This window comes from Phycodurus eques, chromosome 1 (genome assembly GCF_024500275.1).
Source record: "Phycodurus eques isolate BA_2022a chromosome 1, UOR_Pequ_1.1, whole genome shotgun sequence".
Taxonomy (NCBI): domain Eukaryota; kingdom Metazoa; phylum Chordata; class Actinopteri; order Syngnathiformes; family Syngnathidae; genus Phycodurus; species Phycodurus eques.
This window is the reverse complement of record NC_084525.1, coordinates 16,412,833-16,537,419: the sequence shown is the minus strand read 5'-3', so window position 1 is coordinate 16,537,419 and position 124,587 is coordinate 16,412,833. Positions and strand designations below refer to the sequence as shown.

At 41.5% G+C, this 124,587-nt stretch overlaps 2 protein-coding genes across 3 annotated transcripts in view; one reads left to right on the top strand and one right to left on the bottom strand.

Annotated features, from left to right (window-relative positions):
• The window catches only part of si:dkey-8e10.3 (serine/threonine-protein kinase SBK1), a 5,073-nt gene extending 3,052 nt beyond the window's left edge, over positions 1–2,021 (top strand). For both annotated transcript variants that reach the window (XM_061683944.1, XM_061683859.1), the window contains exons 3-4: positions 25–227; positions 355–2,021. In XM_061683944.1, the coding sequence (XP_061539928.1) occupies positions 25–227; positions 355–969 (818 nt within the window). In that variant the 3' untranslated portion in view covers positions 970–2,021. The remainder of the gene's footprint in view (positions 1–24; positions 228–354) is intronic.
• A 15,884-nt stretch (positions 2,022–17,905) lies between these two features.
• On the bottom strand, positions 17,906–112,972 carry LOC133404614 (kelch domain-containing protein 8B-like). The gene is made up of 6 exons (XM_061680673.1): positions 112,765–112,972; positions 110,802–111,235; positions 72,360–72,524; positions 70,006–70,230; positions 35,672–35,773; positions 17,906–27,169 (listed from the first exon to the last, which is right to left on the bottom strand). Exons 2-6 carry the CDS (start codon positions 111,190–111,192, stop codon positions 26,973–26,975), a joined length of 1,080 nt encoding a protein of 359 aa, XP_061536657.1. The 5' UTR covers positions 111,193–111,235; positions 112,765–112,972; the 3' UTR covers positions 17,906–26,972.
• Between the last annotated feature and the right edge of the window lie 11,615 nt (positions 112,973–124,587).

Genomic DNA, 124,587 nt, shown 5'->3' with positions numbered 1-124,587 from the left:
ATTTAAAACACAGCTGCTATGCAGGGACTCCCATGGCTTTAAAAGTGATGCCAAAGACCTCAACTAAGCTGCAGGGCTTCCTGCGAGAGTACTGCATCTCCTTGCATCTGTCCTGCCACCCCTGCATCGTGGGTCTCTTTGGTATTGCCTTCCAGTCTACTGAGCACTACTGCTTTGCCCAGGAGCTTGTCATTGGGCGGGACCTTTTTGCTGTCATTCAGCCGAAGGTATGGCCAGTAACCATGCAAAATTCTGATTAAGAAGGGTGTTCATCTTGTTTCTGCATAGCTTTAGCAGAAGAGCATATAACCATCTATTAATTTTCTATGCCACTAAATCCTTTGTCTGTTCCAGGTGGGCATCCCTGAGTCATCTGCTAAACGTTGCGTCGTGCAGATTGCCAGTGCTTTGGAGTTCATCCACAGCCGGGGCCTGGTCCACCGAGATGTCAAGCCTGAGAACATCCTTCTGCTGGATCATGACTGCTGCCAGGTCAAGCTGGCAGACTTTGGCCTGGCCCAGAAGAGGGGCACTCTGATCAGTTTCATCACAGGGATCCTGCCTTACATGGCTCCTGAGCTTTGCACCATTGCTCTCCTAGAGGGCCAGAAAGAAGTAATTGCTCCTCCGCTAAGTGTGGAGCCAAGTCTGGACACCTGGGCCTTTGGGGTGCTTATATTTTGCATCCTGACAGGCTACTTTCCTTGGGAGCGTTGCACGGATTCGGATGACTGCTATCAGGATTTTGCTGACTGGACCAGATTGGGAGAAAATGCCCCCACTGAGGACAATCCTCAGCTGTGGAAGAGGTTCACTCCAGAAGCCATGGAGTTGTTCAGTAAGCTCCTGGCTGTGGAAGCAGAAAAGAGGTACACCGAAGGGGTGGTGACAGAATACGTGGGGAAGGCATGGCTTAAAAAGGAACATGGGATGGAGCAGCATGAGACAGTTGAAAGAGACAAAGAGTAATCCTGGACATACTGAGCTAACGAATAATTGCAACAAATTCCATTTGCAGCATGTGTTGAAACCATGTAATAACATCCAAATCTATTAAACTTCAATCCCTAAATTGGTTGCAAAATGACTGATCTGTACAGTTTACAAAACAATGTACATATTTCTCCTAGGGCTTTACATTTGGAAAACATGCTGTGACTGGTGAAAGTATTGTGTCATCAGGTTTGTGCCATTGGACTTACATTAATTTGCAGCCATTGAAATTAATGTATATCATCATTTGAATTATTTTCAGTTCTTGTATTATACAGTGGGTACAGAAAGTATTCAGACCCCCTTAAATGTTCACTCTTTTTTTATATTGCGGCCATTTGCTAAAATCATTTAAGTAATTTTTTTTCTACATTAATGTAAACACAGCACCCCATATAGACAGAAAAAAGACGGAATTGTTGAAATTTTTGCAGATGTATTAAAAAAGAGAAACTGAAATATCACACAGCCATAAGTATTCAGACCCTTTGCTCAGGATTTAGTAGAATCACCCTTTTGAGCTAATACAGCCATGAGTCTCTTTGGGAATGATGAATGAGTTTTTCACACCTGGATTTGGGGATCCTCTGCCATTCCTCCTTGCAGATCCACTCCAGTTCTGTCAGGTTGGATGGTGAACGTTGGTGGGCAGCCATTTTCAGGTATTTTCAGAGATGCTCAATTGGGTTTAAGTCAGGGCTCTGGCTGGGCCATTCAGAAACAGTCACGGAGTTGTTCTGAACCCACTACTTCGGTATTTTAGCTGTGTGCTTAGGGTCATTGTCTCTTTTGAAGGTGAAACTTCGGCCCAGTCTAAGGTTCTGAGCACTCTGGAGAAGGTTTTTGTCCAGGATATCCCTGTACTTGGCCGCATTCATCTTTTCTTCGATTGCAACCAGTCTTCCTGTCCATGCAGCTGAAAAACACCCCCACAGCATAATGCTGCCACCACCATGCTTCACTGTTGGGACTGTATTGGACAGGTGATGAGCAGTGCCAGGTTTTCTCCACACATGCCACTTAGAATTAAGGCCAACAATTTCTATCTTGGTCTCATCAGACCAGAGAATCTTATTTCTCACCATCTTGGAGTCCTTCAGGTGTGTTTTTTTTTTTTTTGCAAACTCCGTGCAGCCTTTCATGTGTCTTACACTGATAAGAGGCTTCCGCCGAGATACTCTGCCACTCTGCCATAAAGCCCCAACTGGCGGAGGGGTGCTGTGATGGTTGACTTTCTAGAACTTTCTCCCATCTCCCGACTGCATCTCTGCCACAGTAATCTGTGGGTTCTTCTTTACCTCTCTCAGCAAGGCTCTTCTCCCCCAATTGCTCAGTTTGGCCAGACGGCCAGCTCTGATCCTTCCAAACGTCTTCCATTTCAGGATTATGGAGGCCACTGTGGTTTTAGGAACCTTAAGTACAGCAGAATGTTTTTTGTAACCTTGGCCAGATCTGTGCCTTGCCAGAATTCTCTCTCTGAGCTCTTCAGGCAGTTCCTTTGACCTCATGATTCTCATTTGCTCTGACATGCACTGTGAGCTGTAAGGTCTTATATAGACAGGGGTGTGACTTTCCTAATCAAGTCCAATCAGTATAATCAAACACAGCTGGACTCCAATGAAGGTGTAGAACCATCTTAAGAATGATCAGAAGAAATGAACAGCACCCGAGTTAAATATATGAGTGTCGCAGCAGGCTGTGTGATGTTTCAGTTTTTCTTTTTTAATAAATCACCAAAGATTTCAACAATTACTTTTTTTCTGTCTCTATGGGGTGCTGTGTGTATATTAATGAGGAAAAAAATTAACTTAAATGATTTTAACAAATGGCTGCAATATAACAAAGAGTGAAAAATGTAAGGGAGTCTGAAAACTTTCCATACCCACTGTTTGTATTTTTATTTAAAATGAAAAATATCCTGAACAACTATGGCAATTTTCTTGTGTTTGTTTTTTCCCATTTAAAAGTGTACCAGTGTACTGGTACACTTTTAAGTCATACCCCTCTACCCCTCATAAGTCATATGAGGGGTAGGTAGCTGGGCCAGAAATGTATCACAAGTGTAATAAATAAGCAGGCCAAAGCCCTGCAGTATGCAAACGTTCCTTTGCTGTCTTCTGTTTACTTCACAACAGCCTGGCACAATTTGGTTGGGATACGGATGAGTAAACATGTTAGCATTGCATGTGCTCGCGTGTGTTGGGATAAAGTAGTCACCAAGGTCACCCTGCTAAGTGAAAATATTTTTACTGTATCAAGTGAACACAACAAAACATGTTCTCCATGAATTGGGTATCTTTAGGAATGTTATTTGCATACATTTGAGTAGTAGATGCAAAATATCCGTGTATGGCTGCGATTCAGGTTTAAGCTTCCTGTAAGGGTGCTTTATCACTAGGATCCTTCGTACTGTTTTAATCAAATTATACTCAAACTGTACAGGAGTCTGGACTTCATAGCAAGGTCATTACAGTAAACAAAAATGAACTAAATAACTAAAACTGAAAAAAACAATTTCGTAAACAAAATTTAAAAAACGAGAATTTTTCTTTTTTAAAACGACTAAAATTACATTTTATGTTTCGCAAAACTAATTAAGACTAACTATAATTACAGTGAAAATGTCCTTCGTTTTCATCTTTGTCAATTAGTTTCATGCATGAGCTTTCAGCGTTAATTTTAAATGGATTTATTTTGGAAAAATAGATACAGAACGGACGGCACGGTGGTTGACTGGTTAGAGCATCAGCCTCACAGTTCTGAGGACCGGCGTTCAATCCCCGGCCTCGCCTGTGTGGAGTTTGTATGTTCTCCCCGTGCCTGCGTGGGTTTTCTCCGGGCACTCCGGTTTCCTCCCACATCCCCAAAACATGCATGAATTGGAGACTCTAAATTGCCTGTAGGTGTGAATGTGTGTGCGAATGGTTGTTTGTTTGTATGTGCCCTGCGATTGGCTGGCAACCAGTTCAGGATGTACCCCGCCTCCTGCCCGATGATAGCTGGGATAGGCTCCAGCACGCCCGCGACCCTAGTGAGGAGAAGCGGTTCAGAAAATGGATGGATGGATGAATTTAAAAAAGAAAAGTCAAAACGAAATAAAACAACTATAATGGAAAATCCAAAACTATGCATGCTTTGAATAAGCTGCTAATTTCCTGATTTACTTTCCAGTGTCAGTAAAATGCTTTTGGCGCCCAAATGGCATGTTATGCCATAATTATAAAGCAGTTAAGAATTGGCTTTGAGGGTGAGGGTAAAACAAAGTATTTGCAAGTACCACAAAAAGTCAGCTGATTATTGTGACTCACTTTTAGAAAAGAACATCCCAACAAATTCTTGGAAAAACATTCTCCACAAGTTTAACATGAGTTATATGCACATAAGGACATTTACGACTTTTACATTTTATAAACTGGTGCACATGTATGTAATGAAATGTTAATCCCCCCCAAAAAACAGTACCTGTGAATACATTTAAATTATTATTTTTTTGCATCAAATATGTCATTGTTCATGTGCACAGCAGTTTTATAAGGTCTTTCTGAAAAAGAAATGAAATAGCAGCAAATACAGCCTTGCTTCCGATGCCATAACTCAGTATATCTGATACTGTACATGGCTACAGTGTGAGAGCAGGTGCATGGAAGAAATATTTACACAAAGCCATGGGTCCAATTATCATTCCCGCATCCGCTCTCTTGGCCAGATATCATATAACTCTTTAAAGCTACAGAATAGAACAGTGACCTCAGTACAACCTCAGTGTGGCTGTCGCTGCCCATCTTTATCCCCTTCTCATCTGATTTTCCGAACCCCCTTCTATTGAATAATTCCCTGGCATTTAGCAGCGGCTGACCCTGGCACGGGAAGAACATGCAAACTCCACACAGGCGGGGCCGGGATTTGAACCCCGGTCCCCAGAACTGTGAGGCAGATGTGCTAACCAGTCATTCACCGTGCCGACCTTTTTCGAATAATATAGCAAATCAAGCCTTTGACTTTCCTCTTTCCTGTTCATTGCACTTGCATAAAATTGCTCTCGAGGACAGTTTGGATGGATGGAAATACATACTTTTCCCGAGACAAGGGAAGTTACACAATATCTCATAACAGTGACAATCAGTTTCCAACTGCCCTGTTCTTTTCTTCATTTTTAGTACAGTACTGCAGCATTTACTCCCATGATAGTTTGCCTTCTGATGCTCAAATGATAACAGACAAAACTGTGAGTACAACCACACTATAAAGATGCCATGCCATCACATTGAGCAACACAACTGAACAAGACAAAATAATGGAACGATCGATGTATTTGCAGACTTCATTTTCATGATGTTGTCATGGTGCTGCTCACTCAGTCGTTCTCTCAAATGCCACACTGCACTACGCAACGTTGCACATAAACACAGAGACTCACACAGTTGTAGACAAGGTATCCAAGCCTGCTGGCTGTCACATAGGAGAGCTATTAATAATGCCACGCTGTCTGTTATGGAAACTCTCCACAACTGGGACCTTTCTTAGGTCCATAAGCTTGAACCATTCAGGAGGAGATCATGTGGTCTAGACAGATCTGGGGTGTCATATCATTTTGTGTGGCTCTATCACGTGTGTCAACTTCATGTTTCTTGGTGCAATCTGTACCAATATTGCAGTGTCTTCTCATTTAATAATGCAATAGTTTAACCTTTTTCTTGACTTGATGATTGATTTCGAAACTAGTTATTCATCAACTAGTTAGTCATCGATTTGTTGTTTAAATGTAATATTATGAGGCGATAAAACTTTTATATGGGTTGACAGCCTTAACTGGACTCTGAAAGAAACCATAATTTCAATGTGGCCCACCGCAAAAATGAATGAAAAATGAGACACCCCTGATTATCTGTACTGAGTCACAAGAATCAAACAAGTCATAACACAGCACCATGTGAAATTAATGCTACACTTCAATAACAATAGAACAATTGTTAGCAGTGACTTGGTGTTTCAAAAATATTAAAATGCAATTTGCCCTACCCACTGCTATTATAATCAACGTGCCGTTTTTTCAAGGTACACTACACTAATATGGGGATTTGTAAGAAATAAAAAAAATAATGTCATTATTCCACGTAAAATTTCAATGCTGCCAGATAATACTAATGCCAACATTATTCTGGATCAAATATCAGTATATTAATATAGCATGTAACAAGAATCCCCAAAAATAAATATTGGACTTGTCCCGCAAGACCAGACTGCAAAAACGATGTCATAGTATTGCCAGAAACTATCCATCCATCCATTTTCTGTACTGCGTTTCCTCATTAGGGTCGCGGGCATGCTGGAGCCTATCCCAGTTATCTTCGGGCGACAGGCGGGGTACACCCTGAACTGGTCGCCAGCCAATCGCAGGGCACATATCGACAAAAAAACATTCACACTTGCCAGAAACTAATGAAGCATAATCTATATTGCTTAGAGGCTCTAGGGGGCATATTTGCAGGTTGTCTGAAAATTCCTTTTTGGCATAATGTAACTCGCATGCACAGGCAATGACACAGAAATTGGTGATAGTATCTGATTGGATGCTTAGTAATTGCAATAACACATTATGTGCGTCGATTAAGATGTATTGCAGCACACATGCTGTGATTAATCAACCGGCATTCTGGCCTACAGGTAGGACAGCACTTCTCCGCAGCATAATCAAAAGTGTTACATTTCCAATGTTGATGTTGTATGTTAAAAATACAGTGTTAATTCAACACTTGTTTCATCTAATTCAACTATGTGAGAGTAAATTCCTCAAACGAGTTGGTGTTAATCTGGAGAAACAACTTTGTTAAATGTTTCTTTGTTAAATTTCGCCCAGAATTCCAACATATCAGTGACGTGTATGTGTAAAGATCAGGAACAGCAGACGCCCACTGTGCTTCTTTTGACTTTTCCCTGCTTTTTTCAAACTGAGGATCCTAACAGACTCCAAAAAAAAAAATACTTTTACTGCGCACATTGAAGAACTTTTGTCTGTGCAACAGCCACCTTGTCATGTTGTGTGACTTGTATCATTGCAAAGACAGTGCAGTTTTTGTTTTAAATACAGTTTGATTCAAAATTGTACTTTTTTTTTTTGTAAATTCAAGTGGCATGTATTGTTTTAGGGAGTGAAATTGGTGATGATACTATAATTGACTGACAGTTGTAGTAGCTCTGGCTTTGCAGTCAGAGGAAACAGTTTCAAGGACAAAAATGTAAAAATGGCAACCAGTTGTTGGAGAGATGCTCATCTGCTTGCTGGCTACTGTGGAGGTACCCTTGAGCAAGGAATTGTCACTGCCACCCAAGCTCTAGTGGTGCAGCACTCTTTGTGAACTCTTTCACTCTGAATCTCTCCTCGCATGCCTGTATGTGTGATCTGGTTCAATGTGTTGTGTGCAACAAAAAGTTTAGTGAGTGTAATTGAATTTCCCCATGAGGCATACGAATAAGTATAATACATTTGAAAAAAAACAAAAAACTAAAAAAAATCTAAACAAAAAACGCAAACTTTATTCCAACTCCGTGATAGTGTGAACTGTTTAACACTTTTAAAAGTGTTTTTTCAACTAGAGTGAACCCATATAGACTTTAAAAGTAGTTACCGTACTTCAACTCCCAAGGAGTTGACACTTCCAAATTTGCTATGTCGCCTGGCAAATGAACAAGTTTAGAAGTGTATGACTAAAATACCCTAATACAGTGTTCCCCCGCCTATTTACCTGTTCACTACTCACAAATTCACCTATTCACTTTTTTTTTTTTTAACCTATACTCCATTATTGGCTGGCATTTGTTTTTCGCAGTTTTTGTGTTTTCTTACTAATATAAAATTAATCATACGTTACAATTCAACAGAGATATCTATTACACATATTTCAGTGGTAAAATGAGTCCTACTTTCATATTAGACTCTCCCACATTATGGCATCTTGGTGCAAAGGAACTATGTTGACATTACAAATCTCGACTGAGAGACAAGGTTTTTATGTCTGGGAGAAGCTAAGTTTAGCCTAGAAGGCAACATAAATTACAAAAGAGTCTTAAAAAAATGAAATCACCTGTAAGCCATTTATTTTTGAAGAGGGTCTAAGATGAGTTTGAAATTAAACTGTTTCAGGATCATAGTCATGTATTATATGTTACGGTTTAAACTATTATCATAGTTAATGATAAACCGTTTTGGGGGGTGCTTCAGTTACTTGCAGTTTTATCACTAATTGCAGCTGGGATCGGTCCCTACACCCCACGAATAGAGAGACTACAAAGCTGCTTTGATGTCACATTATGTGCTCAACTAATTGTAGCCATTAGAAATTCTACCTTCATTTCTTCCCACTGTGGGGGTCTATTTCAGTTTCAGCTACAAACAAACTTAATCCTACATTGTGATCCGTCAGCAAGGTGTCAGACAGTAAAGCTACATGTGATGTTTACATTATCTGTCAAGGACTCCGGCTAACAAGTGAGTCCCCTTGGGTCTATGGCTGCGTCTGTCCTTTGGTTACCTCTTGATGAAGCATGCAAGGCATGCTGGGCCATCTGTCATCTCTTGTGTAGCTGTTAAGTCTTCTCTGGACACTGTTGAGTCTTTTGATGACCTGCGAGGGGGAAAATGGCTTACTGTGCTTTGTATCAAACTAGATTAAACACTCAAAACATGACATTTTTATGACCACAAAGGTAGCATGTGAAACAGGGTGATTTCCCTGGTTCAAGAAGAGCCATTTTTTAACATCTATTGAAAACAGGATACGTTTCTCTAGCGAGATGCAAAATATTTTTCCACTCCACGCCACCAAATACTTTAGATTCCAGATTTGAAGTCTATGTATCAGAAGGGTTACAGTCTCTGACAGAAATATTTCAGATTCCAGAATTGACAACACATTCATCTTCGATAGGAAGTACATTCAGCAGTGACTGTTTGCATTTTCAAACAAATGTTTTGCTCGGAGCATGTTGAGGCAGCGGTTAGAACGTCTGCTTTGCAGGTTTGAGGTTCTGGGTTAAAATCTTTCTGTGTGACGTTCGCGTGATCTATTTGTGCTTGTTTGAGTTTCTCCCTACATTCCAAAAACATGTTAAAGGTTAAATCAATTGAAGAGTCTAAATTGTTAATTTTTGTCTGTATATGCACGCTGCAGCCAGCTGGGACAGGCTCCAGCTCACCCTAGTGAGGACAAGTGATATAGAAAATGGATGGAGGGGTGTTTTGTTCAGTTATCTGTATCGACAACAACATGAAAACCAACAAAATAAGGGGAAATAAGTAATAATGGCTCATGAAAGAAATAATTATTTGATTTACAGTATATACATTGGGTACGGAAAGTATTCAGAGCCCCTTACATTTTTCACTCTTTGTTATATTGCAGCCATTTGCTCAAATCATTTAAGTTATTTTTTTCTACATTAATGTAAACACAGCACCCTATATAGACAGAAAAAAGACAGAATTGTTTAAATTGTTGCAGATGTATTCAAAAAGAAAAACAGAAACATCACACAGCCATAAGTATTCAGACCCTTTGCTCAGAATTTAGGAGAAGCACCCTTTTGAGCTAATACAGCCATGAGTCTTTTTGGGAATGATGCAACAAGTTTTTCACACCTGGATTTGGGGATCATCTTCCATTCCCCCTTGCAGATCCTTTCCAGTTCTGTCACGTTGGATGTTGAACGTTGGTGGGCAGCTATTTTCAGGTTTCTCCAGAGATGCTCAATTGGGTTTAAGTCAGGGCTCTGGCTGGGCCATTCAAGAACAGTCACGGAGTTGTTCTGAAGCCACTGCTTCGTTAGTTTAGTTGTGTGCTTAGGGTAATTGTCTCTTTTGAAGGTGAACCTTCGGCCCAGACTGAGGTCCTGAGCACTCTGGAGAAGGTTTTCGTCCAGGATATCCCTGTACTTGGGCGCATTTATCTTTCCTTTGATTGCAACCAGTCGTCCTGTCCCTGCACCTAAAAAAAAAACACAGCATGATGCTGCCACCACCATGCTTCACTGTTGGGACTGTATTGGACAGGTGATGAGTAGTGCCTGGTTTCCTCCACACATACGGCTTAGAATTAAGGCCAAAAGGTTCTGTCTTGGTCTCATCAAACCAGACAATCTTATTTCTCACCATCTTGGAGCCTTCGGGTGTTTTTTTTAGCAAACTCCAAGCAGGCTTTCATGTATCTTGCACTGAGGAGAGGCTTCCGTCGGGCCACTCTGCCATAAAGCCCCGACTGGTGGAGGGCTGCAGTGATGGTTGATTTTCTAGAACTTTCTCCCATCTCCCGACTGCATCTGTGGAGCTCAGCCACAGTGATCGTTGGGTTCTTCTTTACCTCTCTCACTAAGGCTCTTCTCCCCCGATTGCTCAATTTGGCCGGACGGCTCTAGGAAGGGTTCTGGTCATCCCAAACGTCTTCCATTTAAGCATTATGGATGCCACTGTGCTCTTAGGAACCGTAAGTGCAGCGTAATTTTTTTTTTAACCTTGGCCAGATCTGTGCCTTGCCACAATTCTGTCTCGGAGCTCTTCAGGCAGTTCCTTTGACCTCATGATTCTCATTTGCTTTGACATGCACTGTGAGCTGTAAGGTCTTGTATAGACAGGTGTGTGGCTTTCCTAATCAAGTCCAATCAGTATAATCAAACACAGCTGGACTCCAATGAAGGTGTAGAGCCATCTCAAGGATGATCAGAAGAAATGGACAGCACCCGAGTTAAATAAATTAGTGTCACAGCAAAGGGTCTGAATACTTATGGCTGTGTGATATTTCAGTTTTTCTTTTTTAATAATATGCAAAAATTTCAACAAGTCTGTTTTTTTCTGTCAATATGGGGTGCTGTGTGTACATTAATGAGGAACAAAATAACTTCAATGATTTGAGCAAATGGATGCAATATGACAAAGAGTGAAAAATTTAAGGGGGTCTGAATACTTTCCGTACCCACTGTAACTAATTCATAATTCCTGATCCTCTCCTTGATCCGTCGCCTTATCGTGGTGGAAGGATTTGTGTGTCCCAGTAATCCTATAGAAGCCATGTTGTCGGGGTTTGTATGCCCCTGGTAGGGTAAACTCTTGCAAACAGGTCCTTGATGAGGGACTAGACAAAGCAGGGCTCAAAGACCCACTTTGAAGAGAAACAGTTTTAGACCTAGTCATCCCTCGCATGGACGTGGGTCTCCAGGGCGCCCCCCCTGGAGCCAGGCCCAGAGGCGGGGACACAATTAATCTGTTCAGCCATCGGAATAACATGGCAGAAAAATCTCAAAACACTGGACAAGAAACATGTGATCCCCTCACACACTTTATGAGCAAAGACTGCGGTCAGGCCAGCGTGCAGAAGTCAAGACAACCACCACAACGATTATTAAGCATTACAGGACAACTTCAAAATAGAAGCCTAAAATTGCATTGATGACCAATGTCTTAATACATATGTGTGTGTGTGTGTGTGTATGCCTTTTATTTTGAAGTTGGCTCTCGCAACATGTTGGCAGAGAGGTGGTGTGTAACAGTAATGAATAATATAAACCAATCGTTGTGGCAGCTGCCTTGACTTTCACTGGAGGGTTGTCCTGATCATAGTGAAAAAGTGCCAGAAGTAAATAGAGCGCGGAATCACAATTGTAGCGTTCTTTACATTTTGTGACCGTGCAGGATTTACCTATGGTCAAGCAGAACAAAGGAGCCTTAGCCTTCCTTGACAATTCACTATATGGATGGGAATTTTCAAATGAAAAGGCAATGCTTGCAGCCAAATATTGTCCCTTTTATGCATAAACTGAATTTGCTTCCATTAAGTTTACTGCAGCATATATTTTCAGTTACACCTTGGTAAATTTAAATTTCATGGGCACATTTTTATTATCTATCATTTATTCTGATTTAAACATTAATTTTGAATTGAAGACTGTTTACATAATGTTTGTTGAAAAGTAGTGCAATAAAAATATTTTTTTCCCAAACGAGGAAAAATCGTGATTAATAGACTTTACACGATCGGGATTTTTGGGACCGATCACCGATGAGCAAGTTAAAAAAAACTGATAACCGATCACCGATCCAATCTCAAGATGGAGCAATGTGTCCATTTAAATGACTTGTTCATTTACTGTATATACTTGTGTACTATATACTGAGTATCTTAAAGTATTCTCTATTCAAGTCATGTATTCTAATCAGTCAGGTCAAACCAACATTACAACATGACAGAAATAATGGGTGCTAATTTACTGTAATTAAATTACTTCACACAAACCGAAACTTTAGAGCATGATTCAACATAACGCTGGCATGTTTACATACAACCATTAGTGCTAGCACTAGCTTGCTAGGCTACATAATATTTTGTTGCCTGCTTGCGAACCGTATCGTATTAAACGTACGTGAACATACCTACAACAAGGTTTAAATGAACGTAATCTCCACAACCACACATTTTTCCCCATTTTGTTTTTATAATACACACGTCGCGATGTCGTCGCCATGGTAATGAGTGTATCCGGTCGCATTTTAGTTGACAAGATAAGACGGGATGTGGTGGTATCGGAATACAAGTTTTATTGCAGTAGCCTGACATAGTGCAATCGTGAAAGACCAAATTTGTCTTGTAGTCTGATCCACACATTATGTGTTGTCTGTCTCAGACTTGTCGTCTGTCCCTCACCACCGTCCCACAAAAGACACGCGACAAGGCTCCAAATAAATTAGTTTTTGGATTCAAATATACTGTGCACGCGGCGACCCGGAGTAAATGTCTTTTGCGGAGCCGATCAATGACGTCATTGATCGGATCGGTGAATTATGACATTAAAGCCAATCAGTCGATTAGCATAAAATGCTAATTATCAGCCGATACCGATCAAGCTGATGAGATCGGTGTAAAGTCTACTGATGAATAAATGTGATTACAATATTGATCAAAATATTTGTGATTATTATTTTGGCCATTATCGTGTAGCCCTGAGTCGGAGTTCGGTGAGGCCATGGAAAAGGTCTTCCAGACTGCTTCAAGGAAGTTCTGGTCCACCATCCAGCATTTCAGGAGGCAGAAACAGTGCATCACCATCACTGTGCATAGAGGGGAGGAGAAGCTGCTGACCTCAACTCGGGACGTTGTGAGTTGGTGGGCCGAATACTTTGAAGACCTTCTCAATTCTACACTATGAGGAAGCAGAGTCCGGGGGCTCTGAGGTGGGCTCTCCTATCTTCGGGTTCAATGTCATCAAGGTGGTTAAAAAGCTCCTCGGTGGAAAATCATAGTCCATCCATCCATTTTCTGAGCCGCTTCTCCTCACTAGGGTCGCGGGCGTGCTGGAGACTAACCAAGCTGTCATCGGGCAGGAGGCGGGGTACACCCTGAACTGGTTGCCAGCCAATCGCAGGGCACATACAAACAAACAACCATTCGCACTCACAATCACACCTAAGGGCAATTTAGAGTCGTCAATTAACCTACAACGCATGTTTTTGGGATTTGGGAGGAAACCGGAGTGCCCGGAGAAAACCCACGCAGGCACGGGGAGAACATGCAAACTCCACACAGGGGCCAGGATATGAACCCCGGTCCTCAGAACTGTGAGGCTGGCACTCTAACCAGTCGCCCAGCGTGCCGCCGGCAAATCATAGTATTCTGTTTTTATTTATGTTTAACACAACATTGCAACTTGGAATTGGGGTTGTACAAGACGGTGTACTATTTGAATGACTTTGAAGCCATGATGTAAAGGTACATTTTGTACATATTTCAGCATTAGAAAAAAGCCTTGAAATGAATACATTCCATAAAATTAAAATTAAATCGACCCAGTTTTCCAGCACCGTACCACCGTAGGAATTGCGAAAACGTGTTGCTTGAGGCTGAAAGCAATAGCTGCACACTGCAGGCCATCAGGCTCTCTTTTCAGCAATGACATCCCACCTTGTCAAGGAGGCCCTAAGAGGCTTGCACTTGAGAAATGACATGAGTGCCTGTTGCTCTTGGTCCCAAATAGTCAATGATGGTGACATCCTGAAACCTTAATACTTCTTTATACAGTTGGTTATCTGTGCATGAATGTGTCTTAGAACACCCGCGTACACTGGCAGACCTTGGTCTTCATTGTACAGCCTGCTAAACACGATACAACCTGCAACAAAACGATGACATTTCAAACACCTGATGGTACTTCAGATCTTTCTTATTTGGTATGATTTTAAAACATGTTACGTAGTTGTGTTAGTAAAATAATTACTTTTGACTTTGCACAGTTGATGAAGCAAACATTACACTTTCTTGAGGCTGCTTGTGGGCACGCATGTTTTAATTCATAAAGCAGGAACGCTTAAGAATTAAAGTAATGGTTGATGGGTAGGTTAATTGAAGACTCTAAATTGTCCGTAGGTATGAATGTGAGTGCGACTGGTTGTTTGTTTATCTGTGCCATGCGATTGGCTGGCGACGGTTTCAGGGTGTACCCCGCCTCCTGCCTGCAGTTAGCTGGGATAGGCTCCAGCATACCCACGACCCTAGTGAGGATAAGCGGTATGAAAAATGGATTGATGGATGATTCTTTCCATCAATCCATTCTCTATGCTGCTTATCCTCACTAGGGTTGTGGGTGAGCTGGAGTCTATCCCAGCGAACCTTTAGGCGAGAGGTGAGAGAATTGGTTGCCAACACATATAGACAAAGAACCATTCACACATCACACATTGAAACAGCGTGGGTCTTCAGTTAACCTTACATACTTGGTTTTGACGTGTGGGAGGAAACCAGACTGCTGGGAGAAAACCCACGCAAGCACAGGGAGAACATGCAAAATCCACACAGTAAGGCCAGAGCCCAGATTTCAACCCACAACCTCTGAATTGTGAATCAGATGTGGTAACCACTATTTAATTTTATTTATGTATGGAATCATTATGTGTTATAAGCTTCATGGTGCATTTTGTAAGAAAAAGTGGTCAGAATTCCTGTTGACAAATTGTAGTTTTCTGGTTGTTTGTGGGTAAATGTTTTCTTATCTCTCGAGTCAACCCAGAGGATACTGGATTATGTTCTCAGTGCTTTAAGTTTTTAGACCCCTGAATGATGGCAATATATTAAAATAGCACAAATTATGCTTGCTTGCTAATGCTCAAAGAACAGGTTACTTTGTGAATGTCAGCATAATCACCACAGAGGTGAGTTTTTGTCAGTGAAAACCACGACACTCTAAGCAGAACAATCTGTCTCATTCAGATGACTCTTCACCACATTTTCAAGAAATATCAGAAAAGACATCTGAGATGAAGTAGAACAGACTCAACAGCAACGTTCGCCGAAGGAAGAACTGGGCAAAAATACTTTTATACGCCAAATACTTGAAACCAAATCTATCCTCTTGAATCGGAAACACTAAATTTGACACGTCCAGGAAACAGGGAAACATCAACTAATGAATGTGCTATTTTGTGGAAAAGAAAACATATTTACATGTTCTATAATGAATTGCAGAGTTTGACCGCAGAACAGTTTGACACAGTGTTTTCAGCTCTCAAATTGATGACAACAGACCTGTGAACACACCACTGGAGTCACCCTGTATGCTGGCAGTGAATGCTTCTGCTAGATTATCACATCGAATCACTAGCCCTACCGTGTGACCAGAAAACTGCAGTTCACATCCAAGAAGGATTTATTAGAAAACCACAATACACCTGTGAGTTTTCTAAATTTACTGATTGAAATTCTTTAAGTTAACATTACTTATTTGGGTATAAGACCATCTAAAAGTCACTGGGAATCTATGAACAGGTGATGAAGGAACTGGCTAAACAAAGCCTACAAGCCAAATGTAAGTATAATAGGTTCAACATCTTAAATCAAACGCATTGATGACACTACAATTTGAGTACTGTAATTTCACGTTTTTGCCACTAGATGGGAGAACAAGAGGTGAATTGTACAGCGGAAGCATCACACACTGTCTTTATAGTAACATTATTATTGGAGATAATTACAAGTTTAATGGTTTAAGGAAAATATTGATTCCTATATCAAAACAGGGTTGGATTTTTTTCCCCACCTAATTTTGACATTTACTATTCGCGTGGGGTATTGTAGATTTGTAGTTTTTATTAGTTTCTACCTTTCCTTTTGGGGAAGCTGAAAATGTGTCCTATTAAAATTTCCAACTGGTATGCCTTAGGGCAAACAGCAGGGGAAGATGTTTTTTTTATGGTTTGTCTGGTATTATAATGTCACATTTAATTTATATTTCAGATATCTTTTTGCATATTGCTCTGGTGCCCTGTGCAGACTGGAACAGTGTCACAAGAAGACTCGTCATTCTTTTGGAGCTGTGTGTGTAAACTCACAAAGGATTAGATTATTCATATTGTTATTTTATTTATTACAATAGTATTATTATATATCAACAGTACAACAGTATAGTAGAGTCACTGGTGAGTTTGCGTCAGGGTGCACTCCGGCACTCCTCCGCCAGCTCCAGCTGGTGGTGCTGTGGTGAAAAAAAGCTTGTGCCTCTTTCTTTCAGGAAAGTGATTTTTAATTGGGACAGTATTGTATTGTGACTTTGTTTCGCAATGCCCATCTTATTGGAGTAGTGGCGTGTCTTTTTTGTCTTGGTCGAAACGAAAACCTAACGAGCATTAAAAGACATTAACACGGGTCACAAGAAAAACAAGACATAACATGTAACAAAACTAAATGTAAACCACAAAAAAAAAAAAAAAAAAAAAAAAAACAGATCATGACAAACCCCTCCCCATGAGTAGAGGGGTGTGGAAATGGGTCAAAAACAATTGTGGCTTTGAAATGGTGGCGGAAAAACAGGACGATGAAACTTGACCTTTACTTGGTTGCCTCCGTTGGCCAGCACGCAGAGAGGTCCTGGAGAGATGGCCAAACGCATGCCCAAGTAAAGGTCGGAAGGAAAGGACTTGGGTGTTAACTCGCAGGGACCAGAACAGGGAAAACGTGACAAAAACTGACTAGGGTAAGAAGAACTACAGAAAGAAATCAAAGTTGGTGTCAGAGTCAGAATCGGTAAGGAAGTTAACTAAATTGGGGCCATCTTCATAATCTAAAATATATAGGGGAAGGGGCGCTGTTAGGATGAATAACTAGGACAAGTGGAGGACACTGGTAAAAAGGACAGAAAAAAGAACAATGTGCAGTGAAGCAGGCTGCAGGATCTAAAAAAAAAAAAAAAATTTATTTAACAGGCACAAGGGGCAAACAAGGGTCATGGAGCAAATGCTAAATTAACAAAGTCCCAAAAACTTAATTTAAAGTAAAAAAGAAACATAGGGAAATAAAATACTCACCACTAAAAAACGTGTTGGGGTAAGGAAACATGGGCTATGACAATCGATGACAGACTCCATACAACAATGCGCCAACAAGAAATTAAAGAAACCAGGGAACTAAATACAAGCAAAGTGACGTGACAACGAGGAACAACTGGACATGACATGAGTGGCTGGAGGGAGCTGATTGGCTGACACAAGGTAGGGTGCTGACGAGAACAGGTGGAAACGAAAACCTCACGAGTATCACAAGACATTAACATGGGTCACAAGAAAACAAGACATAACGTCACAAAATTAATTCTAAGCCACAAAAAAGTGATTATGACTTTATAGCAAAAAATGTTTGCTGAAACGTTTTGGTGGGTGTTTTGCTACTGTTGATCATGTTGGAAAATAGCCATATTTAAACAAACTATTCATCTCCTTCTACATGTATATTTTTACAAATACGTATCACTAATTCAATTTTTCATCTTCTAAGGTTGCACTGACATGACACAGAAAAATGGGGGGAGAACAGATTCTTGCACACAAGGGTTTTAGACAGCAAGTCAAAATAGTTTATTATAGAACAAGATTCATATTAGAGGCACTACCTCACATTTAGCATAGGCACTGAACTACTGCACTGCTGTGAGAACCAAAGCCTGCCAGACACATCATCATCATCATCATTATCATCATCATCATTCTGATCAACCTGAGTGACAAACTGAAATACAAAGGCCTTCCCAATTGAATCAGTGGAGCAGTCTGTGTGTTATATTACCAGTAAGGGAACAAGACTTGATGTCATGTGCGTTATGTCGTGGTTCAATGTTATGACTGAATCTAACTCTCCATGGATCAAAAACCCGTTTAGAAACCACGTTAATGGGGTGTGTCAGGCTTCCATTTGGACATGACACCTTCATCCATCAAGACGATTAATGCACTACTGCACTATTAAATACATACCTTAGTTTAACTGTTACATCTTGAACACAACAAAGAGTCACATTCATCTTTTATGGCAAGCACAACACCTACAAATGATGCGATCACCATTATTACGATATAATAATACAATAATACATCATCTTGTTACTTGACGTTATTGTGCAATTGAAAAACACTTGGATACAATTACCTTGTTCTTAGAGGGATTATCAAATAGTGTTAATCACTATCGTTATAATAGGGTTGTACATCTGAAGCGCTGATGCACAGTTACCATTAATGGCACACAATGGGGCATTTTGTGTTCTCAGCTGTTTTCAACTATGAGAAGCTAGCTTCTTGCTGATGCTATTACAGTTTGTTTGTCAGATGAATAATGCAGCTGCTGCAATCTTATTTCTGCAACTTTGCGATTACCGGAGATAGGTAAATAAAATGTAATTTGTTTTGCTCATTTAGTCATTGCAAATTACGGACTTTGAAAGTGCAAGTAACTGAGGCTGAGTTGAACGGAACTGAACTGGACTTCAGGAAGAATATTAGAATGTTACATTTGAATGACTGCTGCTCAGTCAATTTATCAGTGGAAGATTTAAAGTTTGATGAATCAACAATATTTTGGGTGTTGTTCCAAAGTTCCAAATTCACAACAAGGAATCACTTAATCATGTCCACTGTGATAACATTTTTAAAAAATGCTCAAATTATGTCCCCTTTCGTGCAAAAAAATGAATGTGTAGATTATTATTTGTGTTAAATTAAGGTAATATTTAGAATTATGAAACTCATACATGAGCTTGACATTAGGGCTAGTGGTTTTTGTTGCAGTGGGACTTTTTTTGTGGGACTTTTTTTTCTTTTTTTTTAATACGTCACATAGTGAGGTTTGTATATGTATCCAGAGTGGCGAAGGTGTGTAGCTGAAGTAATACTACAATAATTTAATAGTGTGCCTTACTTTTAAAACAATTTTGAATTTAATTCTCAATGGAACACTTTCTAGGTATCAGTGTGGGGGAAGTGTTTGCTTTAGTTCCTGTCCTAATTAACTGTGATATACTGTCGTCATAAATGTTTAGTCATTGTATGACTACAGTACAGTATATCATAAAGTGTCCATGGGGGGTAAAGCATCATGATATACAGTAGGTACATCATTAATATTATATGGGAATGACCACAATTCCCAGCACTTCATCTCATCATTTTTTGAACACTTCATCCAGTGCAGTAATCACATTTGCACAGACAGATCACACAGCAATAGTTCACTGAGACCACAAAGCATTTGTTCCTGTTTCTATCATGTTAATCACCGTATAGGGAAACAGCACAGTACAGCAAGAGAGAGAGAGAATGGGAAAGATCACAACAGGAGCAGAATTATGCTCTCTTGTTTCCCAAAACATGTGTCCAAACTGGTTTCACTTTAATAAACAACTCAACAGTGGTTATATTAAATTCTGAGTCAAACTGAACAGTGTTCATTTACACGCAACTTTGTCTCAGCTTTTTAATTCAAGACTCACTCACATGAACGCCATTCATCTCAGGGGTAGGCAAACGTTTGTGCTCAAGGCCCATATAAGATTTTTAACATGGACAGATGGGCCAAGTCTTTTGTAAGATGACTTAAAATAAATAAATAAACTGTATGTAAAATAGTAAAAATAAATGTAATAACATACTGTTCAATGTAAATGTAATATTTGTGTTTTATTATTTGCAGACATCGTTAACCAAATGAGTTGATAAGGTAGTTGAATGAAAAAAATAATGACATTTTAGGAAATAATTTCTAAATTAAAGGTTTGAAATTAAAACTGAATAACTATTAAAGGACTACTGATAATAAATAGTAAATGCAGATAGAAAGAACGGAGTGGGCCCTCTGTGGCCTGCAGGTCATACTTTGCCCACCACTTTTTTTTTTTTTTTTTTTTTTTGTCCTGTTCAGCTGTTAGGTCAAGCAGAATGGAGGATCTGTATCCCTTCTATGCCGGAACAGTTTTACTGTGTCACCGTGGAGTTTTTAAGCTGCCGCTGTGGTTTCTAAGTATTATAATTGATGTTTATTGAGAATCAGAGTCGGTCAGTTGAACAGAAAAAAGTTTCTAGCGGGGAGAGCGAAATGAAGACAAAAGACAAAGCACTAACTGTAAACACGATAAGAAAAGTAAATCATTACATATCTACAACAATGAAACATTAGATATGAGTGTTGTACAGGGCTGTAGTGCTGTAGTGTAGTCCCTGTGAGGGAAGGACAGGACAAGATAGAACAGGACAAGGACAGGAGAAGAAGCATCCAGGACAAGGGTCGTGAACCCGGCTGTACAACTGAAGTGTGGTGGGATTGACTATGTAAATTATAAAAGTCTATAAGACGAGAGTGTGAGTGAGGGGATACCTAAGCAATTTGCATATTCATGAGTTATTTGTCGCAATAAGTGCGGACACATGCAAGTGAATTGACACCGTTTTGCATGCAGACTGACAGAAGTGTCCTGTAATTGCTGTGCCTGCACCGCAGAGGCCGAGGACCCCACCCGATCAATCGAGAGGCGGGGTCGGGCCCAGGGGTCCACCCGAGAGCACTTACAAAATAAATAAAAAATAATTCGGATTTTAATTCTGAAGAAAAAAGAAAATAAAGAACAAAGAAAACTTGTCAATAAATACATAATTAAAGTACATAGAATAATGTTTTGTTTAACTTAATGTTGGATCAGCAGAATAGAATAGCGATAAATTCAATAAATCTGCACCAAAATGTAATAGATACTTTCTTGGCACAATGGACCCTAAGCCTGTGTGCAAAGTTTTTACTGATTTATTTTTACATCAGGCAGCCTCACAGTTCTGAGGACCAGGGTTCAATCCCCGGCCCCGCCTGTGTGGAGTTTACATGTTCTCCCCGTGCCTGCGTGGGTTTTCTCCGGGCACTCCGCTTTCCTCCCACATCCCAAAAACATGCATGGTTGGTTAATTGACAACTCTAAATTGCCCGTAGGTGTGAAAGTGAGTGCGGATGGTTGTTTGTTTGTATGTGCCCTGCGATTGGCTGGCGACCAGTTCAGGTTGTACCCCGCCTCTCGCCCAGAGATAGCTGGGATAGGCTCCACCACGCCCGCGACCCCTGTGAGGATAAGCGGCTCAGAAAATGGATGGATGGATATTTTTACATCATTAACGCACATAGTTGGAAAATTTGATCACTAAACTAACCCAAAACGTATTCCAAATACAAAGTGCCTTGGGATGTAGGTTGGCAATATATTTTGGCTTTCAACAAGAATGCATTTGCCTTCACATTCAAGCAGGCTTGTGCATCATCCACTCGTGGCCTGTTTAAAAGGGTTCAGCATGTAATTGACTTCTACTTGCTCTGAATCATCCTGCTCTTATCCCTCAACTGGCTGTGAGAGGTGAGAAACTAACCTGGCACCTATAGAACATCTGATCCATGAGCCACTGTGACTCAATGAGGGAGTGACAGAGATTATGTTAAAAAATAAAAGGGAAAAATAGGGCAACCTAGTGAAGAAGTCTTCGATTTCTTTGAAGGGATTTTTGGGGGGGAGCAGAGAAAAACACAAGATGAAATTAGATGACACTCTCCAACCTCCAGATGGCCTAATAATAAATACTGAGGTTTTACAGACATTTCTCAGAAATGCTCACAAGCACCAGTGTGCTGGCAAACTGACAGAATGGATCAGTCTCACAACTGCCCACGTCGCAGCCTCACAATTGCAAAATTGGGGATGGACCGATGACATATATCAAATCTAATAAATCATTTTTCTTTAGCAGCAAGACACAACAGTCCTATGCAATATCGAAGTGTGGCAAAACCACAAAAACCTTGTTTACTTCACAGCTCACAAGATTATATCCATGCCTTTTTCCTGTAGTTGTTCGTAGAAAGAACTGTTTTCATAACTGAGTGGAAAATGCATTTGCACTGTCATGCGAATCCATTATGTGTGTATGCTCTTTGCGCTGTGTGACCTGCACCTAACACAATCAAATGGTGAACACCCAAAATAACCAACTGTCTATTGGCACCATCCCTCAAAAGAGATAAGATCTGTCTGGATGCAGACCAGAAATCGAAACTGCAACAGCCAAGGAAAAGTGAGCGTGTGCATTTGTGTGTTTCTGGTCCTGGGCTTATCTTTCACTCATCTGACGCATGTTTTCTTTCTCTCCCTCTATGTTTTTGAAATTAGTATGCTGTGATCAGACAGACTTCTCTTTATTTTGAATTAAGATTAGTTGCTTTAATGCATCAAATAAATAGTAACTAAATGACACATCAGCTCATTGTGCGTGCAGCTGGTCCAAACATCTGAAGCATACGTCTGTCATCTGAACATCTTGTTTTTAGTTTAGATTTATTGATCTTGTTACCCAAAAATGTCATTATAGTGGCACTGCTTATACTCTTGACCAGGAAAAACTATTGCTGAAATGGGTTAAGTATAGTATCTATTTAAATTATGCAGTGAACCCCCACATGTTCGCATTACGGCATTCGCAAATTGGCATATTCACAATGTTATGGGAACCTATTCTCTGTTATTCACTGCAAAATTTGTCTACTTGCTGTTTTTGGCCACAGGCCAAAGCAATAAACATATTACTTTGGCACCATGTTTTGGAGTCTTTGTGCTGCTGTTGTTGTTAGGTTTAATTAATTGACGTTTTTTTTTTTTTTTAATTGGTTTTGAGATGTTCTCTATTGTTGGTGGTCCTTGAATGCAGCTCAGAATGAAAGTTTGTGTTTGAGTCTCTCCCGATGCAGCTACAATTGGCCCATTTAATCTACGTTGCCGTTAAAATTAGCCTATTCCTTTATATTATTGTGTGAACTGTAGGTACCAAAAGTGAGTTTAATGACTCATACCATTTGTGCAAAGTGCTAGTTTGCAAATTTGTTTGCCCATGTGTGATGTAATGTCAGTTTGTGCTGGCATGTTATTTAGGCTGGTATGCTAGCTAATACTACTGATGAGCCTCATGTGAAAGTGTTTGTGTGGAATCATTTCATTATTGAATAGTCATTTATGTAACATGGGTTCCTGATCACATAGGGGCTAGATTCATGGTGTTGATGCTTCATGATAGTTTCTGTTTTAAGTGCTTTACCGCCATCTTTTGGCATCCATAGTTACATAATTACAACCCTGGCAATTATTCATGGTACGACTTGTTCCCTATCACCCACTAATAGTGTACAGTGTTCCCCCCAAAAATCTAGATCCTTTAGTCGTATAAAAAGATGTGTAAAAACAAACTTTGTTAGACTTAATTTTGTTAAAGTTTTACTTTTTCATTTTCAGTGTGAATGAAACCATTAGAAATAAATTAAAAAATGATTTTTTTTGTGGGATAAATTTGCTTGAACAAGAGTGTGCAGCATGCATTTTCTAGGTATTTCAATTAAAATCAAATACACCAAATGTATACCAGAATTGGCCACGTAGTTGCTCAGGAATTCACATTTCAAATTATGGAATTTTGAGGGTGGGTGGGGGGTTATGTCATAATTTTTTGCACAGGTTAGAGATCAGGATCTGTTTTTATTGGGTCGCCAGTTGGTACAACTAACCTACATTTTTATCATCATGCAGGGACGCATTTTGATTCCTATGTGTATTAACTGACATCTGCCACATTCTCTATAATAATTTTATGGTATAGTTTTGTACATTATTTTCATTTTACTGCTGCCACAGTCACTAATGTCACTCGAAAAGCAAACAATTGTGTTTGCTTTTCATTCATAATGAATAATATAATTATTCAAAGTCCTTGCAATGGGACAATAAAAAATCCCCGAGTGGAAAATGAGAGATTCTGTTGAAACCAAGCCGCGGTCAAAAATTTCAGCCACAACTGCCAGTAAAATTGTTCAGGATACAAAGAAAAAACACAAATAATTTCAGCTGAAATACAGGACTCTCTGGAGAAAACTGGTGGGGCTGTTTCATGATGAACACTAGGGAGGCATTTAAGGAAAAATGGGCTCCATGGTCAAGTCTCTAGAACAAAGCCATTACAACTAAATTGCCACAAAGCAAACAGCACAGAAACAAACGTCAAAACGTCTGAAACAAAGTTATTGCACCTAAATTGAACTTTAAGGCCACAACCATAGACTACGGTATATATTTGGATGGGAGCCAACAAAGCCTATGATTTAAAGTACAACATTCCATCTGTGAAACATGAATGTGAATCACTGATGTTTTGGGGAGACCTGAAAAGAAGAATGGTCAGCTGTACCTCAACCGAAACTATCACAAAAACGTTTAAGTTGTCATTGATGTTAAAAACTGTCAACTTTTCAACAGAATCATGTCGGGAATTACTGTTGTAATTATGATCTTAAAAGAGCAAATAAATAAATAAATAAAGTTTTGATAATTGATGTCTTCACCCATCCACTAATGAGTGAAAGATCCAATTTCGTATTCCCAGAATGGCCTAAAAATCTAAATTCTGCCAGGGTATGCACACCTGTTAGCACAATTGCATTTGTGCTGATGTTTTGGGTACAAGCTAAGAACAGCATGGCCAACGCAACATAAACATCAAACAATGACATGCCAACAAGTGTTTTGTCCTATTCTTTAAATTCAATTTTATGCTTCAAAAGGTTGCCCATCTGACATTACCTTGAGGTGATTTATCCATTGATCCGAAATGTGCTGGATGTCAAGCTGAGGTAATAAATCCACTGCGTTGCAGTGGTGGTGGTGGATGGAGGAAACAGAACAAACATGTCAGTAATGGTGGCTGAGGAGTCCAGTGGATGCAGCAGCTGTGATTGAGCATCTACAAACAAAAACAAACGAACAAAGTGTGCTACAGTGTGACGGACAATGTCAGCGGCGATTGATCACTTTACTGCTCAAGGCTGGAGATAAAAAGAAGCACAGTGACTGTGGTCAACACCAGGTGGTGTTGTGGCGGCCATGGATGGACATCCAACACGCTTGAGTTCGGTGGTGTAGCATGGAAAGTTTCGGTATTTGGGGGCACACAATCATCAAGATTTGTTTTTTTTTTTAAGTTAAAAAAAAAACATTTTTGGTTATGGGCTTCATGTTAGTCAGAAAGGAGCACATCATTTCAGGTATTACACCATACATCATATATGTCAAACTCAGGCCCGGGGGCCAAATTTGGCCCACGATGTAATTATATTTGGCCCACAAGACCATATCAAATGTGTATTAGAGCTGGCCTGCCAGTATATAGCACATGCGCCACTAATATTACAAATCCCAGAATGCTTTGCTAGTGTGTTGGCCCATCAGTCTAGACCGGCGAGCACCCCTTCCCTTTCTGTTGCTGCTGTTAGCAACTATGCTACCAGTCTCCTCGAGCAAATTTACACTTCCCCTTCCCAAAAATGGCCAAACGAAAGATGGAAAACCGTTAACTTCCAAGACAGGTGGGAGGCAGATTGTCTGTTCACTAAAGTAAAAGACAGACCTGTTTATCGTGTGCGGAGCAACATGGCTGTAACAAAGAATATAACATCATTGAATTAATGTTTTTTTTTAATGCCCTTTATCAACTCCAACTCCTATTTTTATTGAAGGACATTCTTATTTTTTGGGGTTGGTTTGTTGTTGGCTTTTGAAAAAAGATTTACATCAAAAAGAAAGGTAGTTGGAGATAGATAAATAGAAGATGGCAAGACAGAAGAATACATGTTATCTATTTAAATACAAAACAACAAACAAATACCACTGATGTCTTTTATCGAAAATTGTATTTCTCGTGTTTATAATATTAAAGTTTGTTTATTCCAGATTCAGTGTTTAAGCAAAATTTAAATTTGTTTTCATATGATAAACTTTAATGCTACATTTCTGGAGAGAAGGGAAACATGGACATCGCAGTGATTTTTCATTAAATATTGAGTTAGGCCCGTGACGTTGTCCCAATTTTTAATTTTGGCCCACCATGAATTTGAGTTTGACACCCCTGCGGCATACATGATCAAATTATAAGAAATTCAAATTTTGGCGCTTTAAATGTAACACTTTCTACTACCCAGCCACCAAACCAATTGTTCATAAATACATACATTTAGTAACTTACCAGGAATGTTAACACTTAAACAACACCGTAACAAAACTAAAGAACAAAAATAAAGTGTCCCACAATCACATCATTATATGAAAAAAAAAAAGAGAATACTAGAAAAATGTCAGATTGCTGACGCAGCAGCAGGGGAGTGTGACAGATATATGGCCCTATGTTCCTTTAAAATCCAGAAAAGTACCCTGCTTTTGTTCTGAAAACTGCTCAAGAGTTCAAAGGCATGTGAAGTCTTCAGATAGTGTGTGTGTGTGTTTATTTTTTGCTCTTTTTTCATCTTCCCCTGACATCTGCAAGGAAGACAAGCTGTCAGTGTTCTCTCCTTATCAGTCACAGTAATCTTGACTGTCCTTGTATTTATTCGTCCAGCTCTGTCGGCAAATGTCCCCGAATGCCTTTTTTCTTTTAGAAATGCTTTCAGAATCTGTGTACCATCAAGAGGCATCCATCAGTCGCGTGTGAAAGTAGTAAAGTATGTGTGGATGATAGCCTCTATATCCAAGGAAATATATTTCAGCCATTTCCACACAAGCGACAACAAAAATAGCAACGGCAGCGTGCATTTACTCCAGTGTGTGCGTTGCTCTCTGTGCACGTGTCACACTGTTTCCTGTAAGCAGAGAGCTTCCACGGCATTGCTCGGGCCCTGCGCCACCCCACCGATGACGAAAAGCATGCTGGAGGTCTGCAGGAGTGCAGACGAGCAGCGTGCGGTGGGCATAGGCGCCACGTACTCCCAACGACGCTTTATCGGGTTGTAGCTCTCGACAGAGCCCAAAGGTGATGGCTCATTGCCTGCAAAGTTGAGATACAATTAAAACAAAGCACTGGGAAAAAAAACTTTTCAACAATGACAAAAAAAAAAGATATATATTGTATTTGATGTGCATAAAGTAAGATCAATGTGCGGCAGAGCTAGGGTTTAGTACGCCAGCGTGGTGCTGGAAATCCGGTGTATGAATTTTTATTTATAGGACATTATAGTGCGACTACTTTGGTCGCATATGCGCCCTAATTTCTGAATGGTGCAGCAAATAAAAACAGAGGGTGCGTACAGGTGCCCAGTCATTTCAAGAGGAAAAATATATTTCCGTGACTTGAAAGCAGACACATGAAACCCATCATGGTCTCTAAACCAATCAGAGAGGACCCTCTGATGCTAACACCTGTTAGCATTTGCTCTTTTAAGATCTTTAGGGTTTAGGGTGTGTGTGTGTATATCTATCTATCTATATATATATATATATATATATATACATACATACATACACACACTGACGATTTCCAAAACATTTGAATATCATGGAAAAGTCTATTTTCATAATTCCATTCAAAAAGTTAAACTTTCATAGATCATAGATTCAGGGCCCACAATTTAAACAATTTAAAGTATTTATTTGTTTATTTTTACATAATTTGGGCTTCCAGCTCATAAAACCCACCAAATCAGGAATTCAAAAAAATTCAATACTGTGAAGAAATCACCATTTACTTCTCAGTCAAATAGTCAAATAGTCAAATAACCATTTTATTGTCGCTGTGATACAAAACCAAACAACAGCAGTAGCAGGCCCAAAGGACTCTCATAATTTAAGAATTTCAATAGAGAAAGAGGAAACAGATGCTATTTAATGTAAAAAGCATTTGGGAATACCACAATGATGAAGCTGTCATTGTACTGCACACCAGACTCAACTTTTGGGTTTATAGTACAAATTTAATTGCAAATGTAATGTAGAACAACAGTCAATACATTTTTTGATGGCCCATTTGCAAGACTGACTCCATGAGGTGTTCACATCAATTAAAGCACAAAAACAGGGCCAATTTCAAGATGACACGTTACCATATTTCATAGCTCTGCTGAGACCTTCTTAATTTTCACTCACTTCTGCTTTCTTGCGTCCTCTAAACTCAGGTGCAAAGATGTCATTATACTGGACATCTTACTAGAATCATGTCGTTTCCGTTTCCTTGGAGACTCTCGTCACAGGGTGAGAGGTTTGTTGTGCAAATGTGATGGCACCCAAGTGTTGGGATGGCTCCGCTTGTGACTACTTTATTATTCGTTAGTTTTATCAAAACACACACACGCGCGCACACACACACACACACACGCAGACACACACACTGTTCCTGTTGCTCAAAGGCTTCCCGTCATTGCTTTGATGTGTCGGTCCAGTTGTTCTATTTTTTTTTCCCCTTTCATTAATCCCATCCTTCATCTGGTCCTTCCTTTGTTGTTCTTCATCAAGTTCACTTTCAATTCCTCTTTCATTTCTTTAGCCTATTATTTTCTTTCCAGACCTTTTGTCTGCTTCTCCTTTTTATAAACACACAACTCTGCAGTCATTTCTCCTAACTTTCCTCTGATCTGAGTCCACCCTACTTTCATTTTGGTTATTTCCTCTCTTGTGTCAAATATTCTTCCTTTCTTATTCATTGCTTTAGATATATTTTTCTGAAACACCCAGTGATTCATCCCTTGTGTTTCATTTACATAGTAGTCGCTCACCAAATATCACCTAAGGTGCAGTATGTGTTTTTGCTATATTGGTGTTCCTGCTAAGGACTTGGGCTTTGGAACAAGAGGTTTATGGCTTGACTTCTTCTGCAGAGAAAATAACTTCCAAGTAGTTGTTGGAGAGATGCTACTCTGCATGCTGGAGACTGTTGGAGTATCCTTGAAAGCATATCCATCCAATCAGGTTTTTTATTGCAGAAAATAATACAGTTCGTCCATTCATTTTATTTCATGCTTATCCTCATTAGGGTGAGATGGAGCATACTGTACCCCAGCTTTACTTTGGGTTAGGGTTAGTTAATTTCTTTCGGATTCTTCTTCATCGAAAAGAAAGATACCACTCTCCGGCCATGCATAGACTCAATGACATCACCATAAAGAACAAATCACCACTACCCCTCATTCAAACCCCTCTACGATGCCTAGATATTCACCAAATTGGACCTGCGAAATGCCTACCACCTCATCCGTATCCGAGAGGGGGATGAATGGAAGACCACTTTCAATACCCCCCTCGGACACTTTGAATATCCGGTCATGCCATTCGAATTAACCAACGCCCCTGCTGTCTTCCAAGCATTCATCAACGACGTCCTCTGTGATATGTTAAACTGATTCATTTTATTTTACCAGGACGACATCCTCATTTTCTCCCGCTCCCCCGAAGAACATCGCACTCATGTACGCCAAGTCCTCCAGCGCCTCCTCGAAAATCATCTGTGTGTCAAACCGGAAAAATGCAAACTCCACCTCTCCTCCGTACATTTCCTAGGCTACCTCATTGCCACGACAATTACAACCAGACCCTGCCAAAATCCAAGCAATCATTGACTGGCCCATTCCCACCACCCGGAAAGAACTACACCGTTTCCTCGGATTCGCCAATTTTTACCGCCGCTTCATCCGCAATTACAGCAAGGTCGCACGTCCCCTCACCCGCCTTACTTCCACCAGCTCCCACTTTCAGTGGACACCGACAGCATCCCAAGCTTTCAGCCAACTAAAAACCCTGTTCACCAGTGCTCCCATCCTACGCCACCCCGACCCCTCCCTCCAGTTCGCGGTGGAGGGTGACACCTTGGACAGTGGGGCAGGGGCCGTCCTCTCGCAGCGGGACCCCACATCCCAGAAACTTCATCCCTGTGCCTTTTTCTCCCGTGGCCTGTCCCCAGATCAGGGCCCCCAGTTCTTTTCCCTGGTCTGGAAATACTTTTGTAAAAGACTGGGCGCAGGAGCCAGCTTGTCTTCAGCGTACCATCCACAGACCAATGGCCAGACGGAGCGGGCAAATCAATCCCTGGAGTCAGCCCTTCGCTGCATTGCCGCACGCAACCCCACCTCCTGGAGCTCATTCCTTCCATGGATCGAATACGCCCACAACTCCCTCACCAGCTCCGCCACCGGTATGTCTCCGTTCATGGCCTCCTACAGTTTCCAACCTGTCCACCACAGTGAGAATGACTGTGTTCCCATTTGACAGGGGAAGCCCAGAAACGAAGTCCAGGGCGATGTGCGACCAAAGGCGTCTGGGAATGGGAAACGGACGCAGTAAACCAGAGCTTGGTTTAGAGGATGTCTTATTTTGAGCACTTACTGTGCATGCAGAGACAAAGGACCAGGTGTCATCTTCCATGGTGGGCCCCCAGAAGCGTTGACGGAGGAAGGCCAATTTTCTGCGGTTTCCAGGGTGAAAGGTAAGTCACGATGAATGGGCTCACTGTAGCACCTGGGGGCGGACCAAATCAGGGACAAATAGGGAGTTCCGGGGACCCCCACCAAGATCAGCTTGTTCTTCCTGGGCCTCCTTTACCAGAGTTTTTATTTCTAATGTGATTGAGCCCAGAAAGCAACAGGGAGACAAATGGGATCTGGATCATTCTTGACACTCTCCAAGGCGAACTGGCGGGACAGGGCATCCGCCTTGGTGTTCTGGGCCCCTGGGCGGTAGGACAAGGTAAAGGTGAACTGGTCAAAAAACAATGTCCAACTGGCTTGACGGGAGCTCAGCCTCTTAGCAGAGCGGATGTATTCCAAATTCTTGTGGTCGGTCCACACGATGAATGGGTGTTCGGCGCCTTCCAGGAAATGTCGCCATTCTTCCAACGCCATCTTCACCGCCAAGAGCTCCCGGTCTCCGATCCCATAATTTATTCTCCACCTGAGACAACAAAAGAAGGCGCAAGGGTGGACCTTACCATCAGTCTGGGATCGCTGAGACAGCACCGCACCAACCCCCGCCTCTGATGCATTGACCTCAACTATAAACTGCCTATGTGGATCCGGATGAACGAGGATAGAAGCTAATGAAAAAAAGTTTCTTTAGCTCACAAAAGGTCATGTTGGCCTTCTCAGACCATTAGAAGGATGTGAGGGTTGATGTGAGCGCAATGAGGGGTGCTGCCACCCGACTGTAGTTCCGGATGAACTGCCGGTAGAAGTTGGCGAAGCCAGGAATCGCTGCAGCTCCTTTCTTGTGGATAGCGTCGGCCACTCAGTGACTGCAGCTACCTTGGCTGGGTCCATTTGAAGCGGCCCCTCAACAATGACGTAACCCAAAAAGGTGGTCTTTGGAACATGGAACTCACACTTCTCTGCTTTAACAAAGAGCTTGTTCTCAAGGAGTCTCTGAAGTACTTGTCGGACATGTCATTCGTGATCTGCGACGGAACGGGAGAAAACCAGGATGTCATTCAGGTACACAAAAACACATTTTCTGATCATGTCACGCAGGACGTCATTGACTAGTGCCTGGAAGACAGCAGGGGCATTGGTCAGGCCGAAAGGCATTACGAGGTACTCTTAGTGCCCTCTATGGGTGTTAAATGCCGTCTTCCACTCGTCTCCCTCCTGAATGGGGACAAGGTGGTAGGCCTGGCGCAGATCCAACTTGGTGAAAACTGTTGCCCCGCGAAGGGCGGAAAAGGCAGCGTCAATCAGGGGAAAGGGGTACTTATTCTTAATGGTGATGTTATTAAGGCCACAATAGTCCACACATGGACGGAGGGTCTTGTCTTTTTTGTCCACAAAAAAGAAGCCTGCCCGCACCGGTGAAGAGGAGGGCCGGATAATACCTGCGGCCAATGACTCGCTGATATAGGTCTCCATGGCCTCCCGCCCTGGATGAGAGATGTTAAAAAGACGGCTGCTAGGTAGTGGTGCACCGGGCTGGAGTTCAATAGCGCAATCGTAAGGCTTGTGTGGGGGTAGAGAGGTGGCATGGTGTTTGCTGAATACTGGAGCTAGGTCATGGTAAATTGAGGGGACACCTGATAGGTCAGGGGACTTACTCCAACTTCGGCCACTTGGGGGCACCGCAGCAGATCGCAAGCAGTTCTCATGACAGAAATTGCTCCATGAAGTGATCTTGGGCACGGTCCAGTCAATGGTGGGGTTATGGAGCCTCAGCCAAGGCAAGCCAAGCACGATTGGAACTTGAAGACAAGGGAAAACATGAAAAATTAAAGTCTCAAGATGGTTACCTGATAGCTTGAGGGAAACGGGAGCAATCTCTTGCTGGATATGGGTGATCAGGCGCCCATCAAGGGCAGTGGCATTCTTGGGAGTGGTCAGAGCCTGTAAATGAATTTTCATCTGTTTAACTCGGCGGTGGTCAATGAGATTCTCGGCAGTTCCAGAGTCTACTAGGGCTAAAACGGGCAGAAACAGATCATTCCAGCAGATGGTAGCAGAGATCTGAAAACGGACAGAAGAGGAGGAACTTGCATTCTGACTCACCAACTCCTCCTTTATTGGCGAGTCTGCCAGTTTGATGGATGTGTGGGACAGTTTTCGATGTAGTGGCCCGCCTCTCCACAATACAAGCACAGATTAGAGGTTCTCCTGCGTGTTTTCTCCAAATCTGAGATTTTTGTTCGGCCAAGTTGCATGGGTTCACCGATCTCGGGAAGCGGGGCTGGTGACGAAGTCTGTGGCTCAAAGGAGGACTTGAGAGTGGAGTGCTGTGGAGAAGGAAGCGGGGTAGGCGAAGTCTGTGACCTCGAGTTGCATTACCTCCGCCGCTCACGGAGAAGACAATCCAGTCTGATAGAAAGATCAATCAGCTGATCTAGGGAGCTTGGCTCATCCCTGGAGGCCAACTCGTCTTTAAGACTCTAGTTCATTTAGGGCCCCCCGAAAAACTTCCTGTAGCGCTTCATCATTGAAATTGCTCTCGGCAACGAGAGTCCGAAAAGTGATCGCAAATTCAGCCACACTGCGAGAGCCCTGTAGGAGTGACATCAGTCGTTTAGTGGCCTCCCTCCAGCGCACCGGTTGGTCAAAAATCTTCTTCATCTTCATGGAAAAAGAAGAGTATGACGCACAGAGGGCTGACCGTTTCTCCCATTCCGCCGTGGCCCACGACAGCGCTGTACCCCGGAGACAGCCGATGAGGTAGGCAATTTTAGCGTTGTCGGTGGAGTACGACTGCGGTTGCTGTTCAAACACAAGTGAACACTGGACCAAAAAGGCGCGACAAGACCCTAGATTGCTGTCGTAAGGGGCTGGTGCGGTTCACGCATTACGTGGGTGAGGGGGGCAGGGGGAGCGGTGGATGCTGCAGCAGGCGGCTGTGCACAAGGTTGGAGTGAGGCAAATTTATTTTGGAGGGATGTGAGAGCTTGTGAGAAGTCACATACTTTTGAATCGGCAGGGTGAGGGCTTGGTCGTGTTGCTCCAAAAGCATGCTCTGTCCGGTAACTGTTTGGGGAAGGGGATCCGTCTCCGCTGGGTCCATGACAGGCCAGACTATGCTGTGAGGATTCAGGTTGCACGTTGGACCCAGATGCAGAGAGGACAGGGAGGTGAGTTTGTGAATAAAGGTTTATTGCAGCTTGGAAGCGAACAAAGGAACTCTGAGAACTAAATCCAGGATTGGCAGGGTTCCAACGAGGACCGGTCTGGCAGGGTAGGAGTCTGTGTTGTCGGTGGGTCGCAAGAGGTGAGCACTGGTTTGCAGGGAGAAAGGGCAGATGGCAGACTGGGGACAAAGAACAAGAATTAGGTAGCGATAACTCACTAGGTCTTCAGGAAGCAAAAAGATAGGCATGGTGGCTAGGCTACGAACTCGATGTAGAGCGTTGATAGTCTGGCGACGAGTTGGAGTCCCACAGCTTCTTAAGAGCAGTCAGGTGTAATTAGGATGACGAGGTGCAGCTGCTGGACTCCAACACATCAAAGCACGTGCAAAGCACTCATCACACACACACACACACAGACACACTCACTCACACACACACACACACACACACACACACACACACACACACACACACACACAGGCTGGACTCAGGTGCTGAAAGAGCAGCCCTGACTGGTCCGATCTGCGGAAAGGAATAAATGGTGCGTGGACCTTCGTCGTTCCCCTGCACCTGAGTACAAGGTGGGTCAGTCCATTTGGCTTTCCTCCCGTGGCCTCCCACTACAAACAGAATCCCGCAAACTCACTCCATGCTTTATCGATCCATTTCCCAAACACTCTGCAAGCCAATGTACTTGATTTTATACACCTGTGGCCATAGGAGTGATTGGAACACTTGATTCCAATTATTTGGATGGGTGAGCGAATACTTTTTGCAATATCGTGTATCAGTGGTACATTACTGCTACTTGTATTGTGCAATGGTCTAATGGTGTGTAGTAAGCTAAAGTCACCTTTGAGTTCAACGACAAATCTTTGTAATGTTTACCAGAGGCGGTTTCTGACGTGCAATATGGGCAGCCGCCCAAGGCGGCATTCTGTGGGGGGGGGGCGATCAATTTACCTGATCACCTGGTGAGAATGGTGAAGTTGGCACTGCTGCAGCTAAATGCAACCGTCGATATGCAGTCGTTCGTGTATAGTACACCACTCTCATATTTGTTTACACTTGGTTTGTCTCGAGACAGAGCTATCCAATTACTTCTTTTTTTGTTTTGTTTCTAACCAGAGTTAAATAATCCAGCCAAGAGAATGTAATAGTCTCTATTTGCGAAAGGCTACGTGTGTCCCCGCGAGGCTCTGTGAACGGCGGTGCACGTGAGCAAATGATTGACTTACTATTTGGTCACACCTCCTGACTCGACAGTCTCTGATTGGCTATTCTTGTCATTGCATGCTTTGTTGTAAAATAATAATTAAAATTAAATTACAGGCATAAAATGGGGCCAGAGAGGGACGATTTTACAAAATGTCATTATAATAATAATCTACTGTCAGACCATAGGGTTTTAACAGATATAACAAGTGTTTTTTTAAACTACATATTCTACCTTTAAATGTTTATTTTTTAACTAGTTTTTCAATTAAATATTATTCATAATTTGTGCTAAGCCATACTCCTTGTACCAAACTGCTATTAAAGTTCGTCCATCATTTTTGTTAGTGCTTGTCCTCGTTGGGGTCATTGGTAATATACATACATACATACACATAAAATTGTCCTCAAATGTTCAGTGCTGTTCTGGATGATGCTACCAAGATATATCCATTTTAAAGGGTACCAAAGTGTATTATCAGAGGGTACCGCCCCAGTAAAAACCATTGTACCCCTAAAGATACAACAATGCACTTTATTTTTTTGGAGTGTACACTACGGTAATGTGATATGTGACACATTTGTCAACAATTAAGATGCTTTCAGAAATCACTTAATTTGTATCTTGTTTGACAGAAAGCAGATCCTGAAACTTGAGACTGAAATGGCTGTAAACTCCCCCCTAAATGCCCTCTTCATTCGAAGAACAATACAAGAATATTGAAAAGAGGAAAAATAACAAGGTCAAAAAGTACTGACCGAGACCACCAGCCACAATGACCCGTCCGCCCAAACATCCTGCTACAAAGTCGGCCCTCTTCTCTCGCATCTTTGATGTTCGACTGGGTTTGATCCAAATGCCTGATACAGGTGACAGAGAGGACCAAGAGATTAGTCCTGATTAATCTTTTACCAAATAAACATATTTCAAAGATGAGATCGTGAGACAATTCTGTATCTAACATTTGTCCTTGACAGAATCATGGGGAGCCGGAGCCTCTCCCAGCTACATTACAACATCAGATCTTAGCTGAACAATACATTGAACTTTGGAGCCTGCAGTAGCAACAGGGATTTTCAACTCAATGCTAGCGCATTTGTTATAGTAAAAAGCTTAGATATTCGAAGGAGTCCGGCAGAACCAGGAAAGATCAAAATGTTGACAGAAAATTGGAGGCTTAGTAGACACATCAAAACGTGAACTGGAGTCGCAACAAAACCCAAATGAAAAATGTGGTTATGTAATGCACCAAATTCATGATTCAAGTTGATATGAATGAGGTCGGTCAAAAAAAAAATTTTTACCAAACTAATCAAGCACATCTGAGGATATACAGAAGAATAGACCCCTGAAACAATTGGCTTGGTTATTTCAATAGCAGCAATTTCATTAGAACTGAATAACACCAAAGTGCAAGCAAAGTTAAAATATTGGGAGAATAATCAAAAATAGAAACTCAAAAATTCCAACTAAATTCTCGACTTTTTCTTGTATAGTAAAAACATCTTCTCCTAATTCTATTCTTGCAGCATTTGTAACTTTATTCTTGTGATTTTCTTCTTCTAATTGTACAATTTTTTTAATCTACCAATGTCCCCCCCCTAAAAATAAGGCACTTCCAAGTGGTAATCTAATACAATGTAGATCTGTTTTTGTCCTGATAGAACTGGACCCCAACAAATGTGACAAAACACCCGTTCCAAGTTTCTAACGGCGCTTTCTCATATGGCTTTAGGAAACAAGGCGTGTGTGACAGGTCAGCTGTTATCTCACCGCACAGAATTGTGTTTGTTTGTATGTGCACCTCTTTCATGGATTGGGGATTGTCTCTTCTTGACCCTGTGCTTGCGGTGCTGGTGTCTGTGGGGGCGGGATTTTCTTTTTTTTTTTTTTTTTTCCGGCCTTTGGGGGGGGGGGGGACTGATAACTGAACAGGCCTCCGAGCATGTGTTGGTGGTGTATTCGCTCATGTTCCACAGATAGTGGGGTGGTGCCAACTGGCGTCCGCTTTGGTTCCCCTTTCCAGCTGCGAATGGGGGACGGTGGGGCCCCCTGTTGCTCCTCGAGCCTGCTTCCTCCTCTTCTTTCCAGTCTTTGCGCCCCCACCCTCTTTCTAGGGGGGGTTCAGGGGTCTGTGGGGCTGGTTGTGCCAGCCCTCTCTCCTTGTGGTTGTCCCGCCAGGTGGCCCTGCAGGAGCCATGCCTCTTAATCACTCACTGAGCACACACTCACACCTTTGGGACCTTGCAGCCTCCGCTGGGTGGCCGGTTTTGGGGCGCATCGGTGGGGCTGATGGAACATCCTGGGTCCCTCAGTGTGGGTGGTGTCCCATCCACTGGGCCACTCTCGGGTGGGTTCCTGGGCCTTCAGCCCCCGTGGTGCAGGCGCAGCAATTACAGGTCATTTCTGAGGGTTATTGTGCATGCGAGACAATGTTAATTCACTTGCATGTGTCCGCAGATACTCACCTCTGGTACTTATTTGCTTGGTGTGGGGCCAATCACTCATTGTGATAAATAACTTGTAATTATGCAAACTTCCTGGGTATCCCCTCAATTGTATTCTCTCTAAAGATGTTCAGAATTTAAATAGCCACTCCTACCACACTTCAGTTGTACAGCCGGGCCCAGTACCTCTGTCCTGCATACTTCCCCTCCTCTCCTTGTCCTGTCCAGCCCTATCCTATATTGTCCTGTTCTTCCTTCACAGGGTTTAGCACTACTACCCCACACAACCCTCAAATATAATGTGTCATTGTACTAGGCATATAATGATTTACTTTCCTCATCTTTATTACAGCTAATGTCCTGTCTTTTGTTGTCTTCTCTTCTCTTCCTATATTATTTATTATTTAGGGATCACTCCCCTTTAAAGCTTTGTTCTGTTTTACTTACATTTGTTCTGTTTTACTTACATTTTCAATAAAAAGCCATCATCTGTTTGACCTAACAGTTGAAGAGGACAAAAAAAAGGGGAAAAAATATAATATATATCCATCCATCCATTTTCTGTCCCACTTAGCCTCACTAGGGTCACGGGCGTGCTGGAGCCTATCCCAGCTATCTTCGGGCAAGAGGTGGGGTACATCCTGAACTGGTTGCCAGCCAATCGCAGGGCACATATAAACAAACTACCATTCCCACTCACATTCACACCTACGGGCAATTTAGAGTCGTCACTCAACCTACCATGAATGTTTTTGGGGTGTGGGAGGAAACCGGAGTACCCGGAGAAAACCCACACAGGCACAGGGAGAACATGCAAACTCCACATAGGAGAAGTGGGATTTGAACCCCGGTCCTCAGAACTGTGGGGCAGATGTGCTAAACAGTCGTCCACAGTCGTCCATTCTGCCGCCTCATATAATATATATATATATCACTGGAGTAGTACTGCATTAGCAACAACAACGGCAAGAAATATTTTAGACGTAAGAACATCTTTTTTTTCTATTCAAGTTTTGTGCTTGCAAATAGCTGATAATGTCCTGTTTACATTTCTAGGCTCCTCTTCAAATTTTACTCTGAATCTCTACCCAAGATAATTGTTGGAGAGGAAAGGCTGTTAATGTTAACAGATAACTGAATGTGGCTGGAGATCTGCATTAGAGGAAGGAAGGGAGATGCCACTAGCAGTTCACTGACATATTTTCTGTGTGCAAAAGATCAGTTATTCAGCCTTAGCTAATAGGAAAGTTAGATAACATGCAAATTTATGAGGAGAGGAGCCTGGAGTTACGTTTTCAGAACGGTATTCAAGCTTGTAACAATTTCTGCTGAGTGCCATGTCATCGATAGATAAACTCACAGAAATAGCCATGACCTGTTGTTGGATTGTTACCCCTCTGGATTTATTCCTTATTGAAAAATAATCTGTGAAATTTTGCTGATGCAATGTCGAGCAATTAGTGGTATACAGTTTTATTTTTTGCTGGTAACAAGCATGTGGGAAAATTGTATATAATGGTCTAATGAAACTAATGTTGGCACTTTGGCCACAATGTGAAAAAGTACCGGTATGTTTGGCATGAAAACAGTACACATAAACACCATAACCACATCAATGTATGGTAGTGTAATCTGAGTGTCAGTCATATTCCAAAACCTCCTCATCAACCATGACGGCGATGAGGTTGCATAGTGACAGGAAGTGGAGCGGCTGGTGCTCTGGTGTGGCCAACACAACCTGGAGCTGAACACGCTCAGGACTGTAGAGATGATTAAGGGCTCAGGAAACATACTTCGCCACAGCTGCGCCTCGTGCTGTCCAACTGTCCTAGGTCAACTGTTGAGACTGTTGAGTCACTCAGGATCTGAAGTGGGAAACCAACATCAACTGCATTCTCAAAAAGGCCCAGCAGAGGATGAAATTCTGAGGAAGCACGGCCTGCCACAGGAGCTGGTGAGGCAGTTCTACACAGAAGTCATCGACTTAGTCCTGTGTTCATCCATTATAGTCTGGTTTGGCGCTGCTACAAAGAAGGATAAAATCTGACTGCAACATATCGTTATGAATGCCTGGAGGATCATGGGACCCTCTACCCATTCTTGAGGACTTGCACGCTGCACGAACTAAGACAAGGGCAGAGAAAATTCCCTTGGACCCACAACATCCTGGTCACCACATTTTCCAGCTCCTTCCCTCAGGTAGGCACTATTGAACAATGCACACTAAAAACTGCAGACGTTCCTGCACCTTCTTCATTAATTTCTTAAGCAGTTAAATTCCAATTCCATTGTGACATGCTGCCAGTTTTGCACATTTCTGTTGGGACATTATTACATTATTACAAACATTATAACCATCCTCATTGTTGTAGCTTCGTTCGTCACTTTGCATAACTGTTTTTGATTACTACTGGCTACTTAATGCTTGAGGACTCGCTGCACCTTTTGGACAATTGTCATTGTATCAGAGTTATTGCACAACCAGTCATATCAACTGTATAACTGTACGCACTGGTGCCTCATGCAAAGAACATTTATTTTGTGGGTAATGTGTGACGGGAGCTAATAGTATGCTAAGAGTACATATCACAAGCATTAAAAGCCTCATGAAGATCAAGAGACACCACTGCACCAACACGTCGCTCCAGGCCTAAAGATGAAAAAACATGAGCATGTGTGTGTGTATAAGTGTGTGTGTGTGTGTGTGTGTATATATATATATATATATATATATATATATAAACTGCCTGCGATACTGTATGTGTCTGGCGGATTCAGCTGGAGCAGAGCGTGTTTATTTAAAGCTCTGAATCAATCCTCTCCCTTCTCCTGTTTTGCCATTCCAGACAGTAGCACTCTGCAGCCTTCACGAGGCTCAATAAGACACACATGCAAAAAAGACATAGGAGATAGAAATAGAAGGACACACAAATCAGCAAATACTATACAATCAGATACAGCAGAGGTGGACACACACAGAATGTATGTCAAATTGTGAAGACAAAAATACATTTCCATGTCATTTCAAGGAATACATGGAAATGAGGCATAGTGACAGTAGATTGTATTGTGCTCCGCTTAATGCATGTGATCAGAGCACACAACCCCAAGGTCACAAGCCCGCTGAGACCGCTTCAATTCTGGAAATGTGAAAGGTGCGCTGATTTTCAACATGTTGATGAGATTTCTCAGGTCAGCTTACTTTTCCTTTTGTCTTGAAAAAATCATGTGATGGGGTTTTTTTTTTACATAAAGGTTAGGGCACTTATCAATGCCGTTACAAGTGAACCACGGTAATAATAGCTGAAGCATTTATAGCTATAAAACTCCAGGGCTTTGGGTGGTTGGTTGTAGAATGGCTCTGAATTACAGCTGACTGGCGCATGACCCTAACGTTATAGTTTATTCTTACATTCTATTTGGGGGATAAATATGCTTTACTTATGTGTTCAAATTCAATAAAAATAAAATTTTGTTCGGTAAAGAACAATATAGCTTGGACTTAACCAAGCTCCTTAGTAAATTGATTTCTACCCCAGCCAATCAATGAAGAAGGGTAGTGAACTATCATTGTCATTGCCCTTGTTATACTTACCTACAGTATAAGAAAAGTATATTTTACTGGTATAATGATTAACATCGATATTGTGACATACATTTTTAAATGTCCCTTATTTTGCCAAACCAGCTTTTTCTAGTATTTGGGATGTAATTTTGTCTCTAGGGTGCCGCAGTAAACCTGTGGAATATGAATTAAAATGGTCCACGCATTCCTGAGTTCCAGACATTTTTCTGCAGAGAGGCCTCAATTCAGGTCATTCGAATTTCGAGCATTTCGGTCATTCGAGCAAAGATCTCAGCCTTCCCTTTCCAATCTCGAGCCAGTTCTATCAACATAACAAGCACGTGTGCTCTCACAAGTGGATCTTCTACACAGAGACCACCAATAAGAAGAAAAGGAGCGGTCTGAGCCATATATGAACAAAGGAGATCCAATACTGGGTCAAACAGAAGTACTGTAGCTGTAGGGTGGGTTTTCTGGAAACTTGTATGACAAAACCAAGTTTTTTTTCAATGAAATGAAAAAATCCATGTTAGAGAGTCACTCTATGGAGGTCTAAGTAACCAAAATATGGCACAGTTAAAACACTGTTAAATCTCTGCATTGTTTGACCATTTTGTGGCAGTTAATCGACATTCAATGCTGAAAATGCTCCATTTGTTTATCCTCACTAGGATGAGCAGGTGAGTTGCAGCCTATCCCCACTGACTTTGGGTGAGAGGTGAGGTACATCCCAGACTGGTCGCCAGTCAATCGCAGATTGGTGTACATAGCACTGAAAATTATGATCACAACCTGTCCAAAACAAAATGTGAGACATAAAAACTATGTTAACAGTAACTCTTTCTGTTCTCTTCTTGCCTGAAAATAAGCATAGGATAAAAGAAGTGTCCTCCTTATATACTCTCGAGTCGCAATCCATTTATTTTCTCGCACTATTCCTATTCAGGGTCACGGGTGAGCAGGAGTCTATCCCAGCTGACTTTGGGCAATCATTCATTAGCGTTGGAGTCACCTCTGAACACGTGTGGAATAATGTGCTCACTCATTCGGAAAGATATATTTTTACTCCTCGCCCAACCAAGTTGCACCTTAGTGTGAAGTACAGGTGCAGTGCTTTGTTGTATGGCTTGTGTGGTGTGTAAAAAATAAAATAAAAATAATAATAATAAAGCACCAGCAGTCTCTAAACCAGAGACAAATTGAATGAACACAAGCTGTTGCCGCAACATCGGTTTGCAACAAGCTGTCAGACAGCAGGTTGAAACCCCCAACAGGAATGCGGATGGCTGTAGTGGATATTGCTATTCAGGAACCAATTAAAATTTGGAGTGTTGCAAGGATTGGGTTGCACTTGATGTAAAATGTCGCTAAGTCACTCTGCAGTCATGAGCAAATGTCTTCTTTTGTTTCAAAGCTTATATTGTCTGCTGAAACACAGAAAAGTTTGTGACTGACCTATTAGAGGGGCAGTCTCCCAACCACCAGATCGTGGACCAGTCCCGGAAAACGGGACATTTTGGACGGGGCCACACAGAGAGATGTTATATTGATCATCAGACTATGAAATTTTATTTTGTAAATCATGTACATTCGCCTGTGCCTCTGTATGCATGTCATTAATGGGGATACGGCCAAATGCTGAGACAAGAAAAGAAAAAGAAAGCGATATTGAATCAACAATATCAGCAGGCCAACTTAAAATACGGGTTTATCACTATAGGTGATTCTCACGTACCAATCTGTGGCAATGGAAATTGCAGAAAGAACCAATACTGTATTTGGGTCCTTTTCCAGCATCTTATCTTTATGAAGCAATATTTTATGCAATGTTGGTGACAACAAAAAATAAATAAATTATGGAGTATACTGGACATACGTGTAAGTACCATAAGACAATACAGGTGTTGCTGTCTCCCTTGAACCCAAGATGGGTCTGGCTTGTTGAATATAAACAAGCGCAGGGCTCCCACTAACCCCAACTACATTCTGCGTAATGTTGAGTTTCATTTGGTAATAATATGTTTTCATTTGCTTCTATGCTTAAATATTAAATATTGCTCAATGTGAAACCTGTCCATGGCTCAAAAAAGGTTTGAGGCCGGTGAATTAGAGAGCAGACCTCCACTGACCAGCCTAATTTGTATTAGCACCAAATTGTCAACCCTCATAGAGAACTGCCTCCTGCATATGTCTGGTTTTTTTTGTCATTGATTAAGAAAAATATTGAAAAAGCAACATTTAACTAACACTGTAACATTTTGGAGCCAGACCTTTCGTTACATTCTCTCTAGCCCTGCTCACAAATAAGCAAATCTCAGAGCGGTTTCTTATGAAGGAGTATTAATAATAATAATATAATAATCAGTAATCCTACGAAAAAAGAGTAATGTTATAATATTATGAGAATAATAAAAAGAAAAATACAAAAATAATTACAATTATAACATAAATTTGGACTTCCATGAGCATAAACATAAACATATATTAAAATGAGAACTGTGACTTCTTACACTAGTGTGGTCCACTGTGTTGTGTGCAACAAATATATATCGTAGAGTCTGAAGGGAAATTCCCCATGCGTGATTACATTTAGTACCATAAGTATATCCATGTTTTTTAAATTATACCATTTATGCTATGTGACAGTAACCTATATACACATTCTCTTGTGTGCGCAGCTTGAGACAACTGCTGCAATGCGGATGTGATTAATACCCCTCTGCTATTGAGCACCCTGTGATCAATTCACTAATCTGCATCTCTTGTGAGAATTGAGAGAGTGTTCAAAGTATTCCTGGAAGCTGAGCACTCTGTATTTTAACCGGAGTGGCTCTGCACCATTTGTACTCTACAGTGAGGACCCAGACCTGAGCTGCATTTGTTGAAAGATGGTCCTTGAGCAGATGATCCTTGACACAGCGATTATTGCAGCTCAGTCGAAACCAGCAGGGTTGTGGGGAATGTTCAAGAACAGTGGGGTGCACGAACTGCAGGCTGCACCAGTCTGCGAATGCACTTGCACTTTGTCAACACATATTTGTCTTGAGGCTAGCCTGACAAGTACAATTTGTCATTATTCTGTTCCACTGTCATAAGCATATCACAAACCCTGTCATACACACACATTACAGCTGAATCCCAAGAATGTTTTTTTGTTCTTGATATGATGCCTGAGCCTCTGAGCTAATCCTCATTCAAATGCATGAGCCAACTGCAATAAAATATAAGTAATTCCAGCCCCCTGATTCTTGTTGAGAAGCAGAAGCTTGCCAACAAAAGTGAATGAAAACACAAGCTCCAAAGGTACCAAAATTGAGGGTTACGCAGATGTATGGACATTCTGACTTTAATCAGGCAGTAAAGGCTCACTCTATTTGCTTTAGTTCAGTTTGGATTGTAGGCAGCCTATATACCAGTGATTATAAATCACTGAGCTGTGGAAAATGACCCAATTTGTCTTACCTTGTCATAAAGTTATTATTCATTTACTACAAATAATGTATCTTTTTTCATCTATCTATGCCAGTGACTTAGAGTGACACGCAGAACAATTAAAATAGATGGCAGAAGGTACAATGAAGCTGTGTATACACCTGTTGACCTTCATAAAACAGAATAATAGCTTTGTGTTAAACAGGCCCAGATTTCACATTGAATGAAGTAAAATTATGAGTAAATAAGATCAGTGTTATGTGAGTATATATTTTCTGTCATATTTGTATTTGGTGGTATGCCGTGAGATTTTTCAAATGTAAAATACTGTATGTCGCTCGGTTGAATAAAGCTTGGGAAACACTCATATATGTATACTGCCCATAATTTTTTAGTTGCAATTTTCCATCCGTAAAATGTTCTAGCTTGAAATGGACTCACTCAAACCTTTGCTTTCTTTAATTTAATTAGAATTACGTCATCAGTTCTACTGCAAAAGAGATGTCGGATTTAGTCTGTATCAGGCTTGAATCAACACTGTCAGCTGGTTTCTGATAAGTCTGTTCATGGCTCCATTGCTTCAAGAAATATCAACTACACGATAACAATTCTGAACAGTCAAAAAAATTTAGCTCTGAACCAATGACAACGCAAAGTCAATGAGGTCACTTATAGTAGACATTTGAGTCATGATTCATTTGTCACAGTGCACAGTTTATGCAGAAGTGGTTTTGTTGCTTAGCATGCTGCTGTTCCAGATGAAGAATGAGTGCACTACATTCTTCCCTACATCAACGGTAGGGCGAGAGATCACTGGTAGCCAAAGCTGATTCGCGATTTATTGTTTAATGAGAAAAAAATAGATACTCTGCTGAATAAATATCCACCTGGCTGGCTAGCATCATTCGACAACGGGCAAGTTAGTTTTTCATACAATATATTAACCAAAGCCATTAATTGGATCCTATGCAAGCTAACTTTGGCCAAGAGGCAGTGTAGACTCTGGACTGGTTAACAGTCAACTACAAGGCAGATTTAGACAAACAGCCATTAAGTCACACATTGACACCAATGGACAATGAAGACTCTTCAATGAACCTATGAAACATGTGGGAGGAAACCAGTGTACCCGGAGAAACAACAACACACTAACTCCACACAGAGGTGTTCCAACAGAGATTTGAATCGGATCTGCTGACTGTGGGGCAGACATGCTGACCAATATTTAATGGTGCTGCTAATTCTCTCTTGGATTATATATTTTTTTTCCCGTCATCATCATCATCGTCCTCTTCCACACAGAGATATCTCCACGCGAGACTGTCATTGTGCCGCGCTTAAAGGGAATGATAGGAGTCGCTTTGATTGGCGGTTAAGGAAGTTGACTATGTTCACTCTCGCAGCGGCGCACAGCGCCCTCTTTTAAATACACCGGCTTGCCCTTGTCTGCAAAATTACCAAAACCCGGTCTAACCAACCTATGGCAGATTTATGACACCCGCCACAAGGGATTTACGCCGGCCATGAAAATAGAGTCCTAAATGCTGGGAAAATAAATTGCTCAACCCAAATCCATAAAACAATGTATGTCAAACATCTATCTATGCAATAATATAAATAAAGGGATACATTTTTGTACAATTTTCAAATGAATTGTTATGAGCACAAAATGTATCACCTGTGTATTAGTTTGTAGCTTGTGAAGCAAACAAAATATGTCAGAGGGAATATGTTAGAAAAATAAGGCACATAACTTTGACCACAGCAGGGGGAACAAGCATCAAGGAAAAACTAAAAAGAAATGTGTTCACAAAAACAAGACATCCAAGGGAGAGTGTAAGTGTGTCAATCCACAAAGAGAAAAACAGATTTAGACTTGTGAGGACCTGACAGCAGTTGAAGGGCTTCCACACCGCTTGTGTACCTCTACAGTCTCTTCTCTCACCGATTTGCACTCTGTAATTATTTTGCAGACACGAGATGTAATCAACAGGAACAAATTTGATATACTCTCTAATCACAGGATAATATCAGTGCTTGCGCTGTTGAAATTAGCAACAGTGGCAATGAATGCTGCTGTTTCAAAGCCACCATGGATTGCAGCGTGCATGTATGGCACTTAGTTTGTCATTTTGGCAACAGAAGGCCAGCTTTATTATCTCAGAATATTATCATGGTGTCCGTAGATCTTCCTCATAAGTCTCCAAGTCTCCATTCTTGACAACATTGAATCGTGAATCTATCAAGGGTTGGTCTAGACCAAGGGAAACCAACATGTCGATCACGATCGACAGGTTAATCTCCATCCCCATTACGGTAGATCGCAATTCATATTCAAAATAAAACCTGGGCCTAATTTAAAAAAAAAAAAAAAAGTAAACAGTACAATTATCATTTATTTTCTTCTTATTTTAAATACCTTTTTGTTGGACATTTACCACTGGATTCTTCGTTCATTTGGATCACCAACAGGTGAATTATTGTATTACTTTATAATTTTGTTGATTTTATTTTGAAAAGCACAAAAAGTTCAAATGCTTGTGAGCCTGCAAACTTCACAGATGTAGTCGGATTTATCTGGTCCAGCAAAAAAAAAAAGAAGAACGCAAAGACATATGTAGTTACATTATTTCCATCTGAAATGGGAAAGCGAATTTCTTTGCACGTCATCAAATGGGAAGATGGAATGCCTCATATGCAAATACTATGTGCATCTATAAACAAACGAGGCAACCTAGAGCGGCAGCGGTTAACTTCTAAGACATTTATCCACTCCACAGTGAGTGAAGACGCAAGAACTTGAGAGGATTGAAAGCAGAGCAATCACTTTTCACCACACCACCAGCCAAAAGCGAGGTCGCGACAGAAATGTTTTTTCCGAGTTCCATTTATTGGGAATAAGCACAAGAAACCATGCAGACGGTGAGTTGATTTCAGTGAGTGTGATGGCGCACAACTTGTTTGCTGGCTTTAAAAACATTGCGGAAATTAAAACAAGGATTCAAAGTGTGCACAAAACCTCAGAGATAAAAGTTATCTCCATCTCAGACAATTTTGTGCCCGTCTGAACAAATTATTAACACAATTTGTCTGTGGATTTGTGGAGGCACTCTATCTATCTCTGTCTATTTTAAAATAAATCTCCTGAGATTTTTTTTTTTACACGAGTATGTATGCGAGCATTTGAGATGGAAATGTGAAAGGATTTGAGTATATTTTATGAATGGATTTAAGGATGGTATGTGAATAGATTTTACATGTTTATTTGAGTTTGTTCGACGTGTATGTGTGAAAACATTTGAGATGTTTATGTGAGCGTGTATTTATATGAGTTGAAAGGGAAGTGGTTTCAAAATAAAATATGGCATGGAGCAACAACCATAAAGTACAATAGTAAGCCTAACTTAAGCAGTAGCGTTATACTGTATAGTATATACATATATATTTTTAATGTATATATGTCATATACTTGTTGATTATTGTGTTACAATAACGCTTTTCCTCATTAATTTAAAATGGCTGCATTTAAGGGCTAAGAGCTGTAGGATATGACGTAATGGTCGGCCAATCAGACGCCATGTCATGTATGACGTAGGGCTAGGCTGGCTCGTCTATCAAGAGTGAGACGCCATTATGCGGTCGCGGATGCGTAGTGTCAATGAGAACATTTGAGTAGTGTCATTGAGAGCATTTGAGTAGTGTTAATGGGAGCATTTGAGTAGTGTTAAAGGGAGCATTTGAGTAGTCAATGAGAACATTTGAGTAGTATTAATGAGAACAAGACTCGTGTGTATGAGAGTGTTTGAGTAGTCCTTATGAGAGCCTTTCAGTAGTTTGTGTGAGTGTGAAAGCATTTGAATAGTAAGTGTGACAGTATCTTTCAGAAGATACTCTAGTGGTAGAGCTCAGCTTACATTCTGTGGGGAAAAAAAGTGATCTTGGAGTTGAAAAGGTTGGTTACCATAAGTCAAGACCCATTATTCAACCAACTTTTATTATTACTTTTACTTAGTAATATCAGTACTATTATTACTTTTTTTTCTTTACATACTATATAATAATCACTCCTTAGCTGGGATGAAAGAATCCACCACTGTAAAAAAAAAAAATCTATAAAAAAAAAAAAAAAAAAAAAATCTATAAAAATCTCTTTCTATAAATCTCTGCAAGTGTTTACATTGTGAAAAGATCACTTACACAACATTCCTAGGAAATCACAAAGTCCCATCACTGGTGAGCTATTTTAAAAACATGTTCACTGGCCCAGGCTACTCATGTGGTCCTTGGGGGCTACCTGTTGCCTGCAGGCACCATGTTCATGACTACTCTGCTAGGATAACTCATGGGCCTCTATTTTCGTAGCCAGGGCATTGCAGAGGGGCGCAAATGCTGGTGGATTCTTATTCTTGTGTGAGCACAAGGCTCACTGTGCATGTTTGCTAGTTTGGGAGACCGGGCTGCGCCATGCTGGACGTTCAGCCAGGGCGTGTCCTTGGAGATGTGCCCGGCGGAGGGTAAATTTGTTGGTAGAAAGTCAGTCTAAACTTACGCCTGCTCAGACCACGTCTAAATCTTGGCACAAGGTAGACCGCTGATCTCACGCGACTTTGGTGAATCTTATCTGGCAGCCAGATACTGAGGTCCGCTGACATATTTAAGTCACCAGTGCTTATCACCAGCTCATTCTATATTTAATAAGGGTAACCGCTCACACTGACTGTTGCCACACAGGCCAAGAGCAGTGACAATGCTTCAGTCATGCATGGACCGCTGCAATTACGCATCGTCCTTTTTAGCACACAGTCTCTGCATTGAGACTGTCACTGCTCCATCTTTAAAGGGAGTAAGAGGAGCCACTTTAATTGGCAAAGTCAGCTTTGGTAAATGGTAATTGTAAATGGACTGCACTTATCACACACACATTCATACACCAATGGGTGGCTGCTGCCAGGCCCACTGGGAGCAAATTAGGGTTCAGTGCCCAAGGACACTTCGACATGCGGACAGTCGTAGCTGGGATTCGAACCAGTAACCCTTCAGTCACTGGACGACCTGCTCTAACTACTGAGCCACAGCCGCTTTAACCCAGACCGTCCATTTTTAGATCCGCCAGGTTGTACTGGTCTACGAAATTACCAACACTGGTCTAGCCTGCCCCTGACGTACAATTTATGCCTGTCACGAAAATAGGGCCCATAGTGGGTTTTCTCCGGTCACTCCGGTTTCCTCCCACATCCCCAAAACATGCATGAATTGGAGACTCTAAATTGCCCGTAGGTGTGAATGTGAGTGTGAATGGTTGTTTGTTTGTATGTGCCCTGCGATTGGCTGGCAACCAGTTAAGCGTCTACCCCGCCTCCTGCTCGATGATAGCTGGGATAGGCTCCAGCACGCCCGCGACCCTAGTGAGGAGAAGCGGCTCAGAAAATGGATGGATTGATAAATGAGGCATTACGTTAAAACAGATGATTTATTCATCCCTGTGCTCCTCCTTTGACACTTATGGCAATGAGCCAATATCTCAAGGTCAGGATTACATTTGCATTCAACACAGACTCACTAAGATTAGTATGTATTACAAACAGGCGGATATTTTAGAGCAATTTGCCCCTCGTTGCCGGCATTTGTCTTTGGGATCCCTTTATTTAAGCCACTCAAAGATGTTTTTTGTTTTTTTTTTACACTGACAGATTCATGCATTTTGACATTTGACATTGCTAAAATCTTGGAGTCCTTCAGGTGTTTTTTAGCGAACTCCATCCGGGCTTTTTTTTTTTTTTTTTTTTTTTTACTTAAATGATTATTAGCAAATGGCTGGAATATAATACTTACTTTCCGTACCCACTGTAGTATAGACACACAAATGCATAAACGCAAGCACAAACCACCCTTCATCAACATCACCCCTATCAGTCCACTCAAGTTTATTTATAGTTTCAAACGACAGCATGTCCAAATCCTGTCGTTACATATCAGTCTCAAATTGTGGAGTGAAGGCGCTTCAATGTAGCTACAGTTATTTACAGAAGTGTTTGTGAGTAAATGAACGAGACAGAATGGATTACAATCCCCTGAAAAAAAACACTGCAAGGCCACTTGAAGCCAAATGAAATTGCTTATTGTCATCAGCAAAAAAGGATTGAAGGACATCAGCCACCTGTGGATCAGTTTGTTCAAATGGCATTTGTTCTCTTTTTTTTCTTATCAAAATACACTTCTGATTTTAAAAAATCTATTAATTGTCTATTAATAACCGGTCATGTAAAAATCTAACCTGATTTAAACCATGCTTCACCCATACAATTGTGTTTTCTTTGTAGTTTTATCTTTCTAAAATGAAAAAAGAAATTGAAATACAGTATTTGCCAACTTCTTTGAACTGTCTCGTCTATTAAGGATTCACAATTTTCCCTTGACACTTCAGAATGTTACCTACAGGTAAACCATTCCATTTAAAGGTGATAAAGTTCCCCAACCTTTATTGAGCCAAGGCACCTATTTTACATTTGAAAAATCTTCCCCCAAACTAAAATGTCACACAAAGTATGACTACTGATAAAACTAAATGTTCTCACAAATTGATTTACTCAGTGTGAACTCTGGGCCTATAAAATTAAACACAAAGCTGATCTATTTGCAGAAAGTCATGACTCATTCTGTTGTATGAATGGCAACAGAGGGATCCACAGATTTATTGGACCTTCTGCCTTCTCACTGAAGAGCATTTAATTGTTCTGCCTGTCACTATACGCTGCTGGCATAGAAAGATTAACAAATTTAGTCCAATTTCATAATTTGTTGCAGCACACCGATGCTTACCCATGGGACCATGGTTGGGAATCGAAAGAAAAGTGTTTCTAAAATGAATATGAGTCAAACGTTGACCAGTGCCCTGGAACGTCTGGTGTTTGACCTTAGAGGTTCCACTTCAAAAGTGCTTGCATATAAATTATGAAACAACGTAACAGACGAATCTGACATAATCTCCTTTTACAATATTTCATGTGTTCATATTTATACTATTACACTGGGTTCCCCCAAAAAACTTTTCAACTGAAAAAACACAGACAGTTACTTTTATTTTCTAAGTAGCTATTTATGTGTAAGATATACTGTTTCTAAGAATTCACGATGAGATAATTTTTTGTTATTAATATTATTTTTACATGTTGGTAATGTCAATACATTTTTTTAAAAAAGGCAGGAAAATGTCTCTTTTATGTATTGAAAAAAAAAGGTGACACGTATCGAACCAAATCGAACCATGAATTTTGTGTATCGCTGCATATATACACACACAGAGTGGGTAGGGAAAGTATTCAGACCCGCTTAAAATTTTCATTCTTTGTTGTATTGCAGCCATTTGCTAAAATAATTTCAGTTAATTTTTTTCCTCATTAATGTACACACAGCACAAAAAAACAGAAAAAAAAACAGAATTGTTGACATTTTTGCAGATTTATTAAAAAATAAAAACTGAAATATCACACAGCCATAACTATTCAGACACTTTGCTTTTTTATATATATTATGTTTGATTATACTGATTGGACTTGATGAGGAAAGCCACACACTTGTCTATATAAGACACAGCTCACAGTGCATGGAGAAGAGCCTTGGTGAGAGAGGTAAAGAAGAAGCCAAAGATCACTGTGGCTGAGCTCCAGAGATGCAGTCGGGAGATGGGAGAAAGTTCTAGATGAAGATGAATGCGGCCAAGTACAGGGATATCCTGGACGAAAACCTTCTCCACAGTGCTCAGGACCACAGACTGGGCCGAAGGTTCACCTTCCAACAATGACCCTAAGCATGCAGGTAAAATAATGAAGGAGTGGCTTCAGAACAACTCTGTGACTGTTCTTGAATGGCCCAGCCACTTAAACCCATTTGAGCATCTCTGGAAAAAACTGAAAATGGCTGCCCACCAATGTTCACCATCCAACCTGACAGAACTGGAGAGGATCTGCAACCAGAAATGGCAGAGGATCCCCAAATCCAGGTGTGAAAAAGTTGTTGCATCATTCCCAAAAAGACTCATGGCTGTATTAGCTCAAAAGGGTGCTTCTACTAAATACTGAGCAAAGGGTCTGAATACTTATGGCTGTGTGATATATCAGTTTTACTTTTTTAATCTGGAGGTGGGGCTCGAAGGCGAGCGCCTGGTGGCCGGGCCTGCACCCATGGGGCCCGGCCGGGCACAGCCCGAAAGGGTAATGTGGGTCCCCCTTCCCGTGGGCTCTCCACCTGTGGGAGGGGCCATAGGGGTCGGGTACAGTGCGAGCTGGGCGGTGACCGAAGGCAGGGACCTTGGCGATCCGATCCCCGGCTACAGAAGCTGGCTCTAGGGACGTGGAATGTCACCTCTTTGGCAGGGAAGGAGCCCGAGCTGGTGTGTGAGGTCGAGAAGTTCCGACTAGATATAGTCAGACTCGCCTCCACACACAGCTTGGACTCTGGTACCAGTCCTCTTGAGAGGGGTTGGACTCTCTTCCACTCTGGAGTTGCCCACGGTGAGAGGTGGCAAGCAGGTGTGGGTATACTTATTGCCCCCCGGCTCAGCGCCTGTACGTTGGGGTTCACCCCAGTGGACGAGAGGGTAGCCTCCATCCACCTTTGGGTGAGGGGGATGGGTCCTGACTGTTGTTTGTGCCTATGCACCAAACAGCAGTTCAGAGTACCCACCCTTTTTAGAGTCCTTGGAGGGGTTGCTGGAGAGCGCTCCCCCTGGGGACTTCATCGTTCTGCTGGGGGACTTCAATGCTCACGTGGGCAATGACAGTGAGACCTGGAAGGGTGTGATTGGGAGGAATGCCCCCCCCCATCAGAACCCGAGCAGTGTTCTGTTATTGGACTTCTGTGCTCATCATGGATTGTCCATAACGAACACCATTTTCAAGCATAAGGGTGTCCACACGTGCACTTGGCACCAGGACACCATAGGTCGCAGTTCGACGATCGACTTTGTAGTCATGTCATCGGACTTGCGGCCGCATGTCTTGGACACTCGGGTGACGAACCCGTTGGTGGACACCAACGGTGAGGGATGCCGTCAAGCTGAAGAAGGAGTCCTATCAGGCTTTTTTTTGCTTGTGGGACTCCTGAGGCATCTGATGGGCACCGGCTGGCCAACCGGGATGCAGCTTCGGTGGTCGCTGAAGCAAAAACCCGGGTACGGGAGGAGTTCGGTGAGGCCATGGAGAAAGACTTCCGGACGGCTTCGAGGAAATTCTGGTCCACCATCCGGCGTCTCAGGAGAGGAAAGCAGTGCACCACCAACACTGTGTATCGTGGGGATGGGGTGCTGCTGACCTCGAATCGGGACGTTGTGAGTCGGTGGGGAGAATACTTCGAAGACCTCCTCAATTCCACCAACACGCCTTCCCATGAGGAAGCAGAGTCTGGGTTCTCTGAGGCCGGAAAAACAATGTAATATTTGCATTCAGCATATCAAAATTGTCCTAAATCAGCAAAAAATATTAATTTGTTGTTGACCAGTGTTATTTCTTCACCAAATGTTTGACAAATTGAATCCCTAAATGACAATGCCATAAAAAAAACACATTAGTCTGTTTTTCTGGCAAAATATGACGTATCATTCTTCACTTTGTTTCTAACATGATGACTTGCAGTGGAGCATCTATTAACCCTGCAGGCTGCGCTGAATGCCAGTGGAGAAAACATTTAAATGCAAATCTACTTGATTACATTTCAAAGACTGTTAAAATGAATCTGCTCAGTAATAAGAAATGAGAGCAGGGCTATAATCTTCACTAAAGACCATAGTCACAGTAGAATATTCCTTCACACCAGATAATGTTGCCTCAACTGCACCTAAATCATAACTCACTGTATGAACCTAAAAACTTGGCTACTTTGCACTCTTTGTTCTTTTATTCATTTGCATTGCACTGTACCATTCTATATATACTATTGTAATGTTACGGTTAAAGCTAATCAAAAGGCATACAACTTGACTTAGATTTGCTCCCGATTTACTGCAGGGGACTTTTAATTGTGAATGCTCACCCACATCCAACTTTTGCACTTTTTTCCTCTTAATCCAAGGCATCAAATTGGTGACCTTTTGCTACCAAGCCTCTTCTCTGACCTTTAGACAACCGTTGAACTGCAGCTCCTCTCAGTGAGCAGCTGTGTTGAGTAATTTAAGCATTGTCCTGGTGGGAAGTGCTGTCAATGTCGCCACTCTTGTCATAAGGTCACTCGAGTTCATCACGTTTGGTCACACCTGCCTGAAGCTTTTAACTAACATCATAACTTTGTTTATTTGAGCTACTGCAGAGAAAACCAGTATTACTTGGAAGGGGGCCTCTATTTGAAAGGAGGCCATCATTTGTACAACTGGTGAAGCTTGACACGTTTATGTCCATTGACTGGTCGACAGAACTGTTACTTCCGCAGCCGAAGCAAACAAAAATTTTTTTTTCCAGGTTTGCACTTACTGCATAATGTACAGGACAGAAAGATGTGTATTTAATCCTCTCGGACCCTCCGCACCCCGGTCACCAGCTCTTCCAGCTCCTTCCCTCAGGTAGGCGCTACCGATCAATGCAAACTAGAACTAGTAGACATTCCAACAGCTTCTTCCCTCTTGCGATCAACTTCTTAAACACCTAACCTACAATTCCATTACAACATGCTGGCAATTTTTTGACTTGAGTTCGTTGTCACATTACAGTGGGGTCAACTATACATTACTCGTGCACTCACTGTAGTTGTCTCGCCATGCTGCACTATTTGTCTATACTGGCCACTGATGCCAGAGTAGCATCTGCTCCATTTGCACACTGATTGAGGAGTATCTGCAACATTTGCACAACCACCATTGTCCCAGATTATCGCACTACTCGTCACTTTAAACCACATACACTCCTTGAAGTCTCGGCGCCCTTTGGACAATGGTCATTGCACCGGACTATTGCAATATTAGTCATTCAAACTGCTCTAAGTGCTAGAGGACTCTGCATCTTTTTGCACAATTGTCTAAAAAAAAAAATGTACCGGCATTCCCAGATAACTAGCAACCCTTTACTGCTCAGTGAATGTTTTTTTTTTTGTCAATGTCTTTCTGTCTCCTTGTCGTACTAGGGCGGGTCCAACTACCGGAGACAAATTCCTTGTGTGGTTTTGGACATACTTGGCAAATAAAGATTATGATTATGATTTTTTGTCATGTTTTATAAATTATTTCTTTTTGTTTCTTTTCTATACTGTTCTCAGGTCTTGGTTTATTGAAAAAAAAATGCATTTTTTTATTTTTTTTAAAGATCACTGTTTCATTCATGGCATACAGAATTGCAGGATACACTGTATTTTAATAGTATCCTCTCTAATATTCATCTTGGAAACAGTCATCATTCAAACTCTACCCTCTACCCTATTTATATGGCTTCACCAAAGCACACAAATGCAGCATAATAGTGCTGCATTCCCAAAGAGTGTGTGCAATGTGCAGAGAGGTTCTATAGTATTTATTCTAATAGCTTTGAGATACAAGTATGGGCTTCCTGTCAAAGATAAAGTGAGACAGGGGCCCTTCAGTCAGTGCAAGGCTATTATCCTTTAAAGCTGTACGCATTCAACCTGACAGAGGATTAAACAGCAAAACGGTAAATCCAATGAGATCAACCGCCATGAGGCAGAGGAAGGTGTGAAAGAATGTGCTCTTACTATGAATATGGCTTTATTTTGCCCAAAAATGTATGAGCATCTTTTCACACGTGAGCAAACATATCCTATACAGTAACCCCAACACACAACACTCTTTCTCGGCAACACTGAAGCTCACTTACTTAATCATGTCTGAATATCCCCCAAACACACACTAAGAAGCAAACACAAGACGGTAGCAACAAAATAATACATCCCAGTATGATTTAATGCAGTAATCCAACAATAAAGAGAGACGTCTCAGCAAGTTCCCATTTTTAAACCTTCACCTTCAGCAGGGTGCATGACAACTAGGCTATGTTCAAACTTTAAGGCATGATGCCCAATTCCTATTTTTTGGTTAAATACGATGTTTTTATGTCGTCGTTAAAATTTACAAAAACAAATGTGACTTCTAATGTGGATGAAATTGATCCATGTCATTTAATTTCTTCCGCAACGAGCTAGCTGACAACATGATTACAGTGGAACCTTGATAAAATGGACTCTGATATAACAGATACCGGATAAAACGGACTCTTGGGACCAAACAATGTGTCCAAAAATAGTTTCCATTTGTCACTTAAACTGCCGCAGACAAATTCTGTTAATTCCAGAATTGGCCGCTGTTGTTTACTAGCGCTGTGGTGCATTGCAGGCAGAGAATGGGACTGGCGAATTTCCGGGTCACAGATATACAATATGGCTAGATCCAATTCCATGAGACTTGCCTCCCATGGCAAGTCTCATGTGCTGGCCATCTTGAATGTGGCACATTGACGTGACAGCCATAGTGATGATGGTTATACAGTGTCTATTGCGGAGATCTGCGATTGGCTGGCAACCAGTTCAGGATGTACCCCGCCTCCAGCCCGATGATAGCTGGGATAGGCTCCAGCACACCCGCGACCCTAGTGAGGAGAAGCGACTCAGAAAATTGATGGATGGATGGATATTGCGCAGATATATTGTTTATTGTGCATAGAGAGTTGCGCAGAGAGAGAGAGAGAGAGAGAGAGAGAGAGAGAGAGAGAGAGAGAGAGAGAGAGAGCGAGAGAGAGAGAGAGAGAGCGAGAGAGAGAGAGAGAGAGCGGCATGGCGGCAGTGTTAATACTTAGAAATACAAAACAGAAGTCTCTGGAGTCTGGAACATGTTATTATTGGTACAGTAAATTGTTTTTAGTCAAGCCATTCGTCTGTGACAATTGATTTGGAACTAGGAAGCACATTAACTCCTCCCAGGTCATGAAAGCGACTTGCCAATGATGAGTACGTCAACAATGTCACCATGACCAAGCACACCTGTGTGGTAAGTTTGGATAAAATCTTAAACTTTTGTAACATTTTTAAGATTTTTTTTATTTATTTACAATAACTTTGTACTGTACTGGATGTTTTAGGCCATGAAAAAAAAACTACTAAACATTAATTTTGTACTGCACAGTAATATCGGTGCATATGGTCACGAAAATGAACAATTGCTTCAATCTAATGGACAATTGGCTGTAATCGACCACCTGCTCCTAGTAGTCCGTTATATGGCGGTTCCACTGTATAAGAAATATTTTAAAATGATTTAAAAATCCTTTAATTTAGTCTACTGTAAATATCCTTTTAACCTTGTCCCATCATGGATCACCACAGCGAGTCACTCTGCAAACTCCGCAAACTTGATTTGTTAGGCATAGGTTTTGCCAAGGTTTCCTGATGCAATCCACCCATTAATTTATGTGGGCTTGGGACAGAAAGTGGCTGGGTATTGGGGCAGTCGCCACAGCAGAATGTGCCACAAAACTACAAGTGGGAATATATAAAATGACACTGGAAAACCTTTCAGTCAGATGAAGCATCACTGCATAATGACCGACCCTTCTCCGGTAGCGCACATCCTGCACTTGCCATCTGACTTTCATCAGTCTCCACCTGCTTTCATCAAAATTCTTCATCATGATTTGAATTTGATGTATTTAATATATTTAATAAATTTAAGGTGACCGACTGGTTAGTACGTCTGCCTCACAGTTCTGAGGACCTGGGTTCAAATCCGGCCTCGCCTCTGTGGAGTTTGTATGTTCGACCCGTGCCTGCGTGAATTTTATCTGGGTATTCCATTTTTCTACCACATTCCCAAAACATGCATAGTAGGTTAATTGAAGACTAAATTGTCCCTAGATGTGAATGTGTTTTTTTGTTTTTAGGTGCCCTGCGATTGGCTGGCAACCAGTTCAGGGTGTACCCCGCCTCTCGCCCAGAGTCAGCTGGGATTGGCTCCAGAATACCTAGTGAGGATAAACTGCACAGAAACTGGATGGATGGATGAGTAAAACAAGCCACACAGAGCGATGTGACTGAACGCAACTAGAATATTTGCGTCATGCATTGTGCGTGGTTCTGCAACTAGATTTCATTAGTTGACAACTGTCAGCAACTGGCTTGGCTGCGATTCTACATTTGGAAAGTGAATAGTGTCACAAAAGCTGTTTACAGTGGGTTGGTAGGTCTGGAAGGGTCAGTCGCGACTGTAAATTGTTTGCGATTGTCCAAAGCCGGGTCCCTCGGTATGTGGATGCTTTTATTCTTTCACAAGGGTACTGTTCAATTCGGAAAATGTCTTTCTTTTCATTAATTCCTATGATGTCATACACCCAGTTGCTTGAGAGAGATCCCCAGCGGTAACAATACTGCTGATGAAACCTCGCCACAAGCTCCCCAATCCGTCAGGAGCCCTGAATAAAAAGCCATTAATTGATAATACTACAAGACACACCTACCAATTGATGTAATATTTCTGAACTGCCATGAAGATATTTACTTCCAATTGTATTTGCATTGCCGCGGCCGACTGGTTAGCACATTGCCGCACAGTTCTAAGGATCCGGGTTCAAATCCAGCCTCGCCTGTGTGGAGTTTGCATGTTCTCCCCGTGCCTGCGTGGGTTTTCTCCAGGTACTCCGGTTTTCTCCCACATCCACAAAATATGCATGGTAGGTTAATTGAAACCTCTAAATTGCCCGTAGGTGTGAATGTCAGTGTGAATGGTTGTTTGTTTATATGTGCCCTGCGAATGGCTGGCGACCAGTTCAGGGTGTACCCCGCCTCTCGCCCGCAGACAGCTGGGATAGGATCCAGCATGCCCACGACCCTTGTGAGGATAAAGCGGTACAGAAAATGGATGGATGGATTGTGATGGCATTGGTTACAGGCTCATATTAAAGCTTCTGAATGTTCCAGTGAGCACAATTCGGGCCATAATATGGCTTCACACCCACGACCCCCGTGAGGATAAGTGTAAAGTGAATGTACAGTGGGTAAGGAAAGTATTCAGACCCCTTTAAATTTTTCACTCTTTGCTATATTGCAGCCATGTGCTAAAATCATTTAAGTTCCTTTTTTCCCTCATTTGTGTACACATAGCACCCCATATTGACAGGAAAAAAACAGAATTGTTGAAATGTTTGAAGATGTATTAAAAAAGAAAAACTGAAATATCAAACAGCCATAAGTATTCAGACCCTTTGCTCAGTCTTTTTGGGAATGATGAAGACGATGAAGACGTTTGGGAGGACCAGAACCCTTCCTCGAGCTGGCCGTCCGAACTGAGCAATCGGGGGAGAAGAGCCTTGAAGAGAGAGGTAAAGAAGAACACAAAGATCACTGTGGCGGAGCTCCAGAGATGCAGTCGGGAGATGTGAGAAAGTTCGACGAAGTCAACCATCACTGCAGCCCTCCACCAGTCGGGGCTTAATGGCAGAGTGGCCCGACGGAAGCCTCTCCTCAGTCCAAGACACATGAAAGCCTGCATGGAGTTTGCTAAAAAAAACACCTGAAGGACTCCAAGATGGTGAGAAATAAGATTCTCTGGTCTGGTGAGACCAAGACAGAACTTTTTAGCCTTAATTCTAAGGGGTATGTGTGGAGAAAATCAGACACTGCTCATCACCTGTCCAATAAAGTCCCAACAGTGAAGCATGGTGGTGGTAGCATCATGCTGTGGGTGTGTTTTTCAGCTCCAGGGACAGGACAGTTGGTTGCAATCGATGGAAAGATGAATGTGGCCAAGTACAAGGATATCCTGGATAAAAACCTTCTCCAGAGTGCTCAGAACCTCAGACTGGGCCGAAGGTTCACCTTCCAACAAGACAAAGACCCTAAGCACACAGCTAAAATATTGAAGGAGTGGCTTCAAAACAACTCTGTGACTGTTCTTGAATGGCCCAGCCAGAACCTTGACTTAAACCCAAATAGAGCATCTCTGGAGAGACTTGAAAATGGCTGTCCACCAACGTTCACCATCCAACCTGAAAGAACTGGAGAGGATCTGCAAGGAGGAATGGCAGAGGATCCCCAAATCCAGGTTTACTTTTTTAATCTGCAAAAAATTCAACAATTGTTTTTTTTCTGTCAATATGGGGTACTGCGTGTATATTAACGAGAAAAAAAATATTTAAATAATTTTAGCAAATGGCTGCAAAATAACAAAGAGTGAAAAATGTATGGGGGTCTGAATACTTTCCGTAACCTTACCCACTGTATTTGCATTGGTGTTGGTCTCCATGAATGTATAAAAAAAGAGCGATAGTCTGTGCAGTAATTTCACCCCCCAAAAAAGCATAAGCATAATGATGTTTCTTTGACATTCGCAAGAGAATCCTTGAGTTTACATCATATGCGTGAACTCACACATTTTGATGCATGCCCACAAATCACAGTGTGTAGGCCAGTTCCAAATTTACCTCTGTTTGCTATAAATGTACGTAATCAGTTTAAGTATCATTGGTCCCGATTGGTACATTACTGCTGAAGCGAGGTGAGGTTTCCACAAGTGTTGCAATGAAGTATTTTAATCTGTTGTCACTTTTTGCAATATGTTAAGCTCCCAGGGTTGTTTTCCATGCCTAATTGATTGAATTACAGGCACAAAGAAGATTTATCTTCTGATGCACAGCATGCAGAATGGCATCAAAGAATTCAAAGCCTGGATTCTATTATCATTGCTCCTTTGTTGTATGCATCATGACTAGAATTATGCACAAGACAAATATAAAGTTATTGTGTCTTAATTTATGGATGGGATGGGTAAAAACATGGCATTATTCATTATTGATGTTATAATTTTGTACATTGGAATGCCGATGTCATCAAGGCTTTGTTGTCTCAGACACACCTTGAACCAATGAAGGAAGAACTGGGTGCACTGCTCTATAACTGATTCATGCTCAACTAGTTTGCTTAACTAAAGACAATAGCGCTTAATAACGGAGACTCTCCCGTTTCTCAACTGCAACCCGACAAATGCAAAAGAAGATTTTCTTAGATTATTTAGAGCATCTATATTCGCATTTCAGAAACTTGTTTTCAATTGGTGCCCTATTCCCACACCACTCCTTACCATTTTGGCATGCTCATGTTTATCATTAAAAAAAAAACTAAATTGTTGGTATTTGTATTTATAGTTTTACATGATGTGTGTAAGATGTGAACAGATTTAGTTACCAAGCATCAAACAGGACTTTCCTTTAAAGTGCCCCAAAACGTAAATCCGTGTTTTGTTTCTAAATACATTCAATATGTTTGAAGATGAGCCAATCGAGTGGAGCCAGATGTTGTGGCTGGGGCATCTAATTCGGACGCCGCCCGACGCCTCCCTGGTGAGGTGTTCCGGACACGTCCCACTGGGAGGAGACACCGGGGACGACCGAGGACACGCTGGAGATACTACATCCTTCGGCTGGCCTGGGAACGCCTCGGGATCCCCCCAGAAGTGGTTGGGGATAGGGAAGTCTGGGCATCCCTGCTAAAGCTACTGCCCCCGCGGCCGACCTCGAATAAGCGGTAGAAAATGGATGGTTGGATGGATGTTTGAAGATGGCGGCACGGTGGACGACTGGTTAAAGCGTCTGCCTCACAGTTCTGAGGACCAGGGTTCAATCCCCGGCCCCACCTGTGTGGAGTTTGCATGTTCTCCCCGTACCTGCGTGGGTTTTCTCCGGGCACTCCGGTTTCATCCCACATCCCAAAAACATGCATGGTAGATTAATTAAAGACTCTAAATTGTCCGTAGGTATGAATGTGAGTGTGAATGGTTGATTGTTTATATGTGCCCTGCGACTGGCTGGCAACCATTTCAGGGTGTACCCCGCCTCCTGCCCGATAATAGCTGGGATAGGCTCCAGCACTCCCGCGACCTTTGTGGATAAGCAGCTCAGAAAATGGATGGATGGATGTTTGAAGATAAGTGCTGAAAAAAATGTGCAAAGACTAAGAAGAAAATAGTACTTCACCAGAGGTTGGGTGCAACCCAAGTAATCCATTCATACAAAGAAAGTAGAACAAATAATAATAATGTGAAATGACACAGGGAAAAAGTATTGAACACACCAACTGGTATTTATTTAATACTTAATACTGTAATTTTGGCCCATTCCTCCACACAAGGAGTCTTCAAATCTTGAAGGTTCCGTGGGCTTCTTTTATGGACCTTAAGTTTCAGTTCTTTTCATAGATTTTCGATTGGATTAATGTCAGGTGATTGGCTGGGCCATCCTGGCAACTTTATTTTTTTATCTTTGAAACCAATTGAGCTTCCTTGGCAGTATGTATTGAATCACTATCCTGATGAAATGTCCACCAGTTTAATTTTCATCATCCTCATACGTTGTAGATGGCAGCAGATATTTGTCAAGAATGTCTTGGTAGATTTGCCTATTCATCCATCCTTCAATAATGTGAAGTTTACCAGAACCATTTGCTGAAAAGCAGCCCCACATCATCATGTTCCCACCTCCGAACTTCACTGTTGGTATGGTGTTGTTAGGGTGATCTGCAGTGCCATTTCTCCTCCTAACGTGGTGTGCATTATGGTATCCAAAGAGTTCAGTCTAGCTCTCATCAGACCAGACGATATACTCACAGTATTTAACTGGCTTGTCCAAACGTTCTTCAGCAAACTTTAAAAAAATTTGACATGCTTTTTTTTCAGCTGTGGTGTCGTGTGGTGAGCGTGCAGGCCATGGCGGTGGAGTGCATTACTCACTGTTTTCCTTGTGACAACAGTACCTACTAATTCCAGGTCTTTTGAAGCTCTCCACAGGTGGTCCTTGGCTCTTGGACAACTCTTCTGATTATTCTTTGCACTCCTCTGTCAGAAATCTTGCGAGGAGCACCTGATCGAGGCAAATTTATGGTGGTATGATTGGCTTTCCACTTACATATTATGGCCCGAATCGTGCTCACTGGAACATTCAGAAGCTTTAATATGAGCCTGTAACCAATGCTATCATAATCCATCCATCCATTTTCTGTACCGCTTTATCCTCACAAGGGTCGTCGGCATGCTGGATCCTATCCCAGGTGTCTGCGGGCGACCCTGAACTGGTCGCCAGCCACCCTGAACTGGTCGCCAGCCATTCGCAGGGCACATAGAAACAAACAACCACTTGCGCACACATTCACACCTAAGGACAATTTTAGAGTCTTCAATTGACCGACATGCATGTTTTTGAGATATGGGAGGAAACCGCAGTGCCTGGAGAAAACCCACGCAGGCACAGGGAGAACATGCAAACTCCACACAGGTGGGGCCGGGATTTGAACCTCAGAACTGTGAGGCAGATGTGCTACCAGTCGGCCAGCGTGCCGGTTGCCATCATTATGTTTTGCAATGATTACTTTGCAATGGTCTTGAGACAGCTCTTTGCTCTTACCCACCATGAGATGTGTCTTGACTCACACCTTGGCAATGAGACTTTTTTGTCGGCCATCAATTAGGACTGACACAGCAGATATTCGTTTGCACTGACAAGGGGCTGGGTTGCTGTTTGATTGTCGATAGATTTTGGGTGTTGTCTTGGTTTCTATGCCTTTTCACACTTCCCTTTCTTCATGTGTTCAATACTTTTCCAAGTGTCATTCCACATTATTACACACAACTTAATTTCTGATCTTATTTGTTCTACTTTCTTTGTGTGTATGGATTACTTGGGTTGTTCCCAACATCTGGTGAAAATTTCATATCAATAGCACCTTTGGAAATATATTTAGTGAGAAAAATAGTGACATGTTAAATATTTATTTCAGGCACTGTAGCTCCCACTTTGGAATCCTGCTATTCTATTTTACACAACATGTCAGTTGAGGCACAGCGATGCTCAGAGAGAGTTAAAAAAATCTAATGCAGAAGATACTTTTTTCCATTATCTGCATCACCATCAGCTTTGATCCACTCTTACTCACTAATGGATTATAAACACTGAGCAGATAATGTTCTTGCTTATGTTAATGTGCTGCAGGCTGGTATTGAATACTGTCAGAGGCTGGTTATGTTTCTTTTCTGTTATGTCAGCAAAAGCTAGAATACCTCAAATGATCAAAGGTGTCAGGACAAAATGTCCTCTAAACACGTTATACAATTTCAGTGAGTGTTCTCACAACAAATTTGTCCAAAAGTTAATCAGTCAGAATATGTCAATTTTTATTTTCTAAAAAAATATAAACTCTGTTCCATTCATCCATCCATTTTCTTTACCACTTATCATCACTAGGGTCACGGGCTGCTGGAGCCTATCCCACCTATCTTCGGGTGAGAGGCGGGTACACCCTGAACTGGTCGCCAGCGAATCGCATGGCACATATAAACAAACAACCATTCGCACACACATTTGGCAGATGTGCTAACCAATCGGCCACCGTGGCGGCAAACTCTATTCCAAGAAAAATATTTTTTTGGACAAAAAACTCTGTTTACATGTCACTTACTGCAGCAACATCTCAAACAAGTTTCTCATCTATAACTTAAGTGGGCCACGATAAAACAAAATTGCATCTCTTTAGGCCTATTTCGAGTAGTAGTCAACGAGCCAAGCCGACCAACCTCTACTGCTTTTAAGGTAAGATGCTCACATCTTCTTTTCCTTTCGGCTTGTCCCTTTTTTGTCGCCACAGTGTGTTACCCTTTTCCATGTAAGCCTATCTCCTGCATCCTCCTCTCTAACACCAACTGCCCTCATGTCTTCCCTCACGACATCCATCACCCTTCTCTTTGGTCTTCCTCTAGCTCTCTTGCCTGGCAGCGCCATCCTCATCATCCTTCTACAAAGTCTGCTCTCTCAACCTTTGCCTCCAAAACATCTAACTTTGGCTGTCCCTCTGATGAGCTCACTTCTAACTTTATCCAACCTGGACACTCCTAGAGAGAACCTCAATATCTTCATTTCCACTACCTCCAGCTCTGCTTCATGTTGTCTCTTCAGTGCCACTGTCTCTAATCCGGACATCACGGCTTGCCTCACCACTGTCTTATAAACTTTGCCCTTCATTTTAGCAGAGACTCTTCTGTCACATAACACACTTGACACCTTCCTCCACCCGTTCCAACCTGCTTGGACCCATTTCTTCACTTCCTTACCACAGTCACCATTGCTCGGGACTGTTGACCCCAAGTATTTAAAGTCCTCCAACCTTGCTATCTCTTCTCCCTGTAGCCTCACTCTTCTCCCTCCACCACTCTTATTTATGCACATATATTCTGTCTTACTTCGGCTAATCTTCATTCCTCTCCTTTCCGGTGCATGCCTCCATCTTTCTAACTGTTCCTCCACCTGCTCCCTACTTTCACGGCCGATCACAATGTCATCTGCGAACTTCATGGTCCATGGGGACTGCATTCTAACCTCATCTGTCAGCCTGTCCATCACCACTGCAAACAGGAAGGGGCTCAGGGGTGATCCCTGATGCAGTCCCAACTCCACCTTAAACTCCTCTGTCACGCCTACAGAACACCTCACCACTGTTCTGCTTACCTCATATATGTCCTGTACTATTCAAACATACTTCTCTGCCACTCCAGATTTTCACATGCCATACCACAGTTCCTCTCTGGGTACTCTGTCATAGGTTTTCTCTAGATCCACAAAAACACAATGTAGCTCCTTCTGACCTTCTCTGTACTTTTCCATCAACATCCTCCAGGCAAATAATGCATCTGTGGTACTCTTTCTTGGCATGAAACCATACTGTTGCTCGCAAACACTCACTTCTGTCCTGAGTCTAGCCTCCACTACTCTTTCCCATAACTTCATTGTGTGGCTCATCAACTTTATTCCTCAATAGTTCCCACAGAACTGCACATCACCCTTGTTCTTAAAAACGGGTACCAGCACGCTTTTCCTCCATTCCTCAGGCATCTTCTCACCCGCTAGAATTCTATTTAACAACATGGTTAAAAAAAACTCCACTGGTCCCCTGCGGGCTGTGGGGCCTGCTGTGGGTTTTTTGTTCCTGCCTGGTTTGGGGAGGGGTCCACCTCCCACACTCAGGGGCGGATAGTGGGTGCTGCGGGTCTGGGTGGGGCAGCCCTCTTCGTCGGTGGTTGTCTGGCCTGATGGGCCTGACCTGCACGAGCCATGCCTCTTAATCACTCGGCACATGCTCACACCACTCACTGTATATTTTTCTCTCACTAATCACATCTGGGCACATATACATATCAAAGGGTTCCTGGGGGACTGGTATAGGGTCGGGAGGGTGTTGGTGTCGGACCAGGTTTCAGCACGTTTGTGGTGTTTCCCGGTGCGTGCACCCTGCCCCTCCGCCCTGCCTGCCCCCCCCCCCCCGTTTTTTAAATGCATCACACACACTCATCACCACATTTTAATGCACCACATACACCCATCTCTGGGGGATGGTGGGTCGTGGGTGGGGGGGAGGTTTGGCTGGTAGGCAGCAATGCCTGGCAGCCCTGCCCCCCACGGCTCACTGGAGTTGGGGAGGTGGAGGTGGGTGGGTGGTGGGGTGTGTGGGGCGGTGGTGGGAGGTGGGGTGTTCACTGGGGGGTTGGCATTGGGTCCCTGCAGCCCCCACCAGGTGGCCAGTTGCAGGGGCGCCTCGCTGGGGCCAGCGGACCAGCCTGGGTCCCTCAGTGTGGGACGTGTCCCGTCCACCGGGCTGCTCTCGGATGGACCCCTGGGCCCGATCCCGCCCCTCAATTGATTGGGTGGGGTCCTCAACCTCCGTGGTGCAGGCCCAGCAATTACAGGACACTTCTGTCAGTCTTTGTGCCTGTAAAACGCTGTCAATTCACTTGCATGTGTCCACAGGCACACACCCCTGGGACTCTTTCACTGGGTGTGGGGCCACTCATTTATTGCAACAAATAACTCTTGAATATGCGAATTGCTTGTGTATCCCCTCACTCATCCTCTCATCCTATAGACTTTTATAATTTACATAGTCAATCCCAACCCTCTTCAGTTGTACAGCTGGGTTCACGTCCCTTGGCCTGCATGGTTCTTCTCCTGTCCTTGTCCTGTTCTAGCTTGACATGTCCTTCCCTCACAGGGTGCAGCACAACAGCCCCATGCAACACTCATATTTAATGTTTTATTGTTGTAGATAATGTAATGACTTACTTTTCTCATCCTGTTTACAATTAGTGCTTTGTCTTTTGTCTTTGTCCCTCTCTCCCTTCTAGAAACTTTGTTCTGTTCGACTAATCAAGTCTGATTCTTAATTAACCTCAATTATAATACCACAGCGGAAGCTTAAAAACTCCACTGTGACACAGTAAAACTGTTCCGGCATAAAAGGGATACAGATCTTCCATTCTGCTTGACCTACCAGCTGAACAGGATAAAAAATAAAAAGCCACCTGTCCTAGATGCTTCCATACATCCACAGGAATGTCATCAGGACCAGCTGATGACATTCAGCTTACCATTTTTCATCCTCTTTAAGCCTTTCTAACTTACCCTTTACTCATCATTGCTACTTGGTGGTCCACCACACTTGCCTCTTCTACTCTTCTTTCTCTCTGATTTTCCTCATTCATCAACTCCTCAAAGTATTCTTTCCATCTTTCCAGCACTCAAGGTGGGTAGTAACTTGTTACATTTAAGCCTCTTTATACTCGTGCACTTGCGCGGCCGACAACGTCCGCATTGCATTACATGACCGACGAATTGGGGCCCCTCTGCGTAGCTTGACGCACGCGGCAAAAATTGTTCAAATCATCTCTCATGATTGGTCCGTTTTAGTCACATGCTGTGATGACGTACTCAGTGTGCCCCTTGGTTCTACATACCATCTACGCAGCCGCCTTCTCAATCGATTTTGCAGCATAATTAAACGTATCATCTGGGCATCTAGGTCCATTTGTTCGAGCAGATACTGTTCCACGGTCACCGTTGTTGTTGCTTTGTTCCTTGTTACTGAAAGGAAAGTAAAAACGGCTACCTGAAATGGCCAAAAAAATGCAGAGGAAACTCCCCCCTGTGGTGTCCTAGCCGACTTGGAGGTGAACTGCAGTACATTTTCAAAACTGCACGTGTGGGTTTGCGGTCAAGTATAAAGGCAAACTACGTGCGGGACAGCCGTAGTGATGTCAGCGCGGTCGCCGTCCGCGCGAGTATGAAGAAGCCTTTACTCCATTACATTTACGTCTCTAAATGCACTGTACGTTTTACTTATACTTGAGTATTTATGTGAAGAAGGATCGATACTTTTTCTCCGTTACAATGCTCGACATGTCGGTCGCTAATTTTATTTATCCATCCATGCGTGTGCGCATCTATTTTTAGACTCCATCTTCGACTTCCGCATAGGGCACCCGTTGCGCCAATCAAATGTGAACACTGTCATTTGACATAACCCAGGCCACGACCAATCCGGTATGGAATTCTTTGGATGAACGCTCATATTTGTTTGGCAAAGTTTTAAGCCGGATGCCTTTCCTGATGCAACCCTCTGCATTTATCCAGGCTAGGGACCGGCCTATAGTTTGCACTGGCTTGGGCCCCCCCCCCCCCATAGGGCTGCATTAAAGTAAGACGGTCATATAAAAACTCATATTCAGCTGTTCTTCCTCCTTCATCATTGTTGACTCATGGACAGACAAGCCAGGACGGAGACTTTCAAAATTTACGCTCAAGTTTCTTTATCTGTATTATGGTCATACTGTCATGGTCTGTGATTTAGTTTAGATTATATTTAGTTTTGTTTCAATTATCCCTGTGTCCCATGTTGTCTTGTATTGCTCGTTAGGTTTTCATTTCCACCTGTCCTCGTCAGCCCAGTCCCTTGTGTCCCCCAATCAGCTTCCTCCAGCCACTCTTGTCTTGTCCAGGTGCTCCTCACTGTCTCGTCAGTTTGCTTGTATTTAGTTACCTGCTTTCTTTCACTCTGTGTTGGTTTATTGTTGTATGTTGTCTGTCTGTTGCCGTAGGTCATGTTTCCCGTTATGGTTTTGATTTTGGTGAGTTTATATCACTCCTGTTTCTTTGTTACTTTGAACCTTGCTTTTCGGACTGTCAATTTATTATTTTCTGCCTCCATGATTCTAGTTTTCCTTTACTGTTTTTTAAGTTAAATAATGTTTTGAGATTCTTGCACTCCTGCCTTTCCACCCTGCTTCCCTGCATTTGGATGCTACATCTCCTGGCCAAGCTTCACCCAAAAAAAAAAAAAAAAAACTACTACAATGACACATCATCTCAGGAAAAAAAAAAAAAAAAAAAAAAGTATGCACTAAAAAGCCGACAGCAAAGGAGCTTGGGCTTTTCCTTTTCTAACTTTTATTTAACGTTTTAATAATCTTGATGACTGTAAATTAGACATTTGAATTTTACTTCAAACTAATACTACAACATAAACATAGTTTGGATCAGCCTGTTATTGGGACTTGGCCTAAGCTGTAGAATCACGTGGTTGTGTTTTAACTGGATTGGGTTAATTCAGCCTGCTGGACTGTCATCTGCAGTAAAGCTCCCCTTGAATGAAGAATGAAGAAAAATCTCCCTCGTTCTTGAATTCTTCCACTAAATAGTTTCAGGGCTATAATTATTACTCCACAATACTTGTAGCTTTGACACAAATGGAAAAGAGTGCAGAATTGATGCTGCTGGGATGCATGGGAATACAAAAGATACTATCAGGAAGCCAAATAGTGCTCCCCCCTTCTTCAAAGCCATGTAGAAGGTGTGCCACTTACCTTGATCTATATCATACTCCTCCATGGTGCTGACAAAGTGAGGTCTGGAGTAGAAGTTGTGTGGGCCGGGCTGCTGGAGGCCACCAAGGCTGAAGAGGCTTCGCTCATTTGTTGCACAGCAGGAAAAGGCCCTCCGGCTCGGAATGCACGGGTAGCGTGTCCAGCTCTTCATCTCCAGGTCGAATGCCTCCAGCGCCGTCACCGGCATCTTTCCTTGGCGACCACCTGGGAATTTGAAGGAAAATATTCCGCTCATGTTAAAGCTGGAAAGCATATAATTCAAAAGCCTATTCAAAAGCCTTATAATGCTCTGATACAAGGACAATTTGCCCAAGATGGTGCACTAATCTTTTTGGAATTCTGTTAATCATATGGAGTTTGATCAATGTAACATTTGTATCAGGCTCACAACAGGGGGTGCATATAATGTCGGCCAAATTATTATGTTGCCTAGATTTGCTGACATACAAACTGACAGTAAACATGAAGAGAGGAAGTTAGAAATTAAATCATATTTAATTAAAGACTAGCTATCTGTCAATCCATCCATCTATCCATTTTCTATACCACCAATCCTCATTAGCATCACGGGTACACTGGAGCCCATCCCAGCTGACTTGGGGCGAGAGGCCATTTATACCATGGACTGTTGCCTCGTCAATTGAAAATTCACTTTTTTATTCATTTAATGCCATACTTTTATTAATCCCCCTATATTATCTAAACTCTGTTTGGCATTTACAGTACAGTGAAGTATAAACATCACTGAGGGCATAATCGATTTGGACAGAACACAAGAACAGACAGTTTGTTCACCTCAAGTTTTCTCCCACAAATCATTTGAGTCGTAACAGACAATTAATGAAGGGAGCATAAGCTTTAAAATAAAAGCCATAAGAGCCATAAGCCATAAGCCCCTTATACAGAGTCTCTGGAAATAGTCATAACAGGTTTGATATGTGTAATTATTATTTTTCCTGCATTTTATACATCAATGAGACGATCTTTGTGTTATCCCTCTCCCACTCAACTGAACCTTCTTGGTTGAAGAAGTATATCCTGACAAAGTTATTCCACTAGTGCATGCATATTGCTGCTCTCTGTCAGGCACTGCTCAGCTCTTCGGGGCCCTGTCATGGCAGCAAAGGAATTTCAAGCACAATTGCTGACATAAGCACAGCTCCATCAATCTGCAGCACTCACTTACACGACAGTTGTCCCGTGTGTTCTGTGATTTTAACTAGAGATGAGCGGGACAAACCCTTTGGCACATGAATACCTGTCAGCAAAAGTCAGGAATCAAATTATTAAGAAAATCTAACAGTATAACCCAAAAGGCAAGGTTCTTAATTTACTGATCTACCTACGTTCTCACCCTCACCTATGGCCATGAGCTGTGGGTCGTGACCAAAAGAACAAGATCACGAATACAAGCGGCCGAAATGAGTTTCTTTCGCAGAGTGTCTGGGTTCTCCCTTTGAGATATGTTGAGAACCCCCCATCTGGGAGGGGCCCAGAATAGAGCTGCTGCTCCTCTGCATCTAAAGGAGCCAGATGAGGGCACTTGAGCATCTGGACAGGATGCCTCCTGGTCGCCTGCCTGGTGAGGTGTTCCGGGCACGCCCCACCTGGAGGAGGCCCTGGGGACAACCCAGGACATGTTGGTGAGACTATGTCTTCTGGCTCGCCAGGGAATACCAGGGGAGGCTCAGATCTAGTGGAATACATCGCCACTGGCCACCCAATACAGGAAAATTATTGAATTCTTGCTTTGTCACAAGGCCTTTTTTTTTCCCAGAACAACTGGTCGAAGTGGCTCAGGAGAGCGAAGTCTGGGCTTCCCTAGTTAAGTTGCCGCCCCTACGACCTGACCCTAAGCATCTATGAGAGAGAGAGAGAAACATTGCAGTACTTGAATGAGCATAATTTCTGTCAAGTAACATGAGAAACTTTAAACACAGTTATGAAAAGAGTCAGTGTGTCCAAATGTACGTAGTTTGTGTGTCTGACAACAACAGAACAGACATCAGCTCCCTACAAAATTTTCTATCCGTCCTCGAAATCTATACGCTCATTGCGTTGTGACCAACATGACCAAGAAAAAGGTTTTCCTGTATATTAGCTGCAAAATGGTATATTTCTCAGCAACATGAGTATTACTGAATCAATATCAATAATAATAATAAGAAAAATAAGAAGAAAAAGACAAAAAGAAAGACAAAAAGAAGAAGAAGAATTTAACTTAAAATAAATGAAGAATGGGAACATTTCATGGAGCTGAGCAGCTGAGGTGACCTGACAAAGAATGACGTAAAATATAACTGATATTAGCAGTTGGAGAGGAAGTTTCCTACCCATGATGTAGATTTTGTTGCCTTTTACAAAGGGTGTGGCTCCATATCGTGGTGTCGGCATTGAGGTCAGCGGCTGCCATTGGTCGCTTTCTGCCTCATAAACTCTCACCACGGCCTGGGGTGTGATGTCCGCCCCCATTCCGCCGAATGCGTACACCTTGCCATCTGCAGTGAAAGAGATAAAATGAGAGTACATTTAAAAATAAACTTTCAGAGTGAGAAAGTGATGCATCATGGAGAAATAAAACAACCAATTTCCTTATCAATATACCACTGGTGGCTGGTCAATAGAGGGTGCCAGGGCACTGCTCCATGGCTGCTGATTCACCTCTAAAAGGACAAAAGTTAAATAATGAAAATGAAATATTATTATGTAAATATTTTAAAAGGGTTATGTATTCTATTTTTAGATGAGAAAGTTAAATAGTATAGTTCATGAGTAGAATTTATTCCTTTATCGCTGTTGTTTAATTATATGACGCAACTTCCGATGCTGGGCGACAGACTCTTTACCCATTGACTCTCGGTCCTTGTGCAATAGAAAAGATACTGCTGAGGTAGGGCATTGAATTCCACTGCCCGTTCCCCCTCCCACCCTCCATATATGGAGCTGAGTCAGCTGACATTACTTCCTGTCTGGCATTTGCTGATAGACGAGTCCACTGCAAACAGGAAAGGGCGTATGACTGAGCTCCTCGTTGGAGCTCAGTCCAAGCTGATCCCTGATGCAGCCCCACCTCCACCTTAAACTCCTCTGTCACACCGAGAGCACACCTCAAAACTCTTCTGCTGCCCTCATACATCTCATGTATTATTCTACCATACTTCTTTGCCACTCCAGACTTCCGCATGCAGTACCACAGTTCCTCTCTGGGTACTCTGTCAGAGGCTTTCTGAAGATCCACAAAGACACAATGTAGCTCCTTCTGACCTTCTCTGTACTTTTCCATCAACATCCTCAAGGCAAATAATTCATCTGTGGTACTCTTTCTAGGCATGGAACCATACTGTTGCTCGCAAATACTCACTTCTGTCCTGAGTCTAGCCTCCACTATTCTTTTCCATAACTTCATCGTGTGGCTCATCAACTGTATTCCTCTATAGTTCCCGCAGCTCTGCACATCACCTTGTGCTTAAACTAGGCACCAGCTCACTTTTTCTCCATTCCTCAGGCATCTTCTCACACACTAGAATTCTATTGAACAAGCTGGTCAAAAACTCCACAGCCACCTCTCCGAGATGCTTCCATACCGCCACAGGAATGTCATCAGGACCAACTGCCTTTCCATTTTTCATCCTCTTTAATTCCTTTCTAACATCCTCCTTACTAATCAGTGCCATTTCTTGGTTCACCACAATTGCCTCTTCTACTCTTCATTCTCTCTCATTTTACTCATTCATCAACTCCTCAAAGTATTCTTTCCATCTATTCAACATGCTACTGGCACCAGTCAGCACATTTCCATCCCTATCCTTAATCACCCTAACCCGCTGCGCATCCTTCCCATCTCTATCCCTCTGTCTGGCCAACCTGTATAGATCATTTTCTCCTTCTTTAGTGTCATATCTGGCATACATGTCCTGATATGCCTCTTGTTTGGCCTTTGCCACCTCTACCTTAGCCCTATGTCGCATCTCAATGTATTCCTTTCGCCTCTCCTCGGTCCTCTCAGTGTCCCACTTCTTCTTAGCGAACCTTTTTCCTTGTAAGATTTCCTGTACTGTGAGGTTCCACCACCAAGTGTCGCCGTCTCCATTTTCCTGCCAGAAGATACACCAAGTACTTTCCTGCCTGTCTCTCTGATCACCTTGGCTGTAGTGGTCCAGTCTTCTGGAAGCTCCTCCTGTCCACCGAGAGCCTGTTTCACCTCTTCCCGAAAAGCTGCACAACACTCTTCCTTTCTCAGCTTCCACCACATGGTTCTCTGCTCTGCCTTTGTGTTCTTAATCTTCTCCTCTACCACCAGAGTCACTTTACACACCACCATCCTATGCTGTCTAGCCACACTCTCCCCTACCACTACCTTACAGTCAGTAACCTCCTTTAGATTACATCTACATAAAATGTAATCCCCCTGCGTGCTTCTACCTCCGCTTTTGTCGGTCACCCTATGTTCCTGCCTCTTCTGGAAAAACGTGTTCACTACAGCCATTTGCATCCTTTTTGCAAAGGATTTTTTTTTTCCTTTTTGCATCCGTCCCTCCAAGTTCCTTTCCTGGATGGCGTACTTACCCATTATTAATTCTTTATCACCCGTGTTTCCTTCACTAACGTCCATTACAACTTGCACCAATCACGACTCTCTCTCTGTCTGGGATGCTCAGAAGCACTTCGTCTAGCTCCTTCCATAATTTCCCTTTCACCTCTATGTCACATCCTACCTGTGGGGCATAGCCACTAATCACATAATACCTTAACACCCTCAATTTCAAGTTTCAGCCTCATCACTCTCTTTTCACCTCCAAGACATTCTTAGCTCACTCTTCCTTTAAAGTATCCCCTACTCAATTTCTCTTCCCATCTACACCATGGTAAAATAATTTAAACCCTGCGCCTACACTTCTAGCCTTACTGACTTTCCACCTACTCTCCTGGACACACAATATATCAACCTTTCTCCTTATCATCATGTCAACCAACTCCCGAGATTTTCCTGTCATAGTCCAAACATTCAAAGTCCCCACATTCAATTCTTGGCTCTGTGCTTTCCTCTTCTCTTTCTGCCTGAGAACATTTTAAATATGACTAAAATGTAATAATTTATTTATCGAGTGATGTCTTTGTTAGTGCGACTGTTTTTCATGTTTAACATATAACGAATTCTACCCAGTGCTACCACAACCTCACTAACTATGCCTTAAGACTGCCTGTGCCAGTGTGATAAGAGTATGAGGGTTCACCTTAGCGGTTACAGTGTTCCGTGAAAACAGTAGAAATACCTCTCATAACTCAACTTCATTCAGTTGAAAAGATAATTGAATGATAATTGATAATTCAATACATGCTTCCTTCAACACTTAACTGAAAAATTATATAAGATACAGTATGTCTGCGTCTACTTAAGTCAAGTGTGTGGATACTTTTTCCACCTCTGCTTGTAATCATTATACCTCATGAAGAATTACAGTTGTTTGAAACGGAATACACAAACTGAAGCCCAGACTTAAGTCCCTCAAATAAAATTGGTCCACACATACTGTAATTGAAATAGCACTCAACCTTCCTCAATGCTTCGTCGACTGCTGACTCATGTCTCTCTTGACTTCTTGACTTGAACGTCTAGTTCTATAAAAAACTATTCAACTAAAGCCCTGTAACATCCATCCATCCATTTTCTGTACCGCAAACAGAAATGTTGGTATTAGAGTATCAATATTTCAGGGTCAAGCCACCCATCACTATCATCCATGCCATTTCTGGTCCTGCTCTTATGTACCTCATTAACTTGATTATAGCATATAAGTCATTAAAGTAGTAGAGGATAAGTAAACTAGGGAAACATAAACATGCTCCAGTACTGCAGTGTCAGTAATTATTAGAACTTAAAAATAGGGCGAGCTAAATGCTGAGCAAGTAAATCAGGTAAGCCTGTTGAAGAAATGCAAGGCCAGAAAGTCGAAGGGGTGCATGGGAAGAAGAGAAAGAAGGATAGGAGGATGAAGCGGCAGGGAAGGAGATAGCTATGTTCCAGATTAGCGGCCCATTAGCGCCCGGAGAGTTGTGACGGTCCAAATGTGAGAAAGTGAGCCACTGAGGGACAATGAAGAAAGGCTGCTCAGTCACGCAGACAGATGACACAGCTCCCAAGCTGTGGCTCAAACCGTGAAAAATTCAGCACTAACAAATCTGTCACTCACCATGAGTGTGATCACAACAAAAATTTGCATTTACTATTGAGATCCTTTCTCACTGTGACATAATAAATGAACAGATTTTTCTGTTTCACAACACTCCCTAAGCAAAGAAGGTGCTTGCATGTGATGCATGCTGGGAATTGAAGAAAATGCCTTTCCTCAATACAAACAACCTTTTAGAGACTTGTAGTTGTTCACCTCTCACCAGGGATCGAGCGGGCTGAGCAAACCATAATTGCAAAGGGACACACTTAAGGTGGTAAGCTGTATTAAGCATTACATAAAAAGCATCAGGTATGTTGTACTGTACATCTATTTTGCATGATTTGTGTTTGCATCAGCTGACTACGATAAATTGGTCCTATCACACTATCACTAAATGTCGTAAAAGAATATAGATATTACTCAGGTTATTTTCCCTATAGTGTTGTGTACAAGAGACAGCCTGAAAAAATGAAAAAAAAACACGGTTAATTCATTAAAACATTTTTTTTTTTTTTTTTTAAGAAAAGGTACCACTTAACAACAAAAAGACTGCATAACACCAACTCTCCAACTGTCCAAAAACAAATGGGGAAACAACAACTTCAACAGTATGCAATAGTCCCTTGGAACTTGAACATCCAAAAGTTAAACAAGAGTCCAGAGCTCGATTAAAAAGAAGTCAAGAGTTGTTGCATGTCCTAACATGGTGTCCCCTCCTTCCACAAGTAAGAACCCGACTCTTTTGTAACCTTACTAGTAGTCATTTAACTTGATTGTGCAACTATCATTCTGCTGTGGTTTGTAACCCTATTCCCCTTGTCTGCTCTCTCTGTCCCCTCGAACCCTTTTCTGTCCGGCTGCATTTTCAATAAAAATCACATGTTTAAAATAAATAAATAAAGCAGGGGGAGTATTTAAAACTCCCCTGTTCTGCACTCCGGCTTCCTCCCACATCCCAAAAACATGCATGGTCGGTTAATTGGAGACTCTAAATTGCCTATAGGTGTGAATGTGAGTGCGAATGGTTGTTAGTTTATGTGTGCCCTGCAATTGGCTGGCAACCAGTTCAGGGTGTACCCCGCCTCCTGCCCGATGATAGCTGGGATAGGCTCCAGCGCTCCCCCGACCCTTGTGAGTACAAGAGGCTCAGATGATTGATGGATGGATGGATTATCCAGGTAAGGCAATTGAGAACAGATTCTCATTTGCAATGCCGACCTGTCTGCAGCCAGCAGAGTCAAAGAAAGTAAAATAAGAGCAAATACAAATAAATACAATAAAAACAAATACATATACAACAGTACAATGATATCGTTACATAGTTACATAACAAATTTAAATCATAGCATATGCTGAATAAAATGTTCATAACAGGCTAAAAACAGGTGCAGCGATCATGTTCAGAAGGTTTTATTTTACTCGTACAACGTTGTTGTGCACAGTTAAGAATGTGAAAATGTTACTTAAAACACTGCAAGTACACTTAACGGCTTCATGATGTTGACCCTGGAGCAAATTTACAGCTGAATAATTCCCTGACAACAAATTCGTGGTCCACCAGCATCCAAGAACAGGTCGTGTTTGACCGTTAAGTTCCACTATATAGTTCTGTATTATATTAGAATACAAATACATAGATCATTTTAAACTTGAGACAAAGTGAATCACGGGATGCACATGTCATGGAAACAATGAGCCCCTGCAATTTATCATCAGGGAATACAGATACAGTAATCCTCCGCTACATCACAGTTCTTGCTTCGCGGTCCCACTATGTTGCAGATTTTTATTGCAGTTGTTACTCCATTATACTGCTTGTACAAAATATTTGTGTTATCCATTGCTCTTGCTCTCTCTCAATATATGTGTTTAGGCCTACCATGATAGCACATTTTTTAGAATGATATACAGTTCACAGTTGCCTCACAGTTCTGAGGACCCGGGTTCAAATCTCACCTGACGTGTGGAATTTGCATATTCTGGGTACTCCGATTTCCTTGCACATTCTAAAAACATGCACGGTAGGTTAATTGAAGACTCTAAATTGCCCGTAGGTTTGTTTCTCTGTGCCCTGCGATTGGCTGGCGACTAGTTCAGGGTGTACCCCGCCTCTCGCCCAGAGTCAGCTCAGATCGGCTCCAGAAAGCCCATGACCATAATGAGGATAAGCGGTATGGAAGATGAATGAATGGATGATATATTTTCGCCAAAACTTTCACGATAAATGATAGAATTGTTGATGTTTTGTTTTTTTCCCGTTTTGTTTAATGCCAATATAATGATATTAGAGCATACTAAAGAATTGTACACATCTCACAAATTCTGCTCTGGTAATCAAACATACGAGCACAACAGTGTAATGTTCTCTCATTTCCTAAATAAAAGTAGGGCTGCATTTCACAATAAGAGCCAGTAAATAAAAAGAGAAAGTCAGAAAATTCTTCTTTCTGCTTCAGAAAATAAAAAAAAGTTAGAATTTCCCGTTTTCTATTTGGCATCTTGACACAACAGTGAAGTCTCAAAATGTTTTCATATTTCAACTTAACAAATGAACCGTTTCACAGGTTATGTTTGTTCAAAACCTTTGTTTCATAATGGCATTTCACATATACGCACTTGTATTGTGCTCTCAGCGGCAACTGAGAGCACAAGAAGAGGTACTAACTAAAATTGCAGTTTCTGATTACAGACAACAAAAACATAGGGTGTATTTAAATAGGGTATTTCTATTTCACAAATGTATCTTATTGCGGAGGTGGACTGGAATTTTACCCCCATGAAGCCATGAAAAAATAGTGTGTGCGTGCATCTCAGGAGCCAATGCCGTTTCGCCAACGGCTCGCTGCTTTGGTGAGCGGCGCAGCGGGTGTTACCACAACAATGACATTCTCTGTTGTATTTATGGAACGATGATCCGCCCTCCTCTTCCTCCGAGTGGCTAATGGCCAACATCAAGACAGGACTTGTTCTTTTAGCGGATCATGATTCGCTGAAGCATTTCAGCAACACACACACACACACATACGTGGGTAAGCAACGCTGTGCATCTGTGGACAGATTCACCATGCTTTATGCATCCCTGCTCATTTCTGTGCTTGAAGCTTTTGAATTGTTATCAATGAGCAAACATGCTTGACATTCAAGCATCCACACTGTTACCTGTAGCTCTCTGGAACTTGCATATTATTGCCCATGTTTTGGTCCAGCCTTGGTTTAATCATGTGCAATCTCCTCTAATTAAGGAAAGCCGCACCGTTCTCGGCCCATCACCCAGGGAGTCACCATGGCAACCGCAGCGTAACCTACAGACTTATTATGGTGTGGCTGTTTGACGGCCCGGTGCCTGGCGACCAAATCCGTTATCACCGGGAGGCAGACGAGTGAGTCACTGCAAAGTGGAAATGTGCAGGTTTTTATTTTGTGATGTTGCTTCTCCTTCAAAGCTGTGGTTGAGAAGACTTTGATCCCTCAGCATCTTTCATCAGTGGCATTTCTTGTCTACATTCTGCTGTCGCTCCCTCGATCACCCCTTTTGGCTATTTATAACTCCACTTTGATGCCCGTTTTCTCACTATTTACTTAATTGACTGCTCCATTTGTCCTTTTTTCAACCTCCTTTGTCATTCCTTTTATTTTCTTATTTCATTTTTTTGAGGGGGGTGGGGGGGCTCACATTTTACATTGTATAGCCCATCATTATTGCAGCTGTGGTGGAGATAACACCGAAAGCAAGGTATGACAGAAAATGATGCAATGCTATGGAATAGTTGTGACTTTACAGGGTTAAAGTTGCCCAGCTAAAAAAATGGGATGTCATTAATTTTAGGTAGCATTAGAAGACATTAGACTTAATTGACACTACCGGTGATATAGTAAGGTTGGATATGGATCTCTTGATGGAAGATATGAATCACATATAGTCGGATTTGAGCATTAACAACTGCAGTGTAAATCTACCCTGAGCCACATTGGGCCAGTTTAATCTCGAGTCATGGTCATCATGGTGCTGCTTAGGCCATCATGAGCGTCAGTGCAAATACTACACATTAGAATTTAATGAACACTGATGAGCTTAAAATATTGACCAATTTTGTGCAAGTCAACGGTGCTTAGTTTCTGAGGAGACACCAGCTGGCATTAAGCACATCAACCATGAACCTTTTAACACATTTAACAGGCTGAAGCTGATTTCATCCTTTGTTAGTTAAACTCATGACGGTACGAGTTGTCATCGAGCTTGCTGAATGACTTACATTGTGGTTTATTCATCAGGTAACCAGGTAATCTAACCAAAGCACCATATTTTTGTCATTTCATGATCAATTTATTCTCCCGCTCATGTTTTTGCTCACCAGGCCCTGCATTATGACCACTTGCACCAGCTAATGTGACCAAATCCAAGAGCTCTATTCAAAATTCCGCCTTTACAGATTATAGTTTGATAATGTCAGCTAGGTAATAATTGACCAGTATAGTACTATTGCTATAATTGCAGTTTACAGTGCTATACAACTGTACTGCATCAACTACAATAATAACGATTATCATACCACTCTACCAGTGGCAATGAAAACTGAGCTTTATTATCTTCGTAAAGGCTGAATTTTGTCTTGTATTGGATCTCAGATTGTGCAGGTGTACCTCATGTTGCAGCCAATGAAAGTTCAAATGTTTGGCTATACACACGGATTTTGTACAATCTATAAAATGACAGATGCTTAAATTACCATGAGTAAATTAAATTATTCATACTACTTTGCCTTTACAATGAGGAAATATTCTATTTGATTAAATCTCTTGATGTCAAAAAAATGTTTCGAGGGAGAAAACTGATAAAAATCCATATAACTGGTTTAGCAAGAAAAGATAATAGGCGCCCTTAAGCGTGGTAAACCTAAATTCAAAACAAAATGTTTATATTGTGTTAAAAACAGGTGTCAGCCACAGTTATTTTTGCTGTTAATGATAAACTGCAGGTGAACTCCCACAGTTGTAATGGCATTCAGCCTTATGACAATTTGTCAATACATGATCAGTGAAGACCACTTCAGGGCCCTTGCAGGCTGGTGAGACGTGGGTGGGCGCATAACAGCCTTCACCTTTTGAAGGATCAATCGTCCTCTTAAGCACATGAACAGGAAAAAGTTTGAACATTTTCTCTGGTCATTTATCACTTCCAGCATCTTTCTATGTTCTGCCCTATTGGCAACTGCATGGTGCCGCAGTCCCCGGAAGGGACCCCAAATCTGAATTAGTGTGATGTGATGGTGTTAAATGTAGTCACCATATTGTTTGTCCTCTTACTGACGCTCGATAATAGTCTTCTCCAATCCTCCACTGTAAGAAAAAAGGATCTAAGTGAATTTATTGACTTAACAGTTGGTGTCTGAATGTCGAGGGAAAATTGAAGTAAAACCAGGATAAAAGAAGTAAATGCATCATTGAAAGTAGCTTCCTTTCAGCTGGTTAAATGTCTATTTTCCTGCAGATTGCAATGGGGGCTATCATGGCAAACATCACTTGCACAATCATATTTTGTTGTTCACGGTGAATGGATGAAAGGGTGAATTGATAAAAGGTAATCTAATGCATTGTATCCTGATCAAAACCAATGGGAAAGTCCAGCCAATTTGTCACGTTAACTCAATAAGAGAACAGCTGGTTTCAAAAAGGAACTAAATGTAATAAGGTTCTACAATTTTGAACGTAGTAAATTGCAACCTAACCTAAAAATCTTTGACAGCTATGTTGGCGCCCGGAAATGCTAAATGGGGTTTAAATTGCTTACAAATTCAGCCCCTGACCGTGCCTGCATACGCCTCGCTAATTTCCTTTACAAAGGATTCAATTTACTTTGTTTTACCCACAGTATGTATTACATTATAATTTGAATTCTTTAGTGTCATGAAAAGAGAATGGGTGCCAGGCTGAGTTCATTTGGATGTGTACCAGTTGACTTGGTCTGCGCTCAACTTCCATTCCAGTGAACAAGTGAAAGTACCCCAAAAATAAAAGTTGAGTCCTGCTACAATTTACAACACAAGCTGTACTGAAAATGCTGTATTTGGACATTAAAATACAAATAATTCGCATATTACAGTATTCCATCCATCCATTTTCTGAGCCGCTTCTCCTCACTAGGGTCGTGGGCGTGCTGTAGCCTATCCCAGCTATCACCGGGCAGGAGACGGGGTACACCCTGAACTGGTTGCCACCCAAACGCAGTATTACAGTATTTTTAAAATATTTATCAATGTCATAAAAAAAACTGCAATTTTTTAATGTATTTTTTCATTCCAAGCAGAAAACAAAATGTAACCCCTAAATATGTATGTTTTAGAAAATGGTTGTACGTGTACTTGTAAAGAATTTGATTACACTCAGACATACACACGCACACACACAAATCTTACTTATAAAGTTACATAAATTACTTTCATCTCCAATTAAAATACAGTAAGAGTACATTTGTTCCTGACCTTTCCATGTCGGAAAATGTCGACTTGAACTCCACTTCCTCTTATGACAACATTTTACAGTACAAAAACTTCTCACTTTTCCCACTTGCTTCTAATCATGTAAAGCACATTGAGTTACTTTAAAATGCGCTATATAAATAAAGCTGCCTTGCTGCCATTAATACTTTGGGAAGCTGGCTGCAGTAAGCTACTCTCCCCTATCTCCTCCTGCAGTGGGAATTTAAGGGTTCAGAAAATTACCCAAATAAACAGTGCGACTGACCACGTTAATCTTGAGAGTGCTGGCAGGCACATTCCGTGTTAATTTCAACTGTTAAAATGGAAGCTAAAAATAGCAAAGAACTGTACAACACATTTCGTCATTATCTACATTGAGGCGCAGTGGATTTAATTTGGGTTGCAGCAAAGCATCATGTTAGTCTATGTTAATGCTTTTTCCAGTGTTTAAATAAGAAATCACATTTTAAACAACTAAACACAAAATACGGTTTCATAACGCTTACTAGATAAACACTAGATCAGGGGTGTCAAACTAATTTTTGTCGCGGGCCTCACTGTAGTTATGGTTTCTCTTATAGGGCCGTTAAGTTTGTGTCATGGTCTGTGTTTTAGTTTAGATTATGTTTAGTTTTAGTTTTGTCTATTGTGCTCATTTGGTAATTGTGTCCACATGTTCTTGTCAACCCTCTACCTCAGGGGTGTCAAACTCATTAACTATGACGGTTTTTGTACTCCTGGATGGCAGTACCATGTCTGGTCGGAATGAAGTCACTGCCACGTCCTGTAGGAAGACACGCTTCCTCTGTAGATCCACACTCAGCTCCCAGTCGGAGGTGCATTAAAAGGTAGAAGGTAGGTTCTTGGTTGCCGTGCTAGTCTTACAAGCCTTGTCCCCTTCCCTCACAAAGGTTATGACTTTGAGTGGTTGGGTAGCTTGTTGTTAGCTTTGGCTTGTTGCTGTGACACCCATTTGGCTATTTCTTGGAGGACCTTATCGTGCCTCCATCTGTAGCTCCCTTCTGCAAAGGCCTTTGGACTGCCAGTCAGGATGTGGTTCAGGGTGTGCTCCACATTGGTTAGAAGGTGGTTCTTCCTCACTGCCCCAGATCTTCAGGTTGCTTGGTGTTGGCAACGGGTCAGTCACTGAGCATAGGAGGAAGCTCAACTTTCCTTGGTCAGTTTTCCACAATTCCTTCCGAGACACCAGTTGCTCCTGTACCAGGTCCCACTACATCCATTAACCCTGAGGCTCTCTTACCGTGCAGATGTTTTTTTCTGAATGCTCTGCTTGCTTCACCTCTGTTTACATTTTTCTTGCTGGTAAGCTTGGTTTTCTTCTTCCTAAGAAATTAGAAGAAGCGACTCCTGGATATTTTTAAACCTGTGGGACTGATATGTTTTTTTGTTTTTTGTAGATACAGTCAGTTGTTGCCATATTCCAGTATTTTTTGATACCCGCATACCATTACGTGAGCGTAGCCTGCTAATTAGCACAAGCCTGCTATTAGCAACGAGACCAGTAACAAGATGCCTCCCTTTCCACTCAAGACTATCACAAACTGCTTCAGAATATGGCGGTCGTGGAAACGAAAATCCACCATCTTGAAGTGTATGTTGATGTAAATAGACAGTCGGAGAATGAAACCACTCTACCAATGTCTCAAAATGGTGACCAGAATCGTGCTAACAGACAGCCACTTAGCTCCACAAAGAGGTCGGATGTGGACTGTGGAAACGATAATGGATCATCCAACACTTCTCCCTGGAATTTACAGGAAGCAAAGCCTAAACATATGGAACAACATCTAAATTGGAGGACAGAACACCAGCAGATTACCGAGGAATCCGGTTGGCCTGCATTGCGTGCCCTGGACGGTCGCCTACAGCGAAGGGCAAGAAAAGAGGACGTATGTCAATGCAAAACATTGACATCAGACTTACAAATAGATTTTAACCACTTTTACAAAACCCCAGCCAAGAAGGATCATCCGCCACCACCACTGAAAGGTATGCAAATAAATCATACAAGAACGTTAATGTCAAGGATGTGAAATGTTTTTGCAGTGAGAAAAACACCAATGTAATGTGTTTTACCAATGATATGGTGTCTCCTGCAGATCACAAATGAGCACCCAACTCTGAAATCTGTCGTTATACACACACGGGCTCTGGATGTTGTCAAGCAATAATCAGAAGTACTGAAAAGAGATTTCATTGATCTCCTCACGAAGGTGCAATGCTTAGATGCTGGGGTATTCATAAGTGGACCTCTCCCAATGATACGGTTTGGAGATGAATGTTCCAGTGCTCAGTTAATTAAATAAGTTGCTCAAAAAGTGTGTTACTGCGCTATCCGTCAGCTTCATTGACAATTTCTGCGTTTTTTGGGAGCGCACACATATTTACAAGGCAGAAGGTTTCTGTTTAAATAGACAAGGGGTTAAGTTATTGGGTGCCAAATTTTTTTACAGATTCTCCCAAAATTTCAGACAACCTCTATGTCTATTCAGAAAAGGTACATAAATGAAAGTACCGCCACTAAGTTTATGGAGACCATAGCTGTGCCACAAACTGTGACTGCTGAAACAGTTGATGAACTTTTGGATAATTTCACCTGGAAAATCACAAATGTCATGAATGCTGTCGCTCCTATTAAAACTAAAACAATCTCGAGGCGACCTTGAACACCGTGGAGGAGCACAATGATGGTAAACACCTCTAAATCAAAGTGGAGGAAAGCAGAACGTAAGTGGAGCAAACTAAGCTCTAAATTGACTATGACCTCTACAGACAAAGTCTTTGTAATTTTGACAAAGAGTTAGTCAAGACTAGACACACAGCAACACTTTTCTGAAATCATCAGTAAGAACTTCACTAATACTTACACTGTTTGCTGTGGTTGACAAGCTCCCCCACCCACCCACTCCCTCCCATCCGCCCCCGAATCAGATAGCTCCAGAACTACTACCAGCAGATAAATGCAATGACTTTGTTTATATTAGTGAAAAAATACAATCCACCAGATTAAATATCAGCACAAATCAGCAAAATGATAAAATGATACTACATCTGAAGCCACCCAGGAAAAACTCTATTACCATGTCAGAATTTGATACAGTTGACCAAAAAACTGCAGAGAAAACGTTTCAGCAGCTGAAACCATCAAAGAGCTGTCTTGACTCAATACACTGACTTTTTCAAAGCTATTGCAAAGTTTGTGCTATCTGATTTCCAGAATATAATCAGTTGCTCACTTCAGCCAAGTTAATTTCCTAAAGCTCTTAAAGTTGCTGCCATTAACCCTCTTCTAAAAATAAAAAAAAAATAGAACACTGCACGCTTCCATGTTAGCAAGCTATAGACACATCTCAATTCTCCCTTTCATAGCCAAGATTGTTGAGAAAGTTATTTTTGAAATTGACTTTTTGACAAATTTCAATCAGGTTTCCGAACTCAACACAGTACTGAATCTACTCCTATCAAAGTGGTAAATGATATAAGGTTCGATACTGACTCGGGAAAGGTGTAAATTCTGGTCTTGTTGGATTTCAGTGCGGCTTTTGATACGGTAGATCATAATATACTGCTAAACAGGTTGAAAACATGGGTAGTACTACATGAAACAGTCCTTAAATTGTTCAGTTCCTTCCTGGAGGAAAGGAGTTATTTTGTAACAATTGGAAGTCTTCAATCTCATCGAATGGCAATGACCTATGGTGTGCCTCAAGGGTCAGTTCTTGGATCTATCCTGTTCAGCCTGCATATGTTACCCTTGCATCAAATTCGTCAGAACTTTAATTTTGACTATCATAGCTATGCAGATGACACACAGTTATATCTAGCAGTGTCTCCAGATGACTACAGTTCAATGGAGGTGTTGTGTCACTATCTAAAACAAATAAATAATTGGATGAGCCAAAATTGTCTTCAACCACAACAAAACTGAGATAATTGTTTTTTGGCAAGAAAGAAAAGAGGATTGCTGTTAGTAAATACCTGGAGTCACTCTCTTTAAAAAGCAGAGACCAAGTCCGAAACCTTGGTGTAGTGATAGATTCCGACCTGACTTTCAAGAGTCATATCAAATCAATTACTAAAACTGCCTCCTCCCATCTGAAGAACATATCCAGAGTGAAGGCTTGCATGTGCCAAGCAGACCAGGAGAAGCCCATCCATGGTTTTATCTTAAGTAGACTTGACTGTTGTAATGGTCTTCTGACTGGACTCCCCCAAAAGAGCATTAAACACCTGCAGCTCATTCAGAATGTTGCAGCTCGGGTTCTGACCAGAACAAAGAGGTCAGAGCATATTACTCCAATTCTAAAGTCTTTACACTGGTTTCCAGTCAGCTTTAGAATTTTAAAGTTCTGCTACTGGTCTGTAAATCACTAAACAGTTTAGGTCCTGAATACATGAATGAAATGCTAATGGCCCTCATCCTCATCCAAATCTACCTTTTTCATAGTCAGGTTCAGTACAGTGGGCCTGAAGAAAAAGAAATATATCGAAATATTTTTCTACCATATTTTCTTCGAAAAAATACAAAATGTCTCTTTTGTAGAAGTTTTTAATTATGCAACCCAGATTAGCTTTACTGCTACAGCACGCTGTTTCACTGGCATCTGGGAATATGCTCAAATAAATTTTCATGTCAATGCCAATTTGACACCTGACTAATTTTGAACTGAAGAGGCTAAATCGAGGCTGACAGGATGTTGAAGTGATTGGTTGCATATGGGACAGGTTTGTTATCTGCTGTTTAAATTCATGAGCCCTGTCTGTATAATCAAAGTATAATAGAATCAGCCTGTGCTTTTAGTAACACATTAACAAGTTTTATGACAACACAAAATGTGAGTGGCATGATGATGATGATAATGAAGATGGTGATATCCAGACACAATAGCTTTGATGTTGTGCAGAGCTGTCATAATTTGTCACAAGTGCCAGCACGTAAACTTGAACAGTTTTGACAGTGCTACACGTGTAAACGCACACGCACGCATGCTCGTACTTGCAGACAGACAAATCATGTAATTTGTCTGATGTGTTCCATTGTGCAGGCGTGACGGCGCGATTGAGACGTCGTGCATATGATGACAGGGCAGTGACATACTGAAAAACACAATGAACTAGATGGAGAAAGATATCAGACATTTCTACAAGATACTTTTTCACAACCTTTACATTCAGCCCCACAGTAGTACTCTACTTTGCTTACGTCTTATCAAATAGCCTGAATTCCCTACAGAGAAACAAAAATCACAATGCTTCATCATAGCCAGTACAGAAATGAAGAGAAACACAATTTTATTGTTAGCAGAACAAAACAAATGGCGAATTACTCTTTCAAATAGCTTTCATGTTGGTAGCCCTCAAGACACTGGCCATCTAATAATATTTAGAAACTGTTTTAGAATGATACATACCACAGGTCATCCATGTGGCCAATAAGCGTGACTATATACGCCTTACTGTCAATATCATGTGCTCTTCTTGGGCAAATTGGAGGGTGTAATGCACAGTAAACAAACGATGTAAGATTTGATCATTAGCCAATGTTGTGCTGAAAATATAGAAAAGTAACAATGCTCCACCAGTACGAAGGATACAGCAGAACCATGCAGATTGGAAATGACTGGGACTCATACTGATTACTTACACTGTTTGAGCCCCCACAACAGCATTTGATAGTAGCGTAATAAATAGTGACGGGGATTTTTTCGAGCACAAGCTGGCCCCTTATTAGCAATTCTGCATTGTTTAAAACAACATAGCCTCGCTGAGTATAGTCTCTAACCACAGTGTAACACGTTCTATCTTCTATCGTCTTTTCATCAGGATGGTGCACCATGTCACAAAGCTAACATTTTGTCAGTGTTTTTTTGTTTTTTTTTCTCCATACAGTACATGGCAGTAGGTTAACTGCAGTTAAATGACCTGTAGTCTAGACTCACTGCATCTCATTGCTTTTGGAATGTGCTTGGACAAGGGATTGGTTCATTCATGTGCCTCTCACAAACACACACACTTTGTACACTTGTATGACAGTTAAGAATGGTAAAGCATACTTTAAATTGCCAGTACAGATTATAAAAGTTTACGATAGCACCAGTTTGGAAACTGAAAAAAATCGCAGGTCAACCAGATTCTTAAAATGGACTCAGTTTTACCTTAGAGGTTCCACTGTGTGGATAAGGTGTATGTAATAAAATGTCCAGTGAGTGTATATATTACTGTCCAACCAGTACCTGAGAAGTTTGAGTAATAAGATTTTCTGTGCTGGTAATTGGATATGTTAGACAGGAACTTTGTCTTATTAAAAGAAAAGCAATTAGTATGACATATATCTTCCTCCTTCCTCCACGATATAGCGATTCACCCATGCATACATCTTTAAAGGAAAAGTACTGGAAAATTGCTAGCATTACATCCTTAGCCAAAAGCTACCACTTGGACTGTGGTTGAAAAAAGAAAACATGATCTCAGTTGAAATAACCCAAGAGAATTGTAGCTAACATGAGACTTCAGAAATTCACGTTATTATATCGCTGGTGTTGGGCATAATCCTCTTATTTCCAAAACCAATCCTTTTTTCAGGAAACCAAAATAACGCTGTGTTTGTTGAGCCATTTTTTTGGACGCTACATCGTCCAAAACAGCCATCCATTTTCAACACTTTAGACTGGTGAATAAATTGTAAAAATAACATGCACGTGGGGACTGACTAGTAAAAGGTCATCAATCATTGTTTCCTGACAAATGGCTCAAGACGTCACGTCACTTTGCCTGCACTGATGACTCATATGGAGGACGCGACAACTTCTGACTTCAAACTTCAAAACCTTGAACGGCTGCACACCCGACTGCCCGACACCAGCGACATTCAGGTGTTTGACCAGACAAAAACTTTTGATCACATAATGATACTTTTTCATACGGTGGCATATATTTAATTTCTCTTGGAGTAGGATGCATAAAATGCCTGTTGTTGTTTAAATTAATGTTGATACAATTATGTCTCGGAGTGATGTGGATGTGACTGTACGTCTTTCGTTGAAAGACACCAAATTTCCAGTGCACTGCCAGACAAAAACACTAAACACATTCCACTTATGCTGCTTTATCGTAACATGCACATTGCTAGTTGGACAATAAACGAGAAATTATTCTCCATTATGGTGATAGGCTTATTGGCGTAATATGACATCTTGTTAAGAATTTTTTGGTTCTTGGCTTTATATATTCAGGGAAAGCGGGAGCCATTTATCAGAAACACAAGTTGTTGGAAGTCTCACTTGTCAAAGAAGCACGGGGACAACATGCCTGTCCTAATATCACTGAATTTAAATCAGGCTGGTAAAACAATGATGTGATGTCACATTGTTTATGCTAAATAAGTGGTCTCATGACAGGTGCAATGAGAGGCTTAGACAAACATAATCATAAACAGTACACATATTGTGTTGAGTTTTGAAGAAATGTCGTTGATTAAAACAAGGAATATCAAAGTTGACTAACTTTATTTTTATGTTAGCAAAAAAAAAAAATGTCATTTTGAGTTCAGACATTGGTTCAAAATGGTCCTACAACAAACCTTGTAGTCTTCCCGTTAGCTTTCGCCCAAATATCCTCCTGGAGACCATATCTATGCTTTGGGTCCTTCCTACTTGACATGCCTCTGATGGTCTCACAGCCCATCATCAACTCTGACACCTCGAGGATGAAGGACATTCAATCTGTTAGGCTGTAAACCGATACTGCAAATTGGCCATGATGCTCAAAAGACTGTGAATGCCCAAAAGCATGTGTTAAAACTGAAGTGAAGGATGATTTTAGGGCACTTAGATTAACAACAAGTTTTAGCCTGACTGTGGTAAGAAAAAAGGTGGTTGGAGGAGATGGTTACATTGTTGTGTTTGGGAAATGGGAGGCTGCTGTCACTTCATTCACTTTCGTGCACCAATTAGGCAGAGGCCCCAAATGATGGGCTCCAGCAACATGACAACAACCCCCTTGTACACCTGTAAGGAAATTCACTTTTCTCTCGCATGTCAAGAATTGGAAAAAATATTCAAACTGTATATATCACGGGCTGAATAAATAATCATTCATGTGCAATTCACATTCATTCACATTTATGTGTCAATGCAGGACACATTGCACGCTCCCTATTGGGTGGACTGTTGAGAGTTCTCATTCACTAATAAATGCGAAGAAATGTTCTTACTCTGTGCACAAGTTGAGAGTATACGCAAAATTACCGTCAGATTCATGACATATGCGTGCCTTACATGTCTTTCGCACCACTGTGTGTAATTTAGCTGATTAGAATTCATTCTCAATGACGACGGACCTTGTCCCCGCGAGCTCTAAACCCATCAGCAACATACTGGAAGAAAAAAAGAACTATGAACTAGTTCATTTTTGGAATGATGAACATGGTTACAAATTTTGAATTATGAAATATAAGAGAACCTTATAAAAATGTCAAAAACTGTCCGGGGCAGAAGGTATAAAAAAGACAAAAAATGTGAGAAAGAGAGGTAAAATTGTTGCTATTTTTGTTTTGTATTTTTTAGGGTGTTGCAACAGCAAGCCATTTGCATGATTTGTTTGGCAATAACGATACAGTAGAAATGAAGAAAATGTTTATTTTATATTTTAAATTGGGTGACGTTATAAATTAAAGACAATGGTAAAAATGATGCTACTCAACTTCTTTTGGAAGCGTATGTAAATCGCCAATGGAGGGGCGCGCCATATTAAATCTCGCCAAGGGCACCACGTTGGGTAGGGTCCCACCTCAGATCTGAATAGTTTAAAAGCTCTCGTGGTGTGCAAGCATTCTTCGTAATAAATGTCCTTTGTAAGTTAAAAATGAAAGGCAATTTGGACATGCACGCCGCAACTTTGAGGCGTTACAGAGGCTCGCGACCACCAGAGAAGTCCCACTCCTACAGGCTGCCCTCCTGTGAGATGGCGACTAGGACCTGGTGCACTTAAACCAATTAGTAGATTCCCGTCAAATCTTGATTCCTGTCTTTAAAAGACACCTTCCCGGACCAAATGGTTGGGGAAGACTATGTGGTTAATATCCACCGATGCGCGTGAGGCTCCACCCACTGGCGTTGAGAGGAACTGGAAACGCCAGAACTTGTGGGTGTGCCTCTGATGTTTGTTAACAGAAGATAAAATGTCCGTTTTTATATCTTACAAACTGTAGAAATATTCCAAATGTATGCCTTGGTGTCTGTGTCCCCATTCTCACTTTGAGAGGTCATCTGCATGATTTTGAAAGCTGTTCATGATCAAACAGTAAGAAATGTTGTATTGAACAATAAGCAACCCATCTGCCATGACCAACGTTTAAACAATGATTCTATGCGTGTCAGTACAAAGTTGGGAGTGTTTGAGATTATTATTTTAAATCCTATTTACTCAAATTTGTGGGCAAGATTCAGGCTGGTGGGCGTGGTCTTCTCCAAGTTGGCACTCCCACTTCCTACACCCCGCCCCTGGGGTATTTAACTGTAAACACACACCTTTCTCTGAGTTGAGTTGACTTCAGGCTAGTCTTGTTTTTCCTCTCCTCGTACCTTGCGGGACTGGCCATCGGCCACCCCTCCCCCGTGTCCCCTTTTGTGTGGGCACACGGCGTGGTAAACGCGAGCCGGGATCGAACGGACATGGCTTCCCAGCCGAAACGTGGGCCTCCGCTAAGCAATCAGAGCCGCTACTAGAGAGAGAGACGTCCGGTTCTCCCAAGAAGGTGTGATGACCAGCTATTTTTCTTCTCCCGCCCCTCTCGTTCTTTTTCTTTGTCGTCTGCAACCAAATCTGTCACCTTGCTTCCGGAGCCGCTTCCAAAGGAAGACCACCCCTAAAGACCAACTGATCAGCGTTCCTGAGTCAACACTGCAATCCTTACTATGATGTACAACATCAGTGCGTTATAATTGTGGGGAAATTAATAGCTTCATACGAAATCCCAACTTTGCCTTCTCTCGCTCTGACTCAACGCATTAAACGCTCACACACTCATTTAGTTTAGCCCAGTGACCACACACGATGTCCGCTTTTCCATTTTCGTACGCCTTATTTTCTCTCTTTCGTTTACCCTTAGTGTTCTTTTCTTGCTGTAGTTTGTAGTTGTGTGTTCTTTAAATATACCATAAAATTCCACTCGTGGTCGTATTTTGCGTGTTCTGAATTTATGTAAACCTCTGTAACCTAGGACTCAAAATGTCACAGAGTGTAGCAACCTCCAGATTATGAGACTGATTAAAAGGTTTGTCGTCATTTCGCCTAAAGTTAAACTTGTAAAATGTGACGTGGTGGCCCTCATAAATACTTTGATTTATAACGCTGTAATTTTAAATTACGATAAACCGGAAGTAACGCAAACATTTTTCTAACGCTTATTACTTTCTGTCATTTGACAAAATCTGTCATTTGGAGTCCATCTTACATAGCAGCCATTATTAGAACTGAGACCTCCCTTTATCAGCCTTGTCATTTGTAGTTTGTCTTTTTAGACACAGGTACACATTCAGCTCTACCAATGTTGCAGACCAGGTCTAAGAATAGGAGAATAGGATGCAATCAATAATGAATCAAGTTGTCGCAGAGCTCAGCTGCCATCAACCGCTCCACTATCTGTGTAAATCTTTTTTAAAGTGAATGTAATGAGCGGCCAGGGCCGGAAAAAAAAAATGAGCAATGCGTCTGTCAAGATGTTACAATTTTTCCTCAGCACACCTGAGCCACATCACACATTTTGAACAGACTTTTTTTCCCTGCTTGGGAGCTTGTTGCACCATGCATTGATGCACCAGCCTAGGAAAAAAAAAACATTCTATTCGCACGGCTCGACTTTTCTCGCTTTGGTGTCACATCTCATCTGAAAATGAATGGAACGGTATTATCACCTTGTCCTTGTACATTTACTCTTACTCTTGCCTACAGCATTATCTGGCAGTATCTTGCAAACAAGAGAAGGTAAAGACAGTGATGATGGAATGAGACGCATATATTCCATTTACAGTATATGCTGGCCTACATTTCATGGCTAACACCCACATTTATAATAAATGTAAACCTGTGACATTACACATGCGATGTCATACTAAGGTCTCTAGTAAATTATTTATGCCTGTGTTGAACAGGTGATAGAGTAATTATTAGTGCAAAATGGGTGCCTGCGGCCAGAATTCAGTAGTTATGTTATAACAGTGCCTCAATAAGTTATGTTTTTGTGTGCACAGCTGACTTCCCTGCTGCAGAGGTGATTACCATATGTAGGTATATGAATAGCGGGGTCGTCAGGGACCGCAGCTTGGAGCTTTCATTATTTCTGTATGCCCCGTGTGTCTTTCTGTCTGTATTCCTGCATAGAGGATGGCTCATTAATGCACAAGACAGTTGGGAATGAAATATCGTCATAAAGTGCAAGTGTCTCTGGTCTGGGTAGATGGAAGCATCGATGAGGAGGAGGGAAAGAAAGGTGCAGCAAGAGAGTCAGACAGACAGAGGTGGCTGTTACAGTCACACACCCACATACACGCACAAGCCAGTAATGGCCACCCTGACCAAACAATGCATCTTTCTTCATGTCCACTTTGTCATCTGGTTTCCAAATTTAATTTTAGTGTGGCATTGAATGACTTTACAAGCTTGCGAAAATAAGAAGGGGAAACCAAATGTGCAGCCCTCTTATTTTTAATATGACACCGGGCCCCCCTCTGCAGTTATAAAATCCTAAACTCTTCTGGGAAGCTTTTCCACAAGGTTTAGGAGTGTGTTATGGGAATTTATGACCACTTTATCAGAAGCGCATTTGCGAGGTTACACACTGATGTTGGACGAGAACGCCTGGCTCTCAGTCTCCACACTAATTGATTCAAGTGTTCTATAGGGTTGAGGTCAGGATTGTGCAGGCCAGTCAAATTTATCTTTCATCCATGTCTTTATGAACCGTGATTTGTGCACTGATGCACAGTCATGTTGGAACAGGAAGCGGCCATCGCCAAACTGTTCCTAACAAAGGAAATGTCCAAAAATTAGCCCTTGAGCTCCAGTGAAAGGAACTCTGAATGCTTCAGCATACCAAGAAATTTTGGACAGTCAAACAGTTTGGGGATTACCCCTTCCTGTTCCAACATGTCTGTGCACCATTGCACAAAGCAAGGTCCATAAAGACACGGATGAGAGAATTTTGCATGGATGAACTTTACTGGCCTCCACAGAGTCCTGCCCTCAACCCGATACAACACCTTTGGGTTGATTTCGAGTGGACAGTGAGCCAGGCGTTCTCGTCCAACATCAGTGTGTGACCTCACAAATATGCTCCTGGAAGAATGGGGAAAGATTCCCACTCCTAAACCTTGTTGAAAGCCTTTCCACAAGAAACAGTAAACCAAAAAAGGTCATATTAAACCATATTGATTTAGAATGGGGTATCACTTTAAAATCATGTTAGTCAAGGCAGGTGAGCGAATACTTTTGGCAAAATAATTAATGTACATCTACCCCACTAGTGCAAATTTGGTTCAATGGAGGTTTCTTCTACTTGCGTTTTGAAATGCAGGAGAAAAAAAAGAAACAACCATGTAGAGTTTTATTGACCCAAATAGCTTTTTTATTTGAAGTGTGGCAAGATAGGGAATAATGATTAATGCACCTTATCTGTATCTTTTTATCAAAATGTTTTGTAACCAGCATTAAAAATGTTCAACATAAATCTTGAATCTCATTGGTAACATCAAAAGTCTGCAGATATTTCAAACTCCTTTTTTAAAGCTCTATCATGCCCAAACCATCATGTACATTTAATGTGCAGGGAAAGACCCGATGCCCCTGTGGAAAAAAACTAAATGCTTAATACGACCTGTCCCATGAGCATCCAGGAATTTGTCTGTCTGTGGTCATTTATCCATGTGTGTTTTAGGTATGCATCCTTGCCTGCTTTCCTGTGCACTTAATTTCCCTCTGCCAGCATTGAGTGTGCGTGTGTGTGTGTGTGTGTGTGTGTGTGTGTGTGTGTGTGTGTGTGTGTGTGTGTGTAAAATTAACCACACATCCTTAAGTCAGGGAGCCAGAACATCGCAGCTGTTTATCTTTATACGCTAAGCTCCTGTGGTCCTAAACAAACGCTGTAATAATCCCAAGTGCTCAAAGGAAGTGATTTTGTGTTTAACAGAATTATAACGCAAAGCCTTGAGCGGAATGTATAAAGATGCAAGGTGATAATAGAAAGAGAGAAACAACAGAGTTACAAGCGTGAATAATGCATGACTATGGACAAGCTTAGTCAAAGAAGTGTGAAAAAGGGGAAGGCGCAACGGTCACACTGACACCTTTTTTATTGGTGTCTTGAGGATTTTTGCGGGTTGGGTAGAGGTCCACTGAGTGCTCAGTGACCAAAAAAAAAAAAAGCTGAGCAGTCAAAATGTAAACGCAGTGGGCCGTGTGATCAAATATGACGTGTAGAGGTAAGGGAACGGGTGCTGAGAAGAGAGGCTGATGGACGACATCACAAAAAAAACATATGACTGACAAAAGAAGGCAAAGGAAAGAACAGCAATGACGGGGCTCGTGTGATGTGAACATTCCAAACATGCATCTATTTCCTGTACAGCTTATTCTCATTAGGTTGGTGGGTCAGCATTTATGAAAAGTTTAAAAATATGTAAATATGCAAACAGATGCATACCTGTTGTTGTGCTTTGCTTTTATTTGAAAATGTTTTATGTATTTTAAAATGATATCCAATAATTGAGCTGTTTTGTCAGCCACTGCTTGTTGCAGATACATTTCATATTCAGAGTAAAATATTTTGCAACTATAACCTGAGTCACTACTTAGCGTCTGGGACAATCATGCTCTCAACCAGTGATATTTACATAAACTATAAATTGCTTTATTTTTAATATACAGCATATAATACTCAGTGAAGGAGATTTATTTTTAATCTTAATGAGGCTTTCCTGGTTAAAACATTTCCATTTCTGAGTTGACAAGTCTGTCGTAACCCGAGCTAGCTATGAGGTCTCCGAGGTCCAGACTTGACTTATTTTTGGCCTCAAGGTCATGGGGTACACTTGGAACGGTCACCATCAATCGCAGGGCACTTAAAGACAAACAAACATCCACACCAACATTAACACCGAGGGACAATTTAAAGTCTTGAATAAAACAAACTCCACAAGGGACAGACAGAGTTAAGATTGGAACCCCAAACCTCAGAAAGGTGAGGCAAACCTGCTAACCATTTGGCCACTGTGCAGGTGACATTGTGATGGACTCATTTCCAACAACGGTGGCCCAGAAGGATCAAATAAGGTTCAAGGGAGTTCTACAAGTCTACTGGTGAGAGAGAGCAAAAAAAAAAAAAAAAAAAAAATCCATGACTCGCTCCAGGCGCTGGCAACCCACACTGCGCCACTGCTATGATTCATTTGCTGAGGTCTTAAAAGTGAATGGCTTCATCAGGTCAGAACCAGCAGAACATCATGAGGGAAGCTTTACGTCAACTCTGATTTGTCTACGTGTGGCTCCTTCATGAGTCGTATATTGTTGTTGTTTATTTATGTACAGCTAAATGCAATACCACTGTCAGCATCAAGGCTCCGAACAAACTACACGGAGATGTGAAATTTCTTTATTAACCAGTGATGATAATGCTACTTTGTTAATGTGTCAAATACCTACTGTACTTATTTAATAAAGTGCAAACAATGTGGTTATCAGATGGGGAGTTGCAAGTACATGACAGCAAAATATTACAGAAGGCGACTCTCTGTTCACTGCATTTTCCCGCTCTGATACGCTGCATGCACCCCCTGATGCCAGACTCATCACACACACACCTCTGCTTTTTGTTACTGTTAGTCTCCTTTCACAATTCATTGCGTAAAGTTGCTCTGATTCTCACCTGCTCTGCTGTGTCAGAGAAAAGGAAGAAAGCCCAACCTAACTCCTTCAGAAAGCTAGCAGTGCTGTCATGTCGTCCCCCGACGCCCAAGCAAAACACACACACGCACACACACACACAAACACAGAAACACAAACACGAGCCCTGCAGGGAGTGTCAAATGACTTTCTGGATGAAAACTCAGTAAGACATTTGAATTCAGAAGCTGTTGCAGTGGCGTATGCTATGAATAGTCAGTAAAATGTCTCATGGATGATAGTGCCGGAATCTAATGAACGCATCATGTTTTTGGACTATGAGAAGAAGCAAAAGTATGTGCAGAAAACATGAAAACACTAGACAGAAACGCTTGATTCTGGAACCTGTTAACCTAATTTCGTTAGCCTAATAGCATAATTGCCTAAGTAATATTTAACGGAACTTCCATCCAGCCATCCATTTTTTAAACCACTTCACTAGGGTCGTGGGTCTTTGTGCCATTTGCACTCACATTCACACCGACGGACAATTTAGAGTCTTCAATTGTTGCATGTTTATTTATTTTTTCCATGCATCTTTTTGGAATGTGGGAGGAAACCGGAGTACCGAGAGAAAACCCACGCGGCCACAGGGAGAACATGTAAAACTCCACACAGGCGAGGCTAACCATTCGGCTACCGTGCCGCCTAACGTAACTTATATCAATCAAAAATATCAATGTGCTTGCTACAAATTGTGGTTTTTTTTTTTTCTCCGACTGTTTGTATATTCTCAGTCATCCTGGGCATGGCAATCAGTAAAGGTTGAATTGAGGCAACTGGACTCTTCTTGGCTTACAATTTGCAATCTCCTGTCCAGCAACCGTGGGAGAGTACAATTTCGTTCATGCATGCTTTTAAGTGTTTGATGAGCGAGACAAAAATTATTTAATACAGATTCATGATTTAATTATGGAATTCATGTGAGCATTTCCATAATGTTCACAATAATCTTCTACTTTACTTATTGTGTCTGTGTGCCTTTGTTCCTGTCAACTGTCCCTGTCCTTTCTGTGCTGGTGCAGAGGTCCCAAGTTGCCAAGAAAACATCATTGTAAGCAATTTTTTTTTTCTTCTCTGGGGGACAGTTCAGCCTGGCAATAAATGGCTGCAGAACTATGATTGTGACCAGAAAAAAAGAATGTGAGTGATTCTGTAGCAATTGCAATTGCACTGTATGTTCAACAAATCAAGCATATCAGATGGTACAAGCAGATCAACTCAACTCAATGCAATTACTGTAGGACGACTGTAATTTCCCCTCTACAGTATGTAGCATACCTAAGTGGTTGCTGCCCTGCTATTTTACCACAAGACAATAATTATTCTTAGCACTTGTAAGACGACGGCGTTATGATTTGGAGATGTACTCTGTTGTCAAAGACATGGAGTTGTGTTTTTGATAAGGTGGTAAATGACTGTATTGCCAGCTGCAGAGATGCAACATCAGGGACAAGAACAAGTGACGCTATTTTGAGCTTGCCTGACATTTCACATCAGTCTTTCTTAGTGCCTGGCTCCAGTACATGCTCAGGTCACAACAAAGACTGTTCGTGGCATCAAAGCTAAAAATGGTGCATTGATCATATCATTCAGTATGCCATGGGTATTGTGTTTTTCGACAAGGGTTTGGTGCATATTAAATGCCACTGGAACATACACTATATTTACCCATCATACAAACAATCACTGTCAGGTTTCAGATAGTTGCCATGCAAAGGTTTGTCGTCATCTGGCCCACCAAATGCTCCTTACTCAGTCACACTACAAAACCTAGTTACAGTCAAATCTTTATTGTGTTCTGCTAGTAATGTATCTGACAATGATCTGCTTTTTATTTTGCCAGGCAGGACAACATTTCAACAGAGTAGAGCTTATGTAACTGACCCTGTGCCAAATGAGTGTCATTTTTATTTATTTTTTATTACCGCTGGGAAATTTAGTGGACATGCCACAGTGAAAATATTAGCCATAACAGTAGAAGAGACTAGTTCAGTAGACTAGTTAGTTTGTCATCAAGTTAAACCCTTTTTCGACATGAAAATTTGCTCGAGCTCAATTTCCACTACATTTTATTTACATAATACCACAATTCAGTAGTGTGCAAAGGTGTTATTCTGCCCGGGGCACAAACCGCTTTTGGCAATTAACCAGCGTGATGGAGTGGGGGGGGGGCTGTACGATTATGGCCCAAATAATAATCACAATAATTTTTTTTTATCAGTATGGTAATCAGGATGATTAGTCACGCTTATTCTTTATGTTCAGGAAAAATCTATTTTTATTGCGCTACTTTTTAAGGAACAATATGTAACAGTTTTTAGTGCAAAATGAATCTTTAAATGAGAATAAATTCTGGGTAATAATAAAAAATAAATGTACCTCAAAAAAAGTCTACTTTACCAAGGGTGAACTCAATAAATGTGCTATTACAAAGTGCAATCACGAATTGGAACTTAATGGAAGCAAATACAGTTAATGCATAAAACGCAATAACATTAGACGGCAAGCACCAACTTTACATTTGAAAATCCCCGTCGTCAAAATTGTGAATTGTCAAGAACGGGTACGTCTCCGTTGTTCTGCTTGACCGTTGGTCAGTTGCGCTCGGTCACAAACTGCAAAGAACTCGACAGTTGTGATTTCCCTCTCCGTTTACTTTTGCCGTTTTTTCATTGCAGTCAGACCAGCCGGAAAGTTGAAGTCAAGGCAGCCACTACAATGATTGTTAATAGTGTCCTCTCCACTAACGTGCTGCGAGGGCCAACTTTAAAATAAAAGCTTCATATACTATAGCAACCCTGCCGATTGTGTGGGGCCCATGAAGGCAACTGTGTGTGTGCACACACTGTGTACAATGAACCTTAGTATTGTCCTCTTCAGAGAAACTCAAAGTAGTGACAGCTTGAGTATGCCAATCCCTCGTGCCCGTCCATTGCGTTTGCGCCGCTGGCTGCTCGGGTACACTTGAGTTGACTGACTATGTGCTGAAAACGTGCAATACGTCACGTGACGTCATTGCCCCAGACGGCTCCGTTTGTAAATATTTCGCCTTTTTTCGATATTGTAGTTAGCCGTTGTGTGCATTTTAGTTTGGGATAGTGAAGAATATACTATGTTTCCTTTGTTTCATTAGTCATTACTAAAACAAAGTCTGAAAATTGGTCGACACTTATGACATGCAAGTATTGAATCAAGTGTCTTGGTTATTGACTTTCCTCATGTTCCCAACCAGTGTAGTTTGGTAACGATAAATATCTGTTGTCTAAGCAAACATAGCATGTTTTAATATCTACATATTTAGCTCTGGATCTCGTAACCAAAAAAGTATTGGCACATATATCAAAGTAACTGTAATCTGACTACTCTTATATAAAAAGTAACGCGTTAGATTACTAATGACGTCACCGGACTGCATTTTTTTTTAGTAACGCGTTACCGGCATCACTCTTGGCCTGGTAAAAAATAGAATCTTTGCAAATATAATAATTGAGCCCATAGCGTAATATTGTACTAATATCACGTTATTTAACTTTTTTGTTTTGGCTTTAACTGTAAAAATGCATACTTTCTCTGTGTCTCTCGCTCTCCCTCTCTCCATGTGTTTGTCTATTTAACTTGATGGTTATCATGTCCTTGACCGCTTCTCTTATAGAAGCCCATACCGTAATAACGGCCCATAACATAATAAATTTGCACTTTTTAAAATGTATCAACGTAGTATATAGCGTTATGGACTCAGTTATTTATTTATTTTTACCAGGCCAATAACGTAATAACTTATTAAACGGGCACACTGCTAAGGAATAGTTAAGAAAATCAGTGACAGCAGGAAAAAGAGTAAAATCTGGACACATTTCAACATTATTGACAATACAAAGGTGAAGCTGGCTCCACGAACTAGGCATCCTTCCACACAATGCGAAGAATAAAGAAAAATAAAGCATTTGTAGCCGATATTAACGAAGGTGCCAGTGTGTCTACTGCAACGGTTGCTGCTGATGCTGGAGACTGCATTGCACCAATGTCAGTCCCTTCTGAGAGAATCTTCTCCAAAACGGGGCAGATCATTTTGACAGAAGAAACTGGACCGGCTCCTCCAAGCCAACTACTACTAGGAGAATAAAGTTGTAAAAATAGAACTCAATAAATAAATTAAATAAATAAATAAATTCTTGTGTACAGTGCTCTTTACTTAGATGAATCAAGTTGACGACAGCATGTTTTATATAATTTACTGTTGGCTGATTCTTGATAACCAACCAGTCAATGAGGAGCTGACAAAATATTCGAGGTGATCCGGACTCGAATTAAGTCAAAAGAGGATTTTCCACCAAGTGTTTGAGAGTTTTGTCAACTGAAGACTGCAATTCAGTGATGGAACTAATTGAAACACTTTAAAATAATTGCACTGTGGAGATTTGTGAAGATTACTGACATCCGTTCCTCTAAAATGAGACTGACGAACCAAGGGAGTTATAATAAAGCAGCTTTTTGATACTGTACATTAAAATTGTAAAATATATATCACAGCATTCCTTTGGCAGTCAGATTCCGTGCCAAATGAGATCAGCTTTTATTGGCTCACTAACAGGAATTCCAGCTGGAAGAAGCGCCGTAAGCTTTTAGCTCCTTAATGTTTTTTATTTTAGCTTTCCAAAAACTATGTTGCACCTTATGCTACTGTCATTATTTTTATGGATCATTTGAGCTTCTCAAGTATTCGTAGAAACAAGCCAATGCAAAAAGGTGCAAAAAGTGACCTACTTATTAACTATGGAACTATTGTCTACTTCTGTGAAAGTGCCATGCAAAATGTTAAGAATAACAACAATCAAAACTTGATTTTATCTCTAAGCATTTCAATTGTGGGCGCGCATGTGTGCGTGCATGCGTGTGAGTGTGTGTGCGTGCGTGCATGCGGGTGTGTGTGTTTGCGAATTGCTCAGAGGTTATTAGTACTCTATATTGTATGCTATAAAAGGAGTTGCGATCTGATATGATCTGAGGCTGTCACGGATTATATATGTTATGCAAGAGCAAGAAATATTCTTTGAAAATCTGTGTTGCAGGTACTGTACTTGTTTCTGTGCATAAAGAAGCATTTGCAACTCTATCATGCATCATAAAAACTGATCCACAGCTGAAGCTTCCCAAGAGTGACAGAGTTCTTGTATTGGGCCACATGATTGCGCTATAGGTTTTCACACGCTGACATTGCAGACGATTTAGCCACCAGAGGAATAATACAGGGATTGTACTGAGACATAGATGACCTGATTTCAGGCCTCTCTGCAGAAAAAACATCTGGAACTCAGGAATCCGTGAATGAATTTAATTCCATATTTCCGATTTTTACTGAGGCATCATAGAGCCAATATAACATCCCAAATTTTAGAAAAAAGTTCTTCAAAATGTCGGAGCTTTAAGGAAAAGTGTCTGGGTCGACTACATGATTTTCCCTTTTTGTCCCGAAAATGCGCTGAAATTCGCCCATACTGCTAACCTAACTGGGCTTGGGGGGCCGTGTTCACGTGGTTGAAGCTGTAACCATAGTTGTGCTCACTCCGGTTGGAGGAGGCTTGCTGTAGAAATAATAATCCATCCATCCATCCATCCATTTTCTACACCGCTTATCCTCACTTGGGTCGCGGGCGTGCCGCAGCCTATCCCAGCTAGCTTTGGGCGAGAGGCGGGGTACACCCAGAACTGGCCACCAGCCAATCACAGGGCACAGATAAACAAACAACCATTCACACTCACATTCACACCTACGGGCAATTTAGAGTCTTTGATTAACCTGCCCTGTCCTGCATGTTTTTGGGACGTGTGAGAAAACCCACGCAGGCACGGGGAGAACATGCAAACGCCACACAGGCAAGGCCGGATTTGAACCCGGGTCCTCAGAACTGTGAGGCAGATGTGCCGCCTCATAATCATAAAAATAATAATTAATAAAAAACTAATGAGTGACATTGTACAGTATACCTAATGTACTTGCCTTTGTGGAGGTAAAGAAGACTGAAAACCATGATAACAGTATTTTTAGTTTCCAGACATCTGGTGTCCCGACTCCAACTGTTCTTCAACGGCTGGAAGCCTCTCTTCCCTCCTGGTAGAAAACACATACGTGCTGAATGTTCCACTTTCTGTCCAGTCAACTAGAGGACTGAGACATTTTCATGTGGTGCACCACAGTTGTCATTCACATGTTTGAACTAAAGTTTTTATCGGTTTCTTTTCTACCCCAGCATAGCCAGTGTGCAGCAAATGAAATATAAAGATAAGCTGTCTGGGAAAACCGTGTTTACTTCCATTTATGTACGTTTTTCCCAGGTGGGTTGTTGGATTAATATCATGACTTGTAAAACATTCTCATTTGCGTAAATACTGTACAGATTAAAAAAAATATTTAAAGACCTGAGATTTAAGTAGCGTTAATAATGCTTTCTATGCAAATTTTTAAAACACCAGCAGTAATTCTTGGGCACTGTGATGTGAAGTACAATAAGTTATTACCTGAGTTATCAATGAGCATTTTTCTATTTGTTCAAATTCAAGTTTGTCATAAGCTGCGAAGTAATGCACTGAAATACATGTGAATGTAATGTGGAATGGAACTTTTCAAGATACACGTCTTTGCAGTTGCGGGACCAGTTGACTTTGCCTGAAGCAGCTTTAGGAAAACATACTCAAAGTGTGAAAACAAGCACAATCTCTATTGGGATGACAGAGAGCCAGCAGATAAATAACCCAATTTATAAATCCACATGAATCAACTCTGTGCATGTAGGAAAGATAAATAAATGGTGGAAGCCACAATAGGATTAATGAAGAAATAAGAGGATGATGATAGAGACCAAAATGAGAAGAGCTTGTGACATCATTTAGGTAAAGTACAGCAAAAGGAAAGAGACCATAAATGCAAATATAGTATCGTTTATTGTCCTGACCTAAGTTAGTTAATAGATCTTAAATACAGTTCGAGGGAATAAATTAACTTTTAGTGTTCATCATTCTTCACTGGAATGAACATCAGCAGCGCGCCAACCTGCCCCTCGAGATAATGGGTCATCCATCCATATTCAGACCGTGTCATCAGGACAACGACGATACTCTATAATCTTGTTCATAGACTATTATCATGCCAGTGGGGACAAAGACAAAGTGGCAGCCAGAGGCAATCTCAAATGACAAGAAGCCATGAAAAATAATCCAAGAGAGTGGTATCAGTGAGAAAATTGACCACAGACAAATTTAGCAATTATTTGTGTACGTGTAACGGATGCCAACTCGCTGGCTTGGAACCTCGGGGTGTACCGCACCGGATGACCACGTTGGTGCCATGACCGAGATTGGGAGTGAGGTTTTCGGGGCTCAGTGTAACTCGCGCTCTGCGGACGTACATCATATGAACCTCACTCTTTGAAAGTCTGAAGAGTTCCACTGGCCAGTAGCAGCCTGGGCTTCCCGCGCACTTTGCTCTCATTCTCAACCTGGGCAACGTTGGTCACATTGGTACAAGACTAGGGCAGAATGTCACATATGTCTGATTTGAAGGGAAAAAAAAAAAAATTCCCTTTACATTGAAACAGGTGGTTGTACTTGCGTGAGCATATGTATGATAAAAATCAATTATAAAAACAAAGTGACTTCCGTGTAGCTGGTATGATACCGTTACTGATCTACTGGTGACCAGCCCAGAGTGTAGTCTGGATGGATGGATGGATGGATGGATGGATGGATGGACGTAAAGTAAGCTTTGATCAAAATGAAACTTGTCACTGTTTTAATCAGTCTATAAGTTACAATTTTGCAACCACTGTGCTGGTGTGGATTTGCAGAGCACCTCCAAATTAGGCAGAGCAGAGGCAACCTCATGAACCACGTATCATGGGCGGAGATCCTCAAATGATTACATTTGAATTCATCACTCAAGGTTTATGTTTTTGATCAAATCGGGAAAAAGAGAATGGCAGATCTCAGGGCATCGAATCGATGGCAACTGGATTGTTCTGGTTGTTTTAGCAGATGTTTTGCCTCTTATCCGAGCAGGCTTCATCGGTTCTTGCAACAAGGTTTCCTCCCACATCCCCAAAACATGCATGGTAGGTTAATTAAGAACTCTAAATTGCCCGTAGGTGTGAATGTGAATGAGAGTGGTCGTTTGTTTATGTGTGCTCTGCGATTGGCTGGCGACCAGTTCAGGGTGTGCCCCACCTCTCGGTCGGAGTCAGCTGGGATTGGCTCCAGCACGCTCGCGACCCTGGTGAGAATAAGCGGTACGGAAGATGAATGAATGAATGAATGAATGAATAAATAAACAGTATACAATGTATTTGTATTAGCTGCTACTTCTAATCACAAGAATAAGGATATTCTTTAAATATTAAAAATGTATGAATTGCGGTTTGGATCAAAGAGGAAAGTGTGTGGAAAGTTATTTTCTTTGAGTGACGAGTAAAACTCGAGCAATGGGACTGACTTAAAGTGCTCTGCCAGAAGTGTGTCAGACTGCATGTCATTGAGTTCCATCTGAACGTCACCAGCTGCATTATACACATTGCAAGTGAAGGGAGATGAAACTATGTTCATGTCACTCTCAACTGTTTTTAAGTCTTGAAATTGCCTTAAAAACTCAAAAGCAGTCATTTGCCTCTGTGAAGATAGCGCTTCCTGTTGTTGTCCCTTGCATTGACTGCATGCAATATGAACACTCCTAAATAAAATTTTCGTCAGAAAATGATTTATATTTTGGGGTGATTTTGTGTGCTATGACGTAACTTGTCTTGACTGCTGCTTCTCTAAACCCTTTTTAAAGTCCCTGCCTTTTTTTTTTTTTGCAGCTAGCCTCCGACTCCTTTTTGTGCTCTCCAACAGTCAAATTCTTCTATATTTCCTCCGGCCACCGATTGTAATAGCCACAGTACACGTGCATGCCACATAACTTATATTTTATTATCTATGGAGCAAATTGAATGAGATGTGCAGCTAGTGAAATGAATTCATAAATACTGCCGCTGCTGAGACTCTACTGAAGGTGGTGCATAGTTGCACAGCCTGGTCTTAGGGGATTTCAATAAGATTCCACATGCAAAATGACACACAATATAAGTTGAAAAAAAAGTAATATTTTGGGTGTTTTTCTTTCTTTTGTTACGAAAGTCCTATGTCAAACAATCAATTAGGAAATCATAAAAAGCTGCAATCTGTAACACTCACAAAGATGCCATAGACACGCAATGCTAAAACTGCTGAATGTTGTCAAACAAACTCTTTATCTTTCCCTACTTCAAAGTGATTAGGGTTAAGATATTGTGGCATATTATTTCCATAGCATTCAGTAATTTTACAGTCGTACTGCATTGTTAATAAATGCATATCATGAAAATCAAATTCCGTAACACCCTAATCAATTTGAAATAATGTTTTGTTTCAAAGTCAATGCATCCATCCTTTTTCTGAACCGTTTATCCTCACAAGGGTGCTGTCACCTACCTCAGCTGATTCTTTATGTGATGGTGCTTTAATTGAAATTGGTGTGGAATCCATAGCTCCAATGTCTGGGAGACCCTTGTTTAATTTTGACTTGTTGGTGATGTCTTTATGGCAACTGGATATAAATTCCCATATCAACCCTGTTAGTGAAGGATCATGCAATCTGAGGTGAGGTGAGGCTGTTCACTGCCGCGCTTCATATCTCTCTTGTGTTTGAAAAGGAAATATGCAAATCCAGCAATTTTACTGCGGAATCATGGACATTATTGGATTCAAATAGAAAATTAGTCAATCAACCAATAAAGCACGGACCAGAGAACGAAAATTGAAAAGAATTCTCTCTCATTATTATTAGTTTCTTGTTTTGTTTTTTTTACTCTTCAATGCAGGTAAGGGTCACCCTCCCCTTATCGCATGTCGATGTGGGAGGAGTACAGTTAACAAAAGTGTTTTTTAATATGGTGTCTCTTTAGGGCAGATTTTCTCCTATTGCGGGAGGATCTGGAACATATTCCCTGCAATAAATGGTTCGCTCTCTACATATACTGTATACACTGCAAATATATATACTGTATATATCGATACTAATCTTGAATGGTGTTACAAAATGTCTAAATGTAATCTTCGAATATTTGATGGTGATTACAAGAGTTTGCTTTGTGACACACTAAATGAATGGCAACAAATCACGCCAACACAATCCCTTTATACAAACGCATACAAACGTTCTGACAGCTTGGCAAGACCAGTAGGAGGATGTAACCACCGGAGGCTCTACTACTCAAAAGTGTGGGCCTTGTGTTAGATCATCAGTGCACATGCTATGTAAACATGACGTCTTTGTTTGAAATCCAAAGACCTCCGCTAACTTCCTGCTGCTGCTCTTCTTTCTCTCGTCGCATGTCTCCCACAGTGATGAAGAGTGTCAGGACCAGCACCGTGTACCTCGTCATCCCAAAAGATTTACTCTTAAACTAAGCCAAATGTCAGCAGCCAACAGTGATAACTGCATTGTTTTGTTTTTGTTTGGTTTTTTTTCCCTTCAGAACCTCAATGAGGGATGACGGATACTCACTACTATTTGTTGTCCTGCAATCAAACATGGGACCACAAGCACTTGAGCTGTTGATGTTAAAGCAATGTGACAGCCTCCGTTTAAGGGAGTGTCTTGATTGCAGGGCTGTGCAACCTTATAGGTGTGCGTGTGCGTGTGTCTGTGAGGGTTTCTCATTATAATGGACGACAGTCGGCACCGATGTGTATGACAAAACACAAAACGCATCAACATGAAATATCACAAGTGAGCCTTCACGCCAATGATGTTCTATCCCAACAACAAGTATACTTCCATTTGCAACACTTATAAAACAGCAGCCAGAGCTGCTTAACGAAACCCACAACATCCTATGTGCTTTAGCTACACGTGTATGTATAGACAGTTGTGCCTGTTGTGCTTTGATAGTTGTGCCTTGATATACGAGTTTAATTTATTGCGTGACCATGCCGTAATCCAAAACTCAAATACTTTCCTCATCAAAATGAATGTCACTGCCGTTAATCCGTTCCAGCCTCGCAAGAACACGACAAAAATGTTTGTAATGTGTTTTTAATCATAAAAATAGAGCTCTATAATCTTGTACATGATAAAAACATACAGGAATAACAATTAATTCAAATGAAAAGAAATTAAAAGTTTTTGGAACATTTTTTTTGCTTCAGTTTAATGGACATTATGCTACTCCTTCTGGTGTGTGCGCCTTGGCTACCTGGGGGCGGTGTAATACATATGGAGATGGTCTCCGCTCCTCAGTACGACAGAAATATGTGATTTCTTGCAGAGGATAAAGAATATATGCCTGTGAGTATCATTATACCACCCATCAATACGTACATGTTGCTCCACCCGTTGTGTTCAAATATCTGTTGCTTACAGCGTTATAAAACCACAACATACATTCTATTCGTGAGTCCATCTGTGGCGTTTCCCATTATGTGTCAACATTAGTCTGGCGGACTTTAAGGCAAAAACACCTTGGCATCCATATTATTTCTTCGTGTTTAAATTTATGCAATACTCTTATGTTTTTTTTTTGGGGGGGGGGGGGGGGGGCACAGCTCCAGATATTTGCTTCGCTCTGAAAGCCTGTAAACAGTTTATTCTCTCTTTCCTCCAACTGTCATGCTCACAACTTCCTATGTGCTAACACACACACACACACACACACACACACACACAAACACACACACTTATAGACACACATAAACACAAGATGAGACAGTCTGTAGAAATCTGAGGAATGAACAGAAGCTTCACGATGTGTATTCATCTGCTGTGGACTGTGTGACAACTTTTCTCCACATGCAGTTTGACATCGCGCTGACGCACGCACGCAAGGACACACGCACATGCACGTATTCTGTATTTACTTACCACATACAAACACCTACATCCAACGTAATAAATGTTCTATATTCCTAATGAGAATCTTGGCAATTATATTGAGCCTGAATCTTAGTTAAGCGCCACCCTCTTGACTTGTGTGAGTGGACATTGATCTCAACACCACTCAGTTTGAATTACAAGCGAGCCACTGCAGGGACGCTGGAGAAGCTTCTCAGTCAATCAACATGGCATCCCCCCCAGAAAACAGCAAATTAAGTCTTCTACTTTACAGGAATAACTTTTAGTCTGCTTTTTTTCTTGTTTGTCATGTGTCATGAAAAGTCAGCATTAACATATTCTTAAGGAGTCTGAATTCAGATTTTTCCATAATTCCTTATTGTGACCAATGTTTATTTCCTGGTGTTTCACTCATCCACAACATCTGCAGACCAGATACAGCATCTGTAAAGCAGACGTGGATTTCGGATTTCGGGGAGTTTCATTCCATGTGGGACAAACCCAACCGAGTAGTGTCCAGAAAAATATGATAAGAAAGGAGAGATACCGAGATGACGCTTTAATAGCATTTAGAGTACTCTACTGTAATATATATTATATTGCAATGTAAAATAATTTGCCAATTAAGTAGTGTTGTTGCTTACAATAGAAATAATACAATTATTTGAAGTTATCATAAAAGTGCATTTATACAAACAAAGGACCTCCCCCCATTATAAATGCCCTTACTTAATAGACACACCAACTACTGTAAGTAAACACCCCCAGATGCTATATCACAGAAAAATTAATTCTTGTGCAATGTGCATATCTATTACTGTACTGTATATTATCATACATAGTTAAATCTGTCCACATTTGAAAATGTTCTATGAATAGTTATAGCAATATATTATATCGTACATGGAACTGTGAATTTAAGGAATACCGGTAACTCTTTTTTGGCTATGTTAAATGTGATGTACTGTATATGTGATTTTTTTGTTGGATTAATTATTAAATGTGTATGTTTTCATTCATTTTTGTCACTTTTTACTGTTTTCTTAATAATTACAACCTTTTGTTTGAATCACACATCACTGAAACGCTTAAATATACAGCCAATTTCTTAAAAAGATGCCATAAAATACAAAGAAAAGCAATGAATTTAGGTACTCCCATCTGAAGAACAATCCCATCTCAGTGCAGCGTGTGAGATGATTGTACTTTCACACAGACAAAAGTAAAAGTAAACCAGCAAAGTTCCATCCAATAATGTATCAGTAACCGTACCTTTCTGCGCAGTGGTGATGCCCATGGACGGCTGCCCCAGACTGGCCTTCGGCTCCCACTTGCCCTCATCTGGGTGATAAACTTCCACTGAAGCCAACGGGGTCTGCAGCTGATTCATGCCTCCCAGGACCATAACCTGCCCCCCCAGCGACACGCCCGCAGCGCCCGCCCTCGCCGTGGGCAGTGGCGGCAGCTGGCTCCACGTCTGGCTCTCCACGTCCAGGACCTCCACGCTGTCCAGTGGCATGCCGGTCTCACTGCAGCCCCCCAGCACGTAGAGCAGGCCTTCATTGTAGATGGGGGTGCAGTAGACTCGGCGCTGGCACATGGGGGGGGACTGCTCCCAGTACAGGGACTTGACAGGACTCGCCGCCATCTCCTGCACGGGCATCTCTCTGGGATCGAGAGGAAGGGGGACACCATCACAGACCGGGCTGGGGAGGAAGGATGGAGGGAATGGGAACGGGTTGGGAAAAATGAAAGCACAACTGAAAACAAAACACATCTACAATGGCACTTAGTCATGCACTGACCTCCACCAAGGCCCACCTAGCCCGTGTCACTGATGAATCATGCTGTGCCAGCCCATACTGTACCACTCCATTACTGTGTATGTGGTGGTAATGCAGTTTTTTGGTTTGTTTTGTTTTTACCGCAGCTCCATCTGGTGGATCAGGTGTGTCACGGTGCCAAACTGAAGCAGGATAACGCTATCCTGCTAATTAACTGAAACTTTTGAATTTTAGAATAATTCTGCCAAATTAAGTTGTGGTATCATTTTTAAAATAAAGTTTTATCTTAATCTTGCTAACTCGAAGAGCAAACTCGTTCTAGCATAATCTTGCTAACAGATTATGAGGTTTGACAAATAGTAGTGAGTTTTATAGGTTGCATAATGTTTAAATGTTAATTAACAAACGTGAGTGAGCCAAAAGATGGCGCCAAAGCAATACTTTTATATTGGACAGGCCTTTGGCCTGAGCACAAAAAGAGTAAATAAGTGACTTTTTCATCAAATAAAAGAGCATGGGTTAAAAATAAATCAGCAAATAAGTGAATTTTCGAGTCATGAATTGCACATATGCGGGGGAACACTATACTTAAATAATTGGTTGTCAATATTTTAAATGACCTCTGATTTCAAATTCTATTTGTTACACATTAATGTATTTTTTATTCATGGTGACCATCGATTGGAAACCCTAAAACGTGGACCATGATGAAAATTAGTTTGACACCGTGGTGAAGAACAATTACTTGTTTTGCCTCTATTTCACTATTAGAGCTAACAAAGATACCTTATTTGTATTAAATAAATAATTTCCAGGCCAATTAAGTGACACTGGACAGCACACCTGATAATCTCTCACGGCACACTAATGTGTCACGGCACAGTGGTTGGGAATCACTGAACTACATTACCAATAAAGAGCATTTAAAACATAATAGTTTGAGTTGAGTTCCATCCATCCATCCATCCATCCATTTTCTGAGGCGCTTCTCCTCACGAGGGTCGCGGGCATGCTGGAGCCTATCCCAGCTGTCATCGGGCAGGAGGCGGGGTACACCCTGAACTGGTTGCCAGCCAATCGCAGGGCACATAGAAACAAACAACCGTTCGCACTCACATTCACACCTACGGGCAATTTTGAGTCTCCAACTAATGCATGTTTTTGGGATGTGGGAGGAAACCGGAGTGCCCGGAGAAAACCCACGCAGGCACGGGGAGAACATGTAAACTCCACACAGGTGGGGCCGGGGATTGAACCCGGGTCCTCAGAACTGTGAGGCTGACGCTCTAACCAGTCGGCCACTGTGCCGCCTTGAGTTGAGTTATAAGGTGATAAGCAAATGCAGACATTTGCATCCAAGAGATGAAATGTAGGATAGAAAGAGGGTTGTGGAGGAGAGAATGGAGGAGGTTAAAAAAAAAAAAAAAAAAGGTGTTTGATGTGAAACTCACCCCTCTCCCAGATGTCACACCTCCCCCTATATAAATGTTTTATTCATCCGGCTGTTGGTTTGTGAGCAGCAAAGCCATCTGCCCTTCACGTATTCTTTTTTTCCCCTTTTCTCTGGATCTGTCCTTCCCTCAGTCTGTCCTGCTAAGAGCCTATTTGGACTTGAATGTATTCCTCAGAAATATCTTCTGGTTTAACTACAAATCCCACAAAAACCTCAAGCGGCATCAAATCTTTTATATAAAAAAAAAAAAAAAAAAAAGGAAGCAGGGAGGGTGTATGATCCAAAGTCTAAAAAGAAAACTTCACAAGAGCAACGAAAAGACTTCCCTGGAAGTCCAAAAATCTTTTCATGCCTTAATTAGGCAACATCTCCATATCCCAGAGGAATATTCTCTGACTCATAGGAGCACATGCACGCAAGCGCTTTGGAGAAGGTTCCTCTGTGAGGCCCAACCTGCAAGAACACACAGAAACATGGTTTAAATGATGAGTCATAGTATAGATTGAAGAATATTGTCAAAATAATTTCAATAAATAATCCCATGATAGCTCTGAAGTCTGCATGAAAGGATGGAGGGCGTGTTTTCACTGAATGCAAATGGATCACCAAATGCACAAATGCAAATGACCTCAAGACATCCGACACTCCTGATCATCCTCACGTGGATACGGTTACTAAGGCAACATAGCAACCATTGTTCACGTGTTGTGTTTGGGCCACTTGATATATTTACAAGATTCAGCTGAGCTGTTTTTTGAAACAGTTTAAGCAATACGTCCCCAATACGAGAGATTTGCGGGTTTTATCTTCCATCCATCTTAAAATGTCTTGTTTTGACAAGTAGCTTTCCTCACCCACATGTTGCATCCATGTCAAAGGCATGTATGAAATTGTAACTGGTGACTGGACAGAACAGACCAAATTGATTATTTGGTCTGTACTGTTTTATTTGATCATTATTTGATGGTATGGTGCCCACGGTGTTTCATCTTTAAAAGTGATATGTCACAAATATTGAAAATGACACTGAGCAGAGGAGACAGGTGCAGATGAGTGAAGAGAGCTTGGGAAAAAGCACAAATCCTGCTTGCTCTGTGGTCCCCACATAGCTGTCAAGTCGCTTTGTAGTGTGGGCGTGACTTTGGGAAAGTTACAAGAATGAAATGAATGCCTCCTCATTCCAGTGTTTAACAGCGGTGTAGGGGAGGCGGATCTTTACTGTGGTGTCTCGTGAGATGATTAAAGAAGACAGCTATGGCTGTAGAAAGTGCTCTATTCAACTTGAGTTGGAATTGTAATGTTTTATATTTTAAGATGCTATTAAACTGATAGGATGGCATGTCATTTGAAACATTCTAGGAAACCAACTCGAGACTTTTTGAAGGCAAAGACATGGCAATGTCAGTTCCGTAATCTCCAGCCAATCGAGCTGTTTTGTAACCTTTATTGAGCCAAGGCACGTATTTCACATTAGAAAAATCTCTCTGCATTCCTACCCAAAAATGTCACGAAAAGTATATATATATAAATATATACACGAAAATAAATATTTATTTACTCACACATTTATTGACTCAGTGAAATCTGGACCTTTTTATTTGAGCACAAAGGTGATAAACCTGCATAAAGTGACAGAAGACACACACACACACACACACACACACACACACACACTTGACTTGTGTATCATGGCTTATTGTGTTGTATGAATGGCAACAGGTGTGTGCACAGGTTAATAGTATTGAAGAGCATTTGATTGTTCTGCCTGTCACTGCAGGTCGCTAGCATTGATAGATGAACACATACATTATTTGTATTCAATAAATAGTAAGTGTCAGCACACTCAAATGAAACTGGATAATTTCCCATGGCACAGTGGTTGGGAATCACCCCACTAGAGCGTGCGTTTCGTGGAGTGCAGACAAAAGGGACGGCAGCAAGACTGACAAACAAGAAGCAAGCGAAGGCTGCTGCAGTGAAGGCATGGCAAAGTGTCTGCATGGAGAAACCCAGAATTTGATGACTTGAAACACTATTGAACCCCTGGAAATTGACAAGATAAAATAACCTTTATTATTGACATAAAAAATATGTATTTTTTTTTTACTTACTACTCATCTGATATTCTTCATTTTAGCACCTAAAACTACCGTTTATTGAATTGAATGACTCTTAACTGTATTGTAAAATTATGATGCAGTCTGATGGAAGTGTGGCTGTCATACCTTCTTAATTTTTTTTTGCATACAATCTATTTGTATACTGTAACACTAATTGTGTTTGTTTCCAAAAGGGCCAAATGCTCCCTGTACTTTTCAAATTGTACTGTATTTAGATTATCAAGAGACACAAATGAGTAAAATAGTACAATTTTCAAATTGGTAATGAACTCGTGGAGTGCCCCTTCTGCCATCAGCCCTCTCTGATCCTCTTGTGCAGCCTTTTTCTGGCAACCACACTTTTAAATGAAAGAGATCTTTCTGAGTAGCAAAGTGCGCACACTTATGTACACAAAAAGAAGCTTAGAGATTTAGGAAAGAGGTCGAGCTATTTTGAGATGCTCATGAACTTTTCCGGGACTAAATTTAACAGCGGGAATGAAAGCTTCCGGCTGAATAGCTGCACAACAGGAAGCAAAAGAATGAAAGAAAAAAAAATTACTTCTTTACAGCTCGCAGCATGAAGCTTGTACTTGCAGCTCACTTGGACTTGCCCATTTTAAACTTATTGTCTCAATGTAGTTTCATTTTTTTTTTGCCCCAAAAAAATGTACAGTAACTAAATGTTCACCAGACAACAAGACAAAATGTGAAGTGAACATAAACAGGAACATAGTTGATGAGATCTGATTTGAATGCATATGACAGAAGTGTCATGCCTAACCCATCTAACCACTATTGACTTATTAATGCACAAAGTCAGAATAAGAAACACTGAAGTGATACCAAAGGGATACATTTCTATGTCAGTGGTACAATATTACTACTAGAAATTATCAAATGTATTTAAAGGAGATGTGTTATGTATTTTTTTACCATTTAAAACAGTTCCTAGGTGTCTTAATATTGTGTCTGTGACCAGAGCTGGCCCTAGCCATTGTGGCACCCTTGGCAAGATTTTATTCTATTATTTTGTAATATTAATAATACATAAGGCATTACACTTATACAGTATTTTCTCGACACTCAAACACGCTTTACAATTTCACACATTATTCATTCACTCCACAGTAACACCTGGTGGTGGTAAGCTACTTGTGTAGCCACAGCATGCCCTGGGGCAGTCTGACGGAAGTGTGGCTGCCATTCTGCGCCTACGGCCCGCCCCGACCAAAAAAAAGTCTATAAAATTGAACACCTCAAATTAAAGATCCTGATTGCAAAAATTGAAAATTCAATTTACTGTTCACGACACTTTGGCTTTCTAGGGCTGTGATACATCTTCCTAAAGATGGAGCAGCCTTAACAAGAAGTGCTCCGAAGAACAATAAACAGGGGAAATTATGGACTTCTGGAGGAATTCCAACTCCTTATCAAATTTAAGGAATGTTTTGTTGTTTTTCCATTTCACTGTCACACAAGCGTAAAAAGAACGACTGAAGAGAAAAAATATAGCTCCACGATGGGCAAGAAATAGCGAATAGAAATCGTGCACAGACATACTTGAAGAGGCCAAGTCAGCGGCTGACTCGTGGCACAAGATCTCATCTCTAAATACGGAGGAAGTGTGGCACACTCTTGAGACATGTTGTGTAACAAAAGGTCAAATTTGTTTATATTTCACTTCCCACAACTCGAAGCTGTCAAGTCTCCACAAACTGAAAAAATTATTTGGGATAGATCAGTTTTTCCATTCAGGTGATAAATTTTTTTTTTTTAATCACGATCGCTATTTTCCACACAATAGGTCCGCCCCAAACTCGACGGTTGTGACTACAATATATCCTTACTCCTTTCAGCTCGATGAAGTCCGCATCAGGAGAGAAAGTTTGATGCCATGATCGATAACTCAAATGTGAATTGCGTCAACTTCCGTATCCCTCTCCTCTGAGAGATTCACGAATTTTCACTCCTCGACTTCTTGTACAGCTTCAGCTTCATTGATCTCATTGCAACAAGAAGTCAATGTCAGACTTACTCACCAAACCACAGGACAAATGTCGCACTGATATACTGTATGGACTATTGTGATGTATGTAAAGGCCTATGCTGTATGTCTGAGAACAGATCCCTTTGAATTCAACTAGACAAGTGTGTAGTCTTCAAAGAGCAATCATAGACTAGAAAACAGAGCAAGATTATCTACAAATTAGACACCAACTGCCTCAGTCATCTTCTACCTGATATCCTTAAAAATCAATAGGGTTCTTTCTTTGACTCAGTAAAAGCAGAAAGACAAGCAGTTGAAAACTGCACCTTCCTCGGACATTAACTGACCAACAAATCAGAGCTTGGACTTTAGCTAATTTAATTTGATTGGATATCCTACAAAGTCAGACTTGCGGTGGCATTGTACAAGAATTGCTATTCCTCAAACACAAAACAGGGGGGGGTCAAACAGACACTGACTGAGCAAAGCTCTCAAAAGATACAGTCGGCTTAAGGCTAAAACCATGCATGACAGTGATTGTAGCTGTGGACTATGTCCAAACTTAAAGGCATATTTCCACCACAAATTTATGACAGACTGAATTGTACAAGTGCTGAGGACTTTAACTTTGGAGATTCCATTGAATATATGCTTTTTATTCTGTAAAACAAAAACAAACATAGCTTCTCCGCAATCACATTACACAACACAGCATGTTAAAAGAAAAAGAGCAGCAAAATGATGTCGGTGAGCCGCGTTCAAGTCTGGTTGCCATGCAAACATACAGCACGCATTCACCTCCACCCACATGGAAAAAAGGCCTCACTGATTTCTGCCAAAGAGCACTAATGAGATTGTTTTTTTTTAAACTCGTGAAGCTGTGGTCTCCATATCATAGCGTAGCATCATCACAGAATTGACATGAAGCAATTTATTTGTATCTTATCAGGATTTTTCATCACTTACAGTACGTGGCCAGAGGTAGAAAATACTGTATCCCTTTGGATCACTTCCATTACATAATCCAGTATGTCTGAGCATGATCCCACTGGTGAGCTTTGGGGGAGATTTGTGTCCAGTCAGAAGTATTAGGATATTGGCATGAGTTGGTCTGTCCAGGATTGCTGCATGCAGCTGCATACCGTGTCCTACTAATGGTGTCCACGTGATAGTGAAAAGTATTTTAGACCGAAGTAGTAACCTTGCCGACACAGTATACATTGCTCCCGGGTAAACCCGATGACAGGCCCAACTGGAAGAGGATGCCAGACATATGCCATTTGCTTTACGACTGAACCTTTTCCAACTGTCTGCCACAGGTTGACTGTGTCCATGGCAACCACTGAAATTTCTCCACAGGGGGGAAAGATGCAGTAGCTAATTTTAAAACCAAACATAAACCAATGCATCATTTGGAAAATACAAAAAAAACAAAAAACTTGCAGCTTGATGTCAATTTAAAACTGCTCTGAAGTCTGAGCCTGTGAGAAGGAATTAGGTAAACTTGTTTACTTAATCATGTTACATATCTACTAGCAACAACCTGTTGTAATTGGCTACATGATCAAATTAGAAAGAAACACGGCAGTTTGCTCCCTGCAGGCAGCACCACCTTGAGGCGATGCACTTGGGGAGAGGTGGGAGCAAATGATTCACTTCATGATGTTGATCATTCTTTTCCTGATATAATTAACAGTCTGCTCCCTGATTACACAACCACTAGTTGTATTCACACAAATCATGAAGGTAATCGCATGAAGGTAAAGTGCAAGATGGCAAAGAGAAGAATATGTGGGAAAGTGGCACAGGCGTATTTGTCCAGGCTGCTTAGTACAATATGGCTCACAAATGAAAGAAGGTTGCCTTCAGCAGTTCCACTATATTTGAAACATATTAGTATTTACATAAAACTTTGAAAATCTTTAAAGTATCATAATTTTGAAAGCGTAAGTCTGTCCGACGTCACATTCCTGTAAGCCCCTAGTTTGTCATTCAAACTGGCCTAGTAGGCGTGACTGGCATATGAGAATGTTGGCCTATAGGGCAGTTATTATTGAACTCTATGGATTCTACCAAGCAACAAGTGGTCACACAAACAATTAGGGTGACCAGAAACAGTCCAAGCATTTCTGTAATTGCAATTGGTATTAACGTGTTACCACTCTCTGAAGTGTTCAAAAGCACCATAACATCAAAAAGTGACAACATGAAACCAGTGAGGAAGGTTTGATAGAAAATATGAAAAGCTCGATTTCTCAGTGCAACCAAAGTGGATAGACAGCTTTACATGTCATTCTATTGTGTGAAGACTGCATTTTCTGCTGTGTCAATGTTTATTGTCTAGCTGGAATATATAAATGCTTGAAAGGTGCTGCAGTTCCAGTCCAACCTGAATAAGCACCAGGCCTGTTTTTTTGGAAGAACGCAACATCTCCATTTTGGCCAATTAGCGTCATGGCAGCACAACATGGCAGCAAATTTAATTTCACTTTTTAAACACATTCTACACTGATGAATACTTCTGACGGTTCTGAGGAGCAAGTCATATTTTCAATAAGCGGTAGAGGTTGAGTAAGGATAACCATTAACATGAGGGGGGGGAGAAAATTCTGAATTCAGGTGGCTGATGGATTTCCACTGTGGGGTGTGTGTTTATGCAGGTCAGTTTCTTTGAGTTGTATAATTTTGTCCAAATACCATGCCTTCGCTTGGATTTTAGCTTGTCATGATATTCTCCCACTCCATTGATGTTTTTAGTTAGTACAAGTAGGTTACGAGCCCGTAGAAGCATCGAAAATGTTAGCGTAAACTCATTTTGTCGCAGCCCACAAAGAATGCATTTGTCGTAGCGCAACGTTATTAATTATTAAATACGACAATTTGAACATTTGGTATATATTTTAGCTCAGAATCATGGAAGTTGATGCAGATGATTTGCTTTCATGGTTCACATACTGTATAATGACGTGGCAGGCCGGATCTGGCCCCTAGACCGCGGGTTTGACACCTGTGCTAATATTTTTATTTTTTTTGGATGAGTTAGCTTGGTAAATTCAATTCAAGTTGCTAATCATAACAAGTCGGCCGCAAGTTGTTTTGTTTGAAAAGAAAAAACAAAACAAAAAAAAATGTTTAGAAAAAAAACAGTACGTAATTTTAAAATCCGCATTGCTTTAGGACTTGTCAATAATTGTTGAACATGATCTGACTGACACAATGGACCAATTAATTATTTAAAGAGGATCACATTGATGTTTGTAAAATGTGCAGGTCTGGATGAATAAGAGTATTTTTTTCCAGCATAATTAAAATAGAACCACAGCAATTTGGAAAACAGCTCTTCATATGGACTTGGCAACTTCAACTTTAATGGGAAGATTTTCTAACACACTTGGATGATTTGTTATAACGTTGCTTGCATGGCTACACAAAAACAAAATAGCAAACAAACAACTGAGCCAGAAAATTGTGGGGAGGATGCATTAAGCTACCAGAAATGAAAAGGGGAGATATGCAAAATGGTCACAGTCACAAGGTACACAACAGCGACACAAAATGACATCCTCTCGCTTCGGCCACACTTGATGAAATTGTTTCCTGTTAGGGTAACATTTCCCATCTGCACTGCCAAGAGGCAACATCATGCCCCTGAGGTTGAGCGTCCAATCAGTTGCTCCACTACATCTGTCTCCACGGAGACAGTCCCGCTGACAACACTGACCGAAAGTCATACTCTGCTAATGTTTTGAAACACCGCACTGCTTGTTTCAATTCAATATGTAGCATTTAATCTTCCTGATGTAATCCTCTTCATCTATCTTGGCTGTGTAACAAATGATGTCTGATATCTGCTAGTAAATGACAGAGAGCTGAACTCAGTTCAAATTAAATCCAATTCCTCTTTTTCAGACAGAGTGACTACACTGAAAATGTCCAATCCAATAGAATAGACATGGAATAGTTTGTTCACAACTATTACCTTTTCTTGTTTTCCAACGTTTCCACAATCTGTAGCCATCATGTTTCACTTCTCGACCTGTGACCGACAGTGTGTGTATTGTGTAATCTGATCACCACTACTGTCATCCATCGCCATAAAGACTGCTAATCAATGTATCAAACTAAAGGAATGACATCTTTCAGAGTCCCGAGACATTGTCATGTATTTTTGTCTTTTGTCTGAAATCATCTTGCAGCAGAAAAATATAGTTCTGGATATCCAAAAAAGGACATCTTAACAAGGCATGAATTGGTGCTGAATTACCGTGATTTCTCGTGGATAATGCGTATTATTTTCCCCCCAAAAAATTGTTGAAAGTCAATAATGTGCATTATACATAGGTATAGGGTAAAATTGGGGGGGGGGGGGGGGGATTCACATTTTATAAATGTATGCCGCCATCTAGAGATTATGAAAAAGATGTACATTTTCATTTCAATATGCCACAGCCACCTAGAGGTTATGAAAAACATGTAGCCTTCACTTTTATTCCAATATGACAGGGGTACGTATGACTGCATATATGTACAGTTGGTGCTCATAAGTTTACATACCCTGGCTGAATTTGTGAAATATTGTTTGTTTGTTTTTTTAAATACAACTGATGACTGAACAACACCCATCATTAAATTCTTTATGGTTATGTTTTGTGAAATGATAATTGACAGTTTAACTTGAATTTCATTGAAATAAAATTAAATGTGTTTCGCCTGGCCCTTTTCTTTTCTTTAAAGAATTGTCGATCTTACAAATCTTACAAATTCTGCCTGGGTAATCAAACATATGAGGACAACTGTGTGTTTTCTAATTTACAAAATAAAATTAGGGCTGTTAATTTCAAAATAAGACCAAGTAAATAAAAATAAAGTATTACATTTTCAAATAAGGCGGCACGGTGGACGACTGGTTAGAGCGTCAGCCTCGCAGTTCTGAGGACCCGGGTTCAATCCCCGGCCCCGCCTGTGTGGAGTTTACATGTTCTCCCCGTGCCTGCGTGGGTTTTCTCCGGGCACTCCGGTTTCCTCCCACATCTCAAAAACATGCATTAATTGGAGACTCTAAATTGCCCGTAGGCGTGAATGTGAGTGCGGATGGTTGTTTGTTTCTATGTGCCCTGCGATTGGCTGGCAACCAGTTCAGGGTGTACCCCGCCTCCTGCCCGATGACAGCTGGGATAGGCTCCAGCACGCCCACGACCCTAGTGAGGAGAAGCGGCTCAGGAAATGGATGGATGGATGGATGTTCAAATAAAGTGCTGAACTTCAGAAGAATTCTTTGAAAAAACTAACTAAATATAGATAATACTTCATGTTTTGATCATATGGGTAGAAGCAAAATCATGCATTGTAAAAATGCATTATACATAGGTAGAAGGGTTTTCCAGAATTTTTAGGTCAACTTTGGGGGTGCGTATTATACATGGGTGCGCATTATACATGAGAAATTACGGTCCCAAGTTACATTCGTCGGTTAACCTAACATGCATGTTTTTTTTTTTTAACGTGGTTAGAAAACAAATAAACTAATTATATATTAAAGTATTAGTCACTCACGGGCGGCACGGTGGACGACTGGTTAGAGCGTCAGCCTCACAGTTCTGAGGACCCGGGTTCAATCCCCGGCCCCGCCTGTGTGGAGTTTGCATGTTCTCCCCGTGCCTGCGTGGGTTTTCTCCGGGCACTCCGGTTTCCTCCTGTATCCCAAAAACATACATGAATTGGAGACTCTAAATTGCCCGTAGGTGTGAATGTGAGTGCGAATGTTGTTTGTTTGTATGTGCCCTGCGATTGGCTGGCAACCAGTTCAGGGTGTACCCCGCCTCCTGCCCGATGACAACTGGGATAGGCTCCAGCACGCCCGCGACCCTAGTGAGGAGAAGCGGCTCAGAAAATCGATGGATGGATGGATAGTCACTCACGGCTCAGCGCTGGATCAGGAGTGTGTTTACTTGTCTGCGCAAAGTGAAAAGGAGGCCACCGCTGTCAAGGCACCTTTGATATTAAGAATTATTTTTTAATTATGAACCACACTAATTTTACAACTACTATGTTTCCATCCAGTCATCCATTCTCAATTTATTCTTTCAAAATCATGCAAAGGTATTACTGTATTTATTTAAAGAAGACATCCATCCGTGTATTTCCTAAACTCCATATCCTCATGAGGGTCACGTGTGAACCTATCCCAACTGGTATTTCACGATTTAAAACACTTCCATGTGTCCATCACATGCTTTTGTCAAAATACAGCCATGATCAAGAATTTCAGCACATACCAATCCCGAGTAGGTCTTTCATTATTATGATGGAGCTAGGGTGTTGCAACAAGGCAAGCAGCCACTACTAGGCTACAGTGAGAAGTAAAAGAGTGAGTGCCTTTAAGGTCACCAAAAGCATCAATTGTATTTTTGAGAATACAGCACTCCATCACCAAGATACACTCAAAAACTCTTCAAGTATGCAGTTTTCATCTGCTGGCAAGATTTGCAGGTAGCCTCACTTTACTCTCCTCCTTGCGTCCCTGACCAAAACCACAACCTGTGTCCCGCTGCTATTTATGGAAATAGAGCCCTAAATGTTTCCAATTTGATGCTGTATTTTTTGGAATGTACAATTAATAAAAAATATAAGAGTGATGAAGAAATACAGGAAAACGTTTTCCCTTGCTTGGACACGGGTCATTGGGACCCCCTCTGGAGCCAGGTCTGGAGATGGGGCTCGAAGGCGAATGCCTGGTGGCCGGGTCTGCACCCATGGAAGGGTAACGTGGGTTCCCCTTCCCATGGGCTCACCACCGGTGACAGGGGCTATACGAGTTGGGTGGAGTGTGAGCTGGGCAGTGGCCGAAGGCAGGGACTTTGGCGATCCGATCCCCGGCTACAGAAGCTGGCTCTAGGGACGTGGAATGTCACCTCTCCAGCAGGGGTGGAGCCCAAGCTGGTGTGTGGGGTCGAGAAGTTCCAACTCGATATAGTCGGGCTCGTCTCCACAGATGGCTTGGGCTCTGGTACCAGTCCTCTTGAGAGGGGTTGGACTTTCCTCCACTCTGGAGTTGCCCACAGTGAGAGGCGCCGAGCAGGTGTGGTTAAACTTATTACCCCCCCGGCTTGGTGCCTTTACATTGGGGTTCAACCCGGTGGACGAGAGGGTAGCCTCCCTCCGCCTTCGGGTGGGCGGGCGGGTCTTGACTGTTGTTTGTGCCTATGCACCAAACAGCAGTTCAGAGTACCCCCCCTTTTTAGAGTCCTTGGAGGGGGCGCTGGAGAGCGCTTCCGCTGGGGACTCCATTGTTCTTCTGGAGACTTCAATGCTCACGTGGGCAATGACAGTGATCCCTGGAAGGGCGTGATTGGGAGAAACAGCCCCCTGGATCAGAACCCAAGTGGTGTTCTGTTATTGGACTTCTGTGCTCATCACGGATTGTCCATAACAAAAACCATGTTCAAACATAAGAGTGTTGGACTCCGCCAAGGCTGCCCTTTGTCACCAATTCTGTTCATTTCTTTTATGGACAGAATTTCTAGGCACAGCCAAGGCGTAGAGCGGGTCTGGTTTGGTGGCCTCAGTATTGCATCTCTTCTTTTTGCAGATGATGTGGTTCTCTTGGCTTCATCAAGCCGTGATCTCCAACTCTCACTGGAGCGGTTCGCAGCTGAGTTTAAAGCGGCTGGGATGAGAATAAGCACCCCCAAATCTGAGACCATGGTCCTCAGTCAGAAAAGGGTGGAGCGCC

Excerpts from the sequence above, each read along its gene's own strand:
- LOC133404614 (XM_061680673.1), bottom strand. The coding sequence starts at position 111,192 with ATGCCCGTGCAGGAGATGGCGGCGAGTCCTGTCAAGTCCCTGTACTGG. Across the intron at positions 72,525-110,801 it reads CATCACCACTGCGCAGAAAG|ATGGCAAGGTGTACGCATTC; the intron begins GTACGGTTACTG and ends CTTTCACTGCAG. Across the intron at positions 35,774-70,005 it reads GGAGTATGATATAGATCAAG|GCATTTGGATCAAACCCAGT; the intron begins GTAAGTGGCACA and ends CACCTGTATCAG.